Source organism: Oncorhynchus gorbuscha, linkage group LG13, assembly GCF_021184085.1.
Source record: "Oncorhynchus gorbuscha isolate QuinsamMale2020 ecotype Even-year linkage group LG13, OgorEven_v1.0, whole genome shotgun sequence".
NCBI classification, from domain to species: domain Eukaryota; kingdom Metazoa; phylum Chordata; class Actinopteri; order Salmoniformes; family Salmonidae; genus Oncorhynchus; species Oncorhynchus gorbuscha.
The window spans coordinates 59,688,003-59,809,576 of NC_060185.1; the positions used below are offsets into that span (position 1 = coordinate 59,688,003).

The window sequence follows — 121,574 nt, forward strand, 5'->3', positions numbered from 1 at the left end:
AGAGGAGCCATTTCCATGTTTGTGCTTGCCAGCTTGGGTTAGACCCTCACGAGTCTGAGCAGGGCTGGTTGGGTGTTTTAGCCTAACCTACTCCCCCAATTTAGCTACCAGAGCAGAATCGGGTGGACAATCTAACTGTCAGTCAGAGTGGCCTGAAATAACAGCCCCTCTGGACCCCTCCTCCCTGTGCTGTGGCTGATGGCCGGGAAAGGCTTATCCTCCACTGCCCAGCATTGTGTGGCTGTTGACAGAGGCTTGTAGTTACTGCGGGCTCAGTCTGTACTCACACTGGACTAACACATTAGCAAGGGAGGGGTGAGAGAGAGATCAGATCACACATGGTGCTTTTGGCATCGTGGGCTGCTGTTAAAGACTGCGAAACATCTCGCGATGTGAGTTACGCTATCGTGAGTTTGTGTGACATTGTGGCTTTGAGGAGTTTGCGATGGTGAGCCATTACTCAGATATGCACAGCTTGTAACGTTGGGACAGTTGTGATAATCCTTATCTGTTCATCTCTACTTGACCTTTAGCCCAGCGGTGAGCACAAAAGGACTTGACACCCACCCTGACTCTTGCAACCCTGGGAGGTTATAGTGTTATAATGGAGTCTTAACATGTTACAGTTTACCGGTCCCTGCTATGAGTAATATGGCGTTTCCCTCCTGTGTGTAGCTTAGTTGACGCTTTATCACTCTCTACTTAGACGAGACGGTGCTACTGATGGGAACCTGTCATGAAGTAATGCCTTGACATTGCCTTTGCTTTTACTGTGTCTTGCCTTCTTTTTTGGCCTGAATTGATAGAGGATGTGTCGTTATGTGTAACTCGGAGCTACCAGAATACAACGTTATAGCTCATTCGTCCCAGACTGCCAATCCTTCTACCTGACCCTGCTGTGATGTGGAAAGTGAATAATATAAAGAATAGTAACACTTTGTTTTCGATCTTTGATCATTCTTCATGCCTTGGGTCGCTTATGTACAGTGATACACACTTAAAATGGGTCATCGGCAAGTGGTACATCCATTTTTGGACTTTTAAATGAATGATAGACACCCATATTTTTACCAAAACATTGGCAAGGGTGACTGCTTCGCTGTTGTTTGAATTGATTATTGCCCTTTTCACAAAGCAGGCAGAGAATCTCTGCAGGTATGAGTTACTGCAGTAAGCTGCTACAGTGTGCTGAAGTACCCACATGATGACTCAGATGATTAATAGCCACTGCATGGTCAAGGTTAAATAGAGCCGTGTTAATTAACCCAGGCCAACCGTCCAATCGCCTATAATATGGTCAAACATGGATTAAATAAATGCTGCACGATGGGATGAAGTCATATTACTGTACAAGCCATCCAATGAAATTTCCTTAGAACAGAAAACAATCGCTCAAAATTCAGGGAAAGGGATTTCAATAAAGTACCTAAAATAGATGACTCATATAAGGGTGTTGTTGCTGTATATGAGAGAAAGCTGTATGCAAAGAAGAACATGTGTTTTTGATATGAAACCTTGAGACATTCTTTTTGACGGAGTTGAGCAGTTTAAAACGTAGCATTGTATGTCGAAAATGTTCTCCAAGTGTTGTTTTAAATGTATTTATTTTTTACAGATAAACTCAAAAACAAAAATATTGGAGTGAATATCAATATTTTCCTCTGGTATCCCTATCCATAAGATGACCAGTCTATGTTATCCATTTCGAAAACACCAGAAAACACCAAGGTGCTGGGAAGTGTTATCAGTGACTCCTGCCTGTCTCTCTGTAGAGAGAAACACATGGGAAGTGATGCATTGAACATGGCATCAGATTACTGGGAATAAGGGCCTGAGTGAGGGGAGACAGGGGAGAGGAGAGTGAAGGGGGGGGGGGGGTGAGATGGAGAGTGGGACTGAGGGCATCACATTGGGAGTGTAGAGGGGAGACTCTGGGAACATGGGTAGTGGAAGGTGAGGACAATATCGCAATATTTTGTCTGTGGCAAAAGTGAAAACATAAAGCAAACCAAACTATTTGGTCCTTTAAAAACCTGCTGTATGTAAAATATTGTGTGCTATAGCTTGGACAATAAATACATGTGACTCTGGATGACAAACGTAATGATGTTTGCTTCCAACATTAGGTATTTTTTCCCCCCAAAAGTTAAATCCACTTTGTGTTTTGTTTCCTTGCCATGATACTAACGAGTATCGCAATGCTGGAAAGTGGAGATTCAGGGGTGGGGGCTTGGATGTGGAGAGGGGGACAGTAGAGACTCAGGGTGGACATGGGAAGTGGAGAGAACCTCTCCAGACTGGACAGGCTGGTTAGGGGGGGTGATAAGTCCAGCACTGAGACAGATTCAAAGTGAAGGTACTCCTGAGTGTAGGCTACCGCCTGAGTATAATGGAGGGATGTTTTGTTTGTGTTTTCTTCCCCTAAGGGCGGAATGGTACCAGCTTGAGTGTGGAGCCGAGAGGCTCTCGGGGGACTGCAGCTTGGAGGCTGTCTGCAAGCCTCCGACCTGCACCAAGCAACGTATTGGGTTTCTGGTGTGGAGAACCCGCAATGGCAACCTACGTGACTTAGCAGTGACTTCCTAACTTGTGTAGGCTAGGTTTCAGTTGTGTGCCAAATATACGCTCATGCCACATGTATGTAATCATTCCGTTTGTGGGAATCTGATGAAGACTGGTTAGTGAGGGCCCTAGACATCGATATCTAAACCATCATGTGGTTTTGAATACATATATTGAATACATATAATGTATGATGTACAGTACCAGTCAAACGTTTGGACACACCTACTCATTCCAGGGTTTTTTTTTCTTTTTACTATTTTCTACATTGTAGAATAATAGTGAAGACATCAAAACTATAAAATAACACATACGGAATCATCTAGTAACCATAAAAGTGTTAAACAAATCACAATAGATTTTATATTTGAGATTCTTCAAAGTAGCCACCCTTTGCCTTGATGACAGCTTTGCACACTCACACACACACACACACATTTTCTCAACCTTCATGAGGTAGTCACCTGGAATGGATTTCAATTAACAGGTGTGCCTTGTTCAAAGTTAATTTGTGGAATGTCTTTCTAAGAAGGAGAGTAGTGGAGTGCTGCATCAGATGGCCTGTCCCGCCACAATCACCCAACCTCAACCCATTTGAGATGGTTTGGGATGAGTTGGACCGCAGAGTGAACGAAAAGCAGCTAACAAGTGCTCAGCATATGTGGGAACTTCTTCAAGAGTTGGAAAAGCCTTCCAGGTGAAGCTGGTTGAGAGAATGCCAAGAGTGTGTAAAGCTGTCATCGGGGCAAATCTAAAATATATTTGAATTGGTTTAACACTTGTTTGGTTACTACGTGATTCCATATGTGTTATTTCATAGTTTTGATGTTTTCACTATTGTTCTACAATCTAGAAAATAGTCAAATAAAGAAAAACCCTTCAATGAGTAGGTGTGTCCAAACTTTTGACTGGTACTGTATATGTTGATTTCTCCTCTCGCAGATTTTCATTGTCTTTTTAATATTTTACTGCAATGGGCTAAATCTGGGTCACACCGAGTGTTTTTAAACAAATCTTCTTTGAAACAAAAGTATACACCTCACACACATGGTTATGGGCTTAAAGAAAATAAGACACCTGTACCATATTTTGCATCCCAAAATGACACTTTATTTACATCAATCACAGAATACTGAAATCACAGAAGACTGAAATATAACAAAAACGTTTCACATAGAAACACCAGATTTTCACGGGTTGTTTTAAATCATGTTTATTAATTATGAAATTATGAAAAATATGAATAACATTCCACCCGTGACGCCACTAGGTCGTCAGACAGCAGGAAAGGGCTACAGATGTCATTTGAGCACAGACATTTTCTGAAATGTTTTTCATTCATATTTTATGAGTAAAAATCATGTCTCTGATACCATATCCACCAACGATGTGAACAATCACAAAGGGAAGGAACACAAATAGAAAGAGAGAGAGAAAGAGAGAGAGAGAGAGAGCGAGAGAAAGTGAGAGAGAAAGAGAGAGAAAGAGAGAGAGAAAGAGAGAGAGAGCTGTGCTACATTACTGGCAGCGGAGAGATAAAAAGAAGAGTGAAAACCCCATTGTGAGGGTGAAAGAAAATCTGCTTCCTCTCAGTCAGCCTGGGTCTCAGCAGGGTAAAAAGTTGATCTATGTGAGAACCAACCCTCCCAGAACAGAGCTTAATGTGGTGGGTCTCTAGTGGATCCTACCACGTGCCCCAAAACCCTACAAAGCCCAGCCACTGCAAACTCCTGGTGCTCAGCCACTCTCAGCCACTCTCTGGCCCTGCCTCCATCCTCCTGCCTGATTGAGCCCTGTCCAATACTCCCACTTTTCCATTTTTCCCTTCCTTTATCTCAATCTCCCTTCTCACTAACTACTTCCCTGCCTCATCTGGAGCAGGTGCTTTCCATTACGCCAGGCTCGGAGACGCCTTTGTAGTGGAAGACCCAGGGACGGGAGATGGAGGATCAGCGATAAGCCCAACCGCGGCTCTCCTACAAGGGAAGCCTCCCATTGATCCGTATTACCGGCAAGGCACGTCTGTGGCTCGGCTCGTTGGGGAAACACTAGCCCTGTGCCTGCTGCAGGGAATTAGGCACCCACCGCTCACAGTCAGAGAGACAGCAGTGGGGCTAGTATAGTATAGCTGAACCAAAGGCCGATAAAGTAACGGAATGATTATGGTTTATGGAGGATCATGTGATACACAGTAACTGGCTAGGCGAGCCATGAGTTGGGATTTAGGGAGGGACAGGGTCAGGGGACTGGAAGCTCCTTGTTGTCTTCCGGCTGGAGGTGTTGTAGCGCTAGTGGCATAATGGAGGGGCAGGCAGAGACAAAACCCCGCCACAATACAGCCACTGGAGCTGAAACAGCCCCAGCCGCCCAGGGTATTACAGCCATTTACAGCCACCAGAGAAAGTATTTGTTTGAACCGCTCCGCAGTTTGGTTAGCAGCACTTTATATCCGGCACGATTTATCGTTGTTTTGATTGCCCTTTCTGTTATCGGGGCCGGCTGTGTTTTCACTGGCCATGAGGAATGTGTGGCTGGAATGTGTTGATGTTACTGTAAAGCCCAACACGCATCACCTAGTCAGCACCTCCATCTCCGCCAGATAAGGGCCAGTATCAGATGGGAAAGAATGTAGCCGTCAGGGCCTGCCTGACGCCTTGCAGCAGAAGCCCTTATAGACCTGTAATAGATGCCCAGGCAGCACTACAGCGTGAGGAAGGGAGTGCTTCTTATGGGGACCCCTACATGTTTTAGTAGCAGCGTGTTATGCCACAAGCATGTGTGGTTTCCCCTTGATGTTATACAATTATTTTCTCAAGGATCAAACCCAGACAGAAGCGGTGAACCCACTTGCTGCACGCTCTCTCTGTCTACGGTTTGAGACAATATTTACATACACCTGCTATAAAGACTCGGTATCAGACTGGCATCTCGCAGAAGCCGGTCGGCCGGGATCCAAACTTGGACATCTTTAAGGATACGCAGAAAAAAAAGTGCTTCCATCGTATTAGACATCTGGAAACATTAGCGCCCAATCACGCTAACAGACGTTCTTTCTCCTCCCTCCCTCCATCCATCCTTCCCACCAATCAGTATTATGCCCCCTGACCTCAGGGTTAGAGGAGGAACAGGAAGAGACTCAGGTGGGATGTGGAGGCCAGATGACCCCACCACTAAATACACACACACACAGGCGTGCACACAAACACATACACACATGCCCCCCTTACACACATGATACCATACAGTTGCTTGGCATCATTGCAGGGCTCAGCAAGATGGGAGTACACAGTGTTGATGTTCACTACCACTGTCTACACGGCGCTGTTATCATCAATTGGGCCTCCTTCCTCCAGTGAGTACCAAGAGGATTCTCAATCCTCATCCGACCCTAAAGCTCCTGCATGGGGAAGATAAATGACATCCCTATTCCTCAGCAGGTCATTTGTCATGCTGCCACCTCCGACTGCGGCCGTCGTAAATCAGGGTCCAGGGTCTTCGGATGATCCCCATTCAGGTTCCTTTAGACCCCCACCCTCCCTTTTATCCAATTAAACTGTCCCGCACCATGACAGTGAGGAGTCCCAGTCCCAGCGTTGGGCTACTGCTGCCTCAACCACACCTGCTTTAACTTACTAGGAAAAGTCTGGCAGGCCACCACAGCAGACCAGACACCAGAGTGGCTCTCATTTAAGGAGCCAGAGAGGGGAAAGGGGCGCTGTGTAAAATATCCCAGTTCAAAGTGTGACCGTTATTTTTCCCTTTTCGTTATGTTTTGTTGTCCTGATGGCACCAATGTTGGTCTTGAGGTCCCAGTACATTTAGTTGTTGTCTCCAAATGAGCCTGTAAACTAAAGCACATGATTTAAAGCAATTCGTCGGTGTCTGTTTTTGGTTCTTGTGCCAAGGGTGAATGACTGATACCATAAAACATCAATGGAGCTCTCTGAATCAGTGGAGCAACGCCATTGATGAAACAGGCACATGTGTGGCTCACCATGTGTTTCTGTGTATGTGTGTGAGATCGATGGCGAATAAGTAAAATGATGTCTACAATGGGTAAATGTTTCAATAATGAGTGTGCATTTGACAGGAAAGAGAAACCTCCTTTGAATGTGGCTTATTCGATTTCAATGTCCTTCCCTTTAAAAGCAGAATTTGAGGGGGGAAATGACATGTCTCAAAGCAACGATAGCAAAAATGTGACTTGATTTAAGTAAGGAAAGGCAGTCATCTCAATTTTACAAAGCGCAAACTATTCATTTTGAACATAAACCCATGTAATTTTCTGGTTTCTCAAGCACAATGTAAAGTAAATTACAAGTTGTAATACAACGCATGCAATCCATCTATAACCGGGGTACTATTATTTATGGGAAGGAGTCAAATGTAGTCACTATCAAAGAAGTTGTGGTCAATTTGTTACAAGATTTTATGAAGAAATGAAGAAATAATTCTAGGTTATGTTATTGAAACACTATGTGGGGTAAGGCTTACAGATTTAACAGTAGGCAGGCATTTGTAAAATTGTTTAAGCCTAGAAAAAGTTGACGTTTCCTCGCCCCGCTCTATATTTCCTTTCCCAGGATATTAATGAGGAAATGACACAGGGCTTGTAAAGAGAAAATAGGAAAGGCAGTGAGTGGGAGAAAGATACAGGATCACCGGGATAAGGCCAGTGATTAATCCCGCTCTGACTAACCCCGTCGGGAATTCCATCAAAAGGCCAGGGAGTTTTTTAATTGCCAGCCCCACTTTTCCCAACGCTTACCTCCCTCCTCTTTCTCGGTGAGGGGGTCTTGCTGGAATCCGGCAGCCCCCACACACAGCCCTGCAACTGCAATTGCTTTCAGATGTGGAAGTTAAGGGTGTGGGGGCGGGTGTGATGCCAGGCAAGCTCACCTAGCATTGGAACAGAATAGGCAGGCACTATGAATGGGTTAATATGGAATTCTACCAGTCTGGACAGATAGAGTGCTCTGTTATTATTATAATGGTCGCAGAAGGGGGGGGGGAGGTCACAAAATGGGTACAGTCCCCAAATTCCCCTCAGCATCGCCCTCGCAGATCAAGTGGGATCAAAGAAAACCAAGGGAAAAAAGGGCCCTGGCAGATAAGATGGAGGATTTTGATTTCAACTCACCTTAGAAGTTTGGGCTTTATCATGGATAGATGATAAATCCATCAGATTGAGATTGAGCCCCTTGCAGCACTTCACCCCCCAGTGGCATCTTCTGGTGCTGGTTACAGATAAGGGTATTTTTAGGGGCCACTTCTCCTGCCTTTATTGTTTGGGGAGGCGTGGGGTGCAGGATAAGATCTCGTCTTAGGGATATTTGACTTACAGCGACAGTGGATGTGTGATCTGTGTGGTGAGGTCAGATTGTGAAGTGTGCTGACATCCATTTATCTCGCATCTTTCACAACATCAAATTTCCCTTTCACTAAAGTCTGCATCGCTTAGTAAATATTGTTCTACTGTACCGGTCTATCACTTTTCAACTTTTCCCACGTCAACAAGGTTTACAGGCTAAGCATCAGGACTAGAGGCATTTGCAGACTAAATAATATGGGTTGTATTGCCATGTACATAATAGTGCAAGAGGCATATCTGATAGGACACGAGGAGGAAATAGTTTGGCTGTTCAGCATCTGCAATTAAAATCAGGAACACAAAAAGAAAACAGCTATGATCGTTGAGATCCAACACTGACCGCAAGGCAATATCATTCCCTGAACATTATTCCCATTGCGGAAATAGTCCATTAAGCATACGATTAGTCCATTTCACCACATTTCAACAACAGTTAACTTTAGCAGAAGAGGTGGGGAGAAATGGAATGTCCAAAACATGTCCTGAGAGGTTCTTGGAACACGGTCGGAGATTGAAAAACCAGTTGTAAGAAATACAGTACGGTCGATTGTGAAGAAAAAAAATCAAGAGCGAATGAAAATATTGCAGCAACATAACTAGTTCCATGGCCCTGTTGCTTGTTGGAGCTTCTGGTCTCCTAGCCAATGGTTGCCAGGTATGATTTTGATTAGGACAGAAGGGGTGTCGGATCATAATCAACCAGACACCTGCCGAGCCTTCCCAAGAAGCCTCTCCTCATGTGGGCCACATTATAACGTCCTCTAATTGTGGGTTCTCATATGAGACGCTAATATAGGCTACACTGCTCCATTCACTGGCGCCCCGACACTTCCTTCTGGGTTTTGGGGATTTTTTAAAATTGATTTTTATCTTCTGGAAAAAGCTGACTAAGGATAATGTCTGAAATGATACACATTAGAAGAAGCCTTTCCTGAAACAACACCAAACTGTTCTTTACATATTTTCCTGCCAAATACTGTTCATGCTGGGCATGCACAATGTCAAAACACATTGAACTGGGGAGAAAAAAAAACATACTCTAAAAAAAAAAACAATAAAAATGTTTTAAGATGCTCAGGAGAACTGTTTTTTTAGACTCTCTTCCTGGAGTCTCCATGAGCTCCGACACTCCTGGACCAGTCAAGGTGCAATTACCACCACTCAGAATGCTTTTCTGGCAGCGGCCTGGTATGGTTTGAGTTAGAGGAGCAGTGGCGTGAAAAAACAAATGCATGCTGGCTCTCTGCTGCCTTTAACAACAATGGAGGCCACAGGTCTCTCTTGCAGCACAGCAGCCTGTTCTATAATTGCACGAAGCTCGGTACATTTCAGAGTGAATAACTAAGCCTTCTGCCGCCTCGCCTAATGTAGTCACACTCACTTGTCCAGTGAGATTAAGAATATCAATGAGTATAAAAAATATTTAAAAATCACTAATACTTTTCAGAGTGCTTTATCAGATGCAATCACTTATTTTTAATGAAGAATTTTGAGGCATGATGAACGACAATCGTTAACTCACCCACTTTATAACAGACCCACTTTTATTCACATTTAGTGACTTAGCGATAACAACATAATGCAGGGCAAATTCAAATAATGATTGGATGGAGATCGCCAGGCAGTGAAATGATGTCCTCACTACAGCTATGCTGCATGGGTATCTGTATGCATATGTACAAACCCAGACATGAGGACCTTATGGGATATGTTTCTATGTGGCCCTCTCCTTCATAGTGACCGCAGAGGTATATGAGTCCATGCGTGGGATTAAAGGGGTGAGCCATGTCTGACTCTTTCCCGTCACCAGCCAGATAAAGGAAGTGAGTGATGGTCCCGAGGTTGCAAACGAGGGCCATCCTCATGACCTCTGACCTCTGGAGGATGAAGAAAGTTGACCAGTGCAAACAGGAGACTGGGAGCCTGGGAGATTCCTCAGGAAGAGTCATGTTCCAGGAGAACGTCCTGCCGGACACTTTCTCACAACTTCTTTTACTGCCTCGTTGATGCATCATCAATCAATCAACTCAGATGTCATCATGAAATGTTTTCTTAAAATACATCATAGCTCTTGTGTGATATTCTTCACCGTCCTTTGGCAAGGCTGAGTAACTGAGGAAAAAACAACCAGTTTACAGCTGAAAGAGAGGAAGGACAGGCAAGGCTGTCTCAGGTAGTTTGCCACTTTTAGACGAGCAGATAACATCTGGAGCCTGTCAAGGATGGGTTCATGGTCAGAGAGTAAAAGAGAGAGAGAGGGAGAAGGCAGAGGGAGGGTGTGGGGGGAGACCTTCTGGCAGAACTACTTTCATTCACAAATTAGACTGAAATAACTCTCATAGCAGAGCAGACGTCCCAATAGACTGTCTTATCCATTATGTTAGTCTTTGAATGAACTTCAGTAAGAAATCAATCCTAAACTAGTGACCGGCAGCTGAGTTGAAATGTTCACGTCTGAGCTAACTTGACAGAGAGGACCATTTGCTGAGATTATACCCCTTTCCTCGTAATGACACTAGTCTATTGTTAAAAGTGTCTCCCTGGATACCTTTCTATCAGTGAACAGTGCGACAGAGCAGGTCGAAGGATCTCTGGATCCCCATTGAAGTTTCCGAGAAAATCAGGCTTTGTCTTAACAGAGTGGACCTTGCGCAGCACCCCGAGGGCATAAACGTAACCACCAACCACATAATGACACAGCATGATTCGCAATGAAAGCTGTAGCTGACATGAAGCTGTCTTTTTGGGATCCCCCCTCATGAATGTCTTTGAATTAAAATGCTATTTTGTAAACCATGTTTATTTGTCTTAGCGTGCGATCTTTCTCCTGAGGATTTATTTGACTCTATCGCGTCATGCCTCTCCAGTTCCACAAGAAGCGGGCCAACGTAAACCATGTCACAATGTTGAATTCCTCGAGGCGTTACACATTGCAGTCTGATATACAGTGGATCAGGTCAGGATAAATACACATGATAAACCGGAATACATCTGCGTAGAACGGCCTCTAACAGTTCCAAAAACCCCTGGATAAGACTGTGTAAACCACTTCCATTCCCAGCCCATGAAACTGAGATTACATGACCCATTGTAACCAGAGCCACTGGCCAAATTTACTCAAAAGAAAGGAAAATATCTCGCCTGTATTTTCTTCCCACTGTTTTCACATGATGACAGTGGACATTGTGAGAGTTAGGGTGAGTTAAACTCTTAAAGGTCAAGACAGGCCAGGCAGGAGGAGAGGAGGAGTTTGAGAGAGAAGTGGATAGGGTAAGCTCAGTGCTTGACGGGATTATTCTATTGTTCATCGTTGTTTATGCTGAACATGACTATCTCATAACTGTATCTATGACTGATCTGATAGTTCACGGTGGGTAGATATATAGACGCGTTACTCCAGCTACTGACTTCAGTCAAACACACTGCCACCTTGTGGAGTTAAAGGGTTACTGGACCGCATCAATCCTAACTGCCCGGTAGACCTCTCAGGTAGCCAGCCTGTTTTTTCAGATCATGGCCTATATTGAGATACACAGAAAGTAGTTATGTAGTAGGTGTGTAGTAAAAGTCGTGGTTATGGACATTATTTGAGAATCCTAAAACCCAATGGTTGTTCAGCAGGGAAATGGAGCTGGATTACTTAAGAATGTAAATGAGGACTCCTCGGGCCTGATCTGTACAATAGTAGGATTTACATATTCAGACTCTTATTATCTCCCTCTCTGTTGTTTTGGTAAAGCACAAAAGGCTTCCCCCTAAATCACAATGGACAGAAGTGGAGAGGAGATTTAAAAAAAAAAAAAATTAAGTGTCTGGAAACACCTCAGGATGACCAGGATGTCACCTCTCTCCCCCAGACAAAGTCTGCCTATAGGGCACAACTGTAAATGTGTGACCTGGTCAGCTATGTGAACGGCTGTAGCCTCAGGTATCATGGTACGATCTGTTTCCCTGGAACCCACCCAGACGGACCATAATTTGGGGGTTTCACTTAGCAGACACTCCCGCAGCTAATCTGGAGCTGTGCTCATCAATCTCTCTCTAGTGTAATCTCTACAAAAGGAATGGACTCTCGTTTTATTGAGCAGTTTGAGTTAACAAAGTTGTTTTTGCAGAAAACCACGGCTCCTCCATAGAGAAAGTTATTTAGATGTACTCATATAATATATTTTGATTGTGGATCAGTGTCAGTCAGCCCATATTGACCCCCCCCCCCCTTTGAGTGCAGTTGGCCTCAGTGAAGTTACATTTGACACATTTGAGTGTCTGAAAGTATATTTTTAACAATGCAATCCTCCTCAACATCCAATGTCATGTTTGTCATTTATTATCATGTCCTGTCCCTGTGCTCCCCATTCTATTCGTTTCCCTCTGCTGGTCTTATTAGGTTCTTTCTCTCTTTCTATCCCTCTCTCTCCCCCTCCCTCTCACTCTCTCGCTCTCTCTTCTCTCTATCGTTCCGTTCCTGCTCCCAGCTGTTCCTATTCCCCTAATCATCATTTAGTCTTCCCACACCTGTTCCCGATCCTTTCCCCTGATTAGAGTCCCTATTTATTCCTTTGTGTTCCGTTCCTGTCCCGTCGGTTCCTTGTTTTGTATTCACCATGCTGTGATTGTGTTTCGCCCTGTCCTGTCGTGTTTTTTGCCTTCATCAGATGCTGCGTGTGAGCAGGTGTCTCTGTCTACTACGGCCTGCGCCTACCCGGCGACCTGCAGTCTGTGGCCGCTTCTCTTGTTATTCCCCTCTACAGACTAGAGGATTTCTGTTATTCCCTGTTTGGATTTGAATAAACTCTGTTTCTGTTAAGTCGCTTTTGGGTCCTCTATCACCTGCATGACAGAAGGAACCGACCAAGGAATGGACCCAGCGACTTCAGACGCTCGTTACACTGCCGTCGAGATCCAAGGAGCCATGCTCGGCAGACACGAGCAGGAATTGTCTGCTGCTCGCCATGCCGTGGAGAACCTGGCCGCTCAGGTTTCCGACCTCTCTGGACAGTTCCAGAGTCTACGTCTCGTGCCACCTGTTACTTCCTGGCCTGCCGAGCCTCCAGAACCTAGGGTTAATAACCCACCTTGCTACTCCGGGCAGCCCACTGAGTGCCGCTCCTTTCTCACGCAGTGTGAGATTGTGTTCTCTCTCCAACCCAACACATACTCTAGAGAGAGAGCTCGGGTTGCTTACGTCATTTCACTCCTTACTGGCCGGGCTCGAGAATGGGGCACAGCTATCTGGGAGGCAAGGGCTGATTGCTCTAACAAGTTCCAGAACTTTAAAGAGGAGATGATTCGGGTTTTTGACCGTTCAGTTTTTGGTAGGGAGGCTTCTAGGGCCCTGGCTTCCTTATGCCAAGGTGAACGGTCCATAACGGATTATTCTATTGAGTTTCGCACTCTTGCTGCCTCTAGTGAGTGGAACGAGCCGGCGCTGCTCGCTCGTTTTCTGGAGGGACTCCACGCAGTGGTTAAGGATGAGATTCTCTCCCGGGAGGTTCCATCAGATGTGGACTCTTTGATTGCTCTCGCCATCCGCATAGAACGACGGGTAGATCTTCGTCACCGGGCTCGTGGAAGAGAGCTCGCATCAACGGTGTTTCCCTGCTCCGCATCGCAACCATCTCCCTCCTCTGGCTTTGAGACTGAGCCCATGCAGCTGGGAGGGATTCGCATCTCGACTAAGGAGAGGGAACGGAGGATCACCAACCGCCTGTGCCTCTATTGCGGAGTTGCTGGACATTTTGTTAATTCATGTCCAGTAAGAGGCCAGAGCCCATCAGTAAGCGGAGGGCTACTGGTGAGCGCTACTACTCAGGTCCCTTCATCTAGATCTTGTACTACTATGTCGGTCCATCTACGCTGGACCGGTTCGGGTGCTACATGCAGTGCCTTGATTGACTCTGGGGCTGAGGGTTGTTTCATGGACGAAGCATGGGTTCGGAAACATAACATTCCTTTCAGACCGTTAGACAGGCCTACGCCCATGTTTGCCTTAGATGGTAGTCATCTTCCCAGTATCAAATTTGAGACACTACCTTTAACTCTCACAGTATCTGGTAACCACAGTGAGACTATTTCTTTTTTGATTTTCCGTTCACCGTTTACACCTGTTGTTTTGGGTCATCCCTGGCTAGTATGTCATAATCCTTCTATTAATTGGTCTAGTAATTCTATCCTATCCTGGAACGTTTCTTGTCATGTGAAGTGTTTAATGTCTGCCATCCCTCCCGTTTCTTCTGTTCCTACTTCTCAGGAGGAACCTGGCGATTGACAGGAGTGCCGGAGGAATATCATGATCTGCGCACGGTCTTCAGTCGGTCCCGAGCCAACTCCCTTCCTCCTCACCGGTCGTATGATTGTAGTATTGATCTCCTTCCGGGGACCACTCCTCCTCGAGGTAGACTATACTCTCTGTCGGCTCCCGAACGTAAGGCTCTCGAGGATTATTTGTCTGTGTCTCTTGACGCCGGTACCATAGTGCCTTCTTCTTCTCCGGCCGGGGCGGGGTTCTTTTTTGTTAAGAAGAAGGACGGTACTCTGCGCCCTGCGTGGATTATCGAGGCTGAATGACATAACGGTTAAGAATCGTTATCCGCTTCCCCTTATGTCATCAGCCTTCGAGATTCTGCAGGGAGCCAGGTGCTTTACTAAGTTGGACCTTCGTAACGCTTACCATCTCGTGCGCATCAGAGAGGGGACGAGTGGAAAACGGCGTTTAACACTCCGTTAGGGCATTTTGAGTACCGGGTTCTGCCGTTCGGTCTCGCCAATGCGCCAGCTGTTTTTCAGGCATTAGTTAATGATGTTCTGAGAGACATGCTGAACATCTTTGTTTTTGTCTATCTTGACGATATCCTGATTTTTCTCCGTCACTCGAGATTCATGTTCAGCACGTTCGACGTGTTCTACAGCGCCTTTTAGAGAATTGTCTCTACGTAAAGGCTGAGAAGTGCTCTTTTCATGTCTCCTCCGTTACTTTTCTCGGTTCCGTTATTTCCGCTGAAGGCATTCAGATGGATTCCGCTAAGGTCCAAGCTGTCAGTGATTGGCCCGTTCCAAGGTCACGTGTCGAGTTGCAGCGCTTTTTAGGTTTCGCTAATTTCTATCGGCGTTTCATTCGTAATTTCGGTCAAGTTGCTGCCCCTCTCACAGCTCTTACTTCTGTCAAGACGTGTTTTAAGTGGTCCGGTTCCGCCCAGGGAGCTTTTGATCTTCTTAAAGAACGTTTTACGTCCGCTCCTATCCTCGTTACTCCTGACGTCACTAGACAATTCATTGTCGAGGTTGGCGCTTCAGAGGTAGGCGTGGGAGCCATTCTATCCCAGCGCTTCCAGTCTGACGATAAGGTTCATCCTTGCGCTTATTTTTCTCATCGCCTGTCGCCATCCGAGCGCAACTATGATGTGGGTAACCGTGAACTGCTCGCCATCCGCTTAGCCCTAGGCGAATGGCGACAGTGGTTGGAGGGGGCGACCGTTCCTTTTGTCGTTTGGACAGACCATAAGAACCTTGAGTACATCCGTTCTGCCAAACGACTTAATGCCCGTCAAGCTCGTTGGGCGTTGTTTTTCGCTCGTTTCGAGTTTGTGATTTCTTACCGTCCGGGTAGCAAGAACACCAAGCCTGATGCCTTATCCCGTCTGTTTAGTTCTTCTGTGGCTTCTACTGATCCCGAGGGGATTCTTCCTTATGGGCGTGTTGTCGGGTTAACAGTCTGGGGAATTGAAAGACAGGTTAAGCAAGCACTCACGCACACTAATTGTCCTAGTAACCTCCTTTTCGTTCCTGTTTCCACTCGTCTGGCTGTTCTTCAGTGGGCTCACTCTGCCAAGTTAGCTGGTCATCCCGGTGTTCGAGGCACTCTTGCGTCTATTCGCCAGCGCTTTTGGTGGCCGACTCAGGAGCGTGACACGCGCCGTTTCGTGGCTGCTTGTTCGGACTGCGCGCAGACTAAGTCGGGTAACTCTCCTCCTGCCGGTCGTCTCAGACCGCTCCCCATTCCTTCTCGACCATGGTCTCACATCGCCTTAGACTTCATTACCGGTCTGCCTTTGTCTGCGGGGAAGACTGTGAGTAAACGCAGGATTAAGAGTCCAAGGTATTGTTGCGGCCAGAGAGTGTGGCTTTCCACTCGCAACCTTCCTCTTACGACAGCTTCTCGTAAGTTGACTCCGCGGTTCATTGGTCCGTTCCGTGTCTCCCAGGTCGTCAATCCTGTCGCTGTGCGACTACATCTTCGTCGCGTCCATCCTGTCTTCCATGTCTCCTGTGTTAAGCCCTTTCTTCGCACCCCGTTCGTCTTCCCTCCCCCTCCCGTCCTTGTCGAGAGCGCACCTATTTACAAGGTACATAAGATCATGGACATGCGTTCTCGGGGACGGGGTCTCCAATACTTAGTGGATTGGGAGGGTTACGGTCCTGAGGAGAGGAGTTGGGTTCCGTCTCGGGAACCGTTCACTCATCGATGATTTCCTCCGTTGCCGCCAGGATTCCTCCTCGAGTGCGCCAGGAGGCGCTCGGTGAGTGGGGGGGTACTGTCATGTTTGTCATTTATTATCATGTCCTGTCCCTGTGCTCCCCATTCTATTCGTTTCCCTCTGCTGGTCTTATTAGGTTCTTTCTCTCTTTCTATCCCTCTCTCTCCCCCTCCCTCTCTCACTCTCTCGCTCTCTCTTCTCTCTATCGTTCCGTTCCTGCTCCCAGCTGTTCCTATTCCCCTAATCATCATTTAGTCTTCCCACACCTGTTCCCGATCCTTTCCCCTGATTAGAGTCCCTATTTATTCCTTTGTGTTCCGTTCCTGTCCCGTCGGTTCCTTGTTTTGTATTCACCATGCTGTGATTGTGTTTCGCCCTGTCCTGTCGTGTTTTTGCCTTCATCAGATGCTGCGTGTGAGCAGGTGTCTCTGTCTACTACGGCCTGCGCCTACCCGGCGACCTGCAGTCTGTGGCCGCTTCTCTTGTTATTCCCCTCTACAGACTAGAGGATTTCTGTTATTCCCTGTTTGGATTTGAATAAACTCTGTTTCTGTTAAGTCGCTTTTGGGTCCTCTATCACCTGCATGACACCAATGCAATGTCTAATATGAGATGACGACTTGTCTTGACACCAAATATACTCACATAAGTGGTTTGTTGCTGAAACATTTAATTAGTATAAATGAGTTGAAGTGTGGCTGTAATTTCCTTGTTAAAGTGTTTAGGGAGGTCGCAGAGGCTAGTGTTTCACCAATCATGGAAGTGATCTTAGTCAAATACTCACATTTCAGAGGGGATTTCTAGACCTGCTAAGCATCAAATGTTTTTTCTGGTCAAACTGAGCTGTATTTGGGGCACTACTGGAAATCTCGCTGGGAAGTCCGCCCCCAAGAGTGGTTAGGAGTACATAGTACACATTTGAAAATGTTAGAGGTGGAAAAAGTACCCAATTGTCATACTTGATTAAAAGTAAAGATACTTTAATAGAAAATGACTCAAGTAAAAGTGAAAGTCAGCCAGTAAAAAGTCAGCCAGTAAAATACTACTTGAGTAAAAGTCCAAAAGTATTTGGTTTTAAATATACTTAAGTATCAAAAGTAAATATAATTGCTCAAATAAACTTAAATATCAAAAGTAAAAGTATGAATAATTTCAAATTACTTGTATTAAGCAAACCAGACAGCACCATTAAAACAATTATAATAATTACAGATAGCCAGGGGCACACTCCAACAAATCAAGCATGTGTGTTTAGTGAGTCCACCAGATCAGAGGCAGTACGGATGACCAGGGATATTCTCTTGATAAGTGCATGAATTGGACCATTTTCCTGTTCTGCTAAGCATTCAATATGTAACATTTGGGTGTCAGGGAAAATGTATGAAGTACAAATGACATTATTTTCTTTAGGAATGAGGTGAAGTAAAAGTGAAAGTTGCCAAAATTATAAATTGTAAAGTACAAGTACCATAAAAACTACTTTAACACTTTAAAGTATTTTTACTTAAGTACTTTACACCACTGAAATGTTACATAATTCAAAACATTCCTGCCATTACAGTATGCAGTATGTATTGTGTACTAGCGCTACAGTTGAACTTTTCTGAGATTACTGTTTGAGGGTAGAAATGAGTAATGACTTAGATGCCTGCAGAGAAAAACATGTATTGCAGTATTATTCTAAGGGAAGCCTGAGCAAGAAGCAGTATAAATATTGGCGGGCTAACAAATATGCAACTTAAAACAAACTGCTTATCATTATAGAGGCAGAATATTTCATATTTTTTAAGCATTAAAAGGGTGAAAAATAACTTGCTTGTCATAATATTAGCAACATGTTTGAAATACATCAAATCATTCCCCACTTCTTGAATTTACTGCAACGGGAATCTAGATGACAAATGACCACTGACATTTCTCAATGTATTTAAAAAAGTGGTTTTGGCTTTGCCTCAACTGTGTATCAACCGGGTTGAGTGATGTTGGCTACAGAGGCAGAAAATGTTATTACAGATCATTTAATGAAACTCAAATGATTTTAGGGATCTCGTTAACCTCAACATTAAATCGGAGTGCTCATGACCTGTTAACCAAAATTCCTTTACAATCAAGTGTTTTGAAGAGTGATTAGTGGAAATGTGAATTCCATAGTCTTTTTATTTAGTTATCTTTGAACATGTCACCTGGGATGTGTACATGTATTTATCAAATCATATTAACCCAGGAATGGGAGTTCATATATTACACCTTGTATCAAACACAGAAGAAATGTATACCTCTTTTCTCTAGATACTGCGCTCAAACAAGGGAGGGGTCACTCAATGTCAGCGTCCTAGCAACTGTCAAATAAAACATTTAATATTTACACAATTTGGGCCTGTTTGTTTTTGGTCAAAATAAATACTTCCTATGACCCTCTCTCTGAGTAGTTTTGGATCAGCCAGCGTTCATTCTGTCTGTTTACATCTTTGTGTCTTTGTTGGCTGGCCGAGGTGCACTGTGGGAAGGAGAGAGGGAAGGAATGTAGGGAGGGAGTGTTGCCAAGAGATGCCGGTTAGGTGTCTGGGAAACATCTACGAGAAAGAGGAGTTCAGTTTTTCTTGTGAAAAATATGATAGTTGGTTATACACTGTTTGTGTTTGATAAGACACGAGTGAATGTGACAGATAGGGCCCTGGATCCTAAAATACAGCTGTGTTGATATGTCATAAGGGCATTAGGGCACCAAATCATGTCTCACTGAAGACTTAGTTAGATACATTGATGATGTTACACAGGTGCAGCAAATTTAAGCCCGTTTCCAGACAGTGTACGTACTTTGACTGGAATCTCTTTGACGTTAAGGCGCGAGGCCCTTCTCTTCAGTCACACTGCCATACTGATTAACACCATCATAGAAAGAAAAACATCACGCCCTCCTTTCTCCCTCCATAATTTGAAGTGGATAAGGAGCCCGTCAGCCCGTGTCTCCTCAACACTTTGATTTTTCAAGCCGGGACTTGGTAACAGAAAAAAAAAGTATAACATATCCACCACCTTCTCATTATAAAGCTCTTAAAATGCAGTGGAACAACAACAACAACAACAACAACGATAGCAACAGGGGTAAACAGCTGTGACATGGCAGATGAATGGGCCGGGAGAGAAGAACATAAATCAGCTGTGGGAAAGGTTCAAAGATGTGTAACATGGCAACAGACCCATACAGAGCTCTGCACTGGGGCCTTATCACAGGGCCGAAGGTATCTCCCTGGTCCTTATCTCCTCTCAGCTGTGAATATCCCCCCCCATCAGCAGGTACAGTACAGTGAGGTAGACCGTCACTTAGCAACTATCACCCGTCGAGGGAAGGCCCTTTTGTCTGAGGTGTCGTGTTAGGAAACTGCCGGTGGGATCTGACCACAAACCGAGCAGGGCCTGAGAGTGCGTTATCCTGCCCTGGGATCGCGGCTGTACGCTGGGCCCCTGTGGAGATTCAGCCAGGGGGAACCTCCCTTACATCCTGAGAGGGAAAGGAAAGGAAAAAAGCTCTGTGTACCGTGGAGATGATAGGCACCTTTCACTGATTATCCAGCCTGATAAGAGGAAGCGGAACTCACACAGATCAGCACATGCAGCAGCATCAATGAGGGGTAGAGTCTTGAGTGTTGTCCTCTTATCATGGTTGCTGTTTTACCTCTGTTGTCAAGAAATGGTGTGCTTGTAAGAGTGATATGGTGAAACAAACATACAGTGCTTTATACTGTACATAAAGCAGAGATGCTTATGGTGAGTTTAGCATTTAAATGAAAATGAAGAAGCAATTGGCTTATACTCGGAGTGGAAAAAGGTTGAGTTGTCAGAGTTTACTAGTTTGTATTCCAGGTAAGAAAGTGGATGAGGTACTCCAGGGTTAGGCTATTTGCCCAAATTGCCCAATAAACGTAAAGGAACCAATCTCATATGAAATCAATTGAGAAATCTGTGCAAAATGAAATGAATAGACAATATGCAACCATAAACAATCTTAAAAGTAATAGGCAATAATTCATACTGGATATACAGAATCACTTTGGAACTCATGTGGAGTTGGACAGTGCTCACAGCCAATATATATTGCATGCTAGTATAGGTTATGACAAATGATTTACAGGTAGGCAATCAGAATACAACCTCTGACATTTTCATCAGAGCGGGACTCGTCTAGAGAGGCATTTCGTGTTCCTCCCTGAGAAATTCCCAAATCATATGATAATGCATGATGTATGACCTCAGAGGAAAATATATAAAACCTTTACAGAGCATTTTATTAAGATGATGTCCAAGTACGAGAGATTATGATAGAATAATTATTCTGCTGTTTTTTAATTTACATTTAAAAAACATTTTTTTTACATCTGTTAATGAACCATATGAACTTGCGTAAAAAATGGGTGTGACTGTAAATTGCTGTATTGTGGTATTGCTGTCAATCTTCAACGCAACGTATCCGCTGGTTTGCTCTACATAAAACATTGGCAAAACAAACATTGGCAAGTCAAATCTCAAAGCTTACACAGCATATGGGAATCCTGATGTGGTTGTGCTGTATATTTCTATAATCAAAGCACTGCACATTTTTAGCTAAGTCTTTCAGGTCAAGACGAGCTGGGAAAAACAAGTTTTTGGTATTTAAAAAAATACAGACAATTTTGCCAAATGTTCTGGCAGGCCCTATATCACACTTTGCTGGTCAGAGGGCATGGAGAGGAGAAGAACATGAGCTCATGACTACGATGCTAGTGTTACATTAACATTAAGTGCTCATAAAATGTTTTTTTTTCTGGTCTAAATTACCTCAGAGCTGAGGGAGAGACAGCTTTAGTTAATGGTTTTGTTGTAAAAGGGGCAAGAGGGTGGCTGAAAGAAGTTCTGATGGAACTTATTGTGCACTCTAAAACTCTCTCAGTTGTGATATGACTAAGTTAGGGTCTTTACTCTACACGCCACCAACACTGTGAAGTAAAGCAAGCTATTGCAGGACTGGAATCATTTCAGTCCTGCACTCACAGAGGCCTGTCAATAATGCTCACTATTCTCTCTGTACGAGGTAGACCTTTTGGTCAGTTTAGTTCATATATAAAACGGAAACTCTTGAATTCGTAGTCAAGGTAACACTAATTGCGAGCATAAAAGACTCGGGGGGGGATTTCATGTTGATTCTAAACTCAAAACAATTTGACACGCGCACGTCAATCTCTCCCTGGTCAAAAGTAGTTCTCTATACAGGGAATAGGATGCTATTTGGGACTCAGCTGTGATGTATTGTTGCTTTTCTCCTGGTGCCAACAATGTGCTCACAGATACAACTGAAGAGAGGGATAGAGGGATAGATAGGGAGGGAGCAAGCGAACGAGTGGTGTTTCAACACTTAATGACTAATACATCCACACAGTTTTGATGAGGGTGTCATGCACTCCTCATTTCGCTAAATAGCTCTGCATGTCTACATGTAGTCCTTCCTGAGTCGGCCTATGTCCCCCTCCGGCTAAGTTGTGTACAATTTAATACTTTTACTGCCAGACCCATTACATTTGGATGCAGGTTTATTTCCCCAGCCCGTGCTAAATTTCTCCCGTTACCTTAACGAGTCCCCGTGGTCCAGAGTGGCAGAGCCTCAGAGCATACCTCGTACCTGGCCTGGCGGGCTGCGCTCCAGATGTGGACCAACCAGGCACAGCAGAGTCAGGACCCACACTGCACTGCAGAGGAGGAACCGCCCCACAGCCTCAGCCTGTGAGAACAGAACGGTGTACTTTCTGAACAAAGTTGTCAGAGTGACTCAAGTCAAAACTTAAAGCTGCGAAATATCTTAAATGTTTACAACTTCTTGGCTCGCAACTATGCAGCCGCTTTCGATTACTTGTGCCCAATAATCGTGAGTGAAAGTCAAACGCAATTGAAATTACAGAATTCTTTCATAAATGCCCAACCTCTGGTCCCCTTACTGTAGTTCTGAGTACTATGAGGTGAGCCCCTCAAGTAATTGTTATTTGGCCACATTTCCCTCTCTTTCCTTCCCAACATTAGACCAGATCCATTTCTCCAACCAAATTAATATCCTGCGTAGCAATTGGTGGGACGTGCATAAAAACACCAACATAATAGCTCATTTGAGCTGTTTATGATAGAGAAATAAAATCATGCGTGGGCTTGGTTGGAATACTTGTACTGTCGGTTAATCCTGTTCTCTCTCTTTTTCTTTCATAGAGTATTTAATTGAGTCATAAAAAGCCGTTCTGTTTTGTTATTCTAATCTAACCGGTCCTTTTAACTCCGATCTCCGTTAACAGTCCTGTCAATGGAACACTGCATGACCAACGTCTCTGTCCTTTCTGGTGCGGGATAAAAGCAAAGGCTCGTTTATACTGGGTGTACCTTTAAATCTCTTTCCTACACATTAGCTACGACAGTAAATGTGTGACTTACATAACTATAAACCATTGGCCGGAGGCACCAAATGTTTTATACGAACTTGATTCCGTTTCCCTGTAAAATAAGACCACAATTGCGTTTTTATCTAGCCAGGTCACCGCAATTCACCCAGAATTGTTTCAAACCTACTAATTAGTAATATATAAAAAAAAAATTAACTATGCTAATCCAAGATGGCATATACCTGGAGCTAATTTTAAACCAATCCTGAGGGGTACAGACCCAGTAAAAATACTCCATAGTCAATAACAGAGCTTTTAGTAAAGCCCCAGGGTTAACTCCATTTGGCCATCGATATGATCCCAATCTCTCACAGTTCATACGGCTCTCTGGTATCACACTACTCGACTTTATACTTGTGTTTCTTCATCTGGGACAGTTTTATTCACATGCTATGAATTATCTGATTCTATTTTATTTCAAGCACATCTAGAGAAGTTCTAAGCCTCCCAGGCAGGCACCCAATGTGGAACATAACTTTGTTGGGGTGGGAGGCTGTATCTAAAAACCATGAAGAGATATCCTGTGATAGGGCAACGCCACTCAATCTGCATGGCCAGCCTGAGGCTGTATGAGGTAATTGTTTACTTGGCATTTCAAACCCTGCTACAGCTAGGCTGAATGCTAACATGTCCATATGCTAGTATTTATGTCTGTGGGCACATACATTACTTCAGAACTGGGCCTGGGAATACAGGATTTATGATAGTGGGAGGGAATATCTTTATGAACAATGACAAGTGACAGAACAAGGGGTTTCTGAGTTTAGGCCTAGTTTTGAGTATTTATATTGGGGAAGGTGTAAGAGCAGTGAGTTAGGGCCTACAGTAGGTATGTGTGTGTGTGTTATTATATCATGGTGGGGACCTAGAATCCCCAAAAGTCCCCACGAGGATAGTAAAACAAGGAAAATTCTCTCTCGTGGAGACATTTCCCACATACCCATGAGGACAAAGGCTATTTCAGGCTTTAAGGGTTAAGTTTAGGGTTGCAATTAGGGTTAGTGGTTAGGGTTAAGGTTAGGGTTAAGGGAAAATAGGATTTTGAATGGAAATTAATTTTAGGTCCTCACGAGGATAGAAGAACAAAACATGTGTGTGTGTATGAACATATGTAGGTGCTGGACGGGGCCCTGGAACACATTAGGCCTGCTGGTCCCTCTGGTGCTCAGCCACACTACTTCAACATGCAGCTGAGCCTCCTCATCCTTACACAATCTGGCATGTTTTCACACTGACTGACTGGGGACGGAATATTACTCCACAACTAAAAGAATAAGTTCCAGTCTATAGCCTTTCACAGAATATGAAAATCAATGTAGCGTTGTTAACCATATTCCTATAATCCCCCATAAACTGCCACTAGCTTTATGAAAGAAAGAGCCTCTAAAGCCACTCCAGTTACATCTAACAAAGCCGTGAGGAAGAGCCACAAGTCAAGGATGGTTTCGTTACAAACCTCTACTGCCCCCTTCTGGAATATTATCGAAACATACACTGGAGGCACTGGAAAAGAGCCATATTAAAGATCCAATTGTTTTATAGTGTTATTTAGTATTTTGGACAAGGATTTTGCCAGGTATGGGCCAAAGACATGGATAAATGTATATTTACACACTCTCACCTTCTGCAATCCAACTTTTCAACCAATGAGTAAATATAACTTTGAGTAATTAATGTGTAGGGCTAATTGTATTACCATGCAGGGTATATGGGGGTATTTGCTGAGCATTGTAAAGTACTGAAGTAATACTATCCTATGCATTACATTTCAACTTTCAGCTCCCCCTAAGTCCTGACTTGCGAGGAGTAGTTTGTCAAAAGGATGCTGTTTTTTTCTACATAACAGATGGATGGAGTTTGGGGGTGGGGGAGCGCTGATACACAAAGTACACCTTTCCACTGTCACTCTTTTTTGACCACATGCTGAACTCCCATGCAATAGAACAGAGTGATGCTCTGTGAGAAAACACTCAGAAAGGGATGGCCTATTTGTCTTTAAATGTTCCATGAATGTGAGCCTCAGCTGAGTATGGTCAGAGCCAGACGACAGCTGTTTTCACTCCTGCAAACATTAAAGAAATTATTAGGTGGACATATTATTGTAGAAGAAGAAAAAACAAGATATGGATAAATTATAACCATATGCTTTTTTTCAAAGACCTCCACAAGGCATATTGCCTGGTCTGGAACGTATTATTATTATGATTATATTCCACAGTCTATTTGATTATATACATTTTTTCTTAACTCCAGGATGAGAGAAAAAATTACTGCAATTTTTTAACAATCCACCCTTGTTAGGGATGGCTACAGTTGTGGTTTTAATGGCCTAAGAGAGTACAATGACAGTCCTTGTGAATCACTGACATAGGACACAGTGCCTGGAGCTAGGTTTCCATCCAATTGGCGACATACTTTTATGCGGATATTCTAAAATCAGTATAAAGAAAATATGCGCATGTTCCCGCCAGTGGTGTTTCCACTAAAATGACTTGTTGCGGATAGATATCAGTGCGTGATGACATAGTGCACACAAAATGTACTTTTTCGCTTAAATGTTCATGTAGAATTTTTTTACATCTAAAGTGTTATGCGTTTCCATCGCATTATCAACTCTACGGACAGTTTTGTCAATGTGACTACTCTGGTCTTGGTACGTGCTCTCTAGGCTACATCTAGGCTGTGTGGTTAGGCAAATTGACATGATGATATTGTTATGGATATATTTGTATTTGTAAAATGGCATTCACGCATCTATTGTCATGTTACTAGAATAATTACCGTCGATATTTTTTGGGAATGGAGCATCAAGATCAACGTGCACCTTATTATTTGTCACATGCTTCGTAAAAAACAGGTGTATACTAACAATGAAATGCTTACTTATCGGCGCTTCCCAACAATGCAGAGCAAAAATAGAAAAATAATAACACAAGGAATTAAAAATATATATATTACGAGTAACAACTTTGCTTTATACACAAGGTACCAGTACCGATTCCATGTGTAGGGAGGGGTACGAGGGAAATGAGGTAGATGTGTACATATAAAGTGCATTCGGAAAGTTTTCAGACCCCATGACCTTTTACACATTTTGATATGTTACAGCCTTATTCTAAAATTAATTTAATATTTGTTTTACCCTCATCAATCTACACACAATACCCCATAATGACGAAGCGAAAACCAGTTTATACAAATTTTAGCAAATGTATAAAATAAAAAAATACAGAAACACCTTGTTTATTCAGACCCTTTGCTGTGAGACTCGAAATTTAGCTCAGGTGCATCCTGTTTCCATTGCTCATCCTTGATATGTTTATATTACTTGATTGGAGTCCACCTGTGGTAAATTCAATTGATTTGACATAATTTGGTAAGGCACACACCTGTCTATATAAGGTCCCACAGTTGACAGTGCATGTTGTCAGGATTTGGCCAGGGTTGTTCCGGTTCTTGGTCACTAGATGCCCCCATTGTGCCTTTTGACCTTTTGTTTTCCCTTGATCCCCATTATTATTTGCACCTGTGCCTCGTTTCCCCTGATTGTATTTAAACCCTTTGTTTTCCTCTGTTCTTTGCTCTGTGTTTGTATGTAGCACCCAGCCCTAGTACTCTGAGAACTCTTGTTGATCCCGGTGGACTCTCTTGTGGAATTCAGTTTTTTTGTTCTTGTTTGTTTTTTTTTTTGAGTATCTTTTGAGGCTTTTTGTGCTTTACCTTCCACCTTGTGGATTTACCTTTTTTGTCTTGGAGGATTACCTTTGTTCTTGTAGGATTCCTTTTGAGGTTGTACATGTTTTCCTGAAGAACTTCACTTTTTACTTAATTAAATACACCGTCTCAAGTACTGCTGTGTCTGCCTCATCTTCTGGGTTCTGCCGACTATTCGTGGCTCAGTTGGTTAAGTGACTGTTTCTCACTCCGGAGACCCGGGTTCGTAACCGGGTCCTGACACATGTCAGAGCAAAAACCAAGCCATGAGGTTGAAGGAATTGTCCGTAGAGCTCCGAGACAGGATTGTGTCAAGGCACAGATATGAGGAAGGGTACCAAAACATTTCTGCAGCATTGAAGTTCCCCAAGAACACAGTGGCCTCCATCATTCTTAAATGGAAGGAGTTTGAAACCACCAAGACTCTTCCTAGAACTGGCCGCCCGGCCAAACTGAGCAATCGGAGGAGAAGGGCCTTAGTCAGGCAGGTGACCAAGAACCCGGTGGTCACACTGACAGAGCTCCAGAGTTCCTCTGTGGAGATGGGAGAACCATCCAGAAACACAAATGGGGGGCCAGACGGAAGCCACTTCTCAGTAAAAGGCACGTGACAGCCCGCTTGGAGTTTGCAAAAGGCACCTAAGGACTCTCGGACCATGAGAAACAAGATTCTCTGGTCTGATGACACCAATACTGAGTTCTTTGGCCTGAATGCCAAGTGACACATCAGGAGGAAACCTGGCACCATCCCTACGGATCAAGCTGTGGGGATGTTTTTTAGTGGCACGGACTGTGAGACTAGTCAGGAAAGATGATATGAGCAAAGTACAGTGAGATCCTAGATGAAAACCTACTCCAGAGTGCTCCAGACCTGAGACTGGAGTGAAGGTTCACTTTCCAACAGGACATCGACCCTAAGCACACAGCCAAGACAACACAGGAGTGGCTTCGGGACAAGTTTCTGAATGTCCTTGAGTGGCCCAGCCAGAGCCCGGACTTGAGCCCGCTCGAAAATCTCTGGAGAGACCTGGAAATGGCTACGCAGCGACGCTCCCCATCCACCTGACAGAGCTTGAGTGTATCTGCAGAGAAGAATGGGAACTCCCCAGGCCCTGACCAAACCGGTAAATTGCCCCCACTAGCTGCACTTCTCCACATTGCCATACATATATAGTGGTCTTATCCCCTTTTAAAGTTATGCTCATCCTTGAAAAATGCCATAATGTCTGAAATAGACAACAAAGTTGACATTTCCTTTACAAACAATAATCTAGGCTGAGTAAAACAAAATAATTGTTTGATCTACTGCTCTGCTAACTAGCTAGCTAAAGTGTAGTCAGTGGCTAGCTAAAACAGAGAAAGGGGACATACATTCGTGGATTGGGCCCAAAAGTCTCTGATCACGCTGGTAAACTGTAGCTGACAGTGTTGGCTAGAGATTATGTGTTGGAGATTCCTGCAAGAATTTTTAGTCTTGCTGAGGTCTTCTCTGTTGCTAATTAACTTATTTAAAAAAATGTTTTAGTAAATTCAGGCAAATAGAACTCACCTTGTCTGAGAGAGAATTACATGGCTATCAAAACGTCACGCTAGGGTAAGTCAACACGAAACACAGAGACCTTATATGAAGTAGTTCTACAATTCCAGACGCAGCTAGGTTTTATGGGTATTATGAAGCACCCACTGTGCTGGATTATAGCTACCTAGAATATCTGCGTGGACCCTAGGGCCAGCATGAGGGATAAAGTTATCCTGTCAGTGTGTTGTTACAAGGAAAGGGTTAGCCACTTGATCAATTATATAATCATTAACCAGATTACCCCGGATACCAGACTTTGATGAGTGATAACTCAGTTCTAGAATGCTGTCATTGACGAGAATGAATATAAAACTCAATTGCCATTCAAAATCGACTCTGTTAGACATCCAGCCTCTATGGTAGTTTCATGTCCAGAGAGAAATCTTCAAAGGCACAATATTTATTTATTCGGAGTGGTACATGCAGTCTTGATATATATGATCCTATGATTGATATGTCAAGTGATAAAATCCCAAGTTATCAATTAAAAGTTTATGGGAAAAAACTGCCCTTTATCCTCATGTGAAAATTATATTTTATTAAATACAGCTGTAATGTCATCAATCAAATCAAACTATTTATATTGCATATTTATTACAACAAATGCATTTCAAGGTGTTCAGTTGTTGGATGGGGTGTTTGTAAATGGGGAACAGATAACGAAGAGGAGGGCATCAAGGCATTCAAAATGGCTACAGCGATGGATGTGCAGGAGTCAGGATTTTGGGTCGCGGGTTCTGGGATCCTGGGTTCATTTATATAGCACATTTCTTACAACAAATGCATTTCAAGGTGTTCAAAGTCATGCATTGAAAGGCAGCATTGAAATGCATTGAAAGTGGCCCTTAACATCCTTCCTCTTGGCAGGTCTCTACAGGTGACCAGGGGATTCTCTCTACCACATGCAAATGCCCCCGTGGAACTCATAAGTGTAGCCATGCATTGGCTATTTTTGCAGTTCACAATATCGGCTGAACGGATGTGGAATGCGTGTGGAGGAAGCCAGCCGTGCCCAACCAGGTGGAGCCAGTGGAGGACATGTATCCGGCCCAAGACTACAACCCTCAGCCCTGAGAGCCCACAGAGAAATATCTTCAGTGTCTAAGGAACCGTCTCTGGGGCAGTTTCAGTGGAATGGCATGTCCCCTTGAACCTGAGCAAGAACAACCGCTACCCTTCCTGTCTGTACCGGACATTGTTAAAAAACAATGGCACCTGGGGCATGCAGACATCCTCCTGGCATGGCACTATCGGTGGTGCAGCAGGAAGCTATACGGCAGGCAATAGCTGGACAGCACACCAACCCCAACATGCACACCATGAGGAGGGGGAGGTTGACGGCCAGCAAATTTGGAGCAGTGGTTAGGTCCAAGCGTGCCAAAAAGGGTCCTCAGATCAGTTGCTAGACGGGGTGTTGTCTGTAAAGTGGGGCACAGATAACGAATAGGAGGACATCAATGGCTACAGGGATTGATGTGCAGGAGTCAGGGCCTTGGGTCACAGGGTCTGGGACCCTGGTGGCATCACCGGATGGTCTGGAGCGCACCAGAGCAGTGGTGGTCAAGTGTCCATATGATGCATGGGATTTTACCATTGAAGAGGCAGTGAGGTCAAAATATTTCTATATCCAGGAGGAGGGAGGGTCTTACAGCTTCTGTAAAGACCATCCTTACTGGCACCAGGTCTAAGGGCAGCTCCACATCACTGGACGGCACACTTGCTTCTTCGTTGTGTGGACCACCAAAGCCTCCATCACCATACCTATCCAGCCTGACAACCTCTGGCAGGGGGGGGGTAAATGGATCAGTGTTCTTATTGCGCCTTCTGTCAGTACCTATTTTCATGGAAACCAATAGTCCAAAAATATTCCACATAGTTCATACACAAACAGTAATGTAGCATATCCTCACATTTTTGTTAATTGCATTTTATCATGGGCACAGTGGGAATTTATATTATGTAAAGTTTAAAATTCAAAAAGGCACTCGCACATCTGTGCTATCTTTTTTGCAGGTGCATGGTAACAGTTGAATAAGATGAGAAAAAGGAAGGAACCTGTCATGTTTAAATTATTTCATAGCCCCTTTGTTGTGTGGAGCTTCTTTTTTCTGGTAAATGCAGGATGGGAGAGACAACGGGGAAAAGGGGGCATAAAGTCAAAATGTTGATGCATCTACATTATTGTATCATATTTGATGAGTTACTGAGCTGTTTGTCCATAGGCTCGATGTGCAGTTGTCTCCACAACTGGATCACACTGTCACAGGATGTCCATGATCCGGATGGTCTGAGGGATGCACTCCTGTTGGACTGGAAAACAAAGAGACATTTGGTCAATGGTGGGTCTTTTTCAATGCTGTATCAACATCTTTATCTGAATAGAAAATGCTTCTTTTTTTAATCATAAAAACCCACCTTGGACAATGTGGCCCCTCAACACCCAATTCTCATGCCTCATTGTTTGTTCTTGATTCCCAATCAACAGCTACTTCCCTGATGAGTGGCTCTTGGAGGTTTACAAGCGCACAGCAAGTCTGCACCAGCACATTACTATAACAATGCAGATAAGGTGGGAATCTCAGGATTTTAACATCTTTTAGTCAAGCATTTCCCCTCTCAACATGGATCCTGTTTCTCGCTATGTTTCTTGTGAGATGTACAGTATCTTACTTTGTGAACCTTCTGTGGTTCAGGAATGGAGGAATGTTAGCAGTGACTCCTGCAGGCATCAACTGCGCTAATGTGTCCTCAAGATGCACCTCAGTGAGAACATTCTGCAACTGTGTAGTTCTGTATGTTAGCCACATTAGCATTTCGTTTTTAGGGGGTAATTACAGGTGAATATATTGATAAAAGTTACATTTTCCAAGAGAGATTTGCTTGGTTATCAAGCATACATGAAACACAGACCTTATATGAAGTAGTTTGAAAATCCCAGATGCAAAAATTAATGGTGAAAAAACTATTACCACTAGGTATTATGAGTATTTTCACTCATACTGTGGTACTCAATTGGTTAACTATTTTAACTAACTATTTAGCAGTCATCAGCCTTCAGAAAGTATCCATACCCCTTGACTTATTCCACATTTTGTTGTGTTACAGCCAAAATTAAAAATTGATTAAATATTGTTTTAATCTCACCAACCTAAACACAATACCCCATAAAGACAAAGTAAAAATATGTTTTTAGAAACTTATTGAAAATAAAATATAGAAATATCTAATTTACATAAGTATTCATGCACAGAACGAATCCATGCAACGTATGTGACTTGTTAAGCCAATTTTTACTCATGAATTTATTTAGGCTTGCCATAACAAAGGGGTTGAATACTTATTGACTCAAGACATTTCAACTTTTCGTTCTTTATTAATTGGTAAAAATGTCGGGGGGAAAAATATTCGGTATTGTGTGTAGGCCAGTGACAACAAAAATCTTAATTTAATCCATTTTAAATTGAGGCTGAAACACAACAAAATGTGGAAAAAGTCAAGGAGTGTGAATATTTTCTGAAGGCACTGTAGCTTGGGGGTTGAAGCTGTTCAGGGTCCTGTTAGTTCCGGACTTGCCGTGCGGTAGCTGAGAGAACTGTCCATGAATTGTGTGGCTCGAGTCTTTTTTAGGGCCTTCCTCTGACACCGCCCGGTATAGAGGTCCTGGGTGGCAGGGAGCTCGGGCCCCAGTGATGGATGTAGAAATCCATGAATGCACTTTGTTTCATGGTCATTTTTGTGGTAGGCCTAGGCGTTCTGTTTGTAGGTGGGAAAAGACTACCGGAGCATTCATTGATTAATGAACCTCAACTAAACTTTATAAGAAATACTCAGATAGGTTTTTAAAACTTTCCAAACATATCATATTCGTGGTAAATCATTGAAATTCGAATTGTTTGTTGTCGCCATTGATCTCACCTGTCAGAGCGAGTTGGTAGGAGCCAGGGACTCCAGATTTGAGAGATTCCAAGGACAGTATCAGAGATGTTCCTCGTTGGATTTTTTGGGGCCAAATGGCCACTTCTTTTTTGCAGGGAAAAAGATACCACTAGATGTCCCCATAGTTTAGGCTACTGCCAGCGTCACACTGTAATTGGACACATAGGTTAAGTCAAGTTTAAAAGTTATTTACACTAGGCTACCTGAGCCCTATACTATGAATATAGTTTGAGGAGTTAGTGAGGTAACGTTGGTCAATTCTGAGTTCAACTTGGGATAACTGGTACCATGAAAGTGTCTCACATTTTAGCCAGGTACTGAACATTTCTATGGCATTGAATCCGTCAGATCTAACCTAAAGGTGCCTGCCTTTTGCTCCTAGTAGAACTCGGCTAGGTGAAGCAAACATCTGTGTCTTGCATACTCTCCTAAAAGACTGCTTGAGAGAAAACATCAATATTACTGTTTGTTCCTCTTGCGAAGCTGTAGCAACAACATAGCCAGTATACACAGTATACAAAATAGTCAGAATTCATCTAAGATAAATCTAGAAATCTTAAATTAATTTAGATGTTTTTGCCGAGGAGGTCTTAGTCTCACAATTTTACATCTAACTAAGATGTTTGGTGCAGTATTTCTCAAGTGAAAACATTTGCCTGAAAACTAGTCATCTCTAGTTGAATGACAACAGACTACGTTCAACTAGTTAGCAAGTCGGAAGTTTCCGAGTTCCCACACTTACTAGGAGGAGTACTGTTGACCAATCACCAACGAAGGGGCGTTGACTTCGGCTACCAAACTTCGCATTGCCTCAAGAAAAAATGATGTGTGCAGGAACAGCTGGAAAAACACCAAAACAAACAAAAACATGTGTCATAAAATGAGCTATCTGTTTCCACTGGGAAGCATGTGACATGCAAACTACGGGCTAATTGACACATTCACATGCTAGTCAGAACTAGGAGATTCAAATTTCCGACATGCTGATTCGTTGAACGTGGCATGTGTATAACTACAACAAGTTATCAAGAGTTTAATAGTTCTAACTAGCACCTGAATGTGGCATAACTACACTGAACAAAAATATAAACCCAACATGTAAAGTGTTGGTCCCATGTTTCATGAGCTGAAATAAAAGATCCCAGAAATGTTCCATATGCACAAAAAGCTTCTCTCAAATGTTGTGCACAAATTAGTCTACATCCCTCTTAGTGAGCATTTCTCCTTTGCCAAGATAATCCATCCACCTGACAGGTGTGGCACATCAAGAAGCTGATTGCCCCCCTTGTGCTGGGGACAATAAAAGGCAACTCTAAAATGTGAAGTTGTGTTTCACACAACACAATGCCACAGATGTCTCAAGTGTTGAGGGAGTGTGCAATTGGCATGCTGATTGCAGGAATGTCCACCAAAGCTGTTGCCAGAGAATTAAATGTTAATTTCTCTACCATAAGCCGCCTCCGACATCATTTTAGAGAATTTGGCAGTACGTCCAACCGGCCTCACAACTGCAGACCATGTGTATGGCGTTGTGTGGGTGAGCGGATTTCGGATGTCAACGTTGTTAACAGAATGCCCCATGGTGGCGGTGGGGTTATGGTATGGACAGGCACAAGTTCCGGACAACGAACACAATTGCGTTTCATCAATGGCAATATGAAAGCACCATGTCGAGATCCTGAGTCTCATTGTCGTCCCATTCATCCACCGCCATCACTTCATGTTTCAGCATTATAATGCGCGTCCCCATTTCGCAAGGATCTGTACAAAATTCCTGGAAGCCGAAAATGGCCCAGTTCTTCCATGGCCTGCATACTCAACAGACATGTCACCCATTGAGCATGTGTACCCACAGCAACTATTAAAACCTTCCCCAACCAGAAACCGTGGATTGATGGCAGCATTACGGCAAAACTGAAAGCCAGAACCACTGCTTTTAATCAGGGCAAGTCGACCGGAAACATGACCGAATACAAACAGTGTAGCTATTCCCTCCGCAAGGCAATCAAACAAGCTAAGCTTCAGAGTATAGAGACAAAGTACATTCACAATTCACCGGCTCAGACACGAGAGGTACAGTATGTTGCAGGGTCTACAGTCAATCACGGACTACAAAAAGAAAACCATTCCTGTCGCAGACCACAATGTCCTACTCCCATACAAACTAAACAACTTCTTTGCTCGCTTTGAAGACAATACAGTGCCAACGACACGGCCCACTACCAAAACCTGCAGGCTCTCCTTCACCGCAGCCAATGTGAGTAAAGCATTTAAATGTGTTAACCCTCACAGGGCTGCAGGCCCAGACGGCATCCCTAGCCGCATCCTCAGAGCATGCGCAGACCAGCTGGCTGGTGTGTTTACGCACATAGTCAATCAATCCTTATCCCAGTCTGCTGTTCCCACATGCTTCGAGGGGGCCACCATTGTTCCAGTTCCCAAGAAAGCTAAGGTAACTGAGCTAAATGACTATCGCCCCATAGCACTCACCTCCGTCATCATGAAATGCTTTGAGAGACTAGTTAAGGATCATATCACCTCCACCCTACCTGACACCCTAGACCCAACCCAATTTGCTTACCTACCTAATAGGTCCACATACGACGCAATCACACTGCACATTGCCCTAACCCAAGAGGACAAGATAAATACCTATGTAAGACTGCTGTTCAACTACAGCTTAGCATTTAACACCATAGTACCCTCCAAACTCGTCATTAAGCTCGAGACCCATGGTCTCGACCCCGCCCTGTGCAACTGGGTCCTGGACTTCCTGACGGACCGCCCCCAGGTGGTGATCATCTCCGCTGATCCTCAACACTGGGGTCCCACAAGGGTACATTCTCAGCCCTCTGCTGTAATCCCTGTTCACCCATGACTGCGTGGCCGTGAACGCCTCCGACTCAATCATCATTTTTGCAGATGACACTACAGTGGTAGGCTTGATTACCAACAACGACGAGATGGCCTACGGGGAGGAGGTGAGGACCCCCGGAGTGGGGTGTCAGGAAAATAACCTCACACTCAACGTCAACAAAAGAAAGGAGATGATTGGGGACTTCAGGAAACAGCAGAGGGAGCACCCCCCTATCCACATTGACGGGACAATAGTGGAGAATGTGGAAAGTTAAGTTCCTCGGCATACAAATCACGAACAAACTGAAATGGTCCACCCACACAGACAGCGTGGTGAAGAATGCGCAACAGCGCTTCTTCAACCTCAGGAGGCTGAAGAAATTCTGCTTGTCACCAAAAACACTCAAACTTTTACAGATGCACAATCGAGAGCATCCTGTCAGGCTGTATCACCGCCTGGTACGGCAACTGCTCCGCCCACAACCGTAAGGCTCTCCAGAGGGTAGTGAGGTCTGCACAACGCATCACAGGGGGCAAACTACCTGCTCTCCAGGACACCTACACCACCCGATGTCACAGGAAAGCCAAAAAGATCAAGGACAACAACCACCCGAGCCATTGCTTGTTCACCCCGCTATCATCCAGAAGGCGAGGTCAGTACAGGTGCATCAAAGCTGGGATCAAGAGACAGAAGCAGTTTTTCAATCTCAAGTCCATCAGACTGTTAAACAGCTATCACTAACATTGAGTGACTGCTGCCAACATACTGACTCAATCTTTAGCCACTTTAATAATTACAATTTGGATGTAATAGTCACTTTAAACTATGCCACTTTATAGAATGTTTACAAACCCTACACGACTCATCTAATATGTATATACTGTACTCTATACCATCTATGCATCTTGCCTGTGCCGTTCAGCCATCGCTCACCCATATATATTTTTATGTACATATTCTCATTCATTCCTTTACACTTGTGTGTGTATAAGGTAGTTGTTGTGAAATTGTTAGATTACTTGTTAGGTATTACTGCATGGTCGGAACTAGAAGCACAAGCATTTCGCTCCACTCGCATTAACATCTGCTAACCATGTGTATGTGACAAATAAAATCTGAATTGATTTGTGGGATGCTCTGGATCAACATGTAGGACAGCGTGTTCCAGTTCCAGCCAATATCCAGTAACTTCGCACAGCCATTGAAGAGGAGTGTGACAACATTCCACAGGCCACAATCAACAGCCTGATCAACTCTATGTGAAGGAGATGTGTCTCACTGCATGGGGCAACTGAACTGTAACTCAGTAAAATCTTGGAAATTGTTGCATGTTGCGTTTATATTTTTGTTCAGTATACAATTATCCTCAATAAAGTTTCTGAGCGAGTTGAGGATCAATGTAATTAGATTCTCTCCCACTCACATATTGCACTATTGTCCACTTAATTTGAGGGAGACAATTTAGTAAATATTTTATTAATGAATCAAATGTGTTTGTGTGTTAAAAAAAGAGCAATGTTAAAATACCTAACACATTACACATTTAGTCAAATCAAATCAAAGTTTATTTGTCATGTGCGCCGAATACAGTGAAATGCTTGCTTACAGGCTCTAACCAATAGTCCAAAAAAGGTGCTAGGTGAACAATAGGTAAGTAAAGATATGGTTACGTTGAGGGATAGGTTGTTATTCTGGCACCACCCGGCCAGGTCTCTGACCTCATCCCTATAGGCTGTCTTGTCGTTGTCGATGATCAGGCCTACCACTGTTGTGTCATCTGCAAACCTAATGATGGTGTTGGAGTTTTGCCTGGCCATGCAGTCTTGGGTGAGTACAGGGAGTACAGAAGGGGACTGAGCACGCATCCATGTGGAGCTCCAGTGTTGAGGCTCAGCGCGGCAGATGTGTTGCTACCTACCCTCACCACCTGGGGGAGGCCCATCAGGAAGTCCAGGATCCAGTTGCAGAGTGAGGTGTTTAGTCCCAGGATACTTAGCTTAGTGATGAGCTTTGAGGGTACTATGGTGTTGAACACCGAACTGTAGTCAATGAACAGCATTCTCACATAAGTGTTCATTTTGTCCAGGTGGGAAAGGGCAGTGTAGAGTGCAATAGAGATTGCATCCTCTGTGGATCTGTTTGGGCGGTATGCAAGTTGGAGTGGGTCTAGGGTTTCTGGGATAATGGTGTTGATGTGAGCCATTACCAAACTTTCAAAGCACTTCATGGCTATGGACGTGAGTGCTACGGGTCTGTAGTCATTTAGGCAGGTTGCCTTTGTGTTCTTGGGCACAGGGACTATGGTGGTCTACTTGAAACATGTTGGTATTACAGACTCAACCAGGGACGTGTTGAAAATGTCAGTGAAGACATCTGCCAGTTGGTCAGCACATGTCCGGAGCACACGTCCTGGTAATCCATCTGGCCCCGCAGCCTTGTGTATGGTGACCTGTTTAAAGGTCTTACTCACGTCAGCTACGGAGACCGTGATCATACAGTCGTCCGGAACAGCTGATGCTCTCATGCATGCCTCAGTGTTGCTTGCCTCGAAGCGAGCATAGAAGGTAGGCTCGTGTCACTGGGCAGCTCGTGGCTGTGCTTCCCTTTGTAGTCTGTAACAGTTTGCAAGCCCTGCCACATAAGACGTTGGAGCCTGTATAGTATGATTCAATCTTAGCCCGGTATTGACGCTTTGCCTGTTTGAAGGTTCGTTCTGTTTGGGGTATGTACGTAGAGTCACTGTGAGGACGATGTCCTCGATGCACTTATTGATAAAGCCGGTGACCGATATGGTGTACTCATCAATGCAATCGGAAGAATCCCGGAACATGTTCCAGTCTGTGATAGCAAAACAGTCCTGTAGTTTAGCATCTGCTTCATCTGACCACTTTTTTAGAGGCCGAGTCACTAGTGCTTCCTGCTTTAATTTATGCTTGTAAGCAGGAATCAGGAGGATAGAGTTGTGGTCAGATTTACCAAATGGAGGGTGAGGGAGAGCTTTGTATGTGTTTCTGTGTGTGGAGTACAGGTGATCTATACTTTTTTCCCTCTGGTTGCACATTTAACATGTTGATAGAAATTTTGTAGAACTGATTTAAGTTTCCCTGCATTAAAGTCTCCGGCCACCAGGAGCGCCGCCTCTGGGTGAGGGGTTTCCTGTTTGCTTATTTCCTTATACAGCTGACTCAGTGCGGTCTTAGTGCCAGCACCTGTCTGTGGTGGTAAATAAACAGCCATGAAAAGTATAGCTGAAAACTCTCTAGGCAAGTAGTGTGGCCTGCAATTTATCACAATATACTCTACTTCAGGCGAGCAAAATCTAGAGACTTCCTTAGATTTCGTGCACCAGCTGTTGTTTACAAATATGCACAGACCGCCTCACCTCGTTTTACCGGAGTGTGCTGTTCTATCTTGCCGGTGCAGTGTATATCCAGCAAACTGAATATCCATGTCGTCATTCAGCCACGATTCTGTGAAACATAGGATAATATCGTTTTTTATGTACCGTTGGTAGGATATTCGTGATTGTACCCAGTCTAATTTATTGGCAGCTTTCCCAGTCGCCTTCTCCGTGTCCTGACCAGGCATCTGGCTCCTTGTCTTCTGTACCTGCATCGCTTCCTCTTGCAAATAACGGGGATGACGGCCCTGTGGGGTGTTTGGAGAATGTCTTGTGCGTCGTCCTTGTTGTAGAAAAAATCTTTGTGTAATCCGAGATGAGTGATCTCTGTCCTGATATCCAGAAGCTATTTTTTGCCGTAAGATATGGTTGCAGAAACATTATGTACAAAATAATTACAAATAACGCAAAACCCCCCACAAAATAGCACAATTGGTTGGGGCGCCCGTAAAACTGCTGCCATTTCTTCCAGCGCCATTTTGTAGAGAATGCATTTTGTCATTACAAAACTTCACGCACAGTAAAACGTTTGTATGACTTACTATTATATTATCAATATAATTATATTAGCACAAATAAAAATGCAGCACTGCTTGTCCATGGATCAAGGGGTAGATACCATAGTAACATAATAAATGTAAATCTGGGACATCTCAAAAAGTATGGTATGTGTTAATTTGTGGATATTGTCATGATTCTCTCTCTCTTGGGTGAGGATTATAGGCGCCAGATCAGCTCAACACAGGGCTGACAGATAGCTGGACCCCCCACCTCTCCCACCAGAGTTTTATGACTTAACAACCAGATCGTAAATACCTGGCAGAGACCCTCCTTCTGCTCTGTAGTATTGAGCTAAAAATCCTTTGTGTGTAGAGAGAGACTCTGGCCTAAATACTTTAACATCAAAAGATTGGACATTAAAACAATATTTCTAACATTGAGAATGTGGGAAATTATTGGGAGGGAACATGTCAGATCAGTTATTGTTTTGTGGTATCATTGAAGACATCATAATGGAAACATTGTAACTTTAAGAGCTTTCACAATGTATATGTCAGAGTTACGTCTAAATGTTGTAAAACTTATATGATTAAATATGAAACTATTTGTGAGAAGATTAAATGTGATTTTAGTCTTCTAAATTAGATAATTGTTTTCATGTAAAGTAACCACGCCCACGTTAGCACAGACAGTATGCCACAAGGTTGGAACGGCCCTTTTTCCAGAGTGCTTATAAAAGGACTCCTAACAAAATTTACATTAGACTCTTATACGGACGGTAAGCCGGACGTCACAAATGGTTTAAAACTACAAGAAAGTGTGGAGCTGTGGCTACACATGTAAAATGGTTAGACTCTACCAGACCAGAAAAAGGTCAACGTAAATATGTACATTGCATTACTAAATCCGAATGAGCGGTTGTTAGGGTGTTATCCATATTTACGATGAACATATTATTCAACTGTATGTACGATAGTTGAATTCCTTTGTCTCTCCTTCTTCTGCTCTTTCTTTCCCCATCCCTTTCATTGTGTAACATGCCATCATATTGGGTTAGTCCACTAGGGACTTTTCATTGTATAATGTTAGTAATCAACGTATAATCTATCCTGTGTGTGTGTTTATGTAATTCTGTGTGATTATTTAGATAGTAAATAAATAAATAAGCCAATTTGTTTATTGCTGAATCATCATGCAGTCAATAACTTTCATAATGAGACTGATATGAGGTAATAATCATTAATGGATGACTAATAGGATAACGGTATATTCTGATATTCTCGAGTTAATTCGAGAAACGGTAACTCATTAAACAAACTTTTTCGGTGGTGCCCCAAGATTGATAATAAGTTAATTATTACGTGGTTAATTTAATCACGTCAACATTTAAACATAGTTAATTGATTTTATAAAATAATCTTCGTTGCCTTAATGGAATTCATGTCACATGTTCATGTCATCCATTTCATCACTATGTTACGTATTACAATTAATTTGACATGTTAAGAATTGCAATTTATGTAATATGTTTGTAATCGAAATTCGTACAATATGTTTTGAATTTGCAAAACATATATGTTACGAATTCCAAGATATTGTGGCTAACATTAGCAAGTTGACTAACACTAAAATTAGCTAGGTGGGTAACGCTAACGTTCACTAGGTGGCTAACGCTAGCCATAAAAATAATGCCAGTTGATTCATGATTTCGACTGGATGAGAATCGCTGCCTGCCTGTCTATCTCATCCAGACATGTTCATTACTATGGGACAGCTGGATATCAAATGTGAATATGGTCCTTCTGTAGCTCAGTTGGTAGAGCATGGCGCTTGTAACGCCAGGGTAGTGGGTTCGATCCCCGGGACCACCCATACATAGAATGTATGCACACATGACTGTAAGTCGCTTTGGATAAAAGCGTCTGCTAAATGGCATATATTATTATTATTATTATATTAAAACAATGTTGCAAATGTCAGAGAGACAGACAGCAAGGTTTATACAGTCTTTCAGTTGTTGAAAATTAAATGTTAGTCTAAAAGAAATGTGAGATATTGCGCTTTTTTTAGTGGAGATTAAGTTTATAAATTGCTTGGCTGGGCTGATGAGACAGTGGATTGCCGCAGTCAAATGGAACAGAGTAAATAGGTATTTTAATGTCATAGATTTAGCCGGTAGTAACTTGTGGAACAGACAGCGACTGGAATGCGGTTTTATATACAACCCACCTGTTGTATAATACACTATTATGAGTTCCCGGATTCAGTTTACTATGCTACGTTTAGTCTATGAGACCAGGCTGCATGGTTTAGCATTGTATTAATTGAAGAGTTCGGCATTCGACTAGCCACCTGCAACATACGCGCAGTTATAAACCTGCTAGAGTTAGCAACAGGCAGACGAGCAATAGCTACGGTCGTAGTACAGACGGAGACTGATCTGCAATGTGAAGCTAACTAGCTTGCTTCGTAGTATACCACTCCGGTGAATGAGGGTTCAAAGACGAACAATAAGTGTTAAGGTGAGCGTGGGTTTTGTGACAGTGTCGCCGCAGTAGGCTATGTTACAGATTCTAAAAGCGATGTGATCTCTTTATCGCACAGTAGTTCCACAATATTATAGAGGATTATTTAATCCCCTAGGGTAAAGACAATTTTGGGTGCGCTGGTAAATTAACTGGCTATCTACTCCGTTTTCAGAACACTCGTCTGTGTGCCAGAGCGCATAATAACTGATGAATTTAACTATTGACTTTCGCCAGCGTCAGTAAACATCGGCAAAAAGCGTAAATAAATTGTTGCCAGCAGCACAGTTAGTCACCAACGCTCTAGATAACATGAAAACAGGCTAACCAGCTCTGCTAGTAGGTCAAATAACATGGTCAGAGTGAGGTGTTCTCTCATTTGTGTCTGGAAGTAGCTAACCAACGTTAGCCAGTTATCTTGGGTGCGTGACCACCGATCAGAATGCTCGCTACTCCTTGGCCAGAGAGTCAGTGTGCGGTCTGAACGCGTCTTTCTTTTTTCCCAACGCAGTTAAGCCAAAACCACGGGGCGCTCTCCCAAGTCCGGAAGTGGATATCACGTAGCGCGAAATTTCAGTCACTGATTAATAACATTTTCCCTTGTATTTCAAGATTGAAAAATTATAATAACATAATGTCGTGGACCGAGCTAGCCATTAACGTCCCTTAATGCTCAAAGACCGATTCAATGGCTGTAGCATAGCGTATTCGACTGAATAATTAGCTAATTCATATTTGAGAAATTATGAATAATAAGAAACCTTCATTTTGAGGGAATTCAGCATAGTTCTGAGAAATTGACAACTCATTGAAACTCTGAAAATAAATACATGGGCAAATGTTACCAAATGTGATGATAATAATAGGCCTGCATTAAGGTAGGTTTCTAATTGTTATATAACATTTTCCATCCTTACCTTGGAAGGTCACTGTCTGCGCTGATTGCCTGTGAGTGAGACAACGCTAGCTAGCCAATGGGTGCGTAGTAGAACATCCCTCTGAATAACGGGTGTGGTTTGGGGTTAACTTCATTGGGAAAACGAAAGACTACAATGCTTTGAGCGCACTCTGACACCGTAGAGTGAATTTAAGAACACACCCTTTGATTTCTCTGTGAGTGCTGATCTTGTAGTTGGAGTTGTGCTGTGAACAGTTTGAGTCCTACATCTTGTGCTCGAATAGCTACTTATCGAAAACCCTTTTCCTTATGTACTGTCGGGTTTTTAGCCATTAGTCACCCACAAACTACTATTCCAACACTGTTTTAACGTTTGGAAACGTCTCATTGTTTTTTAAACATATGCCCCATATCTTTCATGTCAGCAAGAAATAATCCTTGACATAATAAATATACACTTAATGCTGCAGTTTTGCACAGATCTATACACTTTGTCTCCAGTTGACTAACTACATTTTTCCACAGTTAGCTTAAACATAGGTGTTCGGAGCATGCTAGATGGCTAATTGGCACAGAGTGAAATATTTACACGCTCGCAAGCGTCTACGTGGCCAGATGCTAAAATAGAACTTGGTTCTATTTGTGACGCTCAAATCTCCTCATTGGTTTTTAGGAGCATATACCCACATGGGTGATTGAAAGATGAACTGACATCCACACTCCAGTCGGGTAATGCACTGTAAAGTTGGTTGCCACCCACCATATGAAGTCCAAAGAAGAAGAAAAAGGCTGAAGGAAGAAGAGATGACGAGAAATGAATTTGGTTTATTGTTTTATCTGTGGATTAATTGTCGGAGTAGAGGACCTTGTGCATTTCAGGTAAAATATCAACCCAATATTTATATCCCAGGACAAATTAGTTAGCTACAGCAAGCTAGCTAGTTAAATTGCCATACATGTTTAATGCTTTTTGACCTGTCCCCAAATTAATATAATTGTGTCAGAGTTTGTTTTGATATTTCAACCGGCGTGTCCTGATCACACATGCGCGAGCGGTTTGGTCAGCATGTAAGGCTCAGCATTCCCGAACAGTCCCATTACAAATCAGAATTTTGAACAAATTTAATTTCAACTTTATTTACCTGCCAATTTTTGTCCCTATTTCTGAGGTAATCTGATACAAAATATCCACAGGCAAGTGTTATTAACCCGACCTTCAGTACACTGGCCTCAGTGGAGGCTGCTGAGGGAAGGTTGGCTCATAATAATGGCTGAAATGGAGTCAATGGAATGATTCCAGCCATTACACTCCACTCCAGCCATTATTATGAGCCGTTCTGCCCTCAGCAGCCTCCACTGGCTTGTCTGTATATCAGTTTCAGTGGCGACCCGTCATTCAGGGCAGAACCCCACCTGATTTGAGCCCCACATTTTGTCATCTCACTTTCAAAGTCTTAGCTAGCAGTCATCATCATGAATCAAGTCGACAATCTACTAGAAAATCATATTAATCCTTGTCATATGAAGATAAATTATAGATAAAATGTAATCAGTGCTCATCGGCCATTGGACATAAAGATTACACAAGTTGGAAAAATGTCAACAATAATTATGTCAGGAAGGAGTCAGTGGCTAACTGGAAGCATTGCAAAGCAACCACTAACAATTCAATGGAGTGGATGCGTCCCCCCCCCCCCCCCACCCCCTCCACCACCACCATAAATCCAGAGAATGCCAGACTTTAATGACTGTTTGATGACTAAATTTGCCCACAAAGGACCGGCTGCGCCACCTTCATAAGGTGAGTCCAAAAATGCCTTGTATGCTGCTGCATAAATTATGTAATATGCCAGGGAGATATGTATACTGTAGCTTAGAAAGTAATACTGTATGTTGTGTAGTAAGTTGTTAGTAGCCCATGTGCCTCACCCTAATAATTTGGTCTATTTTCACCAATGATGTATTGTAAACACATCGTTTGTGGCCGGTGTGTGCTTGTTTGCTAACCTTTTTTTGTATGGCTTTGATAGTAGTAGTGGTGGTGCTTGGCTTGCACGTGCACATTTAGCACTAATAACGTTCTATAATAGAATTGTTATTTGACGTGTCAAATTAAAACCTTTTTTAACGTGTATCTTTTTTGACACACAAAGACCCAAACAGCGTTCAATGTGCCTCACCCTAATAATTTGGTCTATTTTCACCTCTTAATGAAGAGGCGACTCCGGGATGCTGGGCTTTTAGACCAGAGTTCCTCTGTCCAGTGTCTGTGTTCTTTTACCCATCTTAATCTTTTATTTTTATTGGATTTGGTCTTATATTGCAAAATTTGAAATGGTGATTTTTATTACATTGGATAAAAGTAGAGACTCAGAGCTACAAAATGGTATATGATACACTGCATTTGAGGAACAATGGGAAAGTAATTCTGCTTTGAAAGTTGATCAACTTGTAAACTCACTTTTGAGAAAATGGCCTTTGAATGTTTTGGTATCTAGTGAGGAGCTCTTCTTTGTCTACACCCATTCAGCATTGTTCACACCCTCTTAAGCTTAAGCCCCATACATCTCGTTTCGCCCTCGGAGTGTACACATGGCGCTCTGGCTGACGATTTGTTTACATCTGGATAACATGAAAACAGCCTAAACAGCTCAGCTGGTAACAATTTGATGATGCTTTTTTTGCAGACGTTAACTGACACCGGCCATATTCAACAGGTGGTATACACACGTAACATTAGGTAAGGAGACAGCCAGCTAACGTTCGCTAGTTAAACAACAATGAACAATGCCACAGTGCTGGGAGCTAACCAACCAGGTTCAATGTTAGCTAGCTAACATTAGGCTCCAACTAGAAAAGCAATTGACTCTGGGGAAACAAATAATAACGTCAGCTAGGGAGCCAGCCAGCTAAGGAGCCAGTCAGATAGCTAGCTAGCTAACAGTACACTTTAGCTTGAAATGAAACCACTTTCTGTCAAAATTAGAAGTGTGTAATATCTGAAAATGAAGTTAGCTATCTGACCTGAATACATCATGCATGATGGATGAATTTCCCTGTCAGGAATGCCATACCACGGTTGCCCTTAGTTTGAAGATATAATCTGGAGACATGGAGAAAACACCTCTCTTTAGCTATTATACTCTAATTCCACCAATTTCATAACTTGATCCTCCTTAATCTACTACTTACAGTTGAAGTCGAAGTTTACATACAATTAGGTTAGAATCATTAAAAATTGTTTTTCAACCACTCCACAAATTTGTTGTTAACAAACTATAGTTTTGGCAAGTCGGTTAGGACATCTACTTTGCGCATGACACAAGCAAACAGACAGATTATTTCACTTATAATTAATTGTATCACAATTCCAGTGGGTCAGAAATTGACCCACTGACTTGACTGTGCCTTTAAACAACTTGGAAAATTCCAGAAAATGATGTCATGGCTTTAGAAGCTTCTGATAGGCTAATTGACATAATTTGAGCCAATTGGAGATGTGGATGTATTTCAAGGCCTCCCTTCAAATTCAGTGCCTCTTTGCTCGAATTCATGGGAAAATCAAAAGGAATCAGCCAAGACCTCAGAAGAAAAATTGTAGACCTCCACAAGTCTGATGTATCCTTAGGAGCAATTTCCAAGTGCCTGAAGATAGTACGCAAGTATAAACACCATGGAGACACGCAGCCGTCATACCGCTCAGGAAGGAGATGCTTTCTGTCTCGTAGAGATGAACGTACTTTGGTGCGGAAAGTGAAAATCAATCCCAGAACAACAGCAAATGACCTTGTGAAGATGCTGGAGGAAACGGGTACAAAAGTATCTATATCCACAGTAAAACGAGTCCTATATCGACAGAACCTGAAAGGCCGCTCAGCAGTAAAGAAGCCATTGCTCTAAAACCGCCATTACAAAAAGTCAGACTACGGTTTGCAACTGCACATGGGACGAAGCTCGTACTTTTTGGAGAAATGTCTGGTCTGATGAAACAAAAATAGAACTGTTTGGCCATAATGACCATCGTTATGTTTGGAGGAAAAAGGGAGAGGCTTGCAAGCCGAAGAACACCATCCCAACCGTGAAGCACGGGGGTGGCAGCATCATGTTGTGGGGGTGCTTTGCTGCAGGAGAGACTGGTGCACTTCACAAAATAGATGGAATTATTAGATGGAAAATTATTTTGATATTTTGAAGCAACATCTCAAGACATCAGTCAGGAAGTCTAAGCTTGGTCGCAAATCGGTCTTCCAAATGGACAATGACCCCAAGCATACTTCCAAAGTTGTGGCAAAATGGCTTAAGGACAACAAAGTCAAGGTATTGGAGTGGCCATCACAAAGCCCTGACCTCAATCCTATAGACTCAATCCTGTGGGCAGAACTGAAAAAGTGTGTGCGAGCAAGGAGGCCTACAAACCTAACTCAGTTACACCAGCTCTGTCAGGAGGAATGGTCCAAAATTCACCCAATTTATTGTAGGAAGCTTGTGGAAGGCTACCCGAAACGTTTGACCCAAGTTAATTAAACAATTGAAAGGCAATTCTACCAAATACTAATTGAGTGTATGTAAACTTCTGACCCACTGGGAATGTGATGAAAGAAATAAAAGCTGAAATAAATAATTCTCTCTACTGTTATTCTGACATGTCACATTCTTAAAACAAAGTGGCGATCCTAACTGACCTAGACAGGGAATGTTTACTAGGATTAAATGTCAGGAATTGTTTCAAACTGAGTTTAAATGTATTTGGCTAAGGTGTATGTAAACGTCCGACTTTAACTGTATACTAGTACTACAATCTACTGCTGTAGAAGTAGTAGGCCTACTGTAATTCTTCTACAATCTGCTATACTGTACATTGAAATGGGCCATGACATAAACAAAGTAAAAAAGTAAGATAATCATGATGTGATGAGTGGAGGATATTTAGTCTGAAACATTTTTATCCTCTGATCATTAGGACTGACCCATCAGCCATTCAGTATCCTGCTATCCCTGGAATCCAAGTTTCCTCCCTGGTCAATGGAATATATTTCAATTTTAACACATGGGATTATTGCTGTTTCCTGTTGTAAAATTAGAAATGAGTTGTCACCTGTACTTGTTTAACAACTACAAGTCATCACAATGATGACTGAACTGTTAATTGATCAATTTCGCAGAATTCCTTGGCCCAGTTCCAATGTTATCAACTCTGATCCATTTTCTTTTAGTGCTTGTGAGTTCCTTGTTGGGCCTGAAATGTTTGTTAGTTGAATTGTTTCTCTGTAAATAACTGACAAATTGCATCACCCTCAAGATCAACATTTACTGTAAACTCTATATGATTTTGTCTTGTACTCACACATTTCTAAATTCTTACAGGTGGAAAATCTTTACCATTACTTGGGTGGCAATTGGCATTGAATTCCCTTTGAGCTTTTGTTACTTGCGAGAAAACATCAATCTGCATGGTGCTGTCTCTCTACTGGTGGGCCAGCCTTTCTTCTTGAATGGGTGCCGGCCAATGAGCTTCCTCCTGAGCAGGCGTCACTCCCTTTTCACCGGCTGCTGCAGTCAATCCGCTTATTCAGCACAGAGAGGATATGTGCTGTGTGTGCTCAGGCCTTTCCGCACTGCTAAAAGCCTACAACCTCCCTATCTGCCTCCCACTTTACCCCAACAAACATCCCATGCCGCTGACCCTCCCATCCCCCATTCCCCCACAAGCCTCCACTTACACCCATGCCACAGCTCTGTTAGTGAGTGAGCCAGTGGAGAAAGTTACACAAGTCTCTATGTTGGTGTGTTTGCCAGGCACTCGGAAACAACCGCAGCACAATCCTTTGGCCCGTCAGCCCTGCTGAGTCTGATCCCAGGCCTCTTCTCAAGGTAATAAGCTTTAATGGTTGTTTTCTGCTTGGCACTGTCACTGAGAACCTGATATTTTCAACCTGACGTTGTTGTTGATGTTGGATTATTAAACTAGTAATCCAGAGGCCTGTTTTGTTATGGTGGTGTGTATGTAATGTCTGTATTTCTAACCACCTTTATCAATTAACATTATGACTCATTAGGTAGATCACTTTGTTTTGATAGCTGTGGTTCACCACTGAACAAAAAAGTTAAGTCAACATTTTTCAAGTAATTTTCACAACCACTGACTGCCACTCCACACATTTCTAGCCAGTATTCCCATAACATGAATGAGTCAAAGACTATAGTGCCTTCAGAAAGTATTTGACTTCATCCACATTTTGTTGTGTTACAGCCTGAGTTTATATAGATTAAATTGAGATTTGTCACCGGTTTACACACAATACACCATTTATGGCAAGCCTAAATAATAAAAATATGCTTAAGTTGCATGGACTCACTGTGTGCAATAATAGTGTTTAACATGATTTTTGGATGACTACCTCATCTCTGTACCCCACACATACAATTATCTGTAAGGTCCCTCAGTCGAGCAGTGAATTTCAAACACAGATTCAACCACAGACCAGGTAGGTTTACTAACCTAATTGACTGAGTGAAAAGGAAGCTCGTACAGAATAAAAAAGTATCCAAAACATGCATCCTGTTTGCAAAAAGGCACTAAAGTAATACTGCTAAAAAATCTGGCTAAGCAATTCACTTTTTGTTCAAAATACAAAGTGTTATGTTTGGGACAAATCCAATACAACACATTACTGAGTACTGCTCTCCATATTTTTCAAGCATAGTGGTGGCTGGATCATGTTATGGGTATGATTGTAACCGGTAAAGGAAATGTCATCTCCATCACCACTCCAATATCAACATATTATGTGAAAATGTCACGTCTGTTTTTTTTGTAAAAAAAAGCGTAAGAAAGCTGTTTACAATGACATCCACCAATGAATAGGCAATGCCTATGCACACCGATGTTATTGGAAACACTACACAACTTTGAAACGTGCCATTTTCACATGTTTACGTTGGGGTGGCGCTGGAGATGATGAAGTTGAAAAATGGTGACATCTACCTTTATTAAGGACTGGGGAGATCTTTGGGATAAAAAATGTATGGAATGGAGCTAAGCACATGCACATTCCTAGAGGAGAACTTGGTTCAGTCTGCTTTCCACCAGACATTGGGAGATGAATTCACCTTTCAGTGGGACAATAACCTAAAACACAAGGCCAAGTCTACGCTGGAGTTGCTTACCAATAAGACAGTGAATATTACTGACTGAGTTACAGTTTTGACTTAAATCTACTTGAAAATCTATGGCACGACCTTGGAAAGGGTTGTCTAGCAATGATCAGCGACCAATTTGACAGAGCTTGAACATTTTGGAAAGAATAATGGGCTAATGTTGCACAATCCATTCATTATGTGGTATTGTGTAGATGGGTGATTAAAAACAACAACAATTTAATACATTTTGAATTCAGGCTTCATCACAACAATGTGGAATAAGTCAAGGGGTTTGAATACTTTCTCAAGGCACTGTAAACCTGATTACATTGATTGATTTGAAATCTGCTGAAAATGGAAATTGCTTTAGCAGCAACAGCTTTGTAAAAGCAGGACCATGTTGTGCGGACACATGGTGTTCCAGCTCAAAGGGCTTTAAACAATGCAGTGTATAAGCCATTCAGACCCACTATAATGGCCCTGCCACTGGCTGCTACTACTGGGTGGGATATCGACCTCAGGCCCCACATGGAGCTAACCCCCTATTTCTCTGACAGACAGCCTCAGCATGGAAAGCCCAGTGAGGGCTGAGCCAGCTACCCCAACCCTGGCTCCCCCAGCTCCCCGAAACCATACTCCTTCTCTAAGTCCCGGAGCTGAGGCCAAAGAGAAGAGGTCGGAGGTGAGCGAGGGAACAGCGGATGAGTGTGAGGCAGTGGACACAGAGGAGGACCCTATATGTCTCTCGCTGTTATCAAAGATGACTGTGTTTGTGGAGGCGCCAGCAGAGGATGCATCAGAGAAGGCTGAGGAGGCTGCAGCCAAGGAGAGGGCTGAGAGAGCGGTTCAGAGGCAGCTCCTGGCCACAGAGGAGCTGATCTACACCGAGAGGAACTACCTGAGACTCCTCCAGGTCTGCACCTGCACCATCAGGAGCAACCTGCAGAAACTACAGGTACTTCTACTGCACCACTGCACAGGGCTAGGAGTTTCCTGACCATGTGACTTGACCGGGGAAAACTATGGACCCTAGTGGGTCTAAAGGCAATAGACAAATCTCTAAGGAATGGTTATCTTGAAGCACCATGCTTTATTTCCTTTCCTGTCTCTGAAGGTATTTAAATTGCCATAACATCAAATGTATTTGAATAAAAGGCTGTGCTTAAAATGAGTCTCGTAAAAACAGGATGAAATCACATTTTATGGGCTGGAAGGCAAGCCTGTCTCTGCATCAGCCAATGGTAATGATGAGGAGGGCTACTGTTGGTGGATGGACCGAAAGAGGGAGGAGGATGCAGAGGGTGAGAGACAGGGAGGAGAAGGGATAGAAAGGTGGATAGGAGGAGGAGGTAGAGTAGTGGTGGGTGAATGATTCCCTTTGTGGAAAAGTAAAGTCGTTATGATAAATGGTGTACCATCCTCCCCAACACAGCCTCCGCTGCCTAACCTGGACAGCATGTTCCTGTACATAGAGGAGGTGATTGATGTGTCGGGACGCCTCCTCAGTCTCCTGGACCAGAAGCAGGTCACGCCCCATGATCCTCTCTTCCTGGAGACCCTGTGTAAGTAGCAACAATATAGTAATAATAATAATATATGCCATTTAGCAGATTATTTGATCAAAATCATTTACTAATGGGTGGCCGTGGGAATTGAACCCACATTCCTGGCATTGCAAGCACCATGCTCTACCAACTGAGCCATACAGGAGCAGTACTGCAGGACTGTTACCATGGCGGTCTACCTTCACACCTCAAACATACACTATCACACCTAGTGATTCTTACTCACAGGTACTTAGTAACATTCACTCCTGCACCACCCCACCTACTAATTCTACGGGGCTATTCAAGAATAGGCTCACGTCAACCACCTCTGTTTCACAGGACTATTGGTACCAGCTGCTTCTCATTATGTGTACTACATACCTGCGTGTATTAAAAGCCTATTATCACATTTCCCGCCATGGTGTTGCAAACCAAACACTTCATACAGTACACCTTGCAGTCAAGCTGCTTGGAGAGGTCAGCAAAATAATGGGAAAAACAAACTCCTTCTCTCTGTTGCGACCTTGTTTGCCCTTTCTATATTTCAATGTGGAGTAAACAAGAGTGCCGGCGTGTCAGAGTTCCTTTTTTCCATTATTTAGTTGACCTCGCTCAGCAGCTGGACGGCTAGGTGTTCAAACATTCATCTCTTCTGCAGAGCTCTAACCTGCAAGAATGGTTAGAGAGACAAATATACACTGAGTGTAGAAAACATTTCGATCACAGACTGATCAGGTGAATCCAGGTGAAAGCTATGCTCCCTTAATATCACTTGTTAAATCTCTGCGTTATTGGGAAAGGGCTCGCAAGTAAGCATTTCACGGGAAAGTCTACACCTGTTGTATTCAGAGCATGTGACAAATCACCTTATCCGTCCCCATGGAGGGTTGCTAAAGGACCCGCATGGGAGGCATAAATGTACATTAATGTCACATCATAAATACTTGATACATATTCCCTTCAGGTGACGCCTTCCTCAGTCTATCAACAGACATCGAGTCGGCTTACAAGGAGTACCTGTCCAACTACAACACCGTCACAGCGTTAGAGAACAGCTACAAACAGAAAGAATCCCTGTGGACTGAGATGGTGAAAGTCATCAAGTCCTCAGCGTACGTTTATCTCGCTCTCTGCATTTCTGTTCCTATCCTGGCCCCAAATCTATGGTCGTTTTCATGCTAAACACTCAATAGGGCTAACAGCACAAACTCATCTGGGTCCAGGCGAACTTTGACCTTTTGTTCACAATGAAATACAATGTCCATCCTTCAGTGTTGTCACAGTGTATGTGTTGATACAGGCCAGAGGTGAATGTATGTACCTTTTATCTCACTTTCTGCATTCCTGTTCGTACCATACATTGTCTCTATTGTCCAATTGAAATACAATACTGAAATTGCCCTTAATATCACACCCCATTTAAAAAAATTGTTTTACGTATGTCAAAATCCAGCTTTCTCACATTACATATCTAGAAAAGACACGTTTCGACTATGTTGTGTACAGGCCAGAGGTGAATGCTACCTCTCTGAGCTTCTTCCTGGTGATGCCAGTCCAAAGGATCGCTCGCTACCCTCTTCTCCTCCAGACCATCATGAAACATACAGACCCTGGGCACCCGGCCTACTCTCTCCTGGAGCAGACTGCCCACGCCGCTGTAGCCGTCAACTGCAGGATCAATGAGTACAAACGCTTCCGAGAAGTTGGTGAGGACACATGCTGGCTATCACGTTCTTGTAATCAAATCCTATGATTGGTTTTACTATTCAGACCAAGGATATTGATAGATTGTGGGCATTGCCTTCACTTTTTTTATCCTGAACACCCATATTAGAACTTCTTGTCTGCTCATCACAGCCGACAAATACAAGAAGACTGAAACCTTGACGATAAGGGATAAGATAAATCGTCTGAATAGCCACAGCATCGCAAAGAAGACTGCCAGACTGAGTCAGTTCATCAAGCATGAGACAGGGATTGCACCAAAGGTAAGGCACTTTCCGTACCTGTTCCTGATGTTCTTTCACTCAGCCATAAAATGAAACTACACGCCCTTCTTCAGCACCTTTAGGTTAATAATTAAACATAGGGAATGGGAAAAGCTGTGAGATAACATATGACATGACCAGTGTTTACTTCTTAAAAGGTCTCGCTGTATTCGAACCTTGATTCACATGTCCGGGGAGCATTTATTACATAAAGTATGTATAGAGTAGTTGAATACAATGACACGTGCTACGTTGGTGGCGTGTCACATGGTTATGAGTATTCCCTTGCGGACATTTCTAGACATATTATTCATCAAGTCACAAACTGAAGCTCTGGGGGTCTCTTTTTATCAATGGATGGTAGAACATTCTTACTTAAATCTCTGTAAAAATGTATTGAATTTGCTGTTTAATAACTGCCCTCGCTTCAATTCCAGTTGGTTGATGAGGAGTTTGATGCCTTGGAGGGCTTTTTCTATCTCCTTGAAAATGGTATCGCCGTCCTACATGAAAATGTGGAGACGTATCTCAGCCATCTGCAGGTGAGCTTTTGTAGACCCGATCCCTTTGCCGTGGGTGACCATCACCATGACAGCATTGGAATCACGTTGTTTACACCTGGCTTTCCACTCAACATACAATTAGTGCCCAATCCCTTTAGATTCACGTCTAGCTTGATATCCTCTTCTCACTAAATAATGAGCACGGTTGGATCGGTAATCCTCCTCGCCAGCTGTCAACTACAACTACTTGGCTCATGTTTCAGTGGTGAGCATTTGAAAATGTAAAGATGTTGTAAGAAAATCTGTTTTAAGTTTTCAGCCTCCTTCACATTGCCGCACCTATTTGAATGCAGAGTCTCCCCACTGTCAAACAGCCGCTGCCTGTCATAAACCATGCATTTCTGACGACTACCTCAGTTTTCTGTTAGCGTTTCCCGTGTCTAGATATAGTTGATGTGGCATCTTTTTTCTTCCATCGTTCTATTACAGAGATTCCTCAGCTGTCGACCGGAGGAGTTTGACCTTGACATGGACGGCGAGAAGCCTGCTATATGCTACAAGGAAATCACAGCAGCATTGAGACAATGGATACTTCCTACATTTGTGAGTCAAGCCAAAGTACCACTTTGTTATGCATGCTACAACAATGGGCATCGGAATATGTTGGCTGGGAGGACAGACCATTTTTATTGAATTGCGCCCATGGTCGTGTTTCACTTTCCCACATGTCCTTCAGGCTTCAGATTGCACTGCCCGGACCTCACGCCTCTATCCATCGCCCTCCCCCACTCTCTATTCCCTAATATTTCCCTCTTCCTCTCCCCATCCCCCACTCAACATCCAGGAGAAGAGGATGAGGACGTTGGTCCACAAGCCCCTCTGTGCCCTTCGAGAACTGCTGGTGGGGCCTCGTAACCTGATCCGTAAGCGCCTGGACAAGCTGCTTGACTACGAACTGATCGAAGAGAAGCCCAGTCTGAGCTACGATGAGCAGGCGGTGGCAACCACCTATAAGACCATCAACACGTTGCTCCTCAACGAGCTGCCCCAGTTCAATGGCCTGGCCCTCACCCTGCTCTGGGGCATGCTGGGGGCCTTCAGCTGCCTGCACAAGGACCTGGCTGCAGACATGGAGCAGCTCTTCCAGGGCTTTGCCCAACAGGTGGGTTAGTAGGTACACCACAGTCACTGTAGAAGGGTTTAGAGGGGGTAGCAAGATACACTTTAGTATAGGGTATCTGTGGACGACCAATGCTGACCATTGCAATTGACCATTTCAGCCAGTGAATCTGCTGTCCGTTGTTTATACACTGAACAAAAATGTAAAAGCAACATGTAAAGTGTTGGTCCCATGTTTCATGAGCTGAAATAAAAGATCCCAGAAATGTTCTAGACGCACAGAAAGCGTATTTCTCTCAAATGGTGTGCACAAATTAGTTTATGTCCCTGTTAGTGAGCATTTCTACTTTGCCAAGATAAGCATGTTGTATTGCAGTTTTCTTGATTAGTGAGAACTATACCTAAGGCCAGAGATGCAGCTGAAGTTGAACTTGACTGTCTTTCTAAACTTGTTTTGTCTGACCTCTCTTTGCAGCTCCCTCACAGTTCCCTGGAGCCTAATGCATTCTGGGAGTGGGCAGAGTGTTCGGTGCTGGAGGGTGCGAGGATGCTGGAGACTCTGTGTCGGAATGTGGAGGACCAACTCAATGCTCCCATTGTCCAGGTCCGTCCCAACAGAAGCTGCACTATAATCTGTTGTTTGGTTGGTGGTGATGTGACTTGTTGCCGGGGAACATCGCCAGGGACAGTGCGTGTATACATCCACAGCCTCATGCAGCAGGACGATTCATACTAGACCCATTCACTGTAAATGTTCTTATTATCTGAATCCCATCATGTGTTTGGAATAACCTGAATTGGATCAGGATGGTTATTTATATTAGCCTTTAGAGTTGTGGTGTTATCCGTTGAGTAATCTCTCGTGGACAGACGGGCGACTAACCAAATTGTGCAGTATTTTAGTTCCGTGTTGACCGAGATGAGCTGTTTACCTGTTGAAGGTTCTGAGGAAGGTGTGCTGCCTGAGGGGACAGTACTGTAACTAAGTGTAAGCCATTTGTCAAAACTAACACACTAGGACATGTCACGTTCACGAAACACAAACTTTCTGTTCAACATGCATAAATAGCAAACTGGAAATTCCATTACCTTTCCTCCCCAGTTAGAACAGAAAGCGCCATTCATTTTGCTTAGTCATAATGCAGTAATAACTTCACTCCAGCTAACCCGTGGCTCATATCATCACCACTACGCATTACTTTAAGTGATGAGAATGTGAAGAAGCCAAGAGCAGAGGAGAGAGAAAGGGTCTGGTTTCATGTCTAAGACTAATCTACACCTCTCACACAGCCCATATTCAAATCTGTGTTTTATGTCTCTATGTCTGCAGTGTGAGCAGCCCTCAGAACAGATGGGCCCAAAAGTAGTGCACTACATCGGAAATAGGGTGCCATTTGCGATGGATCCTATATGATAGTAACGAGACTGTCAGATCTACAGGCATACATGACAGCAGTAGTGAGGATGGGTAGCTCATTTGTGGCGGGCGATGGCTCTCACTTACAGGCACCATTTCTACAGCAGTAGAAAGACATGGGATCACTACATTAGCTGCTCCTAGGTGAGATGGTAAAGCCATAAACCTTACAAGTCACCCCGGGGGAAGCTAAGCAGGTGAACAAACACCAGGGTTAATGAGTGCTCACTCTTAATACACACTGGGTGTACAAAACATAGACCAGAGGGTTGGCAAACGTGTTCCTGGAGTGCTACAGGTACTGCACGCTTTTGTTCCAACTAGTCACAACACCTGACCAGCTGATTGATCAGTTCAATGATTGCCTAAATTCCACACACCTGGTCTTCCAGGTTGGTTAAATCAAAAACATCAAGTTTGCCTAACCCTGACATACTGACCAGGTGAAAACTATAATCCCTAATTGATGCCCCTTGTTAAATCCACTTCAATCCGTGTAGATGAAGGGAAGGAGACGGTTTAAAGAAGGATTTTTAGGCCTCGAGATTGAGACATGAAATTGAGACATGGATTGTGTGTGTGCCTTTCAGAAGGCCTTTCAGAAGGTGAATGGGGCAAGAAAATATATTTAAGTGCCTTTTGAATGGGGTATGGTAGTAGGTGCCAGGCGCACCAGTTTGAGTGAGTCAAGAACTGCAATGCTGCTGTGCTTTTCGCGCTCGACAGTTTACCGTGTGTATCAAGAATTGTCCCACCACCCAAAAGACATCCAGCCAATTTAACACAACTGTGGGAAGGATTGGGGACAAAATGGGCCAGCATCCGTGTGGAACACTTTCGAGACCTTGTAGAGTCCATTCCCCGACGAATTGAGGCTGTTCTGAGGGCAAAAGGGGGTGCAACTGACTATGTTTTGTACACTACATCTACTGCTGTATATATTGTTAGTATGTCTTCTTTAGGTGTATATAGATTGCATTAGGATTACAGTGCTATTGGATTTGTTACGACATTTCTTGATTTCTTTGTGTGATTATTTGTGTATTTGTTTGACATTTTACTGCGTCGTTAGATGTTAACGTAAGCATTTCACTCCATCCGCTATAACATCTTCTAAACTTCGTACACGACCAATACACTTTTAATTGATGCTGCTAATTAGTTGAACTACTGTATGTTGCTTGATTGCTGCATAACTATGTTCCTGATCGCACAGTATTGGTTCATTAGGGCACACAGTTTCAACTTTTTGCAACGGAAAGTGAAAACGTAGCATTTTATTATTGGATAAATCCAGGTAGTCTCCCTGTTTCTGTCAGTTCCCTTCTGTTTGGTGCGTAATGAGCACGCCCCTGTTCTGTTCATTTGTGTCCTCCCAGCCTCTCAGCCCTGGGTCTCAGAAGTGTCTGAAGGTCCTGACAGACAAGCACGGCTCAGGCAAGATCTACCAGCTGACGGGTCATGTGGTGGGGACTAGAGACCTGGACCTGAGCCTGAACAGAGGAGAGCTGGTGGCCATCATCAGTGAGATGGACACACGGGGGGACAGACGCCGCTGGCTGGTCGACGCAGGGGGTAAGACCTCCAGGATATCTCACCTTTTCACTTGAGGGGATGATCTTTTAAAATAACACACTGCTTCACATTCTAAAGGAAAGTCAGTCCTTTAGTTAGTCAATGTATTGAGTTGTCTTTCAATGGAGCAGTGAATACCAAACTAGAGTTCTGGTTCAGCCACCACCAGTTAGTGGAGACATCTAATGGTTGTTTACTGTTACTGCTGGCTGTGTACTCATAGAATTAAACACTTACTATCTATCAAATTGATTAGATCAGTTATTGGATAATATGTGGTTTTTAACGTATCTTATTACAGTATAAAATTGATAAACTCATGTTTTATGATCATCTATTACACAATCTGTTTTTAGGTCCAAGAGGATACGTCCCCTCCTCCAAACTGGTGCGGTACCACCAGGTAACCATGGACCCTCCCCCGTCCCCTCATCTGACAGTCACTACCATGGATTGTGCTGGAGGTGTCAGGCGACACTCCTACACCCCTGACGTCAGGCGACACTCCTTCTCCCCTGATACACCCCAGCCCGTGAGGACTCTGTCGATGACCATGCCCTGCTTCCAGGTAAGTGACACTCCCTGGTAAAGTTTCCCCTAGGTACAGATCTAGGATCAGTGTCCCCAATCCTAATCTTAAAGGGATAGTTCACCCAAATTACAAAATTACTTATTGGTTTCCTTACCCTGTAAGCAGTCTATAGACTAGATGACAGCGATCAATGCTTTGGTTTTTTTCCTCCCCTGGCACTGTTTCCACATGCTAACGTTTTAGCATTTGTGGCACAAATCCCATTCAAGTCATTGGACCGATATTAGCATGTTCAAAACATCTAAGTGTTTCACCAGGACGTGGCTGAACGACGATACGGATAATATAGAGCTAGCGGGATTTTCCATGCACTGGCAGAACATAGACGCTACCTCTGGTAAGACGAGGGGTGGGGGGTATATGTGTTTTTGTCAATAACAGCTGGTGCGCGATGTCTAATATTAAAGAAGTCTCGAGGTATTGCTCGCCTGAGGTAGAGTACCTTATGATAAGCTGTAGACCACACTATCTACCAAGATTTCTCATCTATATTATTTGCAGCTGTCTATTTACCACCACAGAATGAAGCTGGCACTAAGACTGCTCTCAACCAACTGTATAAGGCCATAAGCAAAGAAGAAAATGCTCACCCAGATGCAGCGCTCCTAGTGGCAGGATATTTAATGCAGGCAAACTTAAATCTGTTTCACCTAATTTTTACCAGCATGTCACGTGCAACCAGAGAGAAATAAAAATGCTAGACCACCTTTACTCCACACACACAAATGCATACAAAGCTCTGCTCCGCCCTCCATTTGCTAAATCTGACCATAATTCTATCCTTCTGATTCCTGTTTACAAGCAAAAACTAAAGCAGGAAGTACCAGTGACTCGCTCAATACGGAAGAGGTCAGATGACGCGGATGCTACACTACAGGACTGTTTCGCTAGCACAGACTGGAATATGTTCTGGGATTCATTCAATGGCTTTGAGGAGTATACCACCTCAGTCATCGGCTTCATCAATAAGTACATCGACGACGTCGTCCCCACAGTGACTGTACATACATATTCCAACCAGAAGCCATGGATTACAGGCAACATCCGCATCTAGCTAATGGCTAGAGCTGCCGTTTTCAAGGAGCGGGAGACTAATGCCGGACGTTTATAAGAAATCCCGCAATGCCCTCAGACGAACCATCAAACAAGCAAAGCGTCAATACAGGATTAAGATTGAATCCTACTACACCGGCTCTGACACTCGTCGGATGTGGCAGGGCTTGAAAACTCTTATGGACTACAAAGGGAAACTCAGACGTGAGCTGCCCAGTGACGCGAGCCTACCAGATGAGCTAAATGCCTTTTTTATGCTCGCTTCAAGGCAAGCAACACTGAAGCATACACGAGAGCACCAGCTGTTCTGGATGACTCTGTGATAACACCCTCAGTAGCCGATGTGAACAAAACCTTTAAACAGGTCAACATTCACAAAGCTGCTGGGCCAGACGGATTACCCGGATGTGTGCTCAATGCATACGCGGACCAACTGTCAAGTGAACCCAGCAAGTACAACCCTAAATCTGTAAATATGGGCACCCTCATAGATATTATCCTGACCAACTTGCCCTCCATATACACCTCTGCTGTTTTCAATCAGGATCTCAGCTATCACTGCCTCATTGCCTGCATCAGTTATGGGTCCGCGGTCAAATAACCACCCCTCGTCACTGTCAAATGCTCCCTAAAACACTTCTGCGAGCAGGCCTTTCTAATCGACCTGGCCCGGGTATCCTGGAAGGATATTGACCTTATACCGTCAGTTGAGTATGCCTGGTTGTTCTTTAAGTAATTTCCTCACCATCTTAAATAAGCATGCCCCTTTCACAAAATGTAGAACTAAGAACAGATATAGCCCTTGGTTCACTCCAGACCTGACTGACAATCTGGAGCCTCTCTTTGTAAAATTATCCGCCGCCATTGCTGCAACCCCTATTACTAGTCTGTTCAACCTCTCTTTCGTATCATCCGAGATTCATTAAAGATTGGGAAGCTGCCGCGGTCATCCCCTTCATCAAAGGGGGAGACACTCTAGACCCAAACTGTTAGACCTACAGTGGGGCAAAAAAGTATTTAGTCAGCCACCAATTGTGCAAGTTCTCCCACTTAAAAAGATGAGAGGCCTGTAATTGTCATCATAGGTACACTTCAAATATGACAGACAAAATTAGATTTTTTTTTCAATCAATTTATTTGCAAATTATGGTGGAAAATAAGTATTTGGTCACCTACAAACAAGCAAGATTTCTGGCTCTCAGATCTGTAACTTCTTCAAGAGGCTCCTCTGTCCTCCACTCGTTACCAGTATTAATGGCACCTGTTTGAACTTGTTATCAGTATAAAAGACACCTGTCCACAACCTTAAACAGTCACACTCCAAACTCCACTATGGCCAAGACCAAAGAGCTGTCAAAGGACACCAGAAACAAAATTGTAGACCTGCACCAGGCTGGGAAGACTGAATCGGCAATAGGTAAGCAGCTTGGTTTGAAGAAATCAACTGTGGGAGCAATTATTAGGAAATGGAAGACATAAAAGACCACTGATCATCTCCCTCGATCTGGGGGGCAAGATCTCACCCCGTGGGGTCAAAATGATCACAAGAACGGTGAGCAAAAATCCCAGAACCACATGGGGGGACCTAGTGAATGACCTGCAGAGAGCTGGGACCAAAGTAACAAAGCCTACCATCATTAACACACTACGCCGCCAGGCACTCAAATCCTACAGTGCCAGACGTGTCCCCCTGCTTAAGCCAGTCCATGTCCAGGCCCGTCTGAAGTTTGCTAGAGAGCATTTGGATGATCCAGAAGAAGATTGGGAGAATGTCAGATGAAACCAAAATAGAACGTTTTGGTAAAAACAACTCGTCGTGTTTGGAGGACAAAGAATGCTGAGTTGCATCCAAAGAACACTATACCTACTGTGAAGCATGGGGGTGGATACATCATGCTTTGGGGCTGTTTTTCTGCAAAGGGACCAGGACGACTGATCCGTGTTAAGGAAAGAATGAATATGGCCTTGTATTGTGAGATTTTGAGTGAAAACCTCCTTCCATCAGCAAGGGCATTGAAGATGAAATGTGGCTGGGTCTTTCAGCATGACAATGATCCCAAACACACCACTCGGGCAAAGGAGTGGCTTCGTAAGAAGCATTTCAATGTCCTGGAGTGGCCTAGCCAGTCTCCAGATCTCAACCCCATGGAGAATCTTTGGAGGGCGTTGAAAGTCAGTGTTGCCCAGCAACAGCCCCAAAACATCACTGGTCTAGAGGAGATCTGCATGGAGGAATGGGCCAAAATGCCAGCAACGGTGTGTGAAAACCTTGTGAAGATTTACAGAAAACATTTGACCTCTGTCATTGCCAACAGGGTATATAACAAAGTATTGAAACTTTTGTTATTGACCAAATACTTATTTTCCACCATAATTTGCAAATAAATTCATAAAAAATCCTACAATGTGATTTTCTGGATTTTTTTTTTCTTCTCATTTTGTCTGTCATAGTTGAAGTGTACCTATGATGCAAATTACAGGCCTTTCTCATCTTTTTAATTGGGAGAACTTGCACAATTGGTGGCTGACTAAATACTTTTTTGCCCCACTGTATTCGTCGCCAGACCCACTGGCTCCAGGTCATCTATAAGTCTTAGCTAGGTAAAGCTCCGCCTTATCTCACTCACTGGTCAAATCAAATCCAATTTTATTTGTCACATACACATGGTTAGCAGATGTTAATGCGAGTGTAGCGAAATGCTTGTGCTTCTAGTTCCGACAATGCAGTGATAACCAAGTAATCTAACTAACAATTCCAAAACTACTGTCTTATACACAGTGTAAGGGGATAAAGAATATGTACATAAGGATATATGAGTGATGGTACAGAGCAGCATACAGTAGATGGTATCGAGTACAGTATATACATATGAGATGAGTATGTAGACAAAGTGGCATAGTTAAAGTGGCTAGTGATACATGTATTACATAAGGATGCAGTCGATGATGTAGAGTACAGTATATACGTATGCATATGAGATGAATAATGTAGGGTAAGTAACATTATATAAGGTAGCATTGTTTAAAGTGGCTAGTGATATATTTAAATTTCCCATCAATTCCCATTATTCAAGTGGCTGGAGTTGGGATAATGACAGTGTGTTGGCAGCAGCCACTCAATGTTAGTGGTGGCTGTTTAACAGTCTGATGGCCTTGAGATAGAAGCTGTTTTTCAGTCTCTCGGTCCCAGCTTTGATGCACCTGTACTGACCTCGCCTTCTGGATGATAGCGGGGTGAACAGGCAGTGGTTCGGGTGGTTAATGTCCTTGATGATCTTTATGGCCTTCCTGTAACATCGGGTGGTGCAGGTAGTTTGCCCCCGGTGATGCGTTGTGCAGACCTCACTACCCTCTGGAGAGCTTTACGGTTGAGGGCGGAGCAGTTGCCGTACCAGGTGGTGATACAGCCGGCCAGGATGCTCTCGATTGTGCATCTGTAGAAGTTTGTGAGTGCTTTTGGTGACAAGCCGAATTTCTTCAGCCTCCTGAGGTTGAAGAGGTGCTGCTGCGCCTTCTTCACGACGCTGTCAGTGTGAGTGGACCAATTCAGTTTGTCTGTGATGTGTATGCCGAGGAACTTAACTTGCTACCCTCTCCACTACTGTTCCATCGATCTGGATAGGGGGGTGTTCCCTCTGCTGTTTCCTGAAGTCCACAATCATCTCCTTAGTTTTGGTGACGTTGAGTGTGAGGTTATTTTCCTGACACCACACTCCGAGGGCCCTCGTCGTTGTTGGTAATCAAGCCTACCACTGTTGTGTCGTCCGCAAACTTGATGATTGAGTTGGAGGCGTGCGTGGCTACGCAGTCGTGGGTGAACAGGGAGTACAGGAGAGGGCTCAGAACGCACCCTTGTGGGGCCCCCGTGTTGAGGATCAGCGGGGAGGAGATGTTGTTGCCTACCCTCACCACCTGGGGGTGGCCCGTCAAAGTCCAGTACCCAGTTGCACAGGGCGGGGTCGAGACTCAGGGTCTCGAGCTTGATGATGAGCTTGGAGGGTACTATGGTGTTGAATGCCGAGCTGTAGTCGATGAACAGCATTCTCACATAGGTATTCCTCTTGTCCAGATGGGTTAGGGCAGTGTGGTTGAGATTGCATCGTCTGTGGACCTATTTGGGCGGTAAGCAAATTGGAGTGGGTCTAGGGTGTCAGGTAGGGTGGAGGTGATATGGTCCTTGACTAGTCTCTCAAAGCACTTCATGATGACTGAAGTGAGTGTTACGGGGCGGTAGTCGTTTAGCTCAGTTACCTTAGCTTTCTTGGGAACAGGAACAATGGTGGCCCTCTTGAAGCATGTGGGAACAGCAGACTGGTATAGGGATTGATTGAATATGTCCATAAACACACCGGCCAGCTGGTCTGCGCATGCTCTGAGGGCGCGGCTGGGGATGCCATCTGGGCCTTCAGCCTTGCGAGGGTTAACACGTTTAAATGTCTTACTCACCTCGGCTGTAGTGAAGGAGAGACCGCATGTTTTCGTTGCAGGCCGTGTCAGTGGCACTGTATTTTCCTCAAAGCGGGCAAAAAAGTTATTTAGTCTGCCTGGGAGCAAGACATCCTGGTCCGTGACTGGGCTGGGTTTCTTCTTGTAGTCCGTGATTGACTGTAGACCCTGCCACATGCCTCTTGTGTCTGAGCCGTTGAATTTAGATTCCACTTTGTCTCTGTACTGACGCTTAGCTTGTTTAATAGCCTTGCGGAGGGAATAGCTGCACTGTTTGTATTCGGTCATGTTGCCAGACACCTTGCCCTGATTGAAAGCCGTGGTTCGCGCTTTCAGTTTCACGCGAATGCTGCCATCAATCCACGGTTTCTGGTTAGGGAATGTTTTTATCGTTGCTATGGGAACGACATCGTCGACGCACGTTCTAATGAACTCGCACACCGAATCAGCGTATTCGTCAATATTTTTATCTGACGCAATACAAAACATGTCCCAGTCCACGTGATGGAAGCAGTCTTGGAGTGTGGAGTCAGCTTGGTCTGACCAGCGTTGGACAGACCTCAGCGTGGGAGCCTCTTGTTTTAGTTTCTGCCTGTAGGCAGGGATCAACAAAATGGAGTCGTGGTCAGCTTTTCCGAAAGGGGGGCGGGGCAGGGCCTTATATGCGTCGCGGAAGTTAGAGTAACAATGATCCAAGGTTTTACCACCCCTGGTTGCACAATCGATATGCTGATAAAATTTAGGGAGTCTTGTTTTCAGATTAGCTTTGTTAAAAACCCCAGCTACAATGAATGCAGCCTCCGGATAAATGGTTTCCAGTTTGCAAAGAGTTAAATAAAGTTCGTTCAGAGCCATAGATGTGTCTGCTTGAGGGGGGATATATACGGCTGTGATTATAATCGAAGATAATTTTCTTGGAAGATAATGCGGTCTACATTTGATTGATTGTGAGGAATTCTAAATCAGGTGAACAGAAGGATTTGAGTTCCTGTATGTTTCCTTCATCACACCATGTCTCGTTAGTCATGAGGCATACGCCCCCGCCACTCTTCTTACCAGAAAGATGTTTGTTTCTGTCGGCGCGGTGCGTGGAGAAACCCGTTGGCTGCACCGCTTCGGATAGCGTCTTCCCAGTAAGCCATGTTTCCGTGAAGCAGAGAACGTTGCAGTCTCTGATGTCCCTCTGGAATGCTACCCTTGCTCGGATTTCGTCAACCTTGTTGTCAAGAGACTGGACATTGGCAAGAAGAATGCTGGGGAGTGGTGCGCGATGTGCCCTTGTTCGGAGTCTGACCAGAAGATCACTACGTTTCCCTCTTTTTCGGAGTCGTTTTCTTGGGTCGCTGCATGCGATCCATTCAGTTGTCCTGTTTGTAAGGCAGAACACAGGATCCGCGTTGCGGAAAACATATTCTTGGTCGTACTGATGGTGAGTTGACGCTGATCTTATTCAGTAGTTCTTCTCGACTGTATGTAATGAAACCTAAGATGACCTGGGGTACTAATGTAAGAAATAACACGTAAAAAAACAAAAAACTGCATAGTTTCCTAGGAACGCGAAGCGAGGCGGCCATCTCTGTCGGCGCCGGAACTCACCATAACTACACCCAGCTGTAGCACGCGCTCCAGCAGGTATATCTCACTGGTCATCCCCAAAGCTAACACCTACTTTGGCTGCCTTTCCTTACAGTTCTCTTACTTTGCATCTATGGCCTATTTATTGCCTTACCTCCTTACTCCATTTGCACACACCGTATATAGATTTTTCTATTGGGTTATTGACTGTACTTTTGTTTATCCTATGTGTATCTCTGTTCTTTTACATTTACATTTAAGTCATTTAGCAGACGCTCTTATCCAGAGCGACTTTTGTCGCACTGCTTTGCTTTATCTTGGCCAGGTCGCAGTTGTAAATGAGAACTTGTTCTCAACTGGCCTACCTGGTTAAATAAAGGTGTTATGAAAAATAAAATAAGTGTCTTCACTGACATTTTCAACCTCTCCCTGACTTAGTCTGTAATACCGCCATGTTTCAAGCAGACCACCATAGTCCCTGTGCCCAAGAACACTAAGGTAACCTGCCTAAATGACTACCGACCCGTAGCACTCAAGTCTGTAGCCATGAAGTGCTTTGAAAGGCTGGTCATGGCTCACATCAACAGCATCCTGCCAGACACTCTTGACCCACTCCAATTCGCATACCGCCCCAACGGATCCACAGATGATGCAATCTCAATTACACTCCACACTGCCCCCTCTCACCTGGACAAAAGGAACACCTATGTGAGAATGCTGTTCATTGACTACAGCTCGGCGTTCAACACCATAGTGCCCACGAAGCTCATCACTAAGCTCTGGGACTAAATATCTCTCTCTGCAACTGGATCCTGGACTTCCTGTCTGGCCGCCCACAGGTTGTAAGAGTAGGCAACAACAGTTCTGCCACGTTGATCCTTAGCACTGGTGCCCCTCAGGGGTGAGTACTTAGTCCCCTCCCCAGAGAACTGGCAGTGTGGTGCCAGGACAACAACCTCTCCCTCAATGTGGGCAAGACAAAGGAGCTGATCGTTGTCTACAGGAAAAGGCGGGCTGAGCAGGCCCCCATTGACATCAATAGGGCTATAGTGGAGCGGGTCGAGTTTCAAGGTCCTTGGTGTCCATCACCAACAAACAGTCATGAAGAGGGCACGACAAAACCTTTCCACCCTCAGGAGACTGAAAAGATTTGGAATGGGTTCCCAGATCCTCAAAAGGTTTTACAGCTGCACCATCGATAGCATCTGGTTGCAACACTGTCTGGTATGGCAACTGCTCGGCATCTGACCGTAAGGCGCTACAGAGGGTAGTGTGTACATCACTGGGACCATGCTTCCTGCCATCCAGGACTAATATAATAGGCGGTGTCAGAGGAAAGCCCATGAAATTGTCAGAGATTCCGTTATCTCTGCTACTGCAGGTAAGTGGTACCAGAGCGCCAAGTCTTGGACCAAAAGGCTCCTCAACAGCTTCTACCCCCCCCCCCCAAGCCATAAGGCTGTTGAACAATTAATACTATCGCAACCAGACAATTTACATTGATCCTCCCTTTTGTACACTGCTGCTACTCTCTGTTTATTATCTATGCATAGTCACCTCACCTACATGTACAAATGACCTCAACTAACCTGTACCCCTGCACACTGACTTGGTACCGGTGCCCCCTGTATTTAGCCTCATTATTCTTATTGTGTTACTTTTTATCGTTACTTTTGATTTTAGTCTACTTGGTACATCTTTTCTTAACCAACATTGCAGTTCAAAAAGAGTTAAGGACTTGTAAGTAAGCATTTCACGGTAAAGTCTACATTTGTATTCGGGGCATGTGACTAAGTTTTGATTTGAAGTGATTTTGTTAAGCTTCACAATCAATGTGAGATACTTTTGGATGATTTGGACATGATATGTGAAACATTTACTCCCATGACTTGAATGGCATTTGTGGCACAAACAAATGCTAAAATAGTGTTAGCATGTGGAAACATTACAAAAGAAACAAAGCATGGATTGATGTCATTACCTTGTCCAGAGACTTCTTACAGGCTAAGGAAACCAATGTAATTGTGTAACATGGATGAACTATCCCTTAACCATTAGTGGGGGGAAAAAAATGCTAATCTGAGCCAAGATTAGCATCTAGGGGCAACTTCACACGGGTGAGTGACACGAGGGCCTGCGGGGTGGGTGGTTTCTGAGTGGCAGGTTGTTAAAGCACATCTGACTACCTGCTCTGCTTTGTGTGTCAGGGAAATGGATGATGGGTGTATCAGATGCGTGTGAGGGTTTTTGGTGGAAAACTCCAAATTAGCTGCTTACCCTTGTCAGCAGAGTTCCCCCAAACCCTATTCTGAGTTTTTATTAATTGATTTGTTTTAGCTCTTCAAACATCAGTATACATTGGTTTATACATAGTTACTTGAACTCTGTGACACATTTATTTGGGCTGCAATTTCTGAGGGTGGTAACTCTAATGAACTTGTCCTCTGCAGCAGAGGTAACTCAGGGTGTTCCTTTCCTGTGGCGGTCCTCATGAGAGCCAGTTTCATCATAGCACTTGATGGTTTTTGCGACTGAACTTGAAAACTTTCAAAGTTCTTGAAATTTTCCGCATTGACTGACCTTCATGTCTTAAAGAAGTAATGATGGACTGTTGTTTTTCTTTGCTTATTTGAGCTGTTCTTGCCATAATATGGACTTGGTCTTTTCCCAGATAGGGCTGTCTTCTGAATACCACCCCTACCTTGTCACAACACAACTGGCTCAAATGCATTATTAAAAAGAAAGAAATGTCACAGTTGTAAAAGTGAGTGATTCTCCTCATGACCTTTGGGAAGCATTTATCATACCCTTATAGCCAGCCATCATCATGTACTGCTGGAAGTGTGATCACTAATCATAGGCAGGTGACAATCCCCCTAAGGCTTGATTTCTTCAACTTGGGTCGTCCATTTTGAGTCTGTCATTTCTGTGCCTTTGTGAGCAGAGGAGACTGAAGGTGATAAGTCCACTACATTCGCAGGCCTCACAGCGGAGCACTAAACTGCACTTACATGCCCTGCTGATGGCTCAACTTTCTAAAGTCCTGTTCTCCAGAGAAGAGCTGTGTTTACTAATGGCGTTGGCCAGACCACCAGGCTAAAAACAGCAATTAGCCCTGCTAGGCTGCTAGGACATCAATCTCTGTTAGATCACCATGCTCGATCATAAAGCCTTGTTTACTCTCTGTCTGTCCACCGTGGTATCGTTGCAGGTGTTTGCAGGCTATGACTTCACGGCGAGGAGCAGTCACGAGGTCTCTCTGAGGGTGGGGGAACCAATCAGAGTGCTGGAACCCCACGACAAGAGGGGTAGCCGCGACTGGAGCCTGGTGGAGGTGCGGGAACAGAGGGGGTATGTTCCCTCCAACTACCTGGCAGTGGTGCCTACATCTACGTCGCCCACCACCCCCTACCACTAGGGTTGCCCCGGACAACCAGCCAGTCCGTGCTAGACGCCACTCAACCATCGCTGCCCACGCACCTCTGCTCAGCAGGAGAAGCACTCTCACTGAAGCCTACATCTACAGGAGGGCGAGAAAGGTGTGTGTGTGTGTGTGTGTGTGTGTGTGTGTGTGATGGATTAGATGACAGGTGTGTGTGTGTGTGTGAAGTGGTGCACCAGGCATTTGCATGTAGAGTGCTCCAAGCCCTTCGACTGCAGCACTTATTAGAAGCATGTAAGTGGGAGGCTGCTTCCATCACCAGGAACTAGGGGTGAAATGCTGCTTTCTCCTACAGAAAATGACTGACTGGCAGGCAGGTAGCAATGCCTCAGCACAGCACGAGGATGAAGGAGAGCAGGCAGTCTGTGGCAAGGGAATTGGTTCTTGTGAATATTTGACCTACCTGACAAAGCTTCTCCACTGAGCGGATCTCTCGCTCAACTGGCGCTGGCAGTTAAACTGATGGACATATGTACACGCCCCTGACTCCGTTTATGTGATGTACCGCTTGCACCGTCACCAGTGAATCCGCCACTGACATTGACAGCAATGCAATTTATGCTCAGGCAAAAATAGTTGTATGATTTCTAAGAAGAAATGAGGTCGGCATACTGAAACATTAATGCCAGATTGATCGAATAAGAAAAGGGGGAAGAGTGGATCAGAGAGGTCCTGTTCAAATGGATGAAGCGTAGCTAGTTTGATTCCCCATATCAAATGGCAGCAAACATCTGTTATTAAAGCAATTGTATCATTCTGGTTGTTATGGCTTTAATAGCATAGTACTTGTCGTGCTAACGGCGCCTTCTCATTGGTCCAAATGTCAGGGTAGAGTGAGAAGACAAGACGTTACAATGCTGCTGCTGCTGCTGCTGTATCTGGGCTGTCTGGTCTAGACGGAGGCAGAACTCTGTCTTCTCTGAGCTGGCCACAAGGGGGCATACCTCACCAACTCTCACCTAACAGATGGCTTTTGTAGGCTTTAGCTTCATTATCTTTATTATTCCCTCAGTCCGTATTGATGTTAAGCTTCTGGTGGATGTTGCACAATCTAAACATGTTCATATCTTAACAGTGTTGTCGTGTATAATTAATTTGACTGTCACGATCTGCTTCATAATATTATCTAATGAGAATGTGTTTGCTCAGTAAGTCTACTGTCAGGGATAATCCAATGTCGTGTTTAAAAAAAAATATATATATATATATATTTATTTACCCCTAGCAGGCAGAGCCGCACATCAGGCTTTCATGTGTTCTGATGAAATGAGCTATGGAAGATGAAATGACTCAGTATAGCCAAAAACAGTTTGAAAGGGAGCACAGCTCTGCTCTGTTGGTGCAGCAGTGTCATTGTTATGCTGATTGCTGCAGAATAGTCTGTGTGGCCTGGATAATACAGAATTCAAGCTGGGTATACAGCTTTTCAGATATTCACCTCCATTTTACCATGTTGGCTCAGGACAGGATTTGTATGCGGCTCTAAGATGGTGCGGTTTCTGAATTTTAGATGCATTTTAAGGAAAAGCCACATAGACGGTGACCCATTTTTTAGAAAGCTATTATAACATAGCTTTCACTAAGAGAGCACCAGAATGGAGGGTAATCAAGTGTAAACGGACGTAAGGGCTTTTAGGGTTGTACTTAACCAAACAATGCTACTGTGTGGCGCGTGCTATCCTCCATATGACATCTAAATGTGTGTGGCGTATTACGCATTTGTGGTTGTCACCTTGATGCTAAGGACTGGTTGTCAATAGGGATTTGATGCAGTGACTCCCTGCAGCTACCGCTATCCCTAGCATGACAGAACCCTACGCAGCTCTAAAAATACACTTTCTCTCATTCAATGGTTCTATAAATAGACTACTGTCATTATAGGATCCCCTGTTGGACCCTTGGCCTCCCCCTGCTGGCTACTGTGGAAACACGTTTTTCCCTTCCTTCCTCTGGGTGGTAAATCCCATAACAGCGACTGTTATACCACCTCCCTGCAAGGCTCCAGGGCTGCTCTTGGCTTAAAATCCATAGGGGAGTATACAGACAACAATTAGGTTGGTTGTTGTCTCTGTCTTTTGAGAATTGGGCTCCTGACTAGGAGGGTAAATCCAGTGCTTTTGCAGGCAGGGCTGAGACGAGGCGTCCATGCTTCTGTCAGCCTCCAGTCAGAGTGTGGATCAGCTGCTCCACTGTAACACTGTCTGTTTATCTGGCTGCTGGGCTGAAATGATTGTCCACTTTTAGGGGGTCACTGTGGCAGTCAAGGGAAAGTGCATCTGGGTGCTGGGGGGGGGGGGGGTATTTTTTTCCTGAGTCTCTCTCTGCCACCTCCCCTGACTTGTGAGGAAGTGTTGAAGCGCAGTGTGTAACGGGGGCTGATCCGTCGCACTGGGCTTGGCCACAGAAATAGCAGCAGTGGGCTTGTCCTGGTTGTTTTAAGCCAGGGCTGTATTTGGTAACTGTCTGGCACCCGCCCCTGATGCCTTAGCTTTGGCTTCTTTTAGGCCCTGTCTCTGGCAAAACCAATTTAGTTTTAACAATGGTTCATCCCCTCTGCTGCTGGACTAGAATGGGACGTTTTCCCTTGGCTTGTAGCTAATGACTGGGGGTTTAGAAGATAGTGGTGAGACTGAGGCGTGGACGGTGCAAGGCAAGGCAGGGAGGCATGTGACGCTCTGCAGCCATGCAGCAAAACTCTCCTGAGGCTCCCCTTGGGGAGCTGAGGATGGAGCCACTGACATGGCCCAATCGCCATGTGTGTCAGTGAGAGCGTGTGAGTGAGCCACGGCAGTCAAGCTTAACAGATCTCCTTGTCGTCAGGAGGATTGACTTGGCTGTTCCTAATTCCAGGACATCGGCTGTTTTCTGCTTTCTCCTTCATGCTTCTAGCCCTTCTTTGAATAAGACATACAGAGAGACAGAAGACCGATACACAGTGCATTCGGAATTCATGTTTCCCTTCAACTGGATATCATTCCATTTATAATTCTCCCACACGCTGACTTGAAACTGCATTCTATATTTATTTTACCTTTTATTTAACTAGGCAAGTCAGTTAAGAACACATTCTTATTTTCAATGACGGCCTAGGAACAGTGCCTGTTCAGGGGCAGAACGACAGATTTGTACCTTGTCAGCTCTGGGATTTGAACTTGCCACCTTCCGGGTACTACCCCAACGCTCTAACCACTAGGCTACCCTGCCGCCCCAATATACCCTTTCCATTTGAAGGAAGTTGTGTGGCCTAGCGTCCTGTCCAGGGAGTGCATTTGTACCTCAAGCTGCCTCACGCTCCAGAAACAGGAGACCGAACGGCCAATAGGACAGGAGCCTGTCTCGAACAGGGCTACTTACTTATGTGGCCTTCATAAAGGAGTTGCTTTGATGTTCTGTAACTGGATACTTGAAACATTATTTGTAACCAAAGAGTATTCTAGGATTGTTTACATGTTGATCTCATCTGTGCTGTGTCGGGCAGTGCCCTTTCCCTTGGTGTAAATCACATTGGCCCCTTAGTACAAAATAGACTGGATGGTCCTTTTGGGTCCTGGGGCCCATTCAGACTGAGGGAAGAGCATGGGTGGGGGTAAGGGGTGATTGGAGTAGAGCGAGAGGCTGCGTTGGGGCCTCTGTGAGGATTCTAACTGGAGGGGGACTGCGTTGATCATAGACTGTTCTAACCCATCATAGACTGTTCTAACCCCCTCCCTTCTTACTTTTCCTGAAATGATGACGTTGCTTCGTCTTTTTCTCTCGTTCACTATGCTCGAAATGTGGCATCGAGACGCTCCGTTTTTTCTTTTGTTTCTGTTTGAACCCTTTGACATACAGCCTTGGGCTGGCTACTGGCTCGTATGGTGGGGCTGGCTACTGGCTCGTATGGTGGGGCTGGCTACTGGCTCGTATGGTGGGGCTGGCTACTGGCTCGCATGGTGGGGCTGGCTACTGGCTCGCATGGTGGGACTGGCTACTGGCTCGCATGGTGGGGCTGGCTACTGGCTCGTATGGTGGGGCTGGCTACTGGCTCGTATGGTGGGGCTGGCTACTGGCTCGCATGGTGGGACTGGCTTGCATGGTGGGGCTGGCTACTGGCTCGCATGGTGGGACTGGCTTGCATGGTGGGGCTGGCTACTGGCTCGTATGGTGGGGCTGGCTACTGGCTCGCATGGTGGGGCTGGCGGACGTTTTTCAGCAGAGAGGACCAGGCACCACCTCTCCCAGCCCAATTATGTGACGACCCTGACTGTGTTTTGAAACGGGCAACCGTGCGGTCCATACGTAAGCCCTGCCCTCCCTCTTGTAAACAGTGCTTGCCTCGAATGTCAGGGATGTCAACCGCCATCACGAGGGCGCAGGACTTAGAGCTTGCTATAGTTTTAGTGGGCGTGAAACGCAGAGCCATGCCGAGGGGGAAGGAGGGAGGGAAGGGGGTGTTTATGTTCAACGTGAAAGAGGAGCTAGATCCCCACCATCCGACTATGTGCCATGCCCCCTTCTGGCAACCCGATAAGGCACTTTATAACACTTACATGACACTTAGCTTATAGGGTGTCACATATTATAACACGTAGAGTGCACATTTCTTTCAGCTGGACTGAATTTCTAAGTTTAGCCGCTGCTGTGTTAAGCTATTGAATTTTTTTATTTCATTATACTTTTTTTTGAATAGATGTGGTACTAATATTTTCATCTCGCTCTTTAAACGGTCATACCACGTTCTCTTGTTGCTGTGTTGTACAGTATGGACTGCAGCTACCGCCAAATGGAGTGCTATGTTGCTAGTGTAGGAACTATCTGTTTAGTTTTGCAGTTGTACATGTGTTGTACATATTTTGCAAATATGTTTAACATTAAACATTATATTAAACACCCCAACCCCCCCCCGCCTGTGATTCTGTGTCTTGCCCTGTTTTTAGTCACTTGCGTTATTCTGCCCGTGTACAGTAACATCTTTCTGGAGGTGGGAATGATGAGAAACCTGTGCATTGCTCTGTATGGGGGGGGGGGACATACAGGGAAGATAAGATGCAAGGAATGGATTTTCTTGTATGACGCATTGGATTCTTTGAACATACAGCTGGAAAGTCTGAGCTCAGCCAATTGGGCGTGCTCTGAATACCCGGGAGTAGGGAGGGCCCTGTGTTTTGGACTATCATGTCACATGACCTAGATTTGAACCTTTTTTATTTGAAGCCTTTTCCAGAAATGAGAATTACACCAAAAATGAAAGCAATTTTCTGAGGATTGTGCAGGACCATCTGACATAAAAAGAAAAGTGGACAGATTGATGAAAAAGCTTTTAAATAAATGTTAAAAACAAGGTTGTGTGACATGATTCTCCTGAACACAGGGCCCTACCAATAGACCTATAGCATGTCCACACTGTGGAAACAGCCTCTGTATTTGGCACCTGTGATCAAGGCCACGTGAAGCTGGCTCGTGTTCTCTCTCTCGCTCGCTCGCTCGCTCGCTCGCACGCTCGAGCCCTGGGTCTGATACCGTGTCAATAATGCAGTAGAAGATGCCCCTTCGCTCACGCGTCACGTGGCAGGTAAATCTTTGACCTTCCTCTGCTCGATTCACCCCAATCCAACAGTTCCTTAAAGCTGTCATTTACGGATCTTCTCTCCGCCTCTGTGGCCGTAAAAGGAATGTGGTAATATGTCTTTGGGGAGAGGGCACCGTTATGGCCATTCAATAAAGAATCTTGTCATTAGTGTTTTCACAGGGCGCTGCCCTCTACTCACTGTTGCACTAGCTAGCTACTTCTCAATGTCACAACACGTGCAATGACCGTTTTTAATTATCCCTTTTAATTGGTTAGCAACCTTTTAGATGCAGCTTGTGTGTATAACTGTGGCACTGTACACAATCTCAATGGACACACTGCACATTAGCGTGTCTTGAGTAGGATTTGGAGGCGCACTTCAAAGTTAAACCATTGTAGAAGTTTGGTAGTGTGGCTTATTGACTAAATTAATTTTGAGGTAATGGTGATTTGTTGGGAGCTTTGGAAGAAAGTTTGGTTTGGTGGTCTCTACATTGCCTTGCAAATATCATCCACCCCCTTGACATTTTTCCTATTTTGTTGCATAAAAATCTAATGGATATACACAAAATAGTCCAAATTGGTGAAGTGAAATGAAAAAGTAACTTGTTTAAAAAATGTAAATATAAAACTGAATAGTGGTGGGTGCATATGGATTCACCCGCTTTGCTATGAAGCCCCGAAATAAGATCAGGTGCAACCAATTACCTTCAGAAGTCACCTGTGTGCAATCTAAGTGTCACGTGATCTGCCCCATGACCTCAGTGTATATATACGCCTGTTATGAAAGGCCCCAGAGTCTGCAACACCACTAAGCAAGGGGCACCACCAAGCAAGCGGCACTATGAAGACCAAGAAGCTCTCCAAACAGATCAGGGACAAAGTTTTGGAGAATTACAGCTCAGGGCTGGGTTATAGAAAATATCAGAAACTTTTAACATCCCACGGCGCACGCACCATTAAATCCATTATTAAAAAATGGAAAGAATATCGAACCACAACAAACCTGCCAAGATAGGGCCGCCCACCAAAACTCACAGACCAGGCAAGAAGGTCATTAATCAGAGAGGCAACAAAGAGACCAAAGATAACCCTGAAGGAGCTGCAAAGCTCCACAGTAAAGATTGGAGTACCTGTCCATAGGACCACTTTAAGCCGTACACTCCACAGAGCTGGGCTTTATGGAAGACTGGCCAGAAAAAAAGCCATAGCGTAAAGAAAAAAAATAAACAAACACATTTGGTGTTTGCCAAAAGGCATGTGGGAGACTCCCCAAACATATGGAAGAAGGTACTCTGGTCAGATGAGACTAAAATGTAGCTTTTGTCCATCAAGGTAAATGCTATGTCTGGCGCAAACCCAACACCTCATCTCCCCGAGAACACCCTCCCAGTGAAGCATGGTGGTGGCAGCATCATGCTGTGGGGATGTTCTTCATTGGCAAGAACTGGGAAACTGGTCAGAATTGAAGGAATGATAAATACAGGGAAATTCTTGAGGGAAACCTGTTTGTCTTCCAGAGATTTGAGACTGGGACAGAGGTTAACCAGCAGGACAAAGACTCTAAGCATAATGCTAAAGCAACACTCAAGTGGTTTAAGGGGAAACATGTAAATGTCTTGGAATGGTTTGTCAAAGCCCAGACCTCAATCCAATTGAGAATCTGTGGTATGAATTAAAGATTGCTGTACACCAGCGGAACCCATCCAACTTGAAGGACCTGGAGCAGTTTTGCCTTGAAGAATGGTTCAAAAATCCCAGTGGCTAGATGTGCCAAGCTTAGAGACATACCCCAAGAGACTTGCAGCTGTAATTGCTGCAAAAGGTGGCTCTACAAAGTATTGACTTTGGGGGTCGTGAATAGTTAATGCGCGCTCAAAAAATATTTTGCATCTTCAAAGTGGTAGGGACGTTATGTAAATCAAATGATACAAGCCCCCCCAAAACCCATTTTAATTCCAGGTTGTAAGACAACAAAATAGGAAAAATGGCAAGGGGGTGAATCCTTTCGCAAGCCACTGTATACAGTGTCATCTTTACGAGCTTGATTTTTCCATCTCTCCCGGCCAGCTGAAGGTTGTTATTGCTACACTGCAGTCCGGAGTTTCAGAAACCATCACTCTCTGTCTGCTGTGGCAATTCCATTCCAATCTTTGCATCTGAGTGTGAAGAAAATTAGCCCTTGTCCTCACCTCCTCATCCCACCGGCCTGGCCAATGAGAAGCTGATAAGACCTCATGTCTTCACATCGCAACATAATCCTACATACACATAGGTTGTGTGGAGACCATTTTCTCATGTATCCACCCAGCTCCAGCCCCTGCATGGATCCCTCCATGCGATTCAATTAACAGCTCAGCCACCTTCACACACCACCCCGCTTCCACAGAGCCCCCTGAAAGACTGCTGGTTTAGATTAATAAGCATGGCTTAATCATTGAGGAGTAAGTGTGTGTGTGTGTGTGTGTGTGTGTGTGTGTGTGTGTGTGTTGTGTGTGTGTGTGTGTGTGTGTGTGTGTGTGTGTGTGTGTGTGTGTGTGTGTGTGTGTTTAGCTAGAGTAAAGACTACAGAGCGGAATGATTTGGCTGCTTGGTATTAATGAACTTCTTGCCTTGTGTTTCCCTGCTGAAAACACCCACCATAAACCAGCAAAGGCTGGTCACCTTGGTCAGTGGTCACCAGCCTCCGCTGTGTTTTGCTGGTGCCTTCACTGGTTGACAGAGGGCGACCCGGCTCTACGTATTTGACTGGTTTGTGACCCACTGACACCCGCCCCGGTTAGAGGGGAATGAAGCAGCCCAAGAGTTAACACACACAGGAACTGTTATTTAAACACACCGAGGAAGATGAACATGGGGATGGTTCTGTAATGCAGAGTGCACTGAAAAGAACAAAGTATGGAATGGATGATATAAATGAGCTATAACCATGTAATGGCATAGAACTTCAGTAGCACAATAGGAAGGACTGTTGTAACGGCGTTCTTCTATCTCCTCCTCTGACGAAGAGGTAGAATAAGGATCGGACCAAAATGCAGCGTGGTGGTTACTCATGTTCTTTAATGAAAGTGAACGAGACATGAAATAACTTATAATATTACAAAACAACAAACGGAACGAGAACCTATACAGCCTGTCTGGTGGACAACTACACAGAGACAGGAACAATCACCCACGAAAACACTCTCAGAATATGGCTGCCTAAATATGGTTCCTAATCAGAGACAACGATAAATCACCTGACTCTGATTGAGAACCGCCTCAGGCAGCCATAGACTAATTAGACACCCCACAAAACCCCAAGACAAAAAACACACCACAATAACCCATGTCACACCCTGGCCAAATAAAGAAAGAAAACACAAAATACTAAGACCAAGACGTGACAACTGTATGATAATTCACTGCTGCAATAAACAGTCGGCTATTACACCGCAATACTCGAGAACAAGGACGGTATCTAATAACGACCTAATAACCATGTATTACATAGTGACACCATATTGATGACTAGGATGGCAATATCACATTAAGAATAATGGCAAAGACTAAATGTAAATAAATAGGAATTCGTAAACAGTGACTAATCATTGCAGACAATATCAGTAGTAACATAATAACAGGAATGAGAAACTACATGCAATACTGTTTAAATATCACATGCCCACCCGTGATCTCGGACTGGAAAAGCACAGTTTGGGCCCTGCTCGTGCTCTTATATGCTTGAGAGAGGATGCAACGGACCCGACTGGCCAGTGCTGGGCTAGCTAGGAGCATCTGACCAATCATGATCAGTGCATGGGAAGAGGGTGGGGTGCATGGGGACAGTCTAATTGGCTGGAGGTGAGGAGTGATGAGGAGATCTAGACTGAGCGGCATCTGACACACATTAACAACAACACACACACTGGAAATGAGTCCCACAGGGCCCTGCCTTCGCTGAGTTTTTGCTGGTGGCCTGCCTTCGCTGTGTTTTTGCTGGTGGCCTGCCTTCGCTGTGTTTTTGCTGGTGGCCTGCCTTCGCTGTGTTTTTGCTGGTGGCCTGCCTTCGCTGTGTTTTTGCTGGTGGCCTGCCTTCGCTGTGTTTTTGCTGGTGGCCCGCTGTGTTTTTGCTGGTGGCCCGCTGTGTTTTTGCTGGTGGCCTGCTGTGTTTTTGCTGGTGGCCTGCCTTCGCTGTGTTTTTGCTGGGGGCCTGCTGTAACGTATGTTGTTTGAAGAGAGTCAGACCGAAATGCAGCGTGTAGGTTACTCATGACTTTTAATGAAGATAATGCGGTACATGAAATAACTGAAGAAGAAAACAACAAACGAGTGAAACTAATTACAGCCTATCTGGTGACTAACACTGAGACAGGTACAATCACCCACGAAATACAACGCGCACTCAGGCTACCTAAATACGGTTCCCAATCCGAGACAACGAGAAACAGCTGACTCCAATTAGGAATCGCCTCAGGCAGCCAAGCCTAACTAGACACACCCCTAATAATACACACTCTCAATTAATACAAACCCCAATACGAAATACAACATATAAACCCATGTCACACCCTGGCCTACCCAAACATATAACAAAAACACAAGATACAATGACCAAGGCGTGACAGAACCCCCCCCTAAGGTGCGGACTCCGGGACGCACCTCAAGAGCATAGGGAGGGTCCGGGTGGGCGTCTGTCCATGGTGGCGGTTCTGGCTCGGGACGTGGACCCCACTCCATAAATGTCCTAGCTCCTTCACTTTCGCGTTCTAGGATAATCCACCTTCTCCGCCGACCATGGCCTAATAGTCCTCACCCTGATCCCCACATAACTGAGGGGCAGCTCGGGACCGAGGGGCAGCTCGGGACAGAGGGGCAGCTCGGGACAGAGGGGCAGCTCGGGACAGAGGGGCAGCTCGGGACAGAGGGGCAGCCCGGGACCGAAGCAGCCCGGTACTGAGGGGAAGCCAAGTACTGAGAGGAAGCTCCGTACTGAGAGGAAGCTCAGGCAGGTAGTAGGCTCCGGTAAATCCTGGCTGGCTGGTGGAACTGGATGATTCAGGTTGTCTGGCCGATCTAGAAGATCTTGGCAGACTGGCACTTCTGGCGGATCCTGGCAGACTGGTGACGCTGGGCCGACTGGCGGCGCTGGGCAGACAGGAGACTCCGGCAGCGCAGAAGAGGAGAAAGGCTCTGGCTGCGTTGAACAGGCGGGAGACTCCAACAGCGCAGGAGAGGAGAAAAGCTCTGGCTGCGCTGAACAGGCGAGGCGCACTGGACGTGCTGGGCCGACTGGTAGCACTGGTGGCGCTGGACAGACAGGAGACTCCGGCAGTGCAGGAGAGGAGAAAGGCTCTGGCTGCGCTAAACAGGCTGGAGACTCCGATAGCACAGGAGGGGAGAAAAGCACTGGCTGTGCTGAACAGGCGAGGCGCACTGGAGGCCTGGTGCGTGGTGCTGGAACTGGTGGTACTGGCGCAAGGACACGCACAGGAAGCCTGGTGCGGGGAGCTGCTACCGGAGGACTGGTGTGTAGAGGTGGCTCTGGATAGACCGGACCGTGCAGGCGCACTGGAGCTCTTGAGCATCGAGCCTGCCCAAGCTTACCTGGCTCGATGCCCACTCTAGCCCGGCCAATAGGAAGGGCTGGTATGTGTCGCAGCTGGCTCTGCACCCGCACTGGAAACACCGTGCGCTCCATAGCATAACACGGTGCCTGCCCGGTCTCTCTAGCCCAATGGTGAGCACAGGGAGTATGCGCAGGTCTCCTACCTGGCATAACTATTCTCCCTTTTAGCCCCCTGCCCAATATTTTTTGGGGGGTGACTTTCCGGTTTCCAACCGCGTCGCCGTGCTGCCTCCTCATATTTGCGCCTCTCCGCTTTAGTTGCTTCTATTTTCTCCTTGGGACGGCGATATTCTCCCGGCTGCGCCCAGGGTCCTTTTCCGTCTAATATCATCTCCCAAGACCAGAAGTCCTCATATTGCTGCTCCTCACAATTAACAGGGAGAGTAGGCTCTGGTCTGACTCCTGACTCTGCCACTCTCTCTCTGCGCTTTCCCCCGTTACCTACGGTTTTCGCTCTGTAAAGCCGTGCTTTCCTTTTCGATTCCATACGTGTATAGCCCTCTTCGCATTGCTGTAGGGAATCCCAGGCGGGCTCCTGCACTCGCTCTGGGTCGGCCGCCCACCTGTCGATTTCTTCCCACGTAGTATACTCCTTGCTTCTGTTGTCCATAACGTCCACCTTCAGATCCTGCCAGTTCACACGCTGCTCGGTCTGTGAATGGTGGTGGGTGATTCTGTAATGTAGTTCGTCTGTTGTTTGAAGAGAGTCAGACCGAAATGCGTTACTCATGACTTTTAATGAAGATAATGCGGTACATGAAATAACTGAAGAAGAAAACAACAAACGAGTGAAACTAATTACAGCCTATCTGGTGACTAACACTGAGACAGGTACAATCACCCACGAAATACAACGCGCACTCAGGCTACCTAAATACGGTTCCCAATCCGAGACAACGAGAATCAGCTGACTCCAATTAGGAATCGCCTCAGGCAGCCAAGCCTAACTAGACACACCCCTAATAATACACACTCCCAATTAATACAAACCCCAATACGAAATACAACATATAAACCCATGTCACACCCTGGCCTACCCAAACATATAACAAAAACACAAGATACAATGACCAAGGCGTGACACCTGCTGTGTTTTTGCTGGTGGCCTGCCTTCGCTGTGTTTTTGCTGGTGGCCTGCCTTCGCTGTGTTTTTGCTGGGGGCCTGCTGTGTTTTTGCTGGTGGCCTGCCTTCGCTGTGTTTTTGCTGGGGGCCTGCCTTCGCTGTGTTTTTGCTGGGGGCCTGCTGTGTTTTTGCTGGTGGCCTGCCTTCACTGTGTTTTTGCTGGGGGCCTGCCTGTGTTTTTGCTGGTGACCAGCCTTCGCTGTGTTTTTGCTGGTGGCCTGCCTTCGCTGTGTTTTTGCTGGGGGCCTGCCTTCGCTGTGTTTTTGCTGGGGGCCTGCTGTGTTTTTGCTGGGGGCCTGCTGTGTTTTTGCTGGTGACCAGCCTTCGCTGTGTTTTTGCTGGTGGCCTGCCTTCGCTGTGTTTTTGCTGGGGGCCTGCTGTGTTTTTGCTGGTGACCAGCCTTCGCTGTGTTTTTGCTGGGGGCCTGCCTTCGCTGTGTTTTTGCTGGTGGCCTACCGTCGCTGTGTTTTTGCTGGTGGCCTACCGTCGCTGTGTTTTTGCTGGTGGCCAGCCGTCGCTGTGTTTTTGCTGGTGGCCTGCCTTCGCTGTGTTTTTGCTGGTGACCAGCCGTCGCTGTGTTTTTGCTGGTGGCCTGCCTTCGCTGTGTTTTTGCTGGTGGCCTGCCTTCACTGTGTTTTTCCTGGTGGCCTGCCTTCACTGTGTTTTTTTTGCTGGTGACCAGCCTTCATTGTGTTTTGGACACTGGTCACCAGCGTACCAGCATAACGATGTAGGATCTTAATTTGAGCCAGTTTGCTACTGCAGGAAAATAACCCTGCATCAACAGGAAATGTGAATTATTATGTGGATTATCATTAACGGACATTTTTGTAGGGCTTCTTACATTTTTCGTAAAGGAAAAGTTCAAAGTGGAAATTACAAACTTCAGAAGCCTCTTTCAAACCTCAAATACACTAAAAGTTTTAAATGTCCTGCATTGAAGGAACATTCTTGCCTGGCTACCCAGACTCCTTGCTCCGGCCAAAGGACGTTAGTTTCTCATCCGCGATGAGTACGAATCTGAGTACCTCCCCGACCCTTCACCGAACGTGAACACAACCGGGGGGCCATCTGATTGGTCTAGAAACCGATGGGTTAGGCCAGGGCTTTGATACTCTGGTTGGTTGGAGACGATCCAATCACTGATGACTTTGTTTTGTATAACGCCCCTCATCACCACCAACGATTTCAATGATGGCAGTCTCAGACTAATTTATGTAGCGAACGACAGAGCAGCGGAAGAATGTAACATGAGACATCAGGCTAGGAAAGGTCTGCAACATGGGGAACCAATTAAGATCCTACATCTGTATTGCTGGTCACCAGCAAAACCAGCATTAAGTCATATTATGCTGGCTTGTAAAGTGATGTTTAATTCCTATTGGAATCCAACCAGAGTGGGGATATCCAACAACTGGAAGTTTTATTCACCAACGATCTGCATTCAGAATGACTGCCAGAGAAAGATGATAAACGAGACTACTTAAATCATATAAACTGGAACAACCATTTCAGTTAAGTCCAACTAACAGATTGAATTAGTTTAGAAACATTTATTTTATTTTTCTGTGTGCACATAAGATACATTAATTGAGTAATTAATCAATCATTGTAAATGCAAAACACGGATATTGAAACAAACAATGAGAAAATATAACTGCAATAGAGCATACTGGGAAATATGATAATGATATGGCGAGGTTTTGCAGTCCAGTTTGACTGCTAGACCATGCTGGACCAGCATAGACCAGCTTGGTCACCAGCATACCAGCATCACCAGCATACCAGCATGAGCTGGTCACCAGCATCACCAGTATGCCAACGTGATGGTCACATGCATCACCAACATACCAGTCACCAGCATCAACATCTAGACCAGTGGTACCCCTAGACCAGTGGTATCTAGACCAGTGGTATCCAACATCTAGACCAGTGGTATCAGGACCATTCAACCTCCATCATTGTAAGCCTGCCAGACACACACTATGATACATTTTTTAAACAATTCAAATACAATTTTACTGGTCACATACACATGGTTAGCAGATGTTATTGCGAGTGTAGCAAAATGCTTATGCTTCTAGATCCGACAGTGCAGCAGTATCTAACAGGTCATATCTAACAAATTCCACAACAAAACCTAATACACACAATCTAGTAAAGGAACGGGATGAGAATATATAAGTATAATATATATGGATGAGCAGTGACAGAGCAGCTTAGATGCAATAGATAGTAAAGAATAGATAGTGAAGGATAGAGCGTTGGGCCAGTAATCGCAATGTTGCTAGATTGAAGCCCCGAGCTGACAAGGTACAAATCTGCCGTTCTGCCCCTGAACAAGGCAGTTAACCCACAGTTCCTAGGCCATCATTGTAAATGAGAATTTGTTCTTAACTGACTTGCCTAGTTAAATAAAGGTTAAATAAAAATAAATACAGTATATACATATGACTTGAGATGTAAACATTCTTAAAGTGGCATTATTAAAGTGACTAGTGTTCCATTTATTAAAGTGGTCAATCATATCAAGTCTGTAAGTAGGCAGCCGCCTCTCTGTGCTAGTGGTGGCTGTTTAACAATTTGATGGACTTGAGATAGAAGCTGTTTTTCAATCTCTCTGACCCAGCTCTGATGCACCTCTACTGACCTCGCCTCCCAGATGGAAGTAGGGTGAACAGGCAGTGGCTCACGTGGTTGTTGTCCTTGATGATCTTTTTTGCCTTCCTGTGACATCGGGTGTTGTAGGTGTCCTGGAGGGCAGGTAGTTTGCCCTCAGTGATGTGTTGTGCAGACCGCACCACCCTCTGGAGAGCCCTGCGGTTGTGGGTAGTGCAGTTTCCGTACCAGGCCCAACAGGATGCTCTCAGTTGTGCACCTGTAAAAGTTAGTGAGGGTTTTCGGTGACAAGCCACATTTTTTTCAGCCTCCTGAGGTTGAAGAGGCGCTGTTGCGCCTTCTTCACCACACTGTCTGTGTGCATGGACCATTTCAGTTTCTTACAGAGGAACTTAAAACTTTCCACCTTCTCCACTGCTGTCCTGTCGTTGTGGATAGGGGGGTGCTCCCTTTGCTGTTTCCTGAAGTCCACAATCATCTCTTTTGTTTTGCTGACATTGATTGAGAGGTTATTTTCCTGACACCACACTCCGAGGGCCCTCACCTCCTCCCTGTAGGCTATCTCGTCGTTGTTGGTAATCAAGCCTACCACAAGAATGAGTGTAAGTTTTTGTTACAACCCGGCCCATGGAAAGTGACAAAGAGCTCTTGACCAGGGCACAAGTAATAATTAATAATATTACCATCTTACATATAAAACATTTTGTTCATTGAAAATTGTGAATAACTCAAGAAGGGTGTGCTTGAAAGGATGCACATAACTCTGCAATGTTGGGTTGTATTGCTACAAGACCATGGTGCTTGCCTACGGAGCTGTGAGGGGAACGGCACCTCAGTACCTCCAGGCTCTGATCAGGCCCTACACCCAAACAAGGGCACTGCGTTCATCCACCTCTGGCCTGCTCGCCTCCCTACCACTGAGGAAGTACAGCTCCCGCTCAGCCCAGTCAAAACTGTTCGCTGCCCTGGCCCCCCCAATGGTGGAACAAACTCCCTCACGACGCCAGGACAGCGGAGTCAATCACCACCTTCCGGAGACACCTGAAACCCCACCTCTTTAAGGAATACCTAGGATAGGATAAGTAATCCCTCTCACCCCCCCCCCCCTTAAGTTTTAGATGCACTATTGTTAAGTGACTGTCCCACTGGATGTCATAAGGTGAATGCACCAATTTGTAAGTCGCTCTGGATAAGAGCGTCTGCTAAATGACTTAAATGTAATGTAAATGTAAATGTATTGGAGAGAGTCTCCGTCTTAAATCATTTTCCACACACAGGCTGTGCCTGTATTTAGTTTTCATGCTAGTGAGGGCCGAGAATCCACTCTCACATAGGTAAGTGGTTGCAAAGTTCATCAGTGTCTTAACAGCGCGATTTGCCAAGGCAGGATACTCTGAGCACAGCCCAATCCAGAAGTCTGGCAGTGGCTTCTGATGAAATTTTCACAGAACCGCTTGTTGCAATTTCGATGAGGCTCTCTTGTTCAGATATCGGTAAGTGGACTGGAAGCAGGGCATGAAAGGGATAAGGAATCCAGTTGTTTGTGTCATCTGTTTCGGGAAAGTAAATGCGTAATTGCGCACACAACTCACTCGGGTGCTTCGCTATATCACATTTGACATTGTCTGTAAACTTGAGTTAATTTGCACACAAAATCATACAATGGTGGAAAGACCTGTGTGTTGTCTTTGTTAATGCAAACCGAGAAGAGCTCCAACTTCTTTTAATCGTAGCCTCAATTTTGTCCCACACATTGAATATAGTTGAGTCCCTGTAATCCTAGATTCAGATCATTCAGGGGAGAAAAGACATCACCCAGATGTGGGAAGTTTCAAAACATCTCCTGCTATGCCATTGATGCATCGTGAAGCAGTTGTTTGATAAAGGCATTGTCTGTATAGTTTTTTTGGTCCTTTTCCTCCAGCATTGTCCCAGCCATATCCGCGGCAGCAGGAAGCATTAAGTCCTCCACAATAGTATGAGGCTTGCCTGTCCTAGCCACTCGGTACCTCACCATATAAGACTCTTCTAGCTCCTTCTTATTAATGGTATCTGTTGCTTTTATACATGTCTTTCTACTCGAAAGTCGTCTTAATTCTCGCTCAAACTCCTGTTAAATTGGCATGCTTTGTTTCTAAATGTCTGCGCAAGAGTGAAGATTTGTGAGTTGTGAGATAGTACTTTTGCATATATAACACACTGTGGCTGAGGAAATGCACTACTCCAGGTATAAGTGAACCTCCAATCAATGTAGTCCTCATCATATTTGCACCTATTCGATGGTCCAACATCCCTGTTCGGTGGTTACCCGGGTACGGGGGCAGTAGCTCTTAGGCTGCATCAGATTCACATCTGTCAGTGTCCATGCTAGCTGTGCTAACAACAAATGTAGAATTAAATCAAATCGAATTTTATTTGTCACATACACATGGTTAGCAGATGTTAATGCGAGTGTAGCGAAATGCTTGTGCTTCTAGTTCCGACAATGCAGTAATGGCTCGGGTGGTTGATGTCTTTGATGATCTTTATGGCCTTCCTGTAACATCGGGTGGTGTAGGTGTCCTGGAGGGCAGGTAGTTTGCCCCCGGTGATGCGTTGTGCAGACCTCACTACCCTCTGGAGAGCCTTATGGTTGAGGGCGGAGCAGTTGCCATACCAGGTGGTGATACAGCCTGCCAGGATGCTCTCGATTGTGCATCTGTAGAAGTTTGCGAGTGCTTTTGGTGACAAGCCGAATTTCTTCAGCCTCCTGAGGTTGAAGAGGCGCAGCTGCGCCTTCTTCACGATGCTGTCTGTGAGTGGACCAATTCAGTTTGTCTGTGACGTGTATGCCGAGGAACTTAAAACTTGCTACCCTCTCCACTACTGTTCCATCGATGTGGATAGGGGGGTGTTCCCTCTGCTGTTTCCTGAAGTCCACAATCATCTCCTTAGTTTTGTTGACGTTGAGTGTGAGGTTATTTTCCTGACACCACACTCCGAGGGCCCTCACCTCCTCCCTGTAGGCTGTCTCGTCGTTGTTGGTAATCAAGCCTACCACTGTTGTGTCGTCCACAAACTTGATGATTGAGTTGGAGGCGTGCGTGGCCACGCAGTCGTGGGGGAACAGGGAGTACAGGAGAGGGCTCAGAACGCACCCTTGTGGGGCCCCAGTGTTGAGGATCAGTGGGGTGGAGATATTGTTACCTACCCTCACCACCTGGGTGCGGCCCGTCAGGAAGTCCAGTACCCTGTTGCACAGGGCGGGGTCGAGACCATGGGTCTCGAGCTTGATGACGAGTTTGGAGGGTACTATGGTGTTAAATGCTGAGCTGTAGTCGATGAACAGCATTCTCACATAGGTATTGTGTGGTTGAGATTGCATCGTCTGTGGACCTATTTGGGCGGTAAGCAAATTGGAGTGGGTCTAGGGTGTCAGGTAGGGTGGAGGTGATATGGTCCTTGACTAGTCTCTCAAAGCACTTCATGATGATGGAAGTGAGTGCTACGGGGCGGTAGTCGTTTAGCTCAGTTACCTTAGCTTTCTTGGGAACAGGATCAATGGTGGCCCTCTTGAAGCATGTGGGAACAGCAGACTGGTATAGGGATTGATTGAATATGTCCGTAAACACACCGGCCAGCTGGTCTGCGCATGCTCTGAGGGAGCGGCTGGGGATGCCATCTGGGCCTGCAGCCTTGCGAGGGTTAACACGTTTAAATGTCTTACTCACCTCGGCTGCAGTGAAGGAGAGACCGCATGTTTTCGTTGCAGGCCGTGTCAGTGGCACTGTATTGTCCTCAAAGCGGGCAAAAAAGTGATTTAGTCTGCCTGGGAGCAAGACATCCTGGTCCGTGACTGGGCTGGATTTCTTCCTGTAGTCCGTGATTGACTGTAGACCCTGCCACATGCCTCTTGTGTCTGAGCCGTTGAATTGAGATTCTACTTTGTCTCTGTACTGACGCTTAGCTTGTTTGATAGCCTTGCGGAGGGAATAGCTGCACTGTTTGTATTCGGTCATGTTACCAGACACCTTGCCCTGATTAAAAGCAGTGGTTCGCGCTTTCAGTTTCACGCGAATGCTGCCATCAATCCACTGTTTCTGGTTAGGGAATGTTTTAATCGTTACTATGGGAACGACATCTTCAACGCACGTTCTAATGAACTCGCACACCGAATCAGCGTATTCGTCAATATTGTTATCTGACGCAATACGAAACATGTCCCAGTCCACGTAATGGAAGCAGTCTTGGAGTGTGGAGTCAGCTTGGTCGGACCAGCGTTGGACAGACCTCAGCGTGGGAGCCTCATGTTTTAGTTTCTGCCTGTAGGCAGGGATCAACAAAATGGAGTCGTGGTCAGCTTTTCCGAAAGGGGGGCGGGGCAGGGCCTTATATGCGTCGCGGAAGTTAGAGTAACAATGATCCAACTTGTGTCGTCGACAGGTGCAGGTGTAGTACTACCAGTAGAGCTGGGCCTTACTTTTTTAAACTATTTATTCATTTTCAAGCAAACGGAATGAGCAGCAGTTTTGTTTGGGGAGAGACTAACGGTTATTGTGATTGGGTGTTAATTATTTGACTAGGCTACCTGTATGTGTTATTTCGCTGAACACTAGATGTTTAATTTTATTTTTGGCAGTGAAACAAGGCTACTCAGGCAAGAAAAAAACCTCACCGAAATGTATAGCCCCGTTGGAAAATGTAAACTGTTTTAAAATGTGAATCACAATTTTAGTTGGTCGTACCCCCAGACGTCATTGCGAGCACCCCAGTTTGGGAATACCTGATCAAGACTATGCTGGTCAGACCAGCTTGACCAGCACAGCTTGAAATGTTGGCAAATTTAGGTTTTGAATCCGCCTGTGAGGAAGCCCAGAGCAGAGACTAGAGAGGTTTGAAGACGGTGGGTTGAGATTAACAGAGGGCAAAGCAGACGAAAGAGACCGAGGTGACTGACTGCCACAGCCCAAAGCCTGCTATGCCGACGCCAATTAGGAAAACAGACGACACACAAAATACCGTAGATTATGTTTTGAGGGCTGTAGCAGGTAAAACAGATTTTTAAATGCACTTAGTTCACCAATAGTAGAGTGCACAGATGCAATATGGTGAATTAATGCTCTTTAGTGTAGAACATGTCATGGTGTATCCATGTGATCATGTCATGCATTCCTCTGCTACATGAGTTAACTGCCTGTATCTTAAAAGCCCTGTGCCTTTCCCTGTTCATGTACCCCGCTCTCTCTACCCCCACACCATCTTTAGCGCTATTTCTCCATCTGTCTCCTCCTTTCGCTCCCACCTTCTCGCCCCCCCCCTCTCTCCCTCCTTTTTTATCCCCCTATATCCAGTGTGACTGCCGAGGCAGCTGCCCCTCTCTCTGCCTTCCAGCCCCAGCCAGCTACTCAATCAAGGTTGCCTTGAAGCTCAAGGTCATGTCTATAATAGCACTGACATGCAAGAAATGCTACTGTGATAAAAACAACATAAGTCAGAGCAGCTAGGGCAGGATGCAGAGCACTCAGGAGCCAAGGGAGGGGGTCACACCAGAGGTCAGGAATCGTCAGGCCCTGACAGACTTTGACTTTTTAGGATTTCCTTTCTTACAGCCACACATGTCCCAGCCAGCACTGCCTATTTGTGTCCCCAGTCACCCTAGCTCTAGCCCAGCTATCACTACAAGTGATACTCTGGTGAGTTGTGATGCTTGTTTATTGACTTGCTGAATGATATGTCATAAACACCTGTTTCACTTGCACCGTAATCCTTGTGCAGATGAAGGGATTTCAGGCCCTAATCCTGGTATTTAGAGGCATTTGGTGGGACAGGTTCTCTGGATGCTGCCGGCCTGTTCTCTCCCCTATCTGTACTCACACACCCACACACGCGTGTACACGCACACCGAACAGACAGACAGAGAGAGAGAGAGATCACAGAGGGTTATGTTATGAGTCCTCTGTAATATGCTTTACATGTAAACACTGCCCTCAGTGAATCATGCTGGCTGATTGGAGTAAACAATGTTGTCAGTGTAAACAGTCAACATGGTGGATCATTGGCACCCAAAACAACATGGTTTGATAGTCAATCCTGATAACAATGAATGCCTTTGTAAGTCTTTGCTATGATGCAATGGTTTTTATAATGTCCATGACTGCAGTTTACAGCAAGTATGACGTAAACCCTACAATAATGATGTTTTAACAATTTACAGTTGTGAAAGAGCATGAAAACAATTGTTTTAAGATGGAATTGTTTTAAAATGTAATACTATGCATCGTTTACCTGTTTGATTTAAAATTGAAGGACCCTTTAGTTATATAAAAATATACACAAAAATGATTTGATAAAATATAGAATTTGGCCTTTACTACCATAGCCCAGAGAAACGTATTGAATAACACAAAAAATTGGGTAGGCACAAAACTACCTTCATACTTACATTTATTTTTTTACAACCTTCAGATGAGTCCCGTGACCATTATGGGGGTCATCGAGCAAAATGGAGAACCATCGAGTTCGTGAGAATTTCCACAGTGGGGTCACATTAGTTTGTAGTCCAAACGGTTCAGACTCTACAGCCATTTTTGTGAGAAGATCCGTTTTTCCGGGGCGTCTCATGGTCTGACAAACACTTCTCTGCCACCTTTCACTGCAGATGCAGAACTGCGACATATCTCTAGCTTAAACTGACAGGTTTTGATGGGGATTTTTTTATTATGTTTCTTATATTGACGCACCGGTGCATCAATCGACTCTAGGCTGTTAACAAGAGCACTACTGCTCAGCATATCGTATTCAATAAATATCTGGAAATCCTGACTCTCTTTCTGACACTCTTTCCATGCCTTTCCATGATTTGGTGGAACCCAAACATTTCCTGGTGTCCCTCCCTCCCTCCCTCCCTCCCTCCCTCCCTCCCTCCCTCCCTCCCTCCCCCTCCCTCCCTCCCTCCCTCCCTCCCTCACTGCAGACCAACCAAGGAGGAGGTGCAGAGTTGAATCTGCGGAGACAACACTGACGCTGTACAGTGCATCATCTGCTGTTTCACTCCCTGGCCTGATGGCCTGCCGTGAATTAAGGTTGGTGTTACTGTCACAATCTTCCGTCTGGATTCCAAACAGATCTCTGCCATCTGCGACCACTAGGGGGAGTGACCAGCTTGTCCCCCCCCCCCCCCCCTCTCTTCCTGGAGAGATTATCAATAAACAATTTTGTGTCATGCAGCCCGTCAGTCTCCATATGATATAGCCCCCACATCTTGACCAGACTTTACCGATTTTCTCAGGATTGCATCAATAGATGCCTTACTATAATGGCAACAGTACACACAGCCTACGGTGTAACCTCTGGCTGGTTCATTTTAGATAGCCTACTGTCTCATAACATTAAAGTTATGAACAGTTATGAAATTACAAAAACGAACAGGATTTCATGTCCCTATCCTCACACACACAATGAATTTGCAGTGGACATCAGAGAGTGCCATTCACGATTGCTCTGTAACTGATTGAAACATCAAATGACACTCATATCCCGCCCTCTTTTATTGCTGTCATTTTCCAAAGGACGGAGAGAAACAAAAAAATGAAGATTGCAAGCTGTCAACCAGATGTCCAAGTCAAGATAGTGACGCAGCAGCAACAATCACAACCCAATTCTGATGGAGAGCTGTGTGTAAGTAATCTCAATGACAGTTTAAAGTTGACCTGGCTGTCTTCCCTGTGGACTGACTGACCACTCTGGACTGGGGGTTTGTGCAGATTACTGCTTGATCACCCCCCCCCCCTGTACACACAGATCAGGCTCTAGTCTATACAGTCAGTCAGGTAGGCCGTCCTGTCAGTCAATGAGAGTGAAGGGAAGGGAGGAGAGTCCCACACACACAACAAATCCTCCATTAAGCCTGATTTGATTACATCATGATCGCCAGCAATCAAGGCCGACTAGCTGCAGCAGGGACTTTGTCCCCCCCCCTGCGTTCTCTACCATCCACCCTGTCCTCCTATACTCTCATGGACAGAACACTGTAAAAGTAGCACTGTCTGAGACGCTGTAGAAATGCTACGATAAGTTTGTCCAATCACTCCGAATGTAAGTTAAGGGGCTCAACTTTTTTGGGGTGATAACCCCATCTTTAAAAATCCGAATGCGGTGTTTATTCATGATGTTATATCGTGAAGTTGGTCCTTGATGAACTCTGTGGACGTCATCCATCTTGTAGGGAGAGCCACAGGCTCCGTCTGTGCTGTTGGGAGGCAGGAAGGAGGGGTGGGGTGTCATGCTTTCAAACTAAATTTAGGCTGCTTGTCTCCTTCATAAACATGAGCCCGTGTCTGTCTTGGGCTGTGAAAGCCCACTGTAGTAAGGCTTGTTCTCTCTCTCTCTGTCTCTCCCTGTCTGGGCTGGGCAACATAGTATATGGAACTGGTCTGGGCTCATATTAGTCTGGGAATGAATAAAAACACACCAGTTTTCTAAAGAAGGCGGAACCCTCCTTTAGCACAGCAAACTGTACTGTATTAATTTGTACTACTAAACTGTACTGTATTACATTGTACATTGTACTGTGTTACATTGTACTGTATTGTATTGTCTACATAACCCAGCCCAAAGCAGGATTGGCCACAAATGTAAACAAATAGTAGATGGTGTCCTCCCAGCTCAAACTATGCCTATCCTAGTGGCTGTCCCAGATTTCTATTGGATCAATCTTGAATTACACACACTGGTAAAAAGGATATTCCCATGTGTGCTTCAATGCTACGGGACGTGATCAGGGACTAATGACTTGAGCTAAAGCTGACCTAAAGTAATAATGTCTTATTCAACTGCAGTTGTGTTTTTGCTGCAGTGTTGCTGGCTCCTGGTACAGTGGCAAGTGAATGTTCTGAGCACTTCTGATTGAGGTGACATCTCCTCTCTAGGGTCCCTTCTCTGTGCCCTTACTCTGTTCTGTGTGAGAGCAGAAACTGGCTCTGAGCTCTTAATCCCGGTAGATGGATGGATGGCCGGCCGCACTACGCCCCCACGCACTGCCTGCTAGGCCGATCACAGGTCCCCTCCACAGAGAAATGAGCCACAACCTATTCCACAGAGACACACGGCTCCCCTACAACCCAATGTTACGCAACATGGCCACCTCCCTCCTCACAATGGAAGGGAAAATGAACCAGTTTCACATAAGCAAGGGACACAAAGACTTGTCTTGCTTACTCATCACACCTACACCGATGAATGACTTGGTAGGGGTTGAAAGGTCACACCATGACATTTATTAAACCAAAACATACTGCATGCTACAAAACAATGATCAACTAACCTCTCATACCCACCACCGTTATTATGTGTTTCAACCAGTGGTGAACACTAATCTGATAAGCAAGCATGCAGATGTTCACCCTTCCTGCCTGCCCGGCTGGCTCGTATGCCTGTATGCTTGTCCTGTCCAGTTGATGACCCGTATAATTCTGTCATGAAACCAGATCGCCTCTCATGTCTCGTGCTATAAAACATTTGGCCCGTTCCAGAGGGCCAGTGCGGTTTATATTGCTGTAAGCCCCAACTGCACACAGCAGGCCTGACGTTATCACCGCTGTAGGATTTCAGAGAGGAGACCATTTCCTTGGAAATGAGTAACCCGGAAAGATGAAAGTACATTTTTAAGCCCGCTACTGCTTTGCGTTGACTCTCACGCTCGCTGTGACCTGTTTTGACTCTTGCACGCCCTTCCTGCCAACGGTTGTCACTGTAAGCTTTTTATTTGCTTATGGCTGTACTCTAGTGAAAGGCAAACTCCTAACATGTTCGGAGGCGTATGTAATCCTTACGACAGAATTTGTCCAAAATTATATCATTGAGGTAAGACTGACCCCTATGGATCAAGGTCAGACAAGGAGAGCAATTTACTATTAGCCACTCAATGGTGCTTTACTAACTCTATCCCATGCTTAAGCACTGGAGTGTAGTCCTCTAGCTAAAGCTCAAGTTGGCATACAAACTGAGTTTGGGGAGCCTCGTCTCTCAAAGCTTGGAGAATTCTTAGTGCTCCTGTATTTTGACCAAAGGGCTGTTTTCTAGCAGAGCTATTGATGTGACGACCCCAGTCCCCTGAGCTGGGAGCCCATCTGTTCAATAATACATCTGTTTGCTCTTATGAGGAGCGCTATAGTAGATTTTGGGCTATGGGAGGTAGGTGGAAAGTTGGTGCTGGATGCATTTTTCAAAGCAGTCCTTTTAAAAAAGGAGGAATGCTCCTCAGCGGCCCCATTAGTCATACAGATTTGGGGCTGGAGCGGTTCTGTGACTCAAGTCTGTACAGCTCAGCCCTGCCTGCCGCCCACTCTAAACACTCCAAGAACTTGTTTTAGAAAACAGAGATATAAAGAAAGAGGGAGGGAAAGAGGTGTGTGGGGGGGCAGATAGATAAAGAGAGAGTAGAGGAAGAGAGAGCAGGGAGCGAAAGAAGGTGAGCAGCCTAGGGATAGATGTGTGAGCACTCTTGAGGGCAGGGCGGGGGGGGGGGGGGTTGAAGTATGAATTGCAACTAAATGTTTCAGATGTCTGCCATGTCTGAGTTATTAGTAACACACACACACCCGCAGTTTAAGCCAGCCTGGAAATCATGGAGGGACAAAGTAAAGTCATTTGACTTGTGTGTCCTCGTGCGTGCTTGTGTCTGCAGGCCATGACTGAAATAGGAGGAGAGGAGAGAGAGGCAGAGGGGGTGTTTGAGTGTGTGCATGAGCCTGTGTGCACTGTAGGTACAGTATGTACTGGATACTTCTCTTACTATGTACATGTGGATGATTGTCTGTCAGTTCCAGGCAATGCAACTATTACTGAAGACAAATAGAAACTTAACATACAACGATTTGAATGATTTTTTACAGTTACAGTTCATATAAGGAAATCGGTCAATTGAAATGAATGAATTAAGCACTAATCTATGGATTTCACATGAGTGGGAAGGGGCACAGCCATGGGTGGGCCTGGGAGGACATAGGCCCACCCACTCGGGAGCTAGGCCCAGCCAATCAGAATTCCTTTTTTCCCCACATTAGGGCTTTATTACAGACAGAAATACTCTGGTTGGCTGGTCTCAGACGATCCCGCAGGTGAAGAAGCCGGAAGTAAAGGTCCTGGCCTGGCTTGGTTACACATGGTCTGCAGTTGTGAGGACAGTTGGACGTACTGCCAAATTCTCAAAAATAATGTTGGATGCAGCTTATGGTAGAGAAATGAACATTAAATTCTTTGGCAACAGCTCTGGTGGAATTTCCTGCCGTCAGCATGCCAATTGCATGCTCCCTCAATCTGATACATCTGTGGATTTATGTTGTGTAACAAAACTGCACATTTTAGAGTGGCCTTTTATTGTCCCCAGCACAAGGTGCACCTGTGTAATGATCATGCCGTTTTAATCAGCTTTTTGATATGCCACACCGTTCAGGTGGATGGATTATCTTGGCAAGGGAGAAATGCTCACGAACAGGGATGTAAACACATTTGTGCACAACATTTGAGAGGAATAAGCTCTTTGTGCATAAGGAACATTTCTGTGATCTTTTATTTCAGCTCATGAATCATGGGACCAACACTTTACATGTTGTGTTTATATTTTTGTTCTGTATAAATATGTGCACATGCTTGTTGTTAGGACTGAAAGTGTTACATAAATGTGCAGCCTCTGTACCCTACTTTCCCCTGCTAAGTTATTACTGAAGCTTTGAACTGCCAGTATATGTACTGTCAATAATAAGGTGGCAAGAAAATTGCTAATGCTGTTTGATCTGAGCTGAGCACATGTGTGTCAGGATTATGGATCTGGATTGGACCTTGCTGCACAGTGGCCCCTAGGACTGACAGGTGCACACCCTGTGCCCAATAAGACCCAAGATCAAATGCCAGAGTTGGGCGGGGTCACAACATTTTCTACCTGGCTGGCTGCAACTTCATTATTGTAAGCTGATGCGGTGACATTGGCCTTTTCTCCTTTGGTAGATGTCAATTCATTAGTAGGCTAACAGAAGATTGTCCTCCCATCCTTGATAGCCATCCTTCATCGAGGAGAGTCATGTATATCGTACCCGAGTCATTCGCTGAAGGGTTTTGAAATCTGCCACATCCCCTTGGAATCAGCTTTTGTTTTTTTCAGAGGAGAAAAGCATCCACACCTTTTAAAAACAATATGCAACTTATCTTTTTATCTATAAAATGCATTGCACAACTAACTGATTTTAGTTCTTAGCACTATCTCGGGATCCATCCATGTAAGCGTCTTTTGCCTGAGTCTCATTTTATACTAGCACAGAAGTTGAGCAAATCAAATTGAGAAAAGGCCACTGTGTTCTACCCAGGATTCCTAGAACTGTTCGTCTGTGCTGTCAAAACAATGGAGGGAAGGAGGGAGAGAAGGGAGGGGTAAGGGTTGTGTCACCTGCACTGTTCCACCTTGATGGTTATGCTTCTGAACATCATTTTTAGCCCCCTCTATCATTCGGTATGAGCAGATGCTGCTAGTGTAACTGTGGAACTTCTAACTGCTGTTATGTGTAACAACATCACATGCTGTTCTCAGGTCTCAGGGACTCTGGCAGAGCTCAAGTTAGTTCAGCTGTCTGTGGTGTGAATCGCTCCCTCTCTGTTTTTTTTACGTATGTGTTTCATGTGTGTGTTGTAAAAATGTGACATGCATGCTGAGCAGGAGTTGTGAGTGTGTGTGTGTGTCTTCTTCTGGACTAATATGCTGGAGCGCACAGGGCTAATAAATCATTCAGAGCCCAAGTCTATTCTTATCTATAACCTTGCACCAACCGCTAGACTCTATAGCTGGACCCCTTCTCTCTCTCTCTCTCTCTCTCTCTCTCTCTCTCTCTCTCTCTCTCTCTCTTTCTCTGTGTCTGACTGTCCCTCTCCCTCTCTCTTGTCTCACTCTTTCACTTCTGATCTATCTCTCTCTCCCACTCTCCCACTCTCCCTCTCTCTCTCTCACTCACTCACTCACTCACTCACTCACTCACTCACTCACTCACTCACTCACTCACTCACTCACTTACTCTCTCTCATTCTCTCTCTCATTCTCTCTCTCTCTCTCTCTCTCTGAGTAAAGGGAGATGGTCAGGGCGATATATTCTAGAGCCAGGAATGATGCTGATTAAAAGGGGGTTGAGGTTCACCTTTAAGTGTTGTATTTTCACCATACCACAGAGTGCACTGGTACACATTCCCCTTTGTGAGTCACACACACAGCTATATCAGGTTGGGATGGATCACATGACGACAATGTGCCATGGTGTTCCCCCCCGTTTGGTTGCTGTAGGTCTGTCTGTCAGCATGTCGGTGTGTTTAACTGCTGCCTGCCTGTGTGCAGACTATTTCTGTGGGGTTTTAATATACTATATACACTGAGTGTACAAAACATAAGGGAACACCTGCTCTTTCCATGACAGACTGACCAGGTGAATCCAGGTGAAAGCTATGATCCCTTATTGATGTCACTTGTTAAATCGACTTCAATCCGTGTATGTTAAAGAAGGATTTTTAAGCCTTGAGACAATTGAGACATGGATTGAGTTTGTGTGCCATTCGCACCTACTACCAGAAGTGTGTCGAGAACTGCAGTTTCCTATGTGCCACGAATGGTCCACCACCCGAAGGACATCCAGTCAACTTGACATGGGCCAGCATCCCTGTGGAAAGCTTTTGGCACCTTGTAGTCCATGCCCCGACGAACTGAGGCTATTCTGAGGGTAAAAGGGGGTGCCGTGCAACTCAATATTAGAAAGATGTTCCTAATGTTTTGTACACTCAGTGTACTGTGTGTCTTATGATGCTCACTTTCCGTGTGTTAACGATTAAACTACGGACCCCCTACGGACCCTCACTTTTACTTAAGTAGGGCTTATTCATTGTTCCAATGTTGTGTTGTGCTCCTCATGTTACCGAAGCGCATGCTTTAGCTGTCACAGACACCTGCTGTGTGTGTGTGTGTGTGTGTGTGTGTGTGTGTGTGTGTGTGTGTGTGTGTGTGTGTGTGTGTGTGTGTGTGTGTGTGTGTGTGTGTGTGTGTGTGTGTGTGTGTGTGGGTGTTTGTGGGGGGTCGGATCATTGAGTTCTGTATACAACAGATGAGGGCTGGGAGCAGAGAGGATGGCAAAGGTAAATAGTGGAGAGTCCTAGCACATGCCAGGCGTGCTGAGTTCCTGCTAGATAAAGGTCCGTCCACACTGCCAGGGTCATGTCCCAGGGCCCCGGGCCCTCACAGAAGTCACTGTCCTCCTAGAGTCCAGCCTGCAGAGAGGATCAGCACACTGACCCAACACAAGTACAGCTGGCTGGCCCCAACGGGCCTCCTGGTTCCCTTGCAGCCCCCTCAGACCAGGGCCCCAGCCCTCCACACCTAGAAAGGGTTAAAAGCCTTTTGTTTTTCTCCGTACCATCCTTGTGTGTACGTTAAACAAGCAAAGCTGGACTTAACCTTCACACTGCATTATGAAAACAAGAGCCTGGTGGCGGCGGGGAGGCTGAGGGGGAGTGGTGCTTGGGGAGGCGTGGCCGACTGTTCACTCAGTGAGAAGGCAATTGTCTTGTTTTGAATTCCTCTGATCCAACTGTCAAAATATACCAGGAAGTAAGGCCTAGAGTCCTAGACAGAGGGGTGTTTGATAGGAAAACCACTGCCAGCGAGGAGGAGTTGGATAAGGCTCTGTTTGGAGCAGTGGGACAGTATTGACTGAAATTGAAGTGACGTTTCACAATCCCTGACAAATTCACTAGTGCTAAATGTGTCAAATTCACATTCTCAGGAGGACTACATGTATCAGTGTGACCAGTGACTCATTCCCAGCTCCATTCTCATTGCACAATATACCATTAATATTTTTCTGCCCATGTTTTTCTACCAGTTCTCCATTTCCACAATGTTTCCTTATTCTAACCACAGGGTTGCTCCTTGGGAATATATATTGATCTCAGTGGGGAGGTTTCATGTAGAACTGGGGAAGTGTCCTTGAAATGGCCTTGCCATGTCATTAAATGGGAGCTTATCGCCACCAGCCCACATGGGAGGTAGTAGAAATCATGGATCTGTTTTGAGGAAGGTTAGAGAGAAAAGCAGGGAGATCCAGACAGCCCCCTGCCAGGATTCACTTACTACTCGGGCATGTAAGTTCAGCAGTGTGTTGTGAGCATGCTCCGTCCAGATGAGGAACTTGCTCCAGTTGCTGGCCTGGGTGGATACAAAACAGTGGAGGAACTTCTCCTGCTCCTGTTTGGCCCTCTCTGTTTGCACATTCGACAGTGGGTGGAATCCAGATGAGAGACTCCCCGACGCCCCCAACAGGGAACAGAAGGCTTTCCAATACCGTGCGACGAACTGGGGCCCACGATCCGAGACGATGTCCTGGGGAAGTCCGCGAGGTCGAAAGACATGGGTAATCATGAGATCAGCGGTCTCCTTCGCTGAAGGCAACTTGGGTAAGGCAATGAAATGAGCTGCCTTGGAGAAGTGATCAACAACCACCAGGATAGTGGTAAGCCCTTGGGATGGAGGTAGCTCTGTGATAAAGTCTATGGACAGGTGGGACCAGGACCAGCTCTGGGATGGGCAGAGGTTGGAGCAACTTGCTTTGGGCACAGGTGGAACAGGCCGCAACAAAGGATCTCACATCCTCAATCATGTTGGGCCAACAGAATTTCTGCCTCAGGAACTCCAGTGTCCGATTAATCCCTGGATACCCAGTTAATTTAGAGGAGTGTCTCCATTGTAGTACTCGAGAACGGGCTGATCGCGGAACGTATCAAATCAAATCAAGTATCAAATCAAATCAAATTTTATTTGTCACATACACATGGTTAGCAGATGTTAATGCGAGTGTAGCGAAATGCTTGTGCTTCTAGTTCCGACAATGCAGTGATAACCAACAAGTAATCTAACTAACAATTCCAAAACTACTGTCTTATACACAGTGTAAGGGGATAATTAATATGTACATAAGGATATATGAATGAGTGATGGTACAGAGCAGCATACAGTAGATGGTATCGAGTACAGTATATACATATGAGATGAGTGTGTAGACAAAGTAAACAAAGTGGCATAGTTAAAGTGGCTAGTGATACATGTATTACATAAGGATGCAGTCGGTGATGTAGAGTACAGTATATACATATGCATATGAGATGAATAATGTAGGGTAAGTAACATTATATAAGGTAGCATTGTTTAAAGTGGCTAGTGATATATTTACATCATTTCCCATCAATTCCCATTATTAAAGTGGCTGGAGTTGGGTCAGTGTCAATGACAGTGTGTTGGCAGCAGCCACTCAATGTTAGTGGTGGCTGTTTAACAGTCTGATGGCCTTGAGATAGAAGCTGTTTTTCAGTCTCTCGGTCCCAGCTTTGATGCACCTGTACTGACCTCGCCTTCTGGATGATAGCGGGGTGAACAGGCAGTGGTTCGGGTGGTTGATGTCCTTGATGATCTTTATGGCCTTCCTGTAACATCGGGTGGTGTAGGTGTCCTGGAGGGCAGGTAGTTTGCCCCCAGTGAAGCGTTGTGCAGTCCTCACTACCCTCTGGAGAGCCTTCCGGTTGAGGGCGGAGCAGTTGCCGTACCAAGCGGTGATACAGCCCGCCAGGATGCTCTCGATTGTGCATCTGTAGAAGTTTGTGAGTGCTTTTGGTGACAAGCCGAATTTCTTCAGCCTCCTGAGGTTGAAGAGGCGCTGCTGCGCCTACTTCACGACGCTGTCAGTGTGAGTGGACCAATTCAGTTTGTCTGTGATGTGTATGCCGAGGAACTTAAAACTTGCTACCCTCTCCACTACTGTTCCATCGATGTGGATAGGGTGTGTTCCCTCTGCTGTTTCCTGAAGTCCACAATCATGTCCTTAGTTTTGTTGACGTTGAGTGTGAGGTTATTTTCCTGACACCACACTCTGAGGGCCCTCACCTCCTCCCTGTAGGCCGTCTCGTCGTTGTTGGTAATCAAGCCTACCACTGTTGTGTCGTCCGCAAACTTGATGATTGAGTTGGAGGTGTGCGTGGCCACGCAGTCGTGGGTGAACAGGGAGTACAGGAGAGGGCTCAGAACGCACCCTTGTGGGGCCCCCGTGTTGAGGATCAGCGGGGAGGAGATGTTGTTGCCTACCCTCACCACCTGGGGGCGGCCCGTCAGGAAGTCCAGTACCCAGTTGCACAGGGCGGGGCCGAGACCCAGGGTCTCGAGCTTGATGACGAGCTTGGAGGGTACTATGGTGTTGAATGCCGAGCTGACCCATGTTAGTGGGTCCCCAGCCAGGGTCAGGTTCTCTGGTCTGGGCTTGTCAGACCGTGGTCTCAATACTTGACATCATAGGGGCCGCAATGCCGGAGCTGGGGATGATGGGCTCGGAGTCCCTCTCCTCGTTAGAGACATCAGATTGTAAGTGTTGAAGATTGTAAATTGAAGTATTCGGGAGGGAGAGTGGAGAAGTCTTGGTCTCAATGGATGCAGGAGAACATGGCAAGGCTCTTGGTGGGGTCTTAGACATTTAGTCTGGCAGTCCTTACCCTAGTCTAGTAGGTGTCCCGTGGACCAGGAGAATAGTGGGTTATGTAACGCTAGCCAGGGGTACCCTAGGATATGGGGGTTCTCGGGAGCAGTGATCAAAAGAAAACGAAGAGTCTTGGAGTGGTTCACCCCAACCTGCAGTAAAATGGTCTTGGTCTGATATTCCACCTGACCGGAGCCAATGGTCCATCCATTGAGGGCTTGAATCTGCAGAGGGATTGGACACTTCACACAGGAGATTTGTAATTCTCTGGCGAAGTCCTGATCAACTAAATTATCTGCTGTCCCGGAGTCCACGAAGGCTTTAATCTGGTGCTGACGGTTGTCCCAGTGGAGGGTAGTGGGATGGTGACTGGGTAGCTGGGAAGTAACTGCACAGCTCATCAGGGTCTCCCCTTGTCCTGGCGAGTCATAGCATTTCTCGTCAGCTCTGGGCATGTAGCACGGAGATGGCCGAGACATCCGCAGTAGAGGTAGCACCCTTCGATCATGCACCTGTCATACACCTGTGGGCTCAGACGTGTGTGTGTCCCAGCTGCATGAGTCCTCAATGCTGTGTTCAAGGGGGTTGCGGTGCTCAGGAAACCGGGATACTGGGGTAGTGTCAAAAAGGCACCTTCTCACGAGTTCTCAGAGGTTGTTGTCGATCCTGATTGCCAGCGTTATCAGGGACTCGAGGTCCTCTCCCAGTTCCTAAGAGGCCAGTTCATCCTTGATGGAGTTAGACAAACCCTGGTGGAAAGCGTGACCAGGGCCTCCATATTCCAACCACGAATGTGCGGAACTCAATGGCGAAGTCAGCCACTGTTCTGGCCGCTTGGCAGATGTTGAACAGTCGGCTGGCCACTTCTCGTCCACTGACTGGGTGGTCGAAGACTTGTCTCAGCTCGGCAATGAAGGTTAATATGGAGCTGCAGGATGGTGGCTGCTGTTCCCACACCGCCGTTGCCCATGCCAGGGCCTTGCCCGAGAGTAGAGAGAATGTAGACGATCATGGCCCAATCGGTGTGGAAGATGGAGGACTGTAGCTCGAACACTGATTGAGGAACCCCTTACATCCTCCTGGGTGGCCGTCTTACCGCCCGGGGGCTGGGATCTTGGTTTCCCAGTGCAGGTTCCCTGGAGGAACAATGACGACACCTGTAGCACTGGGCGATGAGACGTGAACATTGGCTCCTCCTGGGTTGAGGTTGGACTGTGGTTTGAGTGATTCGGTAAGTGCCCAGAGGTGTCTCTGATATTTGGGAGATTTGTTCTTGCTGCCGCCCCAGCAGTGCTTCTTGGTGGGTTACAACCTTCTTGATCTGGGTGATCTCTGCTGGTTCCATGTTTTGGCAGAAGCCTGCTGTGACGTAGTAAGGCTGGACCCAGGTGCAGAGAAGAGAGCAGTTGGGGAATCAGTGGTTAAGGATAAACATAGTACTTTACTGAGAATCAGTAGACACAGGATCACAGTACACTTGAGAAAACAACAAACACTAACTCTCAAACTCACTCAGGAAACGAACCCACACGGTAAACAATTGAATCTTCTGCAAAGGACAACAGAAAACACACATCTTTTAACAGGGATATCATAATGAGTAAATTGGACATCTGAGTGTCATTAATGTCTCAAAGACGGTCTCTGCCGCCCTCTGGTGACAGGTGGAACAAAGACAGGCACACTTGAAATGCGTTCCTCATGAAGCTAGTTGAGAAAATGCCAAAAATTGTGCAAAGGGTGGCTACTTTGAAGAATCTCCAATATAAAATATATTTATTTGGTTACTACGTGATTCCATACACACTTAAAGTCAGAAGTTTACATACACTTAAATTGTAGTCATTTATAAAACTAGTTTTTCAACGACTCCACACATTTCTTGTTAACAAACTATAGTTTTGGCACGTCGGCTAGGACATCTACTTTGCATGACATAAGTCATTTTTCCAACAATTATTTACAGACAGATTATTTCACTTATAATTCACTGTATCACAATTCCAGTGGGTCAGTTTACATACACTAAGTTGACTGTGCCTTTAAACAGCTTGGAAAATTCCAGAAAATTATGTCAAGGCTTTAGAAGCTTCTGATAGGCTAATTGACATCATTTGAGTCAATTGGAGGTGTACCTGTGGATGTATTTCAAGGTCTACCTTCAAACCTTCAAACAGTGCCTCTTTGCTTGACATCATGGGAAAGTCCAAAGAAATCAGCCAAAATAATTGGAGACCTCCACAAGTCTGGTTCATCCTTGGGAGCAATAACCAAATGTCTGAAGGTACCACATTCATCTGTAAAAACAATAGTATGCAAGTATGAACTCCATGGGACCACGCAGCAGTCATACAGCTCAGGAAGGAGAAGCGTTCTGTCTCCTAGAGATGAACATACCTTGGTGCGAAAAGTGCGAATCAATCTCAGAACAACAGCAAAGGACCTTGTGAATATGCTGGAGGGAACAGGTACAAAAGTATCTATATCCACAGTAAAGCGAGTCCTATATTGACATAACCTGAAAGGCCTCTCAGCAAGGAAGAAGCCACTGCTCCAAAACCGGCATGAAAAAAGCCAGACTATGATTTCAACTGCACATGGGGACGAATATCGCACTTTTTGGAGAAATGTCCTCTGGTCTGATGAAACAAAAATAGAACTGTTTGGTCATAATGACCATCGTTATGTTTGGAGGAAAAAGGGGGAAGCTTGCAATCCGAAGAACACCATCCCAATCGTGAAGCACGAAGGTGGCAGCATTATGTTGTGAGGGTGCTTTGCTTCAGGAGGGACTGGGGCACTTCACGAAATAGATGGCATCATGACATAGGAAAATTATGTGGTTATATTGAAGCGACATCTCAAGACATCAGTCAGGAAGTTAAAGCTTGGTTGCAAATGGGTCTTCCAAATGGACATTGACCCTAAGCATACATCCAAAGTTGTGGTAAAATGGCTTAAGGACAGCAAAGTCAAGGTATTGGAGTGGCCATCACAAAGCCCTGACCTCAATCCTATAGAAAATTGTGGGCAAATCTCAAAGTGTGTGCGAACAAGGAGGCCTACAAACCTGACTCAGTTACACCTGCTCTGTCAGGAGCTGTACTATTATTCTGACAATTCACATTCTTAAAATAAAGTGGTGATCCTAACTGACCTAAGACAGGAAATTGTTACTAGGATTAAATGTCAGGAATTGTGAAAAACTGAGTTTAAATGTATTTGGCTGAGGTGTGTGTAAACGTCCGACTTCAACTGTATGTTATTTCATAGTTTTGGACAGATTGGAGTGGCAGCAAGTCTTAAACCTTAAATAGTTGAGCATTTAGCCATGTCATCTTGATCGTTTTTCCCCTGTAGTCGCTGCCAGCCATGCAGCATGCTCCCTCCATGCTGCCGTGTTAAAATGTCAATGGTGCCTGGAGGTCACCCTTCACCCTCCTCTACCAGGCAGCTGACTCCTAGATGTGAAGCGACACCACTGGAATGTTGGAACTAGCTGCTCATTTGGAACTAACCTTTCTCCAGCAGGAGAGAGAGAGTATATAGATATATATACACACACACTGGGGCTAGGCTGCTGACATATGCTTTTCTCGGCTATAGGAACCTGTAGCTGACCCCTGACCTCCTATAGCCTTGGAGGATTACTCTGTCCGTCTCTACCAAGCTTGGATTAAGGAAACTCTGCATGCTACACATTGCACTTTAAAAAGCTTATTAAAACAGTGTTCCTAATTTAGGGCATATCAGATCATTTAAAGGTCTCCGGATTGGTACACGACATCAGTTAAATGGAGCTCATTAGCCTTCAATTCCATACTATTTTATAAATATGATATATAATAGATTATATGGATATAAATCATGTACCACAGGGACAGAGCACCAGCTGGACCGTGTATTATTTTATTAGAATCTCTCTCTCTCTCTGACAGAGAAGACAGACAGACAGACAGACAGACAGACAGACAGACAGACAGACAGACAGACAGACAGACAGACAGACAGACAGACAGACAGACAGACAGACAGACAGACAGACAGACAGACAGACAGACAGACAGACAGACAGACAGACAGACAGACAGACAGACAGACAGACAGACAGACAGACAGACAGACAGACAGACAGACAGACAGACAGACAGACAGACAGACAGACAGACAGACAGACAGACAGACAGACAGACAGACAGACAGACAGACAGACAGACAGACAGACAGACAGACAGACAGACAGACAGACAGACAGACAGACAGACAGACAGACAGACAGACAGACAGACAGACAGGATAAGTTACAGCCACAAAGTTATGAAAATAAGGTGATCTGACAGAAAACCTTGAAATTATGATATTTTCGGTGTATGCTGCTTATGCAATAGTTGGCTACACAATGAACTATGCACTTTGCAGACTTGGTAATACACAGTATTAGTCATGTTATAACATATTAATAACCTTACACCCATGTCCCCTACATTCCTTGCAGCAATCACTTTGTACTTGCACTTCAGTCAAGCAGACACCAATCTGACTGATAGAGAAACTGATAACTGAATGCAATTCTATTCAGATTATAATCAGATGACCACATTTCTTGGGAAAGGGTGTGTGTTTGTGTCTCTTAGGTTCTAGATAACACTTTTTTTTAAATGTATAGAACCTAAAAGGGTTATTCACCTGTCCGCATAGGAGAACCCCTTTTTGTTCCGTATAGAACCCTTTACACAGAGGGTTCTACATGGAACACAAAATAGTTCTACCTGGAACCAAAAAAGGTTCTAACTGGAACCAAAAAGTATTTTCCTGTGGTTGACAGCAAAAGACCCATTTGGGACCCTTTTTTCTAAGAGTGTAATGAAGTGAACTGTATATGTATAAAAGGCTAACAGTGAATGATGACGAGGAGTTTTATGGTGGCTGGCAGGCTGCCTAAGGTGAGCAGAGGTACTGCTGTGCCAGCCTCCAGACTCTAGCCTGGTATGTGTCTGATCTGTGGCAAATTGATACACATCACGTGGGAGGGGAAGTGTCATGATGGCGTCATGGTAGCTCTTATCCTAGCAGGGTGTTTGTCAGGTCCCTGTCCCCGTCACACTGTCTGTATACATATTGCAGCTTAGAAATGGCCTTGGTCTCAAAATGTGCATCCCAAATGGCACCGTAATGCCTATTTCGTGCCCTACATAGGGAATGGGATGCCATTTGGGACACAACCACAGTGTCACATTGCACTCAGAGAGAACAGAGAGTTCAGATTATTACATGTTATTACTGTGGGCCCAGAGTTTTTCCTGAGCATGTGGCCTGACTAGGAAAAACCCAGGTCCCTAATTATGACTACATATGAGCAACAACTGCAGGTATTTGCTGCATATCTGGCTCGTCATTTTCACTCATTGGTACGGAGAAGGAAACAGTAGCTTTACCGAAAGCATACGAGACAATACGGAAGTATTTCAAAAAGCCCAGATGGAGGATGTGTGGACTGCAGACCCCCCAGCCCACTGTGTTAGTCAGTATCAGTGAGACAGATGATGAGGAGGAGGAGGATGGTGAAGGTATTGGGATTTGCTTTCACAAGTGGTGTGTTGCATTGCAGACACAGTGACTGCCTGAGAGTGAATTGAATGGTGAACTGAATGCACCCCCAACCCACACAGATGAATCAGAAAGATTTCCTCTTTTCAGGCGTTGTGTGGTTCAGACTTCTTCTGTAAAAGGGCTGTACTCTTCCTGACTCAGTTGACGCCTGTGTATAAGGCCTGAGGGGAAATTCCTAGGCTGCGTCTGAAATGGTACCCTATTCCATATATAGTGCACTACTTTTCACCAGGGACCACAGGGCTCGCAGTGCACTATATAGGAAAAAGCGTGCCATTATGGACATAGCTCTAGATTCTGTACATAACTGTGGAGGTATGTAGATCAAATTGTTTTGACTCCCTCCCCTCTTAGTATTCTGGTGGTGTTTCCGAAAGCTTGCAGAATTTGAGGATTTGTAGAGGTTATTTGGGGATTTTACTGTTGTCATGTGCTCTCTAATCTTGAGGTAATTATGGAAGACTTCCCCTTTTACCACATCAGGCCACCAGGGACAGCTGGCCCTGGCCATGTGTCGATGTGGCAACACTGAAAGATTGACACCAGCATTCTCTCTCCATCACATATCCCCCTCCTCCTAATAGCCCCTTCGTCTTCTCTTTCGATCCTCGCTAACCCTATTCTCACACTGTTTTCCAAGCAGCAGCGTTGGTCCATGAGTAGGCCTAGTGAGTGTGTCGCTATGACAACCGACAGTGAAAGGTTGACACCGGCACTCGCTCTTCCATCAAATATCCTCCCCCTCATATCTTCCCTTTTCTTCTTTCTCTATCCTCTCTAACCTTATTCTCCCTCTTCATTTCCACCAGCAGCCTCAGCCCATGAGGAGTTGTCGCTCTGACAACAGGCAGGGAAAGGTTGATGACAGCCCCCTGTCTTCCATCACATATCCACCCACTTCATCCACAATTCTGTCAAAAGCATCCGCAGCCTGACTTTTAGAGGGAAAACCCTTCTTTAAAAGACGTCCAGGAAGTACAGATACAGGGACTCTTTAATACAGCTGTTTAATGGATACATTTACCAAAAGACTCTTGATTGGTTATTAATAGGAGTGCACATATGTGTTCAACTTTCACTGTAAATACGATGCCTATTGCACTTTCCATATGAAATGTCTTTGGTCTTTTTAAGCACATGTCTAAACCAATTTCCCCCTGGTGGGATAATAAAGTGTTCCTAATCTAATCCTCCTTGTAGTGCTATCTTCTTGTTCTTCTCTTTCTATCATCCCTACTATTCTAACCTCCCTCCGTATTCCCCCCAGCAGTACGCTCTGGGGTATATTGACGACCAGCTTGTTCTGGCCTTCTCACGGTAGGAATAGGAAAGGCCAGGGTCATGTATTGTAATAGCCAGCATCCTCGGTGCAGGGTGAACTGCTGCTGGTATGGGCTCCCTCCCCCTTCCCTCCCCGCCTCCCTCTCATTGTGCTCCAACTAAGAAGACCCAGTAAGCTGGTGTTCTGGTTCAACTCCAACAACAGCTGTTTCCAAGGGAGGGAGAGACGGTGAATGTGTTTGTGCGAAGGGAGGGGAATGGGTCCATGGTCTATACACCACATCACAGATCCAACTCTGGCTATGTGGTCATGTAATGTCCTTGTAACAATGTAATCATACTGAGGTGAAGCCAGCAAAGCCATAGTTGCAGACTGTCTGTTGTGGCCACAGCCAGAGTCCCTAAACCTTTACATGCCAGCACGATTGGTTCTGATTGAACATTTATTGGGTGACATATTACACAGTTGGGTGTAGTAAAAACATTCACTTCGATCGCCACCGGAGGAGTGAGCTTGGCAGGAAAGGTCTCTGCCCTGTCAATATATCATGACACACACGCCAGGATAGTATGAGAGAATACGATGTGTATATAAAGTGTGCAAGCCAGGCTGGATGGTTTAGTATTAGACGGACAGCTTTGTTTGGGTTCATAGAGATTACCCTGGGGCTAGTCACGTGGGAGAAGAAAAATGAATGTATCTGATTGGTTCACGAGATGTCTTGAGTCATGCTGTATCTAAGCATTATTTCAAATCACCGATCTATCCATGGGTCTCTGGAATGGACCGTTAAAAAGGGCTGAAAGCCAGCATTAGGAAATGCATGATTACATAAAAAGCTCTTTAATGTGACAATTTGATGTACTGGGGGAAAATGTTCCCATCTAGAAATGCAGCTACATCATTCACAACGGTCCCGTATGGAAAGTTATTTACACCACACAAAAAAAAACGACTCTTCTGGTGGAGCCATCCCGGCAGGGTAGAGTGTGATGACGTGGTGTCGTCCTGGGATCCTAACAGATCCCTGTGCGTAATGTTATATTATGCTCTTTTCTCTGTATGAACCAAGGTGAATTCAGGAGGATTATATTGTATAATCTGCATATGACTAACACACCAGACACTGAACAGCAGAGAGGCTGGTGAGCATAGAGTCAGAGTCAAAGCAAGCCAAGGAGCCAGGAGACAGTCTGTTTAACTGTCCGTGATGCTTTTTGAATTCTTCCCCTATTCATGCAAATGGCCTCATGCACAATTCAATTACTGCCCGTACCACCGGTAAAGAGGTGTGCTGCACTGAGATAAGAAGGCTCTGTTATAGAAGCTTTTATGTCTCTGTGTTTTTGGTGTGCGTGCATGCGCGTGAGCACGCGTGAGTGAATCTTTGTGTGTGGTTGTGTGTATGTTAAATGACGTGTGTGTATGATGAGATTATGACCAATTCTCCGACACCCATTTCAGACTCCCAAAATGAGACGCTAGCCTCAAACTGGATTTAACTTTTGGTCCTAATGATTATAGAGGGAAGTGACTCTAAAGCCTTTCCACAGAGGGTTCCATATAGAACCCTTTCCAAATAGAGGTTCTTCATGGAACCGAAAATGTTTTTTACCTAGAACCAAAAAGGTTCCAAAGGAGTGTATCTGAAGAGTTTTTTTTCTTTCTAAAACACTACTGTATATCCACTAAATGTTCACATTTGTGTTTTTTCATCAGAATGATTGTTTATGAGTACTTTCATGTGCGTGTTAGATATTAGTGTTCTCAGATGTTTTTTTTATTTTAGGAGGCAGAAATAAAATCATCATATGTTAGCTTTTTCTCTTGCAAACCACTATATATCCATTGTTTGCTGGAATGGAATGTTTGTATTAGAGGTCGACTGATTATGATTTTTCAATGCTGATACCCATACCGATTTATTGGAGGACCAAAAAAAGCTGATACCGATTAATCGGCCGATTTTCTTTCTTTTTTTGTGTGTGTTTTTTAAAAACTTTTTGTTTTTTTTGTAATAATGAAAATGACAACAATACTGAATTAACACTTATTTTAACTTAATATAAAACATCAATAAAATCAATTTGGCCTCAAATAAATAATGAAACATGTTCAATTTGGTTTAAATAAAGTGTTGGAGAAGAAAGTAATATGTGCCATGTAAAAATGTGTGCATTGTAAAATATGTGCCATGTAAAAAAGCTAACGTTTAAGTTCCTTGCTCAGAACATGAGAACATATGAAAGTTGGTGGTTCCTTTTAACATGAGACTTCAATATTCCAAGGTAAGAGGTTTTAGGTTGTAGTTAATATAGTATTTATAGGACTATTTCTCTCTATACCATTTGTATTTCATATACCTTTGACTATTGGATGTTCTTATAGGCACTATAGTATTGCCAGTGTAACAGTATAGTTTCCGTCCCCGTCCTTGCCCCTACCTGGGCTCGAACCAGGAACACATCGACAACAGCCACACTCGAAGCATCGTTACCCATCGCTCCACAAAAGCTGCGGCCCTTACAGAACCGTTCGATATTTTATCTAACGGGTGGCATCCCTAAGTCTAAATATTCTTGTTACATTGCACAACCTTCAATGTATGTCATAATTACGTAAAATTCTGGCAAATTAGTTCGCAATGAGCCAGGCAGCCCAAACTGTTGCATATACCCTGACTCTGCGTGCAATGAACGCAAGAGAAATTACACAATTTCACCTGGTTAATATTGCCTGCTTAACTGGACCAGTAGTTATAACTAGTGATTATGATTTGATTGATTGTTTTTTATAAGATAAGTTTAATGCTAGCTAGCAATTTACCTTGGCTTCTACTACATTCGCGTAACAGGCAGGCTACTCGTGGAGTGCAATGGTTAGAGCATTGGACTAGTTAACTGTGCGGTTGCAAGATTGGAACCCCTGAGCTGACAAGGTGAAAATCTGTCGTTCTGCCCCTGAACAAGGCAGTTAACCCACAGTTCCTAGGCAGTCATTGAAAATAAGAATGTGTTCTTAACTGACTTGCCTAGTTAAATAAAAGGTGTAAAAAATACAAATATATTTTTAAATAATTGGAAATCGCTGCCCAATTTCCGACTGTTATGAAAACTTGAAATCGGCCCTAATTAATCGGCCATTCCGATTAATCGGTCGACCTCCAGTTTGTATCCTGTATATTGGACTGTGATATGTGGTTGTCTCACCTAGCTGTAAGTCGCTCTGGATAAGAGCATCTGTTAAATGACTAAAATGTCAAATACACATGTTTTACATACTGATCTCAAATAACTGCATTTAATTATTTAAATAAAAAAATGTTATAAATGTATCATTTGTACAGTTATTTAAAAAAATATTTGTTACATTTGACTGTATACAAATGTCAAACTTATTTCTCTGAGAGTAAGGCAGATAAGTAGCATTTAGCAAAAATAAATAAATATTTGTTTCTCTAAAATGAAACCATCAAGTGGTAGATTTTAAACAAATACATTTCTGTCATTGAACAAACCTATGCCATGATTAGATAGTGAGAAAAAAACACACCAAGCTCTTTTAATAATTGATTTAAACAATAAAACATAATTTACTCACATTTCTGAAAACGGATGTAGCGTTTTGGAATGAAACTTTCCATCTATCTCTTGCATGTTGTGTTTTAACTGTGCCATGAGGGATTCCTATGTTTGCCTGTATGGTCCAGAGCAGTGTGAAACTCACATAAGGGGGATAGAGAGTAGTTTCCCTTGGTACTTGCATATCCAGATCGCTTAAATGCCAAACATCTGGGATGCTTACCAGATATGCCTCTGTCTTTCCACGGAATGAACCAATATATAACAAACGCCAATCTCTTTATCGGCTGCTCCCTGTGTTGCTGTGTTCCCAGAGGCAACACAGCCCCCCCCTCTCTCTCTCTCTCCCAACGGCATAACCCCCCAGGAGTGCCTGGCACTGGCCACCGTGGCTAGACTATATTTACCAAAGTATGCTACACCCACTGCATGCCCCTAATGTCCTTCAATCCTCAATAAATACCTCCGCTCCTATTGCTTACACTGCTTATTCTGACATGTGCCTGTCAATTTGTACGTGTGTGTGTGCACATGTTTGTGTGTGCACTGTGTATTAATCGGGATTTACGTCTGTTTTGTCTGCGCGCGTGCTTGTGTGTGTGTGTGTGTGTGATCAGTTGATCCCAACTGAATGGGATCAATGATTATTATACCCAACGCTAAGCATTGCTTCATTATTGTAAACCTGGGAGGGAGGGAGAGGCAGGGTGGAAGGCAAGGAGGAGGGAGGGAAGTGAGGTAGATGGGGAGGCAAGAGGGAGGGAGAAGGCAGGGAGGGGGAGGCATGAGAGAAGGGGAGGCAAGGGGGAGAGACGTGGGAAGCAGGGGGAGGTAGCATCAGGGCACCCAGAAGGCAATGCTCTGGCTCAGCCTCCAATACTAATCTGGCCTAGTTTGCCTGCCTGGACTACATCTTGCAGTGGTGCACTCACACAGCATTATAGCAGGTGGGCTGTCAACATCACAGGCTGACTCCAGCAGTCTAACCTCTCCCATTTCCCAGAAAACACACAGAGATCCAGCTGAGACCAAATCAGACAATTCAGCATTATCCTAGATTCTCTGTTCATCACTTCAAATCAATGTACACATGCAGATAGTCTATCTTAAGAAGGTAGCCAACATCCAGTCACCCAGTAGTCAGGGAATATCCTTATAGAATAGACTACTTAGTCTTAACACACATTCACATTTCTTTCCCCATTTACCAGTGCTTTGATTGCACCGCTTTGGTGTCCTGGAGGATAATAATTTAGTAGATAGGATAGAGACTCAGATCTCTCATTTCCCCAGTACGGGGTTCCACACCCTCTAATGTGAGCTTATCTTAATTACAGTCTGTCTCGCTGCCTGTCTGTCCAGCAGGAGCACAGAGGAAGGGCTTGGCTGGTGGTGGTGAGAAGGTGGAATGAAGCTTTCCTGGAACTATGAGAGAGAGAGAGAGAGAGAGAGAGAGAGAGAGAGAGAGAGAGATCGAGACTGCCAGGTCTGCAGACAGTGATAGATATCGTCCCCAGGCTCTAGGCCAGATGACCTGCCCCCTGACAGCCACCCATCAAGTGGTCACAAACACACACACACACACAATCTCTCTCTGAGGGGAGGATGTCTGATCCTTACAGATTCACACACCTGCGTCACTCTGGTCCCAAGCAGTAGAAGCCTAACAGCTTTCTGTTGTGTGAGAATGCGAGCACAGAGTATGTGCGTTCATGTGTGTGCACATGAGTAGGGGGAGTGTGTGGTGTGTGAATCTTTTACGTCAAGGTGTGGAAAATCGTGCCTTTGGAATCACTTTGCTGGCTTAGCGTGTCTGACAACCCAAATTGTTCTATTCCCGACACCCCTCTATTCACAAAACAATGGCAGGAATGCTACATATCCCACAATGTACACACACGCTGTACTGACTCAGCCTCTCTCAATGCAGCGCACACGTTCTCACAGGTCAAGGAACAGACAACCCCAAAAGAAAATGCCACTGTCCATTGTCTAGACAGTTTGTTTTCGATTTGTCAGAGTAATTAACCGTTTTCGTCAGAACTTGTTTCTGCGGTCCTGTCATCGACAGCGCAGTAATGAGACTGAAGAGGAGCCAACATCCGCTGGGTGGGTTTGACGTGTAACCTGCCTGTAGGAACTCAGTGCATCACACTTCCTGGAAGAAAAAGTGGCAATGGTGTAACAAACTGCTGTTTCTCCGTTCTGCTTCATCCTATGACTGATCATAGTTTATTTTTGTTGTTGTTGCTTTTAGTGTTAACACATTCCGACCCATCCAGGAGCATATAGTAAATACTGTGTGTGTTTGCTCTTGATCAATATTCTGGGATGGTCCAAGAGACTTCTGAATTTGACATTCAGATCCATGTCGGGACAAAAGGAGGCAAACAACAGAATATGGATCTCTATTCATTTACACCTGTCGTTGTTCAAACAAGTCCAAAACGCAGAAGCTCCCCAAACGTGGGAGAGGCTTTCCAAATGCAAGCGCTTTCCAAGCACAGTTTGCAGTTTGGTCTGTTGGTGATCATCATGGCTCTGTCCTCATTCCTCGATCTAGAAATGTTCAAATTTACAGGGGATGGGATATGACCAAATGTTACATACTACGATGGTTAGGTCAAGTGTAAACAGGGCCTTTGGCATCCCTCTATCCCCTAGCCGCTAAATATAGCCCCACTCCTCTTTGCCCTAGGGCGATGTCTGGGGGTAGTGGCCCTGGGAGAAAGGGGCGGGAGGACTGGACGAGGTCTATGCAGAGAAATGTCTGGCATGTGACCGCTCGGCTGGAGCAAAACTTTTCACCCCCAATGCTTGTTTGTGTTAGATCAGACGACTTAGAAATCCTTTATCACCTGAGTGACTGGTTGTGGCAGTTTGTTTAACCAGCCTGACAATAAAGTAGTGAGAAAGAGAGTGGTGAGCAGCGGAGGGAGCCGAGCTTGCCTGCCTGCCAGCATTGTGCTGGAAGAAAAGTCGTGATGGAAAGGCACGTGTTGGCCGGGGGTATCGGGTCTCCAGCTCTCTCGCTCTAGCTCACTAGAAACTCACTCTCCTTCCTCCTCCACTCAGAGACAAGAGCCCGGCCAGCCAATCACAGAGCGCTGAGCACGGAATCTTTTGCGTCTTTGTCGAGGCCTCTGACTTGCCTCCAAAATGAAAGGCATTAAGCCGGAGGAGCGCTCAACGGGTTCAGTGTGCTGTGCTCTGCTGTATGCATATAGGACGCTACATGCACCACATCACTGTGCCACACAGGTCATACTGCGAGTTAAGCACCCCCCACAATACATTGCATTTTACACATGCCTCAGCGGAGAGACGCGTAGGTTGCTGAACATCTGGCTGTTTTTTTCTACAGCTCTGTGATTGTAGGTGATGCTCAGTCGTGAGAAGCACATGCACACCATTCATTCATACTCTTTCCCGCTCTTGTTGTTAATTGTACATTGACTTATTAAGAGCATGTCAGTGATTTTACATGTATTGTAGATTTATCACTCAGTACGGATTGTCCACGTTACATGAATGACAGTGACCTAAGATTCGGATGAAATTGGATGCTATGAAGAGATGTCCGAATCAATCGTTGTTTTGTTTATATACATTACCAGAAATAAATGTGTGTGAGCTAAACGCTCAATGAAATCAATCAACCACAAGAAAAGCCACTCATTTCCAAATAGTGTCAAACTGCATCAAAAGTTGGCATGTAAATATAGAATAGGGCATTTTCGTTCTTCTCTTTTATAGAACTCCCCCAACCATACATTACTGACTGATAATGGGCATGGTATCGATGACGCACATTATTGACTTATGAGCTGTCCTGTCCTCTTGACCCCCGATGGATCACAACAAAATTGTCAGTGATCAGTCACAGGTAGCGGTATGATAAGGAGGACCCAGACTAGAGCTTACCACTTACGGTGCATCAACCCCTAAAATGATCCGCGCCATTAGATCAGACATGTGACTGGGGCTATGCCAGGCCGCGTCACATTGGGAAATGTTGTCGACGTGCGGCGAAAGCGACGTGTTGCTCTCTTTTCCTTCCCATTGATCACGACTGAGCAAAATACCCCCGTTACCAATCAACAACAGTGGCATGCTAGCCCCCCCCCCCCCCCCCTCTCGGAAAAGATTGTGTGAATCCGATTGATTGGCGTCCTTGAACAACTGGGGTAGGCTGGGCTGAACGTGCAGCAGGCAGCCCCACTGTATTGACCTCCCACATCGCATCAGGCCTTTCCTCCTGACAGATCAATGAGATGATATAACTGATGAAATGGGGCACTCTACTGATTGATGACCATAGACGGCCTAGTTCTAGTAGTAGCCCACGACAACAACGTTTCCTAGTAGTCTACAGCAACATTTCCACTAGCCTGGTCCCGGTTCTGTTTGTGCAATTCCTATGGTCATTGTCATTGTAAAATCAAGTGTTTAGGATCTGAACACATAACTAAAAACTTTTCTGCAACACTTTTTAAACGTGTCAAGCTATTTAGAATTTCAATGAAAATACGTTAGTGTTTTTGTAAACATATTTATTTGCTGTAGCACTTTTTAAATGCAAAAGCACATTTATTCAGTACAAGGCGTTTAAGTTTTAACATAGGATGTAAAGCCGTATTTGCATATTTCCCAGCATGTCTTTTGAGTCAATGTGAGAGATACCCACCCATGACTGTCTTTGTTAGTGACAGAGACATGCCTGTTGCATTCATTGATTTCTATTTCTGAAGCCTTCACCAAGTAACTGCCAGAGTGAATGTGTTTCAATTCAAAGTGAACACTTTATGACCGCATATTGTACATTTAATAAGGCCTTTAGTTATGGCCTAGTTATCCTCAACATTATGGTCTGAAAATCCTGGCTCATGGGCCTCATCAGACTTGCAAGTCATATTATGCTGGTTTGTGAAGTGATTAGTAATTCCTGTCGGAATCCTGCCAGAGGGAAGAATTTGAATATTTCATCACCCCCAACCTGCACTCAGACTGACTGCTAAGGTGAAGGTCTCAATAAAAAATACTATCTAAACCATCTTAACTGGAACAACCATGTCAGTAACGGGTGCAGTAAGTCCAACCCCTTACTACAGATAGGAATAGTTTAGAAAAATGTTATTTATCTTTGTATAAGATAAATGAATCAATCAATGTGCATGAGATATTAAAACAAACTATTCTAAACATAAACCTGCAACAAAGCATACCAGGAAAAATGATAATGAGGCCCCCCTCCCATGTCTTTTTTACGCTGAGAGTTAACTCAAAATCAAATCAAATCAAATTGATTTATATAGCCCTTCGTACATCAGCTGATATCTCAAAGTGCTGTACAGAAACCCAGCCTAAAACCCCAAACAGCAAACAATGCAGGTGTAAAAACACGGTGGCTAGGAAAAACACCCTAGAAAGGCCAAAACCTAGGAAGAAACCTAGAGAGGAACCGGGCTATGTGGGGTGGCCAGTCCTCTTCTGGCTGTGCCGGGTAGAGATTATAACAGAACATGACCAAGATGTTTAAATGTTCATAAATGACCAGCATGGTCAAATAATAATAATTTTACATTTACATTTAAGTCATTTAGCAGACGCTCTTATCCAGAGCGACTTACAAATTGGTGCATTCACCTTATGACATCCAGTGCAGTTGAAACTGGAGCGGCAGCACAGTCAGGTGGACTGGGGACAGCAAGGAGCCATCATGTCAGGTAGTCCTGGGGCACGGTCCTAGGGCTCAGGTCCTCCGAGAGAGAGAAAGAAAGAGAGAATTAGAGAGAGCATATTTGGGGTGGCTAGTCCTCTTCTGGCTGTGCCGGGTGGAGATTATAACAGAACGTGGCCAAGATGTTCAAATGTTCATAAATTACCAGCATGGTTGAATAATAGTAAGGCAGGTAAGGTTAACTGGTAAGGTTAACTGAAATGAACTCAATACAGTTGAGTAACAACAACACCACGCAATTGAACAGATGACAAGAATCAAATGACCTGTTCAGTGCTGAAATATAGGTAAGGTGACAAACATTCCTAACACTAACCAGGTTTCCATACAATTGGCGACAGATTTTTATGGTAATATTCTAGAATCGGCATTAAGAAAATATGCGCATTTTCATACCAGTGGTGTGCTTCCACCAAATTGACTTGTTGTGTACCCGATAACTCTACCGATAATGTTGTCACAAAAACTGCATTAAGTAGCAAATGTGACTATTCTGATTTTAGCATGTGCGCTTTAGCGAGCCAACAGCTCGCAGATACAGTGCAGGTAGGCTATGCAGGTATGCTAGTCTACCTGATGAGATTATTATGGTAGTCAAGCATTATTCATGTCACCAGAATAAGACCCTCAATATTTATTGGAAAGGAGCATCAAGATCACCATGCACTTTCACCACCCTGTGAAGTTTATCAGAATTTATAACATCTGTAGCCTAATAAATTGCATGGTTTCAAAATCAAATCAAATTTTATTGGTCACATACACATGGTTAGCAGATGTTATTGCGAGTGTAGCGAAATGCTTGTGCTTCTAGTTCCGACAGGGCAGCAATATCAACAAGTAATCTAACAATTCCACAACAACTACCTAACACACACAAAACTAAGTAAAGGGACGGAATAAGAATATGTACATATAAATATATGGATGAGAAATGACCAAGCGGCATAGGCAAGATGCAAAAGATGGTTTTAAAACCCTTTGCGATGAGACTCAAAATTGAGCTCAGGTGCATCCCGTTACCATTTATCACACTTGAGATGTTTTTACAACTTGATTGGAGTCCACCTGTGTTAAATTGAATTGATTGGACATGATTTGGAAAGGCACACACCTGTCTATAGGTTCCACAGTTGACCGTGCATGTTAGATCAAAAACCAAACCATGAGGTCAAAGTAAATGTCCGTGGAGCTTCGAGACAGGATTGTGTTGAGGCACAGCTCTGGGGAAGGGTACCAAAACATGTCTGCAAAAAATTAGCTTGGCCCCGGTGATGTACTGGGCCGTACGCACTACCCTCTGTAGTGCCTTGCGGTCGGAGGCCGAGCAATTGCCATACCAGGCAGTGATGCAACCCGTCAGAATGCTCTCGATGGTGCAGCTGTATCACCTATTCCCCCTCAGGATCTCCTGAGGGGGAATAGGTTTTGTTGTCCTTGTACCACACGGTCAGGTCTCTGACTTCCTCCCCATAGGCTGTCTCATCATTGTCGGTGATCAGGCCTACCACTGTTGTGTCGTCAGCAAACTTAATGATGGTGTTGGAGTCGTGCATGGCCGTGCAGACATGAGTGAACAGGGAGTACAGGAAGGGAATGAGCACGCACCCCTGAGGTGCCCCCGTATTAAGGATCAGCGTGGTGGATGTAATGTTACCTACCCTTACCACCTGGCGGCGGCCTGTCAGGAAGTCCAGGATCCAGTTGCAGAAGGAGGTATTTAGTCCCAGGGTCCTTAGCTTAGTGATGAGCTTTGAGGGCACTATGTTGTTGAACGTCAAGCTGTAGTCAATGAATAGCATTCTCACATAGGTGTTCCTTTTGTCCAGGTGTGGATCTGTTGGTACAGTATGCAAATTGGAGTGGGTCTAGGGTTTCTGGGATAATGGTGTTGATGTGAGCCATGACCCGCCTTTCAAAGTATTTCATGGCTACAGATGTGAGTGCTACAGGTTGGTAGTCATTTAGGCAGATGACCTTAGTGTTCTTGGGCACAGGGACTATGGTGGTCTGCTTTAAACATGTTGGTATTACAGACTCTCACAGGGAGAGGTTGAAAATGTCAGTGAAGACACTTGCCAGTTGGTCAGCGCATGCTCGAAGTACACGTCTTGGTAATCCGTCTGCCCCAGCGGCCTTGTGAATGTTGACCTGTTTAAAGGTCTTACTCACATCGGCTGCGGAGAGAGTGATCACACAGTCACCCGGAACAGCTGATGCTCTCATGCATGTTTCAGTGATACTTGCCTTGAAGCTAGCATAGAAGTAATTTAGCTCGTCTTGTAGGCTCGTGTCACTGGGCAGCTCTCGGCTGTGCTTCCCTTTGTAGTCTTTAATAGTTTGCAAGCCCTACCACATCCAACGAGCGTCAGAGCCGGTGTAGTACTATTCGATCTTAGTCCTGTATTGACCCTTTGCCCGTGTGATGGTTCATCGGAGGGCATAGCAGGATTTCTTATAAGCTTCCGGGTTAGAGTCCCGCTCCTTGAACGCAGCAGCTCTACCCTTTAGCTCAGTGCAAATGTTGCTTGTAATCCATGGCTTCTGGTTGGGGTATGTACATACAGTCACTGTGGGGACGAAGTCCCCGATGCACTTATTGATAAAGCCAGTGACTGATGTGGTGTACTCCTCAATGCCATTGGAAGAATCCCGGAACATATTCCAGTCTGTGCTAGCAAAACTGTCCTGTAGTTTAGCATCTGCTTCATCTGACCACTTTTTTATAGACTGAGTCACTGGTGCTTCCTGCTTTAATTTTAGCTTGTAAGCAGGAATCAGGAGGATAGAGTCATGGTCAGATTTGCCAAATGGAGGGCGAGAGAGAGCTTTGTATGCGTCTTTGTGTGTGGAGTAAAGGTGGTCTAGAGTTTTTTTTTCTCCCTCTGGTTGCACATTTAAGTTTCCCTGCATTAAAGTCTCGGCCACTAGGAGCGCCGCCTCTGGATGAGCGTTTTTCCTGTTTGCTTATTGTAGGAATACAGCTCATTGAGTGCGGTTTTAGTGACAGCTTCGGTCTGTTGTGGTATGTAGACAGCTAAAAATACAAATGAAATCTCTCTAGGTTAGATAGCGTGGTCTACAGCTTATCATGAGATACTCTACCACAGGTGAGCAAAACCCTGAGACTTCCTTAGATATCACCCCAATCTGAGTGATATTGTCTCCATTGAGGTGTAGTCTTTGTGAATTACTTATCAGTTAGGATCAAGGGACAGGAATTAGGGAATTGACCAACCAAGAAATGACATCCTAAAGACATATTTCAATTAATTTTTTGCCTTGAAAATCAGAGCTGATTATTTATTTTCCAATGACTTCTATTAGGTCAGCACAGGGATACATTCAACCTCGAGTTCAAGACACAACCAACCACCAGCCATTCATCTCAAGAACCTAAAATGTACATACAGAGCATCAATCACACTGTCAATCAAAAAGAGAATATTAGAACCAATCAAATTCTAATGAAATGACAAATGCATTATGCTTCTTTGATATACTGTGCAACATGCTTGGCCCACATTCATCTGTATTGCTGGAAGACTTGGCCAAGATGACAGGAAGATTACAGGCGAACATTAATGCCAGCCTATGTGGGTTATTTTTGGAACATCCTTAGATTAATTAATTTAAACCAAATGTCCAACACGACATGATGAAGACACGTCATAGAAAAGGGTTACGGGACCTAAAAAATAGGAATGAGAGTACCAGTATATGATTTCTTAGACAGTGGCATAACAGAGTGAAGACGTAACAGCAATTGTCCCTGGCCTTGTCATGTTCAAAGCCCTTACTGTCCAGTGGTGTGACATGCTGGCATCGGCTGCATACAAAAGCATAAAGGACTGTGTTTGTGCGCATTTGTGTGTGGTGAGCAAACCAATGAGTTAGCTAATCATGTGTAAACCTTGCTAGGGCAATTGTACAATTCATAACCTTCATAAGATAGCTAAGTCAACAATAAGCATCACTAGCTGCCTGTGTTGAGTTGTGCATGGTAAATACATGAAGTGGGGCATTGGGGAGTAGATGGAGGAACCACAATGTAGTAGCCGAGCTTACACTTGTCCCTGAAACATGATCCAACTGTTATGCAATCAGGAGGGGCAAAGGTGGGCCAAATGAGCAAACCATATATCCTCACCTGCTGTCAATAGGGATATTGTAGGCATAATAGCAAGGAATGACAAATGTCCATTTATTACATTTAGATTTTGTAAACCCCATTTTAGAAAAGGCACACTGTTGGAGTGGTGGCAAATGCCCTGA

At 44.7% G+C, this 121,574-nt stretch overlaps 1 protein-coding gene and 2 long non-coding RNA genes across 8 annotated transcripts; 2 read left to right on the top strand and 1 right to left on the bottom strand.

The window, feature by feature from the left end:
- Positions 1-28,750: 28,750 nt before the first annotated feature.
- Positions 28,751-42,415, bottom strand: LOC123993223. The gene is made up of 5 exons (XR_006831399.1): positions 42,292-42,415; positions 32,834-32,931; positions 32,071-32,239; positions 30,571-30,705; positions 28,751-30,465 (listed from the first exon to the last, which is right to left on the bottom strand). It is a non-coding gene; the product is annotated as an uncharacterized LOC123993223 (long non-coding RNA).
- LOC123993222 (rho guanine nucleotide exchange factor 37-like) lies at positions 41,213-73,544 on the top strand. Of its 6 annotated transcripts, none has more exons than XM_046295126.1 (16): positions 41,213-41,371; positions 42,946-43,151; positions 44,960-45,012; positions 47,637-48,143; positions 49,970-50,367; positions 50,845-50,974; positions 51,924-52,071; positions 52,466-52,665; positions 52,817-52,947; positions 53,385-53,489; positions 53,940-54,053; positions 54,295-54,612; positions 55,045-55,173; positions 57,366-57,561; positions 57,918-58,129; positions 68,439-73,544. In XM_046295126.1, the coding sequence occupies exons 5-16, from the start codon at positions 49,981-49,983 to the stop codon at positions 68,643-68,645; spliced, it is 2,277 nt and encodes a 758-aa protein (XP_046151082.1). In that variant the 5' UTR covers positions 41,213-41,371; positions 42,946-43,151; positions 44,960-45,012; positions 47,637-48,143; positions 49,970-49,980; the 3' UTR covers positions 68,646-73,544. The 6 variants fall into 6 exon arrangements, with proteins under 6 accessions (XP_046151082.1, XP_046151086.1, XP_046151081.1 ...); XM_046295130.1 differs by lacking the exon at positions 44,960-45,012 and having other exon boundaries at positions 49,970-50,094; positions 50,191-50,367; XM_046295125.1 differs by lacking the exon at positions 44,960-45,012.
- A 16,982-nt stretch (positions 73,545-90,526) lies between these two features.
- On the top strand, positions 90,527-109,935 carry LOC123994034. Its single transcript, XR_006831564.1, has 3 exons — positions 90,527-90,628; positions 91,115-91,223; positions 107,506-109,935. It is a non-coding gene; the product is annotated as an uncharacterized LOC123994034 (long non-coding RNA).
- The last annotated feature ends 11,639 nt before the right edge of the window (positions 109,936-121,574 follow it).

Excerpts from the sequence above, each read along its gene's own strand:
- LOC123993222 (XM_046295126.1), top strand. The coding sequence starts at position 49,981 with ATGGAAAGCCCAGTGAGGGCTGAGCCAGCTACCCCAACCCTGGCTCCC. Across the intron at positions 52,666-52,816 it reads CAAACGCTTCCGAGAAGTTG|CCGACAAATACAAGAAGACT; the intron begins GTGAGGACACAT and ends TGCTCATCACAG. Across the intron at positions 55,174-57,365 it reads TCAATGCTCCCATTGTCCAG|CCTCTCAGCCCTGGGTCTCA; the intron begins GTCCGTCCCAAC and ends GTGTCCTCCCAG.